General features: G+C 35.2%; 4 protein-coding genes and 1 non-coding gene across 6 annotated transcripts; 3 read left to right on the forward strand and 2 right to left on the reverse strand.

Annotated features, from left to right (window-relative positions):
- Positions 1-7,630: 7,630 nt before the first annotated feature.
- Positions 7,631-16,659, forward strand: LOC128547197 (synaptosomal-associated protein 29-like). The gene is made up of 3 exons (XM_053519087.1): positions 7,631-7,908; positions 11,195-11,582; positions 12,665-16,659. Exons 1-3 carry the CDS (start codon positions 7,687-7,689, stop codon positions 12,826-12,828), a joined length of 774 nt encoding a protein of 257 aa, XP_053375062.1. The 5' UTR covers positions 7,631-7,686; the 3' UTR covers positions 12,829-16,659.
- On the forward strand, positions 9,284-9,355 carry Trnat-agu (transfer RNA threonine (anticodon AGU)). Its single transcript has one exon. It is a non-coding gene; the product is annotated as a tRNA-Thr (tRNA).
- A 9,533-nt stretch (positions 16,660-26,192) lies between the features above and the next one.
- Positions 26,193-75,568, reverse strand: LOC128547198 (breakpoint cluster region protein-like). Of its 2 annotated transcripts, XM_053519088.1 has the most exons (21): positions 73,452-75,568; positions 60,718-60,833; positions 59,365-59,499; positions 58,256-58,450; positions 53,647-53,751; positions 51,150-51,203; positions 48,973-49,015; positions 43,562-43,614; positions 42,678-42,800; positions 39,565-39,701; positions 36,947-37,124; positions 35,978-36,194; positions 33,610-33,714; positions 33,019-33,087; positions 32,207-32,409; positions 31,507-31,563; positions 30,738-30,847; positions 30,354-30,415; positions 29,814-29,891; positions 29,174-29,308; positions 26,193-27,600 (listed from the first exon to the last, which is right to left on the reverse strand). In XM_053519088.1, exons 1-21 carry the CDS (start codon positions 75,418-75,420, stop codon positions 27,260-27,262), a joined length of 4,485 nt encoding a protein of 1,494 aa, XP_053375063.1. In that variant the 5' UTR covers positions 75,421-75,568; the 3' UTR covers positions 26,193-27,259. The 2 variants fall into 2 exon arrangements, with proteins under 2 accessions (XP_053375063.1, XP_053375064.1); XM_053519089.1 differs by lacking the exon at positions 51,150-51,203.
- A 6,974-nt stretch (positions 75,569-82,542) lies between these two features.
- Positions 82,543-95,081, forward strand: LOC128547199 (voltage-gated hydrogen channel 1-like). The gene is made up of 3 exons (XM_053519090.1): positions 82,543-82,702; positions 91,722-92,223; positions 94,079-95,081. The coding sequence occupies exons 1-3, from the start codon at positions 82,697-82,699 to the stop codon at positions 94,366-94,368; spliced, it is 798 nt and encodes a 265-aa protein (XP_053375065.1). The 5' UTR covers positions 82,543-82,696; the 3' UTR covers positions 94,369-95,081.
- A 13,998-nt stretch (positions 95,082-109,079) lies between these two features.
- On the reverse strand, positions 109,080-116,230 carry LOC128547200 (sodium/calcium exchanger regulatory protein 1-like). The gene is made up of 4 exons (XM_053519091.1): positions 116,034-116,230; positions 113,981-114,153; positions 110,346-110,468; positions 109,080-109,506 (listed from the first exon to the last, which is right to left on the reverse strand). The coding sequence occupies exons 1-4, from the start codon at positions 116,119-116,121 to the stop codon at positions 109,444-109,446; spliced, it is 447 nt and encodes a 148-aa protein (XP_053375066.1). The 5' UTR covers positions 116,122-116,230; the 3' UTR covers positions 109,080-109,443.
- Between the last annotated feature and the right edge of the window lie 892 nt (positions 116,231-117,122).

The following is a 117,122-nucleotide window of genomic DNA, read 5'->3' on the forward strand; positions in this document are numbered from 1 at the left end:
GTCACACTGCCAGACGGACGCACACTGACTTTACGTACGACATGTACTTTGTCAGATGAGCTTCGGGTTAGTAGGACAGCACAGACGCAGACGACCGAACAGTCTGACACTGAGGCACAGATGGAGGACATAGACTTGGACAGTACTGTACCGACATTACAGGATTTGGAGGGTCTGTTAGACAATTTTAAGTGTTTTTTATTTGGTGGCTCTGGGTTGGTTTTTTTTCTCAGACATTTTTTTGTAGGACTTAACTCTTTAAATAGTATACTAGTGTTTTCAAGAAATGCTATTCTTACCACATTTTTTTAGTAAATTTTTAATGGTGCATATGAATTTTTTTTAAATGCATAGCATAAATGTAGCATCTATGAAATTTTATCAAATTGATTATATATTTGAGAATTAATTAATTGGAAATCTGTAAATGCAACCTGTGCATGTGTGTTCTACCATGTTAAAGCAATTATAGTGCAAATGTATTAAAGTTATTGAAACCAGTACTTTGTAATGGCAGTACAAAGATTTCGAACCATATTGTTTAATGTAAATGATTATATTGCTGTATCTATAGGTTACCGGTGCATACTTGTTAATTGTATTTACAGTATGTTGTTTATTAGTAAGATTCTCATCACTATTGCCGCAAAGTTAATATTATTGTTGTACTTCATGTCACAGGCTGTATTTTTTCAATTTCGAGGACGAAATTTTGTCAGTAGGGAGGGTATTGTGAGGCATGATGCCTCACGACCTCGTTTCATGCAATGGTTTTGCACTGCTTTTACGGCCTATCTGTAGCTTTTTAAAAAAAAAATATTTCAAAATTCTTAGGCTATCTGTCAACTACACTTTATAGTTCATTGTTCTGTAACCTTTCTAGGCATTGACAGATAACCAGATGCATTATTAAATTGTTGTTTACTAAACTACATTCCAAAATATTAAGTCACGTGTTTGTTCCAGTTAGTGAAACTTTTAACTGTAGCTTTCGCATGTATTCTTTATAAAAGTACGCAAAGTCAGCCTGAATTATTCAAAAATTCAATCAACATTTACCTGCTAAATTAAATCGATGTTTTCATGTAATGTCCATTGTTGACTTGACTTTGTAAAGCTTCATAAAAGTTTATGTCAGTTGAATTTTTGACAGTTGTCAACCTTCTTGGATTTTGTACGTATGCACCGGGTGACTAAATCTCTGTTCAGACGGACCGAAATCGCTTCATTTTCTGTAGAAATAATTAGCTTTTTATTGTCAAGTATTTGATATTTAATACTTGGCATGTAGTGATGATTCGCAGCGTTCTATGTTGTTTTGCTGTTAGCTGTTTTGTTTTGTTTAGAGGTTAAGCTCCGCCCTATTTGCATATATAGAAATGTTCGTATTCCGAATGACGTCATGGTCGGCCGAAGTAAGTTCGTAGCCTCAACTCGGTTACGGATCTTTCCGGGTATTTCCGGCCTTGGCCTTATTTAGATTTGGTACTACATTCTCATTTGCATACCATGCATACCAAAATAATTAATTATTGGAACGCAAGAAACATCACTTTGTCTCCGTCTCTCGTACATACAGGCTGGAATTTCGTCGCTCTCAGCTCTTTTAATTCTTTTACTTCAAAACTTGTACCAAAATTGTTCAAACTTTGAAACATCAAGGTACGTATTACTATTAAATTATACAGTTACATTTATTAGCTGTATTTGGCCGTTTTTCTCTTCGAAAAACTCTGTAAATTCTAGAATTTCAGTTTCGGACCGTCTGCTTCGCAACTTTTGCCGATAGTTCATTACCGATTTTTATTTTAGTCTACATAAATAATAATTATTGTTAAGGCTCCTCAGAAAATAAAAAATTTGTTTGAAGCCGAAAGGAGCATTGTCAGTATTTTATTTAACAGTTTATTAAAGTTTGAAATAATTTTTGAACTCGGGCCCTACCAGCCTTTATATTTGGGCGCTACCAGCCTTGCCTTAGGCGCTACCAGCATACAGGGTCGCGACCAGACCCTAGTTTATTCAACTTATTGATTACCCCAAATAAATAAAACAAGTAAACCCATATAGTATTGGATTTGGAGGACTTAGTCCCCTGACTGTATGCTCTTTGCCCTTGGTCTGTTTATTTACATTTTGCCCCACCCAAGCACAGTACCGCGGGGGCCCTACAGAATTTCTCAGTATTCAAACATGTCGTAATAAGTTCCTGATATTTGACGAGGTCTATCTTGTTCCAGTTTACGCGCTTACTAAGCGGTTTTGTGCAAGTTTCAGAAAGTCTGCCTAGTTTAGTAGGAGGAATTTTAATTGTCATTTCGATCGGATGATGATCTGAAGTGTTGGACACAAACTGCGATAACACTTTCTTACCACTAAACCGAATGTGACAGGTTTTTACCAGAAAATAGTTTATTTCCGTGCATTCAACTCCGTCTGGTGACACGTATGTTTAGGAGAACGTTTCAATGAAATTTTTAAAAGGGTCTTTTAGATTCCTGTTTTGGTGATAGATTTTCATTCAAGTCACCTGCATTGATAATATTATGCGAGAACTGATATCTTAGGGTTATTTCATACAAATTATCTATGTTTTCAAAGAATTCCCCATTAGAATCTGAGTATCCTCTAGACGGTAAGTATGCTGATATACAAAGGTGTTTTTCACAGTTGGGTAAGCAAAGTTTCACACATTGTATCCTTTCATTATCGTCCTGCAGCGGTTTAATCCAGGTTCCAAAGGATTGTGACTCCTCCATAGTCTCGCGGAAATTGCACCGATTGTAGGGGGTGATACATGTCACATGTGTTCGCGGCAATACTGACATTACTATCTAATTCGCTTATTCAAGTTACAGTTAAAAAAGCCAGTGTTCTTGTGGGAATAAAATGTTTCCCAATTTTAAAAGTTCACAGCTGCATGTGAATTTGAAACAACGTTTTTGCAATTAAATGAGATTAGTTTTAGTTCAATTAGTTCATCGTCCTTTCGGTTCTGTGTAGAGTTTACAGAACCTAATACACCCTTAAAAAGAACTTTATTTTGTTTTACTAGATGGTCGGTTTTCTCTGTTGTCAGCGGAGCTTTTGCACTGCGTATTGGCGACTAAATTGTGAGTTGATTTTTTCAACAGATTTACTTTGCGCTGATTGGTCTGATCACGCCGTTTCCTCCCCCATGCTTGCCTTTCTGTTTGAAGAACAACTTCTGTCCAGTGAGAGCATCATGTAGCCTGTTACTTATTCAGTTTCAGGGTTTCTATTAACGTGTTGATTTATTTTCTTGTTTCCCTAGCTGGAGGTTTCATTTGTCAAATCCACAATTTCAGGTTGATTATTTGGGAGGATTTTATTAGGTTTTCTAGGGTTTCATCTACTTTTACCACTGTAGGAGAATTGTTCACAAATATGAGTAAACATTCTGCTAAAACTGTTAAATATTCCACGAAATAAAAAAAAATGTTTGTTTCGGGTTTAGCGCTGTTTTCTATGTTACGGCGGGAAGCTAACCTAGCCAGTGTTCCTGGATTCTGTATTCTCAACAAGTAACTTCCAACTTCATCACATAAATCAGAGTTGGAGGACGAATGATTTCGGACACGTGGCTCTTATCAAGCCGTCATGCCCTACCCGGGGATCGAACTCACGATTCATAGGTCTGCGTTCCTTTTATTGAGCTCAACGGGTGGGGTAAAAGACAGAAAGAAAATAGCGGTTGTGACTGAGACTCTTTGTAATTCAACAGTGGTTGATTGTTAAACATGTGTAATTCTATGTTGTCATTATCTACATATGCGACTCAAGAATCGTAACTTTGTACGGAGGACTGGAGGCTCAAACTTGCAACCCCTGCTTTCGTATTTACGAGATATATTAGGATTTGTACGGGCACGTGTATATGTATAAGGTTTCACTTTACTTTCATTTTAATAAGCATCTTAGGTGGCAAAATTCAGAATGTTACAATTTTCAACAGTCATCGAAAGTTGATAAGGATACGCTAACGCGTATATGTAACCTAGGGATAGTATCTCTTACATCATGATTACGGAAATTATAGAAGTTATGATTTATTTCAAATAGCGTCTCTGGTATAAAATATCAAAAGAATGAAAAATAAACTTTGACCTTTAAAACCGAATTCTGCCGTCAATATATATGAACATTTGCGTAGAGCAGGTAATTTACCGTGGCAACTAATCTTATGGTCATCTTATGGGATGTGCATGCGTGCGTGCTTGCGTGTGTGCTTAGGGAATGTTAGGAATAATAAAAAGAAAAACAAGATTCAAACAACATTTACTCCCGTGGCGGGGCGGCTAAGTCAATGGTCATACGTCTGAAATAACAAACTTTAAAATATTTGAACTTGTATAATATTGAACTATGATATTTTACAATTATGTTTCAAGTGTGAAAACTCCGAACTATATACTAGTATACATAGTATACAATTGCATATGCATATTATTTTTCATTTTAGCAGTGTATTACAACGGAAAACTTGTATATTGGTATTTCGAATAAGAAAAAGATGAAAAAAATAATCATTATTATAAAGAAATGTATTGAAAGCGATTTTAAAAAATAACATATCAGTATTTTACGCAAAGTTGTCGCATTGGCGTATGTAAAAAAATTCTGCATTGAAACCATTTCGCACCGGTCGCCAGTTTTACAGTTATAAAGACCTCTTTTGAAAAGAAAACCCTCTCTCACGTACCAAGATTCGTTTCACGTCTGTAGTGAGCTTCTGATGAATGAGAGTGTAAAATACTAAGATTTGAAAAAAGGTATATCAGAAAAACACGTAAACTAAGCTATGTTGTGATTTGGGGGTAGGGGTAGCGTAATGTAATTTTACAAGAAAATGAATTCGGTGACCCCATAATTTTATTCCATAAATCGACAGAAAATAAAATTTTCATCATTATGTTAGTTTTTTGTCAAATGCTATCGTTTGGGTTTTACATGAGACAAGATTAAAGCAAAAATTTTATTCGAAACTCAACGTCATATTTGTCGCTCTGACGTCACTTTAACGTAAATATCGACTTTAACGTGAAAATGATCTCCATAAACTATACACCATTTTAAAGACATTTTTAAATGAAAATGTGATGAGTAGAAAGCAAATCGATTTCTTTAGAATGAACAGAACGATTTACAAAAATCGTCTGATGGACGTGAAATCGCGGTTCGTCAAAAATGGACGTCAATTGTCGTTTTTGAAGCTCTGCAGAGAAAAAAGTTACGGAAATATCAAAAAAGTAAAATAAGCAGTCTATGAGGAATATGCTGAATTTTATATTAATCAAAATTTCGAAACGAAACCCGATAACTCCAAATTAGGTGCATTCCACCTTAATTTGAGTATCCCCGAGAACCAGCGTTGAGTCTAACGATTCCAGTTGTTTGTCTACTTGTCTGAGAATGAATGCGGAAACTATGTCATGGATTGATGCCAGGAGAGCTGATGTATCTGCTACAGACGGATTACCATTTTTTGATTGCCCTGTAAATTTTGCACTATTTGTCTTACTGCTTTTAATTGCTTCAATATACGCATTGACAATGTTTTTAATGTTAACACAAGCTCTTTATTTCTGTTTTCTAGTGATTCGCAGTATGCGGTGTTTCTACTATTTTCCTTGGTTCTATCTTAAAGGGTTTTTTCTTTCAAACTCAGATCATTTTCAAGTTGTTTTTTTTTTCAACTTATGTTCTTTAATTTTCAAGTCGACATAACTCTGAGCATTATTGCCAAAGCAAGAAGTACAAATTGCATTGTCAACATGTATATAGGCACTGTTTTTGTGACAGTCCACTTATCACTGATTATCAGATTTATACCTTTTTTTGGCAAAAAAACCAACCCACTTTAAATAGCAAAAAGCTCGGCATTTGTTTATTTTTTAATTTATGTACATGGTTGTTTTTGTTCATACCGTAAACAATGTTATTAAAGTCTAATATAAGAAAATTGAGCTATATACACAGAAAAAGTGTTGAAGTTATTAAATGTTTTCACATATGATGTTTAATAGCAAAAGAAGATCGACTTTTGTTTATTACTTAATTTATCAACATGTTTTTTTTTAATATAGTAACTGACTCATATATACGATACTTGAACATGATATATCGAACAATAATGAAGTTATTAAATATTTTCAATGCGCATCATGAAAAATCTTTTTTCGCTATTTTCACATAAAAGCAAAAAAGGACTGCATTTGTTTATTATTTAATTTATTGACACGGTTATTTCTTTCATATTGTAAATAATGCTAAAAGTCTCATATATACGAAATTTGAGCTATATATATTTTATACTGATAATGTGACATTGATACAGCTTGAATGAATTATTTCATATAAATACATCTTATATAAATGCTTCAATAAAAAGAATGTATGTATCTAACATACAGGAATATGAGATTCTAACTGCTGGAGTGAATCATTTCATTTAAATACCTAAATGCTTCAAATCAACCCAAATTTCGCCTTAAATATTATGATAACATATATTACAGTTTGATATAGAAAATAATACATTTAATTCATAGATAATATATTTACATCTTATATTCGGTCTTTACCGCGCATACACGAATATGACAGTGATACAGCTTGAGTGAATTATTTAAAATAAATACATTACTAGTGCTTCAAATCAACCCAAATTCCGCCTGAAATATTATGATAATATATATTACAGTTTGATATAAGCTAAAAATAATTTAATTCATAAATAAAAAAATTCTCATATTCGGTCTTTGCTGCTCATACACGAATATGAGATTCTTACTGCTGGAGAGATTTATTTCAATTAAATACCGTATTCGTACTTCAAATCAACCCAAATTTCGCCTGAAATATTATGGTAATATATAGATCTATTACTGTTTGATATGAAAACAATACATTTAAGTCTTAGAAAAAAAAATTACATCGCATATTCGGTCTTTACCACGCATACACGAATCTGACATTGATACAGCTTGAATGAATTATTTCAAATACATACATTATTAGTGCTTCGAATCAACCCAAATTTCGCCTGAAATATTATGATAATATATATTACTGTTGGTATGAAAAATAATTCATTTAAATCATAAATAAAAACTTTACATCTCATATTCGGTCTTCACCCCGCATACATGAATATGAGATTCTAAGTGTTCGCAAAGAGCTATAAAAAATAACGTATTTTATACTTCTTTGGTGTTCGGTTGAATTATTCTAGTTAAATACCTTATAAATGCTTCAAATCAACCCAAATTTCGCCTGATATGTTTGATATAAACAAAAATTAATATAATTCATAAATGAAAAAGAAATATATCTCATATTCGGTATTTGATCTCATATTCCCGAATATGACCCATAATTCGGTGTTAAGTCATTCCGTTAGAATGTCCCATATTCTAGGGTCGCGTTGGAAGGAAGAAAATGTTTTAATCACTTTGCAAATACCAAAAAATCTATAACAATCTATAAATTTGTGTCAGGTCAAAAGAATTTACAAATAAAATAAATTAGTTGACCTCGTTTGTGGTTCTTTCTTGTATTTATTTTTCATTGGGTCTGTCCATAAGTAATGAGTTCTCCAAACTTGAAAACCAGTAAAACATGTAAACAAGGAAGTGACAGATTTCGAAACCACAAATCCTGAATATGTCTAATCCGTTTTATACGAGTTCTAATCCCTTTGAGGAGGAGGACGATGACGGCTTTAGTAGAAAAAGTCGCCCTAAAAAAAGTGAACTTTCACATGAAGAACAAATTCAAAGAATGATGATGGAAATTGACGATTCAGAACAACGTCAGTTGGAAAGTACGAGAAGGGCTCTTGCCAGTATCGATGATTCAGAAAGGACAGGGATAGCCACAGCTGAGGTTTAGATAAAAGAAAAACAATTTTCTTCTCTATGAATTTACATTTGTCTAGATATGTTGTTCAAATTGCTCTACCTAAATTGATTTTATGACACTCCTCTTGTGCCATGTTGTCATAATTTTATTTGTCATCACTAAATGTAGGCCAGATGACTTCATTTGACATTAAGTTTGTGTATACAAACTAAAACTCAAGTGAAACAAAGATTCCATCACTTGGTATATTTCTTTTGTTTTGCTTGAATATTAAAATGGGGAGAAAGTTAGTTCAATAACATTAATTTAAACTTGCACAGGGCGCCTTTTAATATTTGGACGTTCAACATGTCCCTGTGTCAAGTTTAATCTAATGACAGCCATTTGCATAGCAAACATTTCAACCTTATTTTATTGAAGTGTAATGTAGGAAAACCTTCAAACACGTGATATATTGGCTTACAGTAATTAAAACTGCACCAACAATCACTTCCCCAACGCATTACACAGACTCTTCTAACGTAATTGAATGAAATATCATGAACAATACAACACTAAATAAATATTTAGAACCAATTGTACATGCTTAGACGAAAACAAATGCATTTAACCTATGGCACTACATGTAGTAAAAAATCTGCGGCCATTATTTAATGCATTGGTACCGCCGAATGCATGTGGACTAGCCTTTTAAACTGCTTTAATATGAAATTATAACTTCATGGAATAACTTTGAAAGTTTTGATTAAATTACAACCAATAAATGCCGGTTTCACCCATCGATTATAATCATACGCACACAACACAGACAAAATGCCAGTGAGTGGCCAGTAAAGGACTGCATTTTTTTTTATAAAATCCGACCGTGAGAATATTTTTCGTCTAAAATCATTCTTTATAATAAAGAAGATTTGCCATGTTTCGTGTTGTGTTGCAAAGTGAATGTATGTAAATTTCACTTTCAAAGTGTGGACAGATCTTCGGTACTGTCAGTAAGACAGTATGTTCAATGGATGTGTAAAATTGGTCTCTTTGTCTGTTGTAGGTATTTAGCTATCACTTTTTAGTCACTTTCCACATGAACTTGTAAAACCTTCCGCAATATATTTTGCGGAATGTTGTACTGGGAAATTTATAATTTCGATAAAACGTCGGACAATATGAATTTGAAATCATGACAAAATCGTAAAAATTGAAGTCCAACATTTATTTATTTCTCACCCTGTGACATTTGGCGCCCAACATGGGGCCGTGACGGCATTACACTGGTTAGTCACCGACGCCTGTAATTGCTTACATATAAATTACCTGCTGAAATTCGAGGACAAATTTCAAATTAGTGGGGAAATATGTCACAGGATAGAACTTAATTATTAGAATGTGGAAAAAGTGGGTAGACGGCCGGGTAGCTCAGTCGGTAGAGCATCGGAACAGTATTCCAAGGCCCCGGGTTCAAGTCCCGGTCTGGCTGCACATTATTCTCACCCTGTGAAAGTTTGTTTTGATCACGGTGTCATGAGTTCGATCTCCGAGCAGGGCGTACATTCTTTGTAACAATTTGATAAAATACATTGTGTCTAAAATCATATGTCCTCCACCACTGACACATGTGGAGAAGTTGGCATTTACTTGAGGAGAACAGGTAACCTTGTATTAGTACAGAATTTAGGAACACTGGATATTTTAAGTGACTACTGTGAAATAACTTAAATAGTGTTGAAACCCAAAACAAACAAACACGTATGATGACTCTCAAGCTCAGCGCCGTAGCCACACTGAGGCAAACCGAGGCAGCTGCCTCTGATAAAATTTGAGGAGCCCCAAAAAAAATGTAAAAAGCAGGCCTATCACACTGATGAAAATTCAGTTATAAAAATTCAAAAAAGTATATTAATATCAATAGAATATATCAGAATATCATTTGCCTCAATACATCTACGGTGAGGTAGAATAACTGATAGCCTTGCCAGGCCCGGATTCAGACCCTTCCGCCCACCCCCAGTTGGCTGAGAAATGACCTATACTCATCAAAGTTAAACCCAATGTTATATTATCATTATCAATTTTAAACCCAAAATCGCACCAGAGGCCACTATTTCATACCGATATGTTAAACTGTTCCAGGGGAAGAGCTCCCCTGACCCCACTAAAATGAGGGGTACCCCATTACCTCAAAATTTAGACCATAAAATGCATCAGAACCAGAGGCCACCACTTCATATCTGTACTTCATTTTTTCCAGTGGGGGGAGCCCCTTGATCCTCTAATATGAGAGGGTTCCCCATTCAATACCTAAACAAGTACACCAAACAATGCACCATAGGCCACCATTTTGTATCTGTATTTCAAAATTTTCCAGGAAGAGAGCCAAGCTAACCCCACTAAATTAATGGCAGAACCCCCTCCGATACCTTAGATAGGGCTAATATGACGGTTTTTACTGTGATATAACACAGTCTGAGAGGGCTCCAGAACGCAGCAGATACTTCCTGGGGACAAAAAATTCCAGGGAGGGCAGGGGTTATGCCCCCCGGATCCCCCTAGATTGCCTCGGTTAAAATTTGTGTCTGGCTACGGCACTGAAGCTAGATTAATATTTGTTATCGGGACAGCATGATAACTTTTGACTGTCGCTGTCCCATCACATCCAGACTTATTCTGCATATATTCTGTTAGGAAATCCCAAATGAAAGGCGTTTGGAATGTTCTCTGGTAGATGTACAATGTATTTGTAATGATAACATCTCTGATAATGAATTTATGTTGACATTAACTCATGAAATTGCCTCGCTGGCATTTTTTTAATGTCAATTTTGTGTTTTGCTTCTGCAATTTTGTGTCATCGGCAGCCTGCTGTGTCTTGAAACTGGTGTCGGGGTAGATATCTCCTTGCACCTGTTCACATCGTATTTTCAAAGCTTTAAGTCTCTTATTTAAAATTATGAGTTGTATTCAACCCATTTGAAGTTTCTACATGAATATTAATGTTTAATTTATTGGAGCAAGTAAGTCTGACTAGTATTTTATGACATTTTTCATACAGGTAAGGCTTAGAGGGATGACAGCTATAGAATATCAGATCATAAAATAAGACTTTTTTTAGAGATCTTGATAAGCCTTTGCGACCAGTGCAGACCAAGATCAGCCTGATCCGTTCAGGCATTGTTCGCTGTTCAATCAGTAAATTTTCTGTCCAAACTGAATGATAGCAGGGTAAAGGTTAATAGAGGATGCTCTGCTATTATATTATATATAGTATATACTTTTTTATATGGAACTGCTTTTTATCAGTTTATTTTTGTATTTTCAGGAATTACTTCACCAAAGAGAACAGCTCAATAACATTGAACAGAAGACTGGCAAAATCAATCAGGACCTTAAAACTTCTCAAAAACATATTACAAACATTAAAAGTATTTTTGGTGGTATTAAAAATTGGTGGAATGGTGACAAGGATAAGGCACCTCAAAATAGTCAGCCAGAGCCAGGAAGCAGTAAGCTACAAACCACCATAGATAGTCAGTTTGCTTCACGGCCTCACCCGGGGCAGAGGTATCGTACTGATGACGGAAGAGGGTTTTACGAAGATGATTTGGATGATCAGTTTATGAAAGGGTCAAGGAATCCTCAGAGCAAAACTCAATATTTCAAACCAGTCACAAACAGCAGAAAAGAGCAAGCACTAAATGAAAATCTTGGTATGATTTTTTAATATTTATAATCAGAGAAATGTTTTAATGTACATGTAATTTATTTTGACCATACAATGTTGCTCCAGTATTTAAATTTACATGAAAGCAAAAGTTTTAATACATTTCAGGTTAGTGTAAGAGTATACATAATTTGCATTATAATTTTCTGTAAAACCTAAAGTACTTTTTTTTTGTATCAACATTTTAACTACTTTGTATAAGGAAACATATTGGTATTTTCTGAAACAAGTTTGGCTAGAAGTCGAAGATCTGTAAAAAGAGACATTTTATAAATTTCAGCACCACATAAAATTATATCTCTTTGCAACATGTACCTGAGTCCTCATGCTTATGATTTGCAGTTATGAATTAATATCCATAACTTTTAACCCTTAGCCTGCTGGTGGCAAGTGATTCTGCCTTTGCGACCAGTGCAGACCAAGATCAGCCTGCACATCCGTGCAGTCTGATCATGGTCTGCACTGTTCGCTATTCAGTCAGTATCTTTTTGGTAAGCACCCCTTTTAACAGTTAATGGTACTGTCCAAATTGGAAGATGGACAAGTTCATTATAGAAATTTAGCAGGGTAAGGGTTAATGTAGTTTTGACGTGTGTATTTTCAAAGGTTTTGGCGGATATCAGTATCAGAGGGAGTGTTTTGATTTTTCAAATGCCAAATCCTGTGTTCTGGTGCCTTTTTAACCCTTGCCCTGCTGAGTTTCTAATGGTCCATCATTTAATTTATACAGTACCATTGAATTACTATTCGAAGGGGTGTTCAATGAAAATTTACTGATTGAATAGCGAACAGTGCAGACCATGGATGTGCAGGCTGATCTTGGTCTGTACTTGCCGCAAAGGCAACATCACTTGCCACCAGCAGGCTAAAGGTTAAAAGAACATTATCTCGTATTATATATTCAAGCTTTACAAGTGCTTTGTGTTGTTTGTTTCCCTAAAATCAGATATTTTAGTGAATGATTGGGGTGGGAGGGGGCCAGACATATGCTATGCCTATAGATGTTAGGTAAATTTGAAATAGGAAAAAAATAAAGGTATATAATTGATTTACTCTGTTCTCTTTCAGACATGATGTCCGATGGTATGGAACGCTTGAAGGGCCTCGCAAAGGGCCTCGGAAATGAGATAGAATCACAGAATACACAGTTGGACAGGATCAATACTGCTACTGATAGAGCAGACATAAAACTGAAAGATCAAAACAGGCAGATGAGGGGGATTCTCAAATGATGGAAGAATTAACTTTGATCTCAGATTAATTGTTCTTAAAAAAGCCATACCTACTATAAAGGACGAGAAATTTGTTCCCATGCTTGATGAATGTGACATTGATAGCCAGGTGTATAATTTATGATGAATCAAGTTTGAAATATCACATATACATTGATAAAAATATCAAGAGGAATTAAAGATGTTGGGATTTTTTTTTTAAAAAAATGTTAAAATGGGGTGATGTGTAGTCATTGAAAAATGCTTAGTAGGGGATCTCAAAGAATTAGTAGCTGCAGATTTGTAACAAAGTGAATACAGATGTACATATCAACTATATCAACAATCAGATGCTGAGTGTTTCATCTTGTTAAAGTTTGAACTTGGTTACTGTAAAAATTGCCACTTATATCTGTGACCAGATATATGTTATTTCAAATTGATGCAGTTTATAGGATATTTTACAGAAATGAATATTTTCTATGTAATCAAGATTCAAGGATGTTAAACAAAGAGATTAATATATGATGAAATGTGACTTGCTATTCTGTATTGGAGTATGAACAATGTATGCTCTGTTTTGGATGTGTGTAGTCCCTAATGTTACAGCTTTAGATTTAAATTGAAGAAAAATAACTCGGAACAATGATAGAAGTAGTAAATTATTATTTGTCTACTTATGAGAATGGTAAGACTTAAAAAATAGACCTAATAAAATAATTATAGTGTGTTTGACACAAAAAAATAATTGTGAACAATAATAGTGATAAATACAAAAAAGACCTTAGGGAATGAATTTTTATTGGCGGTATTATGCCACTGGAGTTAATTTGGGCTGTGCTACAGATGTTTATAACTAATCAGTTACGTATAAAAACTTTATCGTACAGGGTACCGTATGTTTAGTTCTTGACCAAGTCGTTGAGTATCATATTATTTTGGAAATGAGTTGTAAGTGCATTTAGAATTCTAATGTTTTATTGTCAGTCAAACAACGAAAGAAATCGAGCATTTTATATTCTGCAATTATGAAAGGGTTTTATGTGCAGCCTAGTGAAAATATTTTAACATGAAATGTTGCCGTGTGACATCAAGGTCATCACTATGTAGTTTATAATATTTCTGTCAGCATGTTAGAATTAACTTGCTTCAATATTTAAATATTCGGGACTAATGCTAATAAAAACATATTTCAGGCCCCGTGTTCACAAAACAATTTCAGTCTCAGCTGAGTTTGATAACTTTATTTGTCATTTATATCTAAATAGCATGTTAAAAACTGAATTTTAAGTTAATAACTTCTTTTTAAGTGGCTATTCAGTAGGAATTTAATCTTGAAGTTTTAGTAAAATTGATATAAATTTCAAACTCAAACTAAGCTAAGAGGGAAAAACGTTTTGTGAACGTGGGGCCAGAGTTTTTAGGTTATTTGCATTTGCTGAGTAGTACACAAGTTTTGATATATATGAGCCGTGCCATGAGAAAACCAACATAGTGGGTGTGCGACCAGCATGGATCCAGACCAGCCTGCGCATCTGCGCAGTCTGGTCAGGATCCATGCTGTTCGCCAACAGTTTCTTTAATTCCAATAGGCTTTAAAAGCGAACAGCATGGAGCCTGACCAGACTGCGCGGATGCGCAGGCTGGTCTGGATCCATGCTGGTCGTAAACCCACTATGTTGATTTTCTAATGGCACGGCTCAATTATGATTGACAGAATTTAATTTATATATGTTGAGGATATCATATATCCTGTACATTTAATACTTCCTGAAGATCTGATCAGCAAGGTTGCTTAAAACTTAATTGATCTTTACAGGAAAATACTTCAGATATCTATTGTTTAAATTGTAATTGAAAGTCGTATGCATGTAGTCAGCAATCAGTATTTGTAAGTTATTAAATACGTGTTTAGAAATATGCAGGATTTCTGCAGCAGAAATATTGCTTGTTTTTAGTGGCACAATATTATTCCAGGAAAGAACACGTGCATATTTTGATTTTAATCTTATAATCATTTTACTGTTACATTCAAATAATACACATACAATTGTTATATAAATTATATAAAATTGTTCTTTTAGCCTTTGTAAAATTGAAAATGTCATCTTTAAGGAACTTTTATTTGTGACAACATGCATAAAACTGACGTCACAAAGGATGTCACACACGCAATTGGAAATATGGAAAAATATTGACGTTTCGGGTTCCATTGTAATTTTAAAAAAAAAACATTTTGTGTTTATAATTGAGTATGTAATAAGAGTTGTTGTTGATAATACTAGCATCTATACCATTTGGTTATCAGGACTCTGTTATATGGAAGATTAAATACATGCACATTGTATTCAAATAGCTCCCTATGAATGTCAAAATGCAGTAAAGTCATAGAGTAAATAATGGCTGTATTATCTTCATAATGGCTGGGACCTTATTACTAGAAAGGGATTACTTGGTATCAATGTAGGAACTTGATTACATTATAAATTTGAACCATTTATAGTGGCATCAAATCCTCATTCTTTTTAACATGTGTAGTGATCATCTGCAAGTCAGTAAATTTTGCTGTTATTTAAAAGGTCAGTTTTAGAAAATGTATACTATGAGCTGTCAATTTTTACAAGTCTGCACCTCCCAAATTATGTCTACGACTTAAAATTTCTCAGCTATGCCCCAGTATTGTACTGCTTCATTTGCCAAAAGAAGTTTGAATGAAAGTTAAATTTTTAAACACATATTTTTGTGCTATGAAATGAAAGCTTTTTGTCCTGACTTCCTAGCTTTTCAGAAAATTCAAAGTTTTGCAGAATGTTGAAGCTGACCTTTTTCCAGAAGTTGGTTATATTTTGTATAATGAGTGGGACTTTAACATGTACTGTACATTACTGTGTAATGCCGAGTCAAAAAATTATGGGGTCAAAGAAAACATCATATAATCATTAATAGTTTTGTAACAAAAGTTGATAAAGTTGGATAATATGGGTATAAATATTTCTAGTAAAATCTGCATTGAAAACATTTTTAATGAAAGTGTTACCTGAGAAGATTTAAGGGAAACTTATTTGAATGGATGGATAATTATGTTCATTGCAAAGTAGACTTAAATTAAGTTTATACTCATTTATTTTAGCTTCATTGTGATGACAGCTTTCTAAGCATAGTTTAATAACGTGCCGTCTGCTTCCTGGAAAACCAGTATAATTGGTGTCATGTTTTAAGGATCCTGACCTATGGGTGGAGCGGCTTTCACACCTGAATTACTAGACCAGCACTTCAATTTCACCCATTTTGGAGACCAGAAAATTTCAGTCTTGACCCTATTTGTTTATGGATTGTTATGAAATGTTTAGCAAACAAGAAGCATAAAATTTCATATAAATTAATTTTTGAAAATTGTTCAAGGGCCAAAATTTTTAAACATACAAAAACACATTTTTGGTCTTATAACTGACATTTTCAGAAATTCAAGAAAGATCTTACTTCCACCCTTAGAGAAATTGAAAATGATGGATAAACGAATCTTGCATTATAAATCTGCAATTCTCAAAGACTCCTGCTGTAGATTTAGGGGATCAAACAGTTATGTGAACCGAGACTGATTATTCTTTTTGAAATTATTTCCCAGTCTGATGGCTATAGAATGCAAGTTTTCAATCGGAAAATGGTTTCAAGTAAACAGTATGTTAAGTGTAAGATATTTGTAGGTGCATTCTTTGTTTTCCTGCTTTCATTACTTTTAACTTTTACGAGTTATAAATGTGGGTATGTGATATTTTTTGTGATTTATTTACGTCATGACTGTTGTCCTTTGTTGTCAGTTATTATGAAATAAAATAATACGAATCTCTAAAATGTTTAAGGTCACTCAAAAACTGTATGAAAGCTCTGCCTTTGTGAAAATATTGAATTGTCTCCCCTATCAGTGATATCACACTGAAAACAAACAATTCTCCTCTTTGTCATAAATGTTTCTAAAGCAACTGAAGGTATGCAAAACATTTTATACGATGATACATCAGTATTGATAATGCTTAATTGTACTGAAGACATTCTATTCTTGCCTACCCAGCAGGGAAAGTATACATTTGTCCAAGCACGTGCCAGTCCAGTCTTTCCCTAGGGAAAAAACATTGTCTAAATTAGCATGCACTTTGGTGACGTCACATAGTACTGGCACTATTATGACATCAAAAACTATAAAACTAATGCCAGGAAATATCCAAATACATTTTCACCACAGTCTATTTTGAACATGATAGGCAATAGCCAGGAAATGTCCAAATACATTTATCACCAAGGTCTAGCTATTTGAAAGTGATAGGCAATAGCCAGGAAATGTCCAAATACATTTATCATCAAGGTCTATTTTGAACGTGACAGGCAAGCGCCAGGAAATATCCGAATACATTTATCACCACGGTCTATTTTGAACGTGATAGACAAGAGCCAGGAAATATCCGAATACATATATCACCACGGTCTATTTTGAACGTGATAGACGAGCCAGGAAATGCCCAAATATATTTATCACCACTGTCTATTTTGAACGTGATAGGCAAGAGCCAGGAAATGGCCAAACATATTTATCACCACGATCTGTTTTGAACGCGATAGGCAAGGAAAATTATCTAACATGTCTGCCTGTGTAAGACAGCTTTCTTCCCAACCCTCTGAACAATTTAGATAACAAGAGGACCATGATGGTCCTGAATCGCTCACCTCTTCCAACATGACCCAGTTTTGAGTATGACGTCGTTTTTTCTATTATTTGACATAGTGACCTAGTTTTTGAGCTCATATGACCCAGTTTTGAACTTGACCTAGATATTATCAAGATAAAAATTCTGACCAATTTTCATGAAGATCCATTGAAAAATATGGTCTCTAGAGAGGTCACAAGGTTTTTCTATTATTTGACCTATTGACCTAGTTTTCGAAGGTATGTGACCCTGTTTTGAACTTTACCTAGATATCATCAAGGTGAACATTCTCACTAATTTTCATGAAGATCTCATGAAAAATATGGCCTCTAGAGAGGTCACAAGGTTTTTCAATTTTTATACCTACTGGCCTAGATTTTGACCGCACGTGACCAGTTTCGAAACTGACCTAGATATCATCAAGGTGAAAATTCAGATCAATTTTCATGAAGATCCATTGAAAAATATGGCCTCTAGAGAAGTCAAAAGATTTTAATAATTTTAGACCTACTGACCTAGTTTTTGACCGCAGTTGACCCAGTTTCAAACATGACCTAGATATCATCAAGATGAACATTTAGACCAACTTTCATACAGATCCCATGAAAAGTATGGCCTCTAGAGAGGTCACAAGGTTTTTTTTATTATTTGACCTACTGACCTAGTTTTTTTAAGGCACGTGACCCAGTTTCAAATTTGACCTAGATATCATCAAGGTGAACATTCTGACCAATTTTTATGGAGATCCATTCACAAGTATGGCCTCTAGAGAGGTCACAAGGTTTTTCTATTTTTAGACCTACTGACCTAGTTTTTGACCCGCACATGACCCTGTTTCGAACTTGACCTAGATATCATCAAGATGAACATTCAGACCAATTTTCATACAGATCCCATGAAAAATATGGCCTTTAGAGAGTTAGCAAGGTTTTTCTATTATTTGACCTACTGACCTAGTTTTTGAAGGCACGTGACCCAGTTTCGAACTTGACCTAGATTTCATCAAGATGAACATTCAGACCAATTTTCATACAGATCCCATAAAAAATATGGCCTCTAGAGAGGTCACAAGGTTTTTCTATTATTTGACCTACTGACCTAGTTTTTGATGGCACGTGACCCACTTTCAAACTTGACCTAGATATCATCAAGGTGAACATTCTGACCAATTTTCATGAAGATCTCATGAAATATATGGCCTCTAGAGAGGTCACAAGGTTTTTCTATTTTTAAAACCTACTGACCTAGTTTTTGACCGCACGTGACCCAGTTTCGAACTTGACCTAGATATCATCAAGACGAACATTCAGACCAACTTTCATACAGATCCCATGAAAAATATGGCCTTTAGAGAGGTCACAAGGTTTTTCTATTATTTGACCTACTGACCTAGTTTTTGATGGCACGTGACCCAGTTTCGAACTTGACCTAGATATCATCAAGGTGAACGTTCTGACCAATTTTCATGAAGATCTTATGAAATATATGGCCTCTAGAGAGGTCACAAGGTTTTTCTATTTTTAGACCTACTGACCTAGTTTTTGAAGGCACGTGACCCAGTTTCGAACTTGACCTAGATATCATCAAGGTGAACAATCTGACCAATTTTCATGAATATCTTGTGTAATATATGGCCTCTAGAGAGGTCACAAGGTTTTTCTATTTTTAGACCTACTGACCTAGTTTTTGAAGGCACATGACCCAGTTTCGAACTTGACCTAGATATCATCAAGATAAACATTCTGACCAACTTTCATAAAGATCCCATGAAAAATGTGACCTCTAGAGTGGTCACAAGCAAAAGTTTACGGACGCACGCACGGACGCACTGACGCACGGACGGACGACGGACGACGGACACCGCGCAATCACAAAAGCTCACCTTGTCACTTTGTGACAGGTGAGCTAAAAACCTTGCTAACACTCGGTTTTCTATTCCACACTTCCTCAGGTAGGGAAAACCCATCTTACACAGGTAGGCATGTAAGATCCTTATAGTCACCTGAAGTGATATGGCTGATGTCATGTACGGTAACTCAAGGCACACAAGTCATCTCATTATTACAGGACTGATTTGTAACCCAACTGCTGACTTGAAAGTAACCACATGTGATTGATATGTATCAGTAACACCTAACTTAAAACATTAGTTTCTCCTTGTAATAGATCCCAGCTGACAACAAGTTATATAATTTCTTTACTCTGTGTGACTAACAGAGCGAAACAAAACTGAGAAAGGCCTTCAAGTTTCCAAGTTTGATTGCTATAATGTATTACAGCTGAAGGCATCCAAGGTACTGCATGTGGCCGATGAGTAACCCAGTCCATGGCTGCAAGGTATTCTCCCGTGTGAGTGAAAGGTAACCCAATTGGTCTGTTCATTTTATTGGGTAAAGTCGGATCATCAATTTTAAGTCATAATGCAACAGTCCAGCTTTGGTGGAGGAAGACCCCAAGTGTTCCCAAAGGCATTCTGGCACAAGCTAGCACTTTGGTAGGACCACCAACCTTCTGCAAGCAACCAGGATGTCTTATAAAAAAAATTTGTACCCCAGTTGAAGGGTTAAACCTGCAGAGGTAAGAGGCTCATGTTTCCAAGTCGGTGACCTTTGAAACTGGGTCACAAAGTCCCACTATTAACTCAACTGAAGGCATTCTAGCTAATCTACGTGACTGATATTAGAGTAATTCAATTTACCTTATGCGACAGAAAATCCGATATCATGAAATCCAAAAAATGGTATAAAAGGTAACAATGGGTACAAATGAAGAAAAACTAGTAAAATTTAATGACCATAAGCAATATTTATTTAAACATTTATATGTAAAAAATATATGTATCTTATAATATGAAGTCAAACACAATGCTTTTACAAAACACAAAAGGCATGAGCACAGCTCATGACGGTTAAGGTTGTTGAAACAGTTGACTGTAAAATTATTTGACTTGTCAGCCTCAAATTATGTCGTTTTTGGCAAAAAAAAATAATCCAAGCCTTTCTTTCAATGAATACATTAACAATAAAAGAAAGCCGAAACTGTATTTATGTCTTGTAATTGATTTTGCAAATCAAATAACCTTGAAACCCATGAAAAGTAGTCCTCAACAAACTTAAGTGATTTTAGTTCTCTTTAAAGTGATAGGAATTTTTTCGCAGATGTCTGGAAACCAAATGCCGGTACAGCCAAATTAATTACATTCAGAATCCACAAAAGTGATAAAGTGATTTGAAATCGGCATCCTCAACCACTTGGCCACAGATGCCTCCTTGTACAATTACGTGTATTAAGCTATGAGCCACTGATCTGCAAATATTGTATAGAAAGCACATGTGCGCTTTGCACTATGAATTAAACAAAAAACAGAACAGAAAACAGCAACAGAATCAACAAATAAAAAATGAAACAGAAAAACTTCCAATCTACAAAACAGAAATAACATAAGAACAAGAGGACCATGATGGTCCTGAATCGCTCACCTCTTCCCACATGACCCAGTTTTGAGTATGACGTCCTTTTTTCTATTATTTGACATAGTGACCTAGTTTTTGAGCTCATGTGACCCAGTTTTGAACTTGACCTAGATATTATCAAGATAAAAATTCTGACCAATTTTCATGAAGATCCATTGAAAAATATAGTCTCTAGAGAGGTCACAAGGTTTTTCTATTATTTGACCTATTGACCTAGTTTTCGAAGGTACGTGACCCTGTTTTGAACTTTATATAGATATCATCAAGGTGAACATTCTCACTAATTTTCATGAAGATCTCATGAAAAATATGGCCTCTAGAGAGGTCACAAGGTTTTTCTATTTTTATACCTACTGGCCTAGTTTTTGACCGCACGTGACCCAGTTTTGAAACTGACCTAGATATCATCAAGGTGAATATTCAGATCAATTTTCATGAAGATCCATTGAAAAATATGGCCTCTAGAGAGGTCAAAAGATTTTAATAATTTTAGACCTACTGACCTAGTTTTTGATAGCAGTTGACCCAGTTTCAAATTTGACCTACATATCATAAAGATGAACATTCAGACCAACTTTCATACAGATCCCATGAAAAGTATGGCCTCTAGAGAGGTCACAAGGTTTTTCTATTATTTGACCTACTGACCTAGTTTTTTACGGCACATGACCCAGTTTCAAACTTGACCTAGATATCATCAAGATGAACATTCTGACCAATTTTTAGGGAGATCCATTCACAAGTATGGCCTCTAGAGAGGTCACAAGGTTTTTCTATTTTTAGACCTACTGACCTAGTTTTTGACCGCACATGACCCTGTTTCGAACTTGACCTAGATATCATCAAGATGAACATTCAGACCAATTTTCATACAGATCCCATGAAAAATATGGCCTTTAGAGAGGTCATAAGGTCTTTCTATTATTTGACCTACTGACCTAGTTTTTGACGGCACGTGACCCACTTTCGAACTTGACCTAGATATCAACAAGGTGAACATTCTGACCAACTTTCATACAGATCCCATGAAAAATATGGCCTCTAGAGAGGTCACAAGGTTTTTCTATTTTTAGACCTACTGGCCTAGTTTTTGATGGCACGTGACCCAGTTTCAAACTTGACCTAGATATCATCAAGATGAACATTCTGACCAATTTTCATGAAGATCTCATGAAATATATGGCCTCTAGAGTGGTCACAAGGTTTTTCTATTTCTAGCCCTACTGACCTAGTTTTTGACCGCAGGTAACCCAGTTTCGAACTTGACCTAGATATCATCAAGATGAACATTCTGACCAACTTTCATACAGATCCCATGAAAAATATGGCCTTTAGAGAGGTCACAAGGTTTTTCTATTATTTGACCTACTGACCTAGTTTTTGATGGCACGTGACCCAGTTTCGAACTTGACTTAGATATCATCAAGATGAACATTCTGACCAATTTTCATGAAGATCTTGTGAAATATTTGGCCTCTAGAGAGGTCACAAGGTTTTTCTATTTTTAGACCTACTGACCTAGTTTTTGAAGGAACGTGACCCAGTTTCGAACTTGACCTAGATATCATCAAGATGAACATTCTGACCAATTTTCATGAAGATCTTGTGAAATATATGGCCTCTTGAGAGGTCACAAGGTTTTTCTATTATTTGACCTACTGACCTAGTTTTTGACGGCACGTGACCCACTTTCGAACTTGACCTTGATATCATCAAGATGAACATTCTGACCAATTTTCATGAAGATCTCATGAAATATATGGCCTCTAGAGAGGTCACAAGGTTTTTCTATTTTTATACCTACTGACCTAGTTTTTGACCGTAGGTGACCCAGTTTCGAACTTGACCTAGATATCATCAAGATGAACATTCAGACTAACTTTCATACAGATCCAATGAAAAATATGGCCTTTAGAGAGGTCACAAGGTTTTTCTAATATTTGACCTACTGACCTAGTTTTTGATGGCACATGACCCAGTTTCGAACTTGACCTAGATATCATCAAGGTGAACATTCTGACCAATTTTCATGAAGATCTTGTGAAATATATGGCCTCTAGAGAGGTCACAAGGTTTTTCTATTTTTAGGCCTACTGACCTAGTTTTTGATGGAACGTGACCCAGTTTCGAACTTGACCTAGATATCATCAAGGTGAACATTCTGACCAATTTTCATGAAGATCTTGTGAAATATATGGCCTCTAGAGAGGTCACAAGGATTTTCTATTTTTAGACCTACTGACCTAGTTTTTGATGGCACGTGACCCAGTTTCGAACTTGACCTAGATATCATCAAGATGAACATTCTGACCAACTTTCATAAAGATCCCATGAAAAATGTGACCTCTAGAGTGGTCACAAGCAAAAGTTTACGGACGGACGCACGGACGGACGGACGCACGGACGGACGACGGACACCGCACGATCACAAAAGCTCACCTTGTCACTTTGTGACAGGTGAGCTAAAAACATTTAGCTTTAAATAACAGTTAAACAGTAAGAAGGACAAAAAGATATAACAGTAACACTCAAGTATTGTGAACTGCTACTGTGAAATCATTTAATTTTGTATGTGTGAAATTTGGTGGTTCTGGCTAAAAAGGCCATTTCGTGCAGATATGAATTGGTGGTTTTCAACTTTTAAAAATAAAATGAGTGGGAATTTTATTTATATGATGGGATTTGATTTCACACAACCACAAAATCCACAAAAACTTGTCTCTACAAAATTTAATCATTTCACAATATAAACTCCAAACCTTTCATTCAACAAAACATTTTTTGTACAATTTTTAATGTAAATTCTATTCGCTTATGTTAGACATTAAACAGATATTTTAGCATCCTGCTACCATTTTTCAGGTTACTGAACTTAAATGTTTATACTGAAATAAATCTGAATAATACGAACAGAATCTGTTTCTACATTTATGAAAATAAGCTCACTTAGTAAAACTTAAAACTGCACTTGAAAAAATACATCAGATTAAGTTTATAATCCTCCTACCTCCAACTGTATTGCTTTGAATCCTGCATGTTTTGTGAAAACAGAATAACCGATATACGATTTATGCATTCTTTAACATTCCAGCTTTCAGTATTTAGTTCAAGAGGATCTTCATTCAAGCAGAAAGCCATGTTCGTAACTAACTACCGGTACTTTCTAAACACTTGACTAAACTGTATTTACAAGGTGATAGAGCACTGCAACCAACCAGGAAAAAAACAACAACAAAAAATCAATCAGCAGAGATATAACACAATTTACAAAGGCAAATTAGAAAAACAACAATGTCAAGTTTATCAGCAGCGTAAGTAGGTAAGATTATGCTGAAGTAAAATTTTACCAACTTAACCTTTAGCCTGCTAAATTTCTAAAATGGACTGGTCCAACACTCACTTATTATTCAAAGGGGTGTTCAATGAAAATTTACTGACTGAATAGCGAACAGTGCAGAAGACCATGATCAGCCTGCATGAACGTGCAGGCTGACCATGGTCTGCACTTGCCGCCAGCAGGCTAAAGGTTAATATCTTGATTGTTGATAAATATTTAACAGTTGAACATGAGTATACATAATGATGAACACAATTTTTAATGCAGCTAAATTTCGCCATTTCTGGGTAAGGGATTTTAAATTGTGGTCCCAAATATGAACATCTGTATCTTAATTATCACATAAAGCAGTCTGCTAGGTCAAAATGCTAAATTATTATAATCATTACAAAGTCTTTCGAAACGTTTTAATCATAACTGTATGATTGGTGATTCTGTGCCAAAAAAAACCTTTGAACAGAAACCATCATTACTTTCATTTTTGATGTCTGCAGTAATTTTTAATCCGTGAATACAGTCAACCTGTAAATACAGTCTATTTCTTGCAGAGTTTGGTTTGTATGTACAGGTCTGACTCTAGTTACTTATACAGTACTGTCTGATAATCACTGTATTTTGTACTATTTACATTTCTAATTTTGTTGATTCTTCTACAAGATGGATTCCTTTAATTGCTTCAAAATCGGCAGTATTTTGATTAGTTTAAGTCAAAATACTCTGTCAAGACACTGACTCACCAATAAGACCAGGCAACACATTTGGTCTGATAACCTCAACTTATAAGTGAGTAAATACAGTATCATTTGAGCAGTTGTAACATAACTACATAATTAAATTAGTATTTAGTAATTAAATGTAATTTTTTTATCTTAACTAATACAGTGGTAATATCTAACAATATAACTTTTATTGTGCTTTATAAACATCATATATATTTGTCTATCATATTTTATTTCAGCAAAAGTCTTTGTAATAGGCACTTATTTATCACAAGTAGAAAAAATTGCATAAAAATATCATTAAAAAATATAGGCCTACAAACTATTTGTTTATAAATGAATTTTTGACTATGGTTACTCCATGATGATTTAATTACTTATATAAATATGTAAACATATATATGAGGCTAAACAACAGATAAAAGAATATACAAATAAACATAATAACAATTCATGAAAAACAAAACATCAAAATACTATACACATTATTCAAAAATAGAATGAAATTTTCAATAAATTCTTCGATAAAATTGATCTACGACCGATTAAAAGTTTTTAAACTACGAGGTGTGTTTCTTGCAGAATTGCAACCGGAAAAGTGATCTGCGCATGTGCAACCGAATCTCAGGTAAGCCTGAACGAAACTCTTAAACGAAAAAGAATTTATACAAGACACTTCATGTATATGGTATTCATAAAGAATTAGCTTTCATACATGTACAAGTACGTAAATAGCAATGTGTTCATTCGTATAGCAATGTGTAAATAAAATATTACCCAAAAAGTCATTTGTACAAGAGAAATTATTCAGGTTTATTATAAATGGAAAGGATTATGCATCATCGTTTCAGAATTAAATCCTTTAACTCTTGATTTCACCAGTATTCACATTTGAATGGCATGGAGAATTTATGATCTTGACATGTATTTTCTCGAAACCTGAATTAATGAATAATTAGGCTCGTTACAGTCATGTGATGAAACCTCATACTCCAATTCACACTCTGGCAGGCAAATCTAAACAGAATATTGTAGTAAAGCTCACAACATCGGATCTTGCTGCAATAATTATTCTAATTCTGATAAAAGATTATCATTTCAACTGATACATGTAAGTATTCAATTTGTTTGACTAGCACAATAATATCACATGCTCTCTGTGCTCTATATTGTATGAATGTATTTTATTTTCAAAATGAAAACAACACACCATTTTACCATTTCTTGTAATAGTGGCATCATTAACAATTAAGTTAAAATGCTTTGGCAAAACAGAAAAAATGTCTTTCCTATAAAAATGCTAAAATCCAAGACACAAGAATGAAAGAATCAAAAGAAATGGAGTCAAACATCTCCTAATCTATCTAACATACTTTAGCAGTTGTTTATCTCTTTGTATATAACAAACTGAATAACACAAACAAAATGAAATCTTAACCTCTCATACTTAAAACACATATCATTTAAACCAGTTTACAAAATTAAATATTTCTCTTCATTTTACCGCTATCAGGTATAAACTTAACCTTGTTTTTACATATATCAATCTTACAGACAAAGTTCAGGTTCAAAAAAGGCATTTAAATGCAAATAAAATGAATAAAGTCTTTAACAAGAGTTGCCTCCCCTGACATTTCATTATACACTTACCGGTAATTTTGCCATTATAACTCCTTTCATTATCAATATGGTTATATAAAAAATAAATTACATACATACACACAAATGATAATTTCCAGTTCATCTGCTTTGTGTGTGTGTGGTTAAACAAATCTAATGAACACACTATGTTGTCTTCACAGTACCAAGATATAAGGCACATCAAGATGAACATAAATCTTTCAAAAAAAATATCAACAGTGAATAACAAAATCTGCAAGTAACATCGCACTTGACTGAATGTATTTACAGCTCCTGTATTTTTTCAACAAGTTTCTTTTCATTAACAACACAGACTTCAATGTATATATTTACTAGCTGAATCATCTTTTTGTAGCTACAGAAGATGATTTAGGTGTGGCGGATTTACCAATGTTTTCTGCCACTGGCCACTTATTGAATATTAAGAGTTATGATGTTATTTCAAGAGTTTTTTCAACTCTTGCAAAATTTACACGTTTCTGCCACTTGCCGCATACTGAATATTTAAGTCATAATGACAATCCTTCAGTTTTGGCTGATTAACAAACGCTTTTGCCATTTGCCGCTAACTGAATAATAATGTTATAATGATGATATTTCTGTCGTAGCAGATTTACGAATGTTTTTGCCACTTGCCGCCAACTTAATAAAGAAGTAGACAACTTCGCTCTGAACACTAGCGTCTTTAGCAGCTTGGGCCATCTGAACCATGGGGTCTGGGTTCGTATCCTGCATGGCAGGGTGCATCAACGTTGGTCCGAATATTGTCGCTAAGTTGCTCTGAGACATTTTGTTTACCGGACTCTTCTTGGCGACTCGTACAAGGTGCTCTATCATGAAGACTATGGTGTAGTAATTGGCTTCTGGAAGACTGTGTAACAATTCCAACATACATTTTTCCTTTGCTTCTTCATTTTGTAATTCTGAAATTAAGAAACAGAAAATAGAGTTCACAGCCAGACTGACTGAAAAGAGAATCTTCACATTCTCCCTATACATTCTATAGAGAATTATGACGTTTATTTTGTATGAACTGCAAAATAAAAGTGCTAAAGTTGAATAAAGCAGTTGTTTTGACCACACCTGTAGTCTGGGAGAACATTCCTTAAATGGTGGCATAGTTCTGTCTCGTGAACAGAATGACTGGGAAGCAGACTCTTACATTAAATACAACAAAATATGTGCAATTTACGAAAACACCTTGTTAACAAATGGAAAGGAAATATAATACAAAAACAAGAAATGAAATTAGTTTTTCACAGTGAAATGAATGACAGAATATGATTGGCAAATTAACAATGAATCACTAGCGCAATTCATGGATTCCTCGGTCATATGCTGTCATCCATTTTGCATGAACTGTGAAAAAAATATTATTCCTTAATAAACAAGAGCTGTCCGTAAGACAGCCAAGCTCGACTATTCGAAATATTGTCCCAGAAGCAGGAAAATATTACCCAAAAAGGTTAAATATCAAGAGTTTTTTAAGTTCAAAAGGGGACATAATTTGACCAAAATGCATATCAGAGTTATGGGACTTGCTCCTATCAACTAGTTCTATAACCCATAAGGCACATGTGAAGTTTCAATTCAATATATAACTTGCATGTAAAACTTCAACCAGAATTTTCTAAGTCCAAAAGGGGGCATAATTTGGCCAAAATGAAGGTCGGAGTTATGGGACTTGGTGCTATCAACTAGTTTTATAGCCCCGAAGACACATGTAAAGTTTCAATTCAATATCTGCATTAGTTTTGGAGATAGTAACTTGCATGTAAAACTTTAACCAGAATTTTCTAAGTCCAAAAGGGGGCATAATTTGCTCAAAATACATGTCTGAGTTATGGGACTTGACCCAGTGAGGTTGGTAATTGATCTAGAAAAAGAAACAATAAGTTTCAAATCTATATGCCTTTTAGTAATAGCTGTATGTACTTGCATGTAAAACTTTAACCAGAATTTTCTTTGTCCAAAAGGGGGCATAATTTGGCCAAAATGAAGGTCAGAGTTAAGGGACTTGGTGCTATCAACTAGTTTTATAACCCCGAAGACACATGTGAAGTTTCAATTCAATATCTGCATTAGTTTTGGAGATAGTAACTTGCATGTAAAACTTTAACCAGAATTGGTCCAAAAGGGGGCATAATTTGCTCAAAATACATGTCAGAGTTATTGAACTTGACCCAGTGAGGTTAGTAATTGATCTAGAAAAAGAAAAAATAAGTTTCAAAGCTATATGCCTTTAAGTGATAGCTGTATGTACTTGCATGCAAAAACTTAATCAAGGTGTGATGCCGACGCCATGGTGAGTAGAATAGCTAGACTATTCTTCGAATAGTCGAGCTAAAAATATCATACAAGAGCCAATGTACACTTGCACATGCAAAATTAGTTTTTCAATACGTGTATATCTATTCATGTCTATTTCAAGACAAAATCATCAAGCAAACTTTGTCTTATAACTTTAATACTAATACAAATATTTCTGAAACTTACGTATAGTTTGTATGAAAGACTGGTAGTGATCATCAGTAAATAATGGTTCTGGTAGCTCCCTGAAATACAGCTTGAGAACCCCAGTTATAGCATGTATATCAGCTTCTTCTGCTTGCACGTTGGCAGCGATCGCGTCTGTAAATATAATTTTGAATATTTGTGATATGTGAAAGTCTCGCTTTAAAAAAATCCAAATGCTTGATTTGTAAGTAGTTTAGCTACCACACAAACATGTCCATATATAACATAACTGATGTGTTACAAAAATTGCCTTTAAATAAATAATAACTGTTTTTATCAAACTAACAGCAAATGATATATTGTGAGTTTCTGGCTTAGAAAATGTCCCTAGATGTACCACTGGCATTATTACAATTATGGACGGGTATTTGGGTAGAAACACTGAATTTTTGCAAGACTTTAAAATGGCTCCCTTAATCGAAACAATGACACCCTTTGTTTATTTCTTTATATTTAGATTCACTTTATATTTTGAATGGAAAGAAAAAAGTATAAATTTTTGTATAAACAACACTGGCATGATGATACCAATGGCCCTTTCCACAAGTTTGCATGCGTAATCTTACATCATTTACAAAAATTCTCTACCAAAAACTTCTACTACATACGGGAAACTTACTTTTATCAAACAGTTTCTTAAAGTGCTGCACATCAGACGTGACACCAGACACCCTGTATATTCCGACTTCATCCATACCTGAAAGTAAGCACAGGGTGTGTCCAATTATTGAAATACAAATATACTTTTGAAATATATCTCTATTATCAACCCTGTCAAAACTGTTGATGGTTATAAGACTTACAATAAATTATAGTATTAAGAATTTGATTGCAGTCTACAAACTTATATATATAGGTCAGACAAATGACATGTTAGAATCTTCGCAGCCAACATAAACCTTAGTTAAAGAATCAGAACCTTTTTCAAAATACTGAATAAAAATAATTTCCATTTTAATATATTTTTCTAAGAAATATCAAACCATACATATATAAACATGACAGATCTCTTTGCTAAATTTCCATTTTTAAACTAAAACTAATGAATTCTTGAAACAAAAAAACTGCATTTTTCACATTTATCTAGCCCAGGAAACAGACTGTATGCTTCAAGTTACCAGTATATGCAAAAAGTACTGCATCACAATCAAGTACTTACCTCTGGATTCCACCTGTTGAACACATGTAGTCACTATGGATGGCACAGTTTTGCTTTCTCGTCTGTAAATATGCAAACACATGCTATGTAAATATATGCATACTACTTACTTGTAACCACTACTGTTGCATATCAAGACTGGTCGTGAAAAAAATACTATATGTTTTTACAACTTATCTTTGTTTCTTCTATTTTCTCTTTTCAAAAATTAAGATGCTCGAAGAATGTTTTCCAAGGAGTTTTGGATAATATTCTAGTAGTTTTTGTTTGAAGTTCAAGTTTTGCTCTTATGGTCATTTTCAAGGAGTTTTAAATGTCTGTGTAGATACTGTGTTTTCCATATGAAGAAAATGTTACTCTGTTTATACTGTTTAAAATGTTTACCTTAAGACATTTTCAATTCTTACTCCAAATATGCCAGTTCTCAATTTAGACTGTGTCCTTTTCAGTGTTTTTGAGGCTGGGGTGTGTCGAATTGAAATTGTTATAGATATCTGAAATATACATGACATTTGTTGTAATTAATGGTATACTATTTTAAGTGACAACCATATAAAATCTGAAGCTTACAAGTGGAGGAAAAATGAACTGAGAAAATGTTTCTTCAATAAAATCTTCATATCGAGTAGGTGTAATCATAATCAGGCTAGACTCTGGACTGACAGCTTTTCTCACTGGCCTAACAAGATGGAATTTTTAAAGATATGTTAAACCCTTCTTTCACTAAAGTATATTATCATTAAATACTGAATTAAACCTAGAAAGTCCTCCTAAAATACATTTAATTTGCTTAAAATATATAAATAGTTCATGTATAGTTGCAATCATTCTTTCAGATTACTTAGTATCAGCAATTTGTTAAACAACTTCTAGCTTTCTTTAGTGACTTAACATATTCAAACTGTGTTAACTTACACATGTGCAATATTTTAAACCTAACATACAGTTATATGTGTTAAAACACATACTGTTTAGTAATTACTTATATGTCTTATTTATTTATCTAAGTATAAAATTTTGGCATAATATATCTTCAATTGCTTTATCAATACTAAACAGGCTACAATAAATATGAACTTCCTGCAAAATTAAAGATGAAATACATACAAATAAGCCTTTTAACAGAAGAAATGATCCGAGCAATAAAACTCACCTCATTCATAGATATTGTTTTCTCATTAAACTTCGAGTTCAGCCAAGACAGACTTAACTGGAAAATGAAATAGTGGATCAAAATTAGGATTATCTATTAATGCTATAAACATGTATGATGAAACATTGACAAGTACCAGTATAAATATATAGAGCAAACACAATGTAACAGTCTGTATATGTAAAACAAAATATACAAATTTCTTAGTTCAAAGTCACTTTGAATATGACCTGACTTCAGGTTACTTTGACCATGACCTTTGACCCATCGTTAAGGTCATATGCTATAAGCTAACCACAAATGAGTTATGCATGATTTTCTGTGAGGAAACAGCATGATCTACCGATACTTTTTTTGAAGAGTATATCTTATTTGAAGAGTATACTTCATCAACCTTATCTGAAGAGTATACCTTATTTAATGAGCATACCTTATTACAAGAGAATACCTTACTCAAGGGTATATCTTATCTAAAGAGTACATCTACCATGCTTAAAAGAGTTTATACTTTACTTGAAGAGTTTACCCTTAATCAGAGTATACCTTATCTAAATCGCTGATTAGAAAGTTAATTTCAAGAAGCTATCAATATTACGACACCATGTTAATTATATATTTTATCAACAACTATAAGAAATCATGAAAAATGAGATTATCAGATAATACCAGCAGATCTGCTCAGCTGTTTGACTGGGCTTACCTCAAGAGCACATTTCCCAATTATGACATCATCTTCATTGCCCGGCTGTTTTCTGTAACACAATATCCTTAAAGTTTGGGAACCATCAAGGTCAAGTTCAAAGTCCTGGTTCCATGATGCATCAGTGGTGAACTGACTGACACGCGTCTGAGCCTTCTTATAGAAATGACCATAGGAATCCATCTCCATACAGCAATAGACATCTGAGTATAAAAGATGGTCATTTAAATATTACATACTTATATATACCATCATTAGTTAACCAGGACCATAAACAAAGGTACTATATTAGGACAGAACTTATATAAGCATCATGCTTCCAGTTCGATCCATTCCGTTTGATACATGTACAATTATTTTTGTATTATATAACATGCATATGATAACGGCGAATAAAATATGTTTAAACCAAGGTACTATATTTTTATTATACTGGATGTTGCCTTCATCAACATTCACTATGATGGATATAAAATTTCTAACAGCTTTCCATTCTTTATCAAAAATTAACTGTATATTTGTTTATTTAGTATCAGTGAAATACAAAGAGAAAAGTTTCAAATTATTTTTTCCCATGTCTATTTTGAGTATAGAGCATTGGCACATGGGCTGAACACTCAACTTGTATAAGAATTTAATCTCCTCATGCGTTATAACAACAGTATCAGCTAATTTCAAGTACACAACTTGGTCATTTGGCCAAAATGGTCCTCTACCCAACTCGATCTGCTTTGTGGATCTAGAGCAGTGTCATGAAAATTTATCAAATCAATATTCTAACATGGTTCATGACAAACTTGGGGAAAACTTACCACAATGTTTTTCTAATCCTTGCATTTTGTGAATTGTCACATTTAAACTTCCATTTAACATTTCTTCATCTGAAAAAAAATGATCAGATTTTAAAAAAACAAACCAATATTTTCAATAAAATCAGAGCAAAATATTTCACATTAAAAAAACTGAAAAGTTTGCATTTTTTCAAGTGAAATTTTAATTTTTGTTGGGTTTAAAAAATCATATTGATACAATTATAGGCTATATGGCGACCATCCAGCTTTCCATGATGATGGTAGACCCAAGGTGCCTCTTCAGAACATTACTTCAAGCATGGCTGTCACCTGGGGTCTACGATCTTCCACAAGGGTGACAAGCCATCTTTATGACTTCCTCACATGAAAGAATTCTACAACCTAAGAGAGGTTGCGAACCCACAGCAGTGCGGAGCAAGTGATTGGAAGTAAATGACCAAAACCACTCAGCCACGGAGACCAAAGTAAAGCTCTTAAATAAAGAAAACATCACGACTGTGTCTTAACACTTAAACTGTTGTCATATATAAAATATGTAACAATCAACAAGCGACAGAATAGATATCAGAATAGCTGAAGCTGAGATCTTACCTTTCTTCAAGAGTGCAGTGCCTATACCATTCACCTGCATGTGTAGCTTAGTTGTATTGATCATAACATCTATATCATGGTTGCTTAACTGGGCTGGTACCGTACCTGTAAGATATGTTTACATTTTGCTGAAATTTTTTCATTAAAAAAAATATACTGCAGTAGGGGAGAAAAATATAAAGCTTCTAAAATTTGTATCAGGTTTGTTTTATTTACTGCAATTCTTAACCCTTACACTGCTAAATTTCTATAATGAAGTTGTCCATCTTTCAATTTGGACAGTACCATTAACTGTTAAAAGGGGTGCTTACCAAAAAGATACTGACTGAATAGCGAACAGTGCAGATCATGATCAGACAGCATGAATGTGCAGGGCAGATCATGAACAGACTGCATGGATGTGCAGCCTAATCAAGATCTACACTGGTCGCAAAGGCAGAATCAATCATGTCCAGCAGATGAACAGTTTCTATCAAAATAGAATACAGTTATTTTAAATAAACAAGAGAAACTAGAAAATGCTTTTGTAAAAAAGCGCATGTCTCCCCCAATGCAAAGTCCTATAGGCAAGAAGTTAATAGGGGTCAGGAGCGAAAGTCAAAGAGACACTGATGGTTGGCTGCAATAGGGATCATCTACTTGGCATGTCCAGTCATCCCGCTAAATTTCAACACTCTTGGCCTAGTGGTTCTCAAGTCACTGTTCAGGCTCCTGTGACCTTGACCTTTGATCAAGTGACCTCAAAATAAGTAGGGGTCATCTACTCTGCATGTCCAATCATCCTATTAAGTTTCAACATTGTAGGTCAAGTGGTTCTCAAGTTATTTCCAAAAAAATGATTTTACATGAACAAGCCACTGTGACCTTGACCTTTAATAGACTGACCCCAAAATCAATAGGGGTCATCTACTCTGCATGTTCAATCATCCTATGAAGTTTCAACATTCTGGGTTAAGTGGTTCTCAAGTTATTGATATGAACTGGTTATCAATGTTCAGAACTCTGTGACCTTGACCTTTAACGGAGTGACCCCAAAAACATTAGGGGTCATTTACTCTGCATGAACAATCATCCTATGAAGTTTCAACATTCTGGGTAAAGAGGTTCTCAAGTTATTGATTGGAAATGGTTTTCCATGTTCAGGCCCCTGTGGCCTTGACCTTTAACAGAGTCACCCTTAAATCGGTAGGGGTCATCTACTCTGCATGACCAATCATCCTATGAAGTTTCATCATTCTGGGTCAAGTGGTTCTCAAGTTACTGACCGGAAATGGTTTTCAATGTTCAGGCCCCTGTGACCTTGACCTTTCACAGAGTGACCCCAAAATTGTTAGGGGTCATCTACTCTGCATGAGCAATCATCCTATTAAGTTTCAACATTCTGGGTCAAGTGGTTCTCAAGTTACTGACCGGAAATGGTTTTCAATGTTCAGGCCCCTGTGACCTTGACCTTTAATGGAGTGACCCCAAAATCAATAGGGGTCATCTACTTTGCATGTACAATCATCCTATGAAGTTTCAACATTCTGGGTTAAGTGGTTCTCTAGTTATTGATCGGAAATGATTTTCCATGTTCAGGCCCCTGTGACCTTGACCTTTGATGGAGTGACCCCAAAATCAATAGGGGTCATCTACTCTTCATTATCAATCATCCTATGAAGTTTCAACATTCTGGGTCAAATGGTTCTCTAGTAATTGATCGGAAATGGTTTTCAATGTTCAGGCCCCTGTGACCTTGACCTTTGACGGAGTGACCCCAAAATCGATAGGGGTCATCTACTCTTCATGACCAATCATCCTATGAAGTTTCAACATTCTGGGTCAAGTGGTTCTCTAGTTACTGATCGGAAATGGTTTTCAATGTTCAGGCCCCTGTGACCTTGACCTTTGACGGAGTGACCCCAAAATCAATAGGGGTCATCTACTCTTCATGGCCAATCATCCTATGAAGTTTCAACATTCTGGGTCAAGTGGTTCTCTAGTAATTGATCGGAAATGGTTTTCAATGTTCAGGCCCCTGTGACCTTGACCTTTGACGGAGTGACCCCAAAATCAACAGGGGTCGTCTACTACAGCAGCCCTACAACCCTATGAAGTTTAAAGGTTCTAGGTCAAATGGTTCTCCAGTTACTGCTCGGAAATGAAGTGTGACGTACAGACGGACGGACAGGGCAAAAACAATATGTCTCCTGGGGGAGACATAACTATACCATCTTGCTTGAATCCACAACCTCCAGATTAAGCAGCCTACACCATAATCACTAGACCATAGCTCCTTTGACAATATTAAAAGGATGGCAGCTACATAAACATTAATGGTCACTATGGCAACATAATAATTTGAATTTTCAACTTCTACTGCACTGACCTTCACACTTGATATGCTGTGATTCTAATGCTTCTCTCCACTCTTCCCTCTCATAATCAGTGGAGAACAGGAATGTATGGGGCCTGAACCCCTCCACCTCTAGGTGTAGAGGTAACCGTGGCAACGCTTCCACCAGAGTAGCCTCCTGCTCTTGGATTTTCTTTTTCAATTTTTCAATATTGCGAGCAGCTCGTTTTTGCGTTATTGAAAAGGCTTTCTGAAATTCAAATTAAATGAAATTATGACAGTTATATCAAACTGCTAACTATAAGTAAGTGTGATGATCGGAGAAAGAAATAGCTTAAAAATTAAAAGCACATCAATATAAAGTCAAATGTGAAATTTTGATTTGTAATGGTCGGTATATACTTCTAATAACATAATAAACATTTCTGCTGGCAGAAGAGGGTCCTGGGTAGGAATACTGTCTTACAGTAAATCAGCTTGAGTTCTACCTCTCAAGACAGAATTCCAACCTGTTAGAGCTTGTTTCAACTGTTCTAAGGTGACAACCTTTACCACTGTCACTGAGGTACATCAATTTCTAAATTCAACCAAAGTAATCTTCTAGCAAAATATACAGTAACACCTCCTTTAATGCTATTTCTGCAGAACAAATTCCTCCTTACTAATACTGACATTAGTTTCAAACTTGACCAATTTGGAGGAAAATTAGCCTCTCCATAGCAACAACCTCTATATAACAAACAAATCTAATCCCATACAAGCAGGTGTTTCCTCAAGAAAGGTTATGTAGCTCAATATGGAGGGAAATTAACCTCTCCATAGCAACAAGCTATTACAAAACAAACTTTAATTCTTCACAAAGCTGTTTCCCCAACAAACCTCACAATTCAGCCCAATTTGGAGGTATATTATTCCATTGATAGCAATAATTTATTACCATAAACTTTCATTCTTTAAACAAATGTTAGATCTACAGAGATTTAACTGTACTCAGTAACTTACATCCTTTGTACTATCTGCCCGGACCATTTCCTCTCTCAGCTCCACCTTCAGACTTCCAATCTTACACTTAAGATCGTCCAGGCTTTCCTTGGGTTGGTATTTCTGATCACCCCTTACATGCATGCTCAATGCTGGTATAGGCAAATACCAGACATATTTGAAAGAAACGTCTTTGTATCTATAAATAAATATAAATATACAATGTAAGACCAGAAACTACAGTGGTATAGGCAAGTTTCCAGACATATTTGAAAGAAACAACTTTGAATCTATAAATAAACATAAATATACAACATTTGACCAGAAGCTACACTGGTATAGGCAATGTTCCAGGCATATTTGAAAGAAATATCTTTGTATCTATAAATAAAAAAAAATATACAATATTCGACCAGAAACTACACTAGTATAGGCAATGTTCTAGACATAATTATTTGAAAGAAACATCTTTGTATCTATAAACAGATATAAATATAAATATACAATAAAAGACCAGCGACAGCTGTAAATTTCAATACTTTATCACATACGTTTATTATTAAAACATCTTTTACCTTAGAATGAATTTGCATCAGATAACATTATGGAATTGTTGACACAGAATAAATATAATTGAGCTGCGCCATGAGAAAACCAACATAGTGCGTTTGCGACCAGCATGGATCCAGACCAGCCGCGCAGTCTGGTCAGGATCCATGCTGTTCGCTGACAGTTTCTCTAATTGCAATAGGCTTTGAAAGCAAACAGCATACATCCTGACCAGACTGCGCAGATGCGCAGGCTGGTCTGGATCCATGCTGGTCGCAAACGCACTTTGTTGGTTTTCTCATGGCGTGGCTCATATCTTAATTAATTTGCAGCTCATTGATTTTTACACTTACAACAATATCTCAGCTGCAGTGACAGAAGCTGTAACAAATACATAGATTCCGTAACACTGTTTTAAGTTTAAACATATTTTAGTATACTTCAATGTAGTTGCTCTTTTTTACAAATTCAACCAGATCAAATATGCTTGAGACCTGTGTTTTCTCTTTAAATCTTTTCAAATATTAATTTTACAGTCCAACAATTAAAAATTTCACATTCTTTTTTTTATTTTTATTATTTATCAGCTCATATGGTGACTTTCCATAAGTCTTTGATGATATAGGAAAATCCTATGTGCCCCTCTAGGCATCATTTTAGGCACAGGCAAGCACCTGGGTAGAACTACAATTTTATAAGCCAGCTGGAATGCTTCCTTATATGAGCCGTGCCATGGGAAAACCAACATAGTGGGTATGCGACCAGCATGGATCCAGACCAGCCTGCGCATCCGCGCAGTCTGGTCAGGCTCCATGCTGTTCGCTTTTAAAGCCTATTGGAATTGGAGAAACTGTTAGCGAACAGCATGGAGCCTGACCAGACTGCGCGGATGCGCAGGCTGGTCTGGATCCATGCTGGTCGCAAACCCACTATGTTGGTTTTCCCATGGCACGGCTCATATAAAAAAAAATTCTACACCCTTAGACAAGCAATTTACATCCTTATCATGTAAACAAAGACCAGTCAGTGAGTTCAAAAATTGTGGTTTTCACATTGTGAATATTTTGCTACAAGCGGTCAAATTACAATGGTCTTGAATTGAACCTCTTAAGCAGAAACCTTACATTTCTTTGTGAAAAATTGATTGTTCAATTCAATAACTTCCCTATAAAGAAATTAACAGTACTTGTGTTACTATAATGATCCCTGACTAAAGTCATTGGTTTCAGTTTCAGTAAATCAACAATGAAACCAAATTTTTCTTCGAAGTGCTGTGAAAGCTTTATCATTAATTAAGAGTTTTGTACTCATGGATTTCATGGTGTGTCCCTAGATAAAATTAAGTTCAAATGAATAAAGAAAATTGCAATTTAATTTTTGAAAGTTTTCAACAAGAAGCCGAGAAGCTAGTAATGTCTGCCAATACATATTTGAAAGAGGACATTTTACCCTTTGATATACAGTGCAACCTCTGTGGAGCAACATCCTTTGGGAGATACAAATATTGACTGTTATGTAGAGGTTGTTGTTCTGGAGAGGTAAATTTGATAGTATATTTCAGCTTAGGGAAATTTTGATAATGTTGTTATGGAGAGGTTTTGCTCAAGAGAGAGCCGCTTTGGAGAGAATGTACTGTACTATAATATTGGATTCACTTTGGTTCACAACTAGTGTCCCACTCCTAATCCAGACATTAAAAAAAAATTTGGGTTCAAATCCCAGCAGGATGAAAGTACTGGTCAGAATACAGAACGCAGTCATCAAAACTGCTAATATAACTTGTAAGAACTTTCTGTAAGAATCAGCTTTGTTTTTGTTGGGTTTAAAGTCACAACTGACAATTATAGGTCATACAGTTACTTTCCAACTTGTGTTGGTGAAGTCCGTGCAGTCTGATCATAATCTGCAGTGTTCACTATTCAGTCAGTATCTTTTTGGTAAGCACCCCTTTTAAGAGTTAATGGTACTCAGTCCAAATTGGAAGATGGACAAGTTCATTATATGAATTTAGCAGGGTTAGGGTTAACCACTTGTCCAATGAGACTCCTATAGAGTGAGCTGAACTTTAACAACTACAGGAATACACTTACTTTGAACTTCCTTTGTGTTTAGTGCAAATAATTACATCACTAAACAGGAACACGTATCTTAATTGGCGGGTGGCTTTCTTATCTCGTGACACCTCAACGAGAAATCCACTCTTCACCAACTGCCTTGCTTCCTGATTCTAAATATAGAAAATGTACATGTAAATCAAAGGAGCCAAATTCACTGTTAATTACAAAAAGAAACTATCATGTATGGTAACTGTCTAAATATATACAACATAGGGAAATTGATTCATCTCGTTTTTTTTTTTATTTCTGCCAACAATAGGAAAACATATCTCCTTTATAATATATTCAGTCAGTACCAGTATGTAGAACTATTATTTTTACAAATTTTTCAAACGGCAAATTTCAACTTTTCTGCATAGATGCCATACAATAGGCTAACACTTTATTAAAGGCCTCAGTGTTTCCAGGAATTCTACCCTTACCTTTTATCTTTTGTTGTTGTTTTGTTTTTTTTTTCAAAAGAACAACATTTCCAATTTTTAGTAACTGATACCAATTTAAGTTTTTAATTAATTTTTTAACATACCCAAGAAATTTAAAAAAAAACCACCTTTTCTTAAAACTCACACTTGGAAACACAAAATAATCATTACCGAAGGAAGTTTATTACATTATATGAGCCACGCCATGAGAAAACCAACATAGTGCGTTTGCGACCAGCATGGATCCAGACCAGCCTGCGCATCTGCGCAGTCTGGTCAGGATCCATGCTGTTCGCTAATGGTTTCTCTAATTTTAATAGGCTTTGAAAGCAAACAGCATGGACCCTGACCAGACTGCGCTGATGCCTGGATCCATGCTGGTTGCAAACGCACTACGTTGGTTTTCTCATGGCGCGGCTCATTTGTTAACTTCTTTGCACACTTCTACATTATTTTTACTTATGCAGGATTTTATTGTGTGTCTTTAATAGTATATAAATCTCAGAAATGAAATCGTAACAAACATATTGAACTTCCAATTTCTATTAAAATCCATGAATAAGGAGTCAGAACCACAGTGCATAGCAGGTTGGACTACAATGCCAACGATCAGGGTTGGACTCCCAGCTGCAGCTGATATCCCAGCTAAAATTCAGTGCTATGTTATTTATATTGGGGCAATTTGTTTCACTCAACCTGGGATACGCTGGTCACGTGAGCGGCAAGAAAAAATTCTCGCTGGTTTATTAATAAACGAATGCTTTGGCGAAGGCCAGCCACGTGATGCAAATAAAAAATAAATAAAAAATAAATTTCCAATTTGTTAGGATTTTCTATTGTGGCCTATTCCAAATGTTGGTAAAATATTTCTTTGGGTATGTTTCTACCTTGACTGGTATTAACCCCAAATTTCCAAATGTTTACCCGAAGCTTTATCGCGAAAATACATGATTGCCACTTTGTCTATCTCATAAGACCTGAGCACATCTGCGTATGCCAAACAGACCTGGGCAATGCCATTAAGCCAAAAAATGCCTAGCCAGTTGCCCGAGGCGAAACGGCATATGCTGCAAGTGAAACAAATTGACCCATTAAATGGCGCTGTTTCCAGAGGTATCAGCCTAGACTGGATACTTGGGAAGAAAATATGACATTGGCTGTGGAATTCACTGGAAATAAGTTGTTCTATCTATAGCATGCGGGGACTTACCAGCTACTTACAAGGAACCTTTACAAGAACCCACAAAAATTTATATACTTCCTTGTCAATTTAACAATGACTTGAGTCATATGAGGAAGTTGTCAGTAACTTGCGGTGAATGAGTACTTCATGGTATAGATAAATTGAACACTGATAGGCACTGCCATTACATGACTGAAATACTGTCATCAAGAGTCTCCTGTGGTCCAAGATTGCTCACCTGAGTTTCCCATCAAAAGAAGGTAACAACTTTACAGGAAAGCCAGCTCTGTCCCTTGTGGCTATGTTTTCTTTTTTAAGAAATAAAGATGACTCGCTCAAAAAAAATTTCTATGAAATTATTTTGAAACTAAGCCAGCTGTTACCAACAAGAAGATTTTGAAGTTTCCTCTCTATAATATATCTACATGTAACAACAAATTCTTGTATGTACAGCTCAAGTGAGCTAAACAGGAGATAATCTACTGTAACCCTAGAATTGTTTTCGTGCTTTTTAAATTAGCGCCTTTCGCAGGTAGTATATTTCCGTGAAATTAAAAAGCCGCAAAAAACTCTGATCTTACAAAAACGTGAAAGAATTTAGCTTCAGCTTAAATAGATGGCTATAAAATGGTTCTGTGCTTACACATATCTGGATATTAATAATTCATATTCTATTACCATAATTGTATTACAAGAGTGCACAAATCCATATTATTTCAATTGATTGACAAGTTACTTATTTATGAAGCAACAGCATTTTCAATATCGATCCATCAGGCAAACAGGGGATAAAAACAAAAACACTATGCATCTATCAAACAACATATACAGTTCGTTTTCGTAAACATCATGTTGTAAACATTAAAGATTGCATTTTGTAACCTTAAATCAGGGTTCCATACTTTAGCGTTGTCTTGTATAAGAAACACGTGAGCTCAAGCTAAAACAAAACATAATCAAAAAGTAGAAAGGTCATTTTGCAAGTAGAGAAATTTTGGGTTGAAAACATGTAAACACGTATGACCTAGTAATCGAACTGTACATGTAATTTACAGTTGGCAGCCAATACGATTTATTATTTGAAAGTAAAATATTGTGTCTATTTCTGCTAAGTGTGGATTAATCGCCTATTTAATTAAATGGCAAACAAATGACAGTGTAATAACAGCAATTTACTGACTGTCAATAATTGGGGGTGTGAATAACAGTTGATATGGATGAAAAGGATAAGGGTGCATTTATAATTGAAGGGTACAATAAATCTAAACGTTTTCAAGAATACTATAAATGCAACTATGCAGTGATACTTACCTTATTATACTAAATATGTTCACTTGCGACTTCATTTTCGCGGGATTCGCGATGGATATGATTCCGCGAAGATTTGTATCCGCAAAAATGTCCACGTTTTGAAAAACGCGAAATATAGTAACCGCGAACATTTCTAGGTTTACAGTATTTAAAACTGAAATTCAATTTACCTTGTTACTGCCGAGGTTTCCAGGATGTGCATTACACATGCGCAAGTTCTCTTCACTTAGTTTCAATGCTTTTTTAAGATCCTTATAGTCTGGATGGTTCTCTGGTGTGTGCTTTATCAAGTCCTATACAAAATTCATAAAAGATATATCAAAATTAATCATGAAAAAAATGTTCACGAATTAATTACCCAAAATTGTTTCAGGTGATTCTTACAGGCTTACAAAAGACTACTTATCAATCATACCCAATTACTGCCTATTTTTGTGGGAGAAGTGCTCCAATATGATAAAATCCTTACAAGGATTTGTCTTATATTCAAGCCAACAGTATATTACAGTGCCTGTAATAATCTGAGTAGAACAAGTGACCTTAATTGATTGTGTGGACAATTTCCATGTTGTTGTTTTTTTAATGTGAAAGCATAAACAGCTTTTTAAATGTCAATTAAGTCATACTAATCATTTGGGACCTTCATTGCCAAGCGATTTTGAATCAATTGCCCTAATCAAAACAACCACTGAAGTTTTTGGAAATAACACAATTTACAGTGGACGCAACTTGACCCCGGTGGTTGACCTTTGCATTATAATACATAATGAGGTACAACCTATTATTGAAAAGGAGCGTACGTAAAACACGAGCTGCGCGAGAAAAAGGAAATATAAATTTATGTAGATATAAATTAGTGTATTGAAAAGTTTTAACTGATCAAATGTAAGTATATATACTTTGATACTGCAATGTATACAAGCTAATTCAATATAAATATACACGGCTACCCTAAGCACCCTTGATTACTATAATGAAATAATCGATATGAATAATCAGCCTAAGGTCAACCATCGCGGTCAAGTTGCGACTACTATACTATACATGTACTTACATGTAACACAAGATGGTTTGTCTGTATTCTCTGAACTGGTTTCAGGAGAACGTCTGAAATTTCAGGAAAAAAAATCTTTAACATATACAATTTGTCCACTTACATGTAAAATATGATTCAGTAAGTTTGTAATATTAGCTGTTCTGTTGGAACTTTTATTTGAGCCAAGTCATGACAAAATGGCACATTCTCAAAAGAAAAATGAAGTCCTGTTCACTGGAAAATCAAAATGAGTCAGTGAATTTAAGGCACCATTTCCAAGGTCTAAAATTATAAGGTCACAAGCACTACATACTTTCTATTGACTTACTACCTTAAAATTCTAGGCAACTGATTTTGGGTAAAAAAAATACTCAAGCATTTTGTAAAAATATGCTAAAACAAAAGCGCCAAACTGTCATAATATACACTCATCACTACAAATTACTTCTGACTTATAAAATATCCCCATTTATTGAACACACCGGTTGTTTTGGTTTTTTTTTCCGAATTTCTGTCAATTCAAGGGTCATATCTCCAAAGTAACATAGATTATCCAGCTAGTTACAAAACCTGGCCAAAATAATATACCCATAATCATTCTGACTAGGTCTGGATTAGATAAAAACTACCAGTACTCAAGTTAGAGAGTGGACATCATTTATTTTCACAATTTTGAGTAATTCAAGGGCCATAACTCCAGAGACCTGGAGGATCCAACTGGTTATCATACCTAGCTGAAGTATTATTCCCATAAATATTGTGCCCAAGTTTGGTGAACACTAGATTAGAACTGCCAAATTTGCAGAGCAGATAGCTGTTGCTGTGCAGTCTGCCTCTGCAGGTGATTCCACAATAAGTCTCATTTTGTGTGCATATAAAAATCTACTGTTTTAATTAATCCAATGAAAAAAAATGGTATGCAAAATAGGAGAAATACTGCACTACACTTAATGTCAAAGAAACAAGAGCCATGTTAGACATGGCTAATCCCCCCGCCGGGCATATTATAATTGAAGGCTAAAGTTCCTGGCAAGTTAGTGTCTGAAAGTATTAATTTTGGGGAAAGCTTTGAAGAACCATTTAGTTGTGGTCCACATCAGGGGTTTTAAAGATGTGGAAGAAAGAATAAGTCAGTGGTGAGGTGGTTTACTGCTAAATTTTATTAATTTTCATGAACAGTATAGCTATGATGTTTTTCTATATGGCTACTGTAAAAAGAAGGAATGGAAAGCTAACAGGGAACAAGAGTGCCAGAATGTCACAATATACGCCCATCACTGCAAAATTCTTTCCTCTAGCAGCTGTATTTGCAAATGGAATTTTAATTTTGTGGTTGTTTAGTAATCATTGTAAGTCTTTGTTTTTCTAAGTCCACAAAAAAACTCCTTACCAGGTAGAGATACCTTAAAATACACCTAAAATTGGAAAGTAACATCTATGTTGTACCACAGAAAAGTGGTCTTGTTTTTTCCCTACGGTCAATTATAAAAATGTTACAATATAAGTTATTTATAGTAACAACTAAGGGAAGTTAATCTTAAAAAAAAAATTTTAAAAAAAAATTTGTAAGTCCACACAAAAATCTTTACCATGTAGAGATTGGTCAAAATACACCTCAAAATTAGATGTAGCATGCATGCTGTACTACAGAAAAGTGGTCTCGATTTTTCCCTATGACTAGTAATGAAAAAGTTACAATAAAAGCTATTTAAAGTAACAACAAAGGGAAGTAATTCTAAAGAAGGGAACTGCGCATGACACTTCGTCTCATGATGGTTTATAATTGTGCCAAGCTACATCAAAATCCCTCCATGCATGAAGAACAAATGCTTCAGACAAGGTCATTCTTGTATCTGACCTTTGGCCTCTAAGTGCGACCTTGACCTTTGACCTAGGGACTAGTAATGAAAAATTTACAATAAAAGCTATTTAAAGTAACAACAAAGGGAAGTAATTCTAAAGAAGGGAACTGCGCATGACACTTCGTCTCATGATGGTTTATAATTGTGCCGAGTTATATCAAAATCCCTCTATGCAAGAAGAAGAAATGCTCCGGACAAGGTTTTCATTCTTGTATCCTTTGACCTCTAAGTGTGACCTTGACCTTAGACCTAGGGACCTGGTTTTTGCGCATGACACTCCGCCTCGTGGTGGTGAACATTTGTGCCAATATATATCAAAATCCCTCCATGCATGAAGAAGATATGCTCCGGACAAATTTTTTTAAGAAAATATGATAAAGGGGAATAACTCAAAAAAAGGCGAGGTAGAGTTATTGTTCTTGCACACTGCACTTCCTCCCAATGTGTTCTATCAGTGTATAAAGTTTGAAGAAAATCCCTCCAGTACTTTTGGAGTTATGCTCCGGACAAAATTTTTTAAGAAAATCTGATAAAGGGGAATAACTCAAAAAATAGGCAAGGTAGAGTTATTGTTCTTGCACACTGCACTTCCTCCCAATGTGTTCTATCAGTGTATGAAGTTTGAAGAAAATCCCTCCAGTACTTTTGGAATTATGATCCGGACAAAATTTTTTAAGAAAAAAAGATAAAGAGGAATAACTCAAACAAGAGGGCCATGATGGCCCTAGGTTGCTCACCTAAGAAACACACCATAACAGTGTAAAACATGTTTGACCTAGTGATTTCATGGAAACAAATATTCTGACCAATTTTCATTAAGATTGGACCAAAAAATTGGTCTCTTGTGATAAAACAAGCATTTTCTTAGATTATGATATGACCTAGTTTTTGACCCTAGATGACCCATGTTCAAACACGACCTAGATTTTATCAAGGCAATCATTCTGACCAAAATTCATGAAGATCAATTGAAAAATACAGCCTCTATCACATATACAAGTTTTTCTTTGATTTGACCAAGTGACCTAGGTTTTGACCTGAGATGACCCATATTCAAATTCGACCTAGATTTCATTAAGACAATCATCCTGACCAAATTTCATAAAAATCAATTGAAAAAAACAGTCTCTATCGCATACACAAGATTTTTCTTTAATTTGACCTAGTGAGTGACCTAGTTTTTGACCTCAGATAACCCATATTCAAACTCGACCCAGATTTCATCAAGGCAATCACTCTGACTAAATTTCATGAAGATCAATTGAAAACTACATCCTCTATTGCATACACAATGTTTTTCTTAGATTTGACCTAGTGACCTAGTTTTTGACCCCAGATGACCCATTTTCGAACTCGGCCTAGATTTTATCAAGGTAATCATTCTGGCTAAATTTCATGAAGATCAGTTGAAAAATACAGCCTCTATCGCATACACAAGGTTTTTCCTTGATTTGACCTAGTGACCTAGTTTTTAATCCCAGATGACCCATTTTCGAATTCGGCCTAGATTTCATCAAGGCTATCATTCTGACCAAAATTCATGAAGATCAATTGAAAAATACCGCCTCTATCGCATACACAACGTTTTTCTTTGATTTGACCTAGTGACCTAGTTTTTGACCCGAGATGACCCATTTTCGAACTCGGCCTAGATTTCATCAAGGCAATCATTCTGACCAATATTCATGAAGATCAATTGAACAATACAGCCTCTATCGCATACACAAGGTTTTTCTTTGATTTGACCTAGTGACCTAGTTTTTGACCCGAGATGACCCATTTTTGAACTCGGCCTAGATTTCATCAAGGCTATCATTCTGACCAATATTCATGAAGAATAATTGAAAAATACAGCCTCTATCGCATACACAAGGTTTTTCTTTGATTTGACCTAGTGACCTAGTTTTTGACCCGAGATGACCCATTTTCAAACTCGGCCTAGATTTCATCAAGGTTATCATTCTGACCAATATTCATGAAGATTAATTGAAAAATACAGCCTCTATCACATACACAAGCTAAATGTTGACAGACGCCGGACGACAGACGCCGGACATTGAGCGATCAGAAAAACTCACCTGAGCATTGCTCAGGTGAGCTAAAAATAGGCAAGGTAGAGTTATTGTTCTTGCACACTGCACTTCACGGACAGAGAGCATTTCTAATATCCCCTTCGCCTTTGGCGGGGGGATAAATAAGACATTAATTTAGATGAAACTGATTTTTAGCTTTTCATATCTCACAGACTTTTCTGTTTTAGAGAAATATATAGTGTTGTACATCTGACAACATGTCTATTTATTTAAGTACAATGTACCATGTATAATTCATTAGATACCTTTGTCATAACATAGTTCAAGTACAACCTCTTATCAAATGTAATCATGGATTATGCTTACTGTAGGAGTCCTGCTGTAAGCATAATCCATACATAATTACAATTAATTAGAAATCTAATTAAATAATGATAAGGATGCTCCTCAAAACCTACTTAACCCACTTCTGAGTACTAACGCAACTATATTCATTTATACATGTATATGATAGGCTACGGAAAAACAATGTTTAGCTTTATATTCTTCAGTTAGTTAACTATTCAAGGAAATCTTATGTGATAAATACCCCTAAAGTGAAGTGTACTTCAGAGATGTGCTAACTGAACATAGTAATGATAGTATTGGCAAATCATGAATAATTGGCCAAAGATGAACTTTGAACACAAAAGTCAAGTATAGAAAAATTACCACTTTTTACCTATCAGAGAACTGTTTTCTTATCTGACAGAATTCTGACCATTGTGTTCAAAATGACCTTCAATATTCACTGGAATTATGTTATAGCACAAAATCAAAGTTAACATTTTTTTTTATCTAATTTTGGCAAAAATCGATAAACAATCAGGCTTGTTTCCCACTAATTAATTAACACAGAAATTTTAACTGATTTCTAACACTTTGGTGCTTGTCTATGAACTGAGTGTGTTGCCTTTGAATCAAAGTTTAGAATTATGACCTATGTCTGTGACCTTGACCTAAAAGGAGGTATGGCCCGACTCATGCACGCAACTTTTTTCTCATGCCTATCATAAGAGTTAACCCTTATCATGCTGGACACGACTGATTCTGCCTTTATGACCAGTGTAGATCAAGATCAGCCTGCACATCCATGCAGTCTGATCATGATCTGCACTGTCAGTATTTTTTTGTTAACACCCCTTTTTAAAGTTAATGGTACTGTCCAAATTGAAAGATGGACAAGTTCATTACAGAAATGTAGCAGGGTAAGGGTTAAGGTAGTGGGTCCATAATGACAATCAGAATTTTTCATTTGATTACATATTCTCCATATGTAATTTCGGTATTTCCCGGTTGCCGTGGAAACAGAAATTTTCTGTTATGATAGCAGGATACTGGGATTTCTATTACCTCCCAGTTTGAGCATAAAATTCCTTCCCAGATTATTGCAAAAAAACAAATAATTACCTAACCTCACAATTACAAAAGGCTATTTCATACCCTCATTGTGAGTCTTTGAAAAATTAAAAATGTATAAAAAAAACAGCCATACCTTCGAGCTTCAAAGCCTCTTCTTTATAAGTTTCTAACTGTTCCTGTAATTAAAAACATTACATTCATTTATTATTGCAGCTAGATCCAGAGTTTTTCTCACAAGTGAAAGTTACATGCTGAAGTTTTCAATTTGCACTTGATGAAAATTTCATTAAAATGCATAAAAACTGTGCTGCAATCTACACAATTCGGGCCTTTTTTCTTAAGACCTATTTAACATTTTGAAAACTACAGCATTGGCTTAAGTAAAAGGGGATATATACAACTGGAAAATAATATAATTTTACTATTAAAATATATCAGACTACACAGTTAGTTGGTTTATTTGGTAGGTGTTAAATAACATTCTGCCACACTTTTTAGACTACCTGCTATTTTTCACCATTGTATATTTATTTAAAGACAGTCATTTAACCTTTTAAGTGGTCCTATATTCCATATAAGTATTAACTTTTGGCCTCTGAAAGTATCTAACAATTTCCAAAGCGGAGGACCAACTACTTGAAATGTACAAAAGAGAAAATTTAATTACCACACCTGTGGATTAAACTTACAACTTTTAAGACCAGTAGACTTTAGCTCTAACCACTAAATTAACCTGGATCCAAGGCTATAACACTAAATTTTGAAACCAGTCTGAAATCCCAATTGTCTGATTGGTTTTTTGGTAGCAAGATTTTGAAATCGACCGATCACAAAACTGCATTCTGAGACTGGTTTCAAAACTCAGTTTTATAACCCTGGAGCCAGTCTGGCACAATGAAATGAGATGGGACCACAGAAGTTGACAGTTTCACAATCTTTATCACTAATTGAAACATAACTTCCTGTATCAATAAAATACAAACATTTATCACAAGCCATCACCATATTATTAAGTTTACAAACATTTACATAATTTAATGAGGTTTTCATAAACTGACTTTTTATAAAAGATAGTATAGTTAATGCAGAGAACATACCTAGGACAAAAATAGTCGGCATGCTTCAATGCAAAATTATTGGGCAATGATAAATATTGGGTGTTACTAACTTTAATAATAAAAAAACACAGGTGCACAAACTGAATCCATGCATGAAATATTGTGATGCAAAAAAAAAAGTTCATGCATTATTCAGTGAATTATTAGACAATGGAGATGCAAAACACATTAACAAAATAGTGAAAGTGATGAAAATGGAGGAAAAAAGTATTGTTTCTCATTCTTTTGACATACATACTTGATCCTAGGCTATAAAGAAACTAAAACCAAGTTTGGAGACCAGTCTGAAAAGTCATGAATCAGACTGGTAGTTTCTTAGTCAAATTTTGAAACCCTGAATTCTCCGACTGGTTTCCTATCTTCAATTCTGTAATGCTTTATGTTTCAATGTTTCTTTGTTTTGTTATGTATTTATCATCGTTTTTTTTTTCTACATTTTTATATTGAAAAGTCATCATTCCTGTATTCTGTGGCAGAACTGACTTGTTTTCTGCAAATAACTGAAAACTTTCCAGCATGGATCAGAGGGTAAATAACATCAGACAAACTGTCTTCTGTCAAAATTCTGTCATGGAGAACATACCCCTGCTTTGGGGATCGAATATGCAGACTTTCAATTCATAATGTGCATTCTACCCACTGAGCTAACTTGACTTATTAAAAGTAAGTACACTGCTCTTTGCGTATTCCATTGGGGTTTTATGCCTTTTTTCCTCATCAGTTTACAGTTAAAGGAAACTGAATACCTCCAATTGCCACATCCATTAAGCTATAACCTTGCTGAAGCACTCTAGGTAGTTATAAGCATAATCAAAACCAAATCAAAGGGAATCTTTGCCCCTCTCTACCCTCTTACAAAACTACCCTATTCCCTTTGATCTAGCTAAAGGCAGATTTTTTTAAAGTATTGTGCAGTCAGTCAGATAAATTTAATGTATCTCTGTGTTTGTAACAATAGGGTAGGTAATACGTTTATACATACATACAAAATGACAATTCTAAACATACAAGGACAAGAAAGAATGTGTTATAAAGATAATGTCAATTTATGATTTTAGTAATGCAAATGAGCAAAAAAAATGAGATAATCTAGCAAAATCAACAAGCATGCCTTAAGACAACCCAGATCGTTATCAACAGAAGCTTGAATGACCAGTATGTTACCATGGAAACTTACAACAAAAACACTTACATGAGATTGTACACTCGTCACACTACCTAAACGTATACGTGTCTTAAACACGGCCTGAAAATTGACTAATTTTGTTGAACAGGCTGCATATTATGTATTTTTGTGTTGGCAAAAGAGTTTAAGCATGGGACATAATTTATTTATAAATTCTGGAAAAAAAAATCTGAAGAAAAGTATCATGAGTAAAAGAATACAGCTACAATACACCGATAAAATAGCAACCTGCAAATACTCTTACTTTCATAAATTTTATTTTGAATAATGATTGGTATATGCAAAATGAAAGGTTTTAGAATAGAGTCCAACCTCACCCACTCCAACTCAACGTGACAGGCAAAATAAGTTCGAGTTAAGGGTACTTCAAACTATCGAACAATATACATTATATAGGAATTTTGCCTGGACATGACAATGAGCTTCAGCCAAGGGTGGTGTTTGAATTATTTGAGTTCCAGTGAACGGAGTTCGACTGTACTGTGAAATGGTTAATTTACATGGAATTTTATGATACCGTCAATTTAATGCTAACAAAGCAGTTAAACTTCAATTCAGTTTATATTCAATGATCAAAGGGTCAAAATCCACAAAGTTCATGCCTACAAAATGAAATAATTTCACAGTATGAGATTATGTTAATGAAGTATGTAAATTTCAATGGTGAGAGGCGGTAGACTTTTATTCGAAAACGGGATCATTATTTCACAATTACATTACCATGATGTGGGTGTAATAACAATATTTCACTGATGTGACAATGACAGTAACTGTATCTATACAGTATTCCTGGATTCTGTACCAGTACAAACTTGTTCTCCACAAGTAACTGGCAACTTGCCAACATGAATTACATGGGAGGATTACAAGCTTGCAATGTATTGTCTCCAATCAACTCATCTTGGTAGATCACACTTGGCCTGTCAAACTTTAGTGTTCTTGTGCCTTGTATGAAGCAACTCAACTTAAACATTCTGTTCTTCCCCTTGCAACTACGAGCAATCAGTGTTTTTTGTACTGACTATTATTATTCAACTTTACAATATTACACACTGTATTAGATCAATTGCAAACATCATATGAAACAGACAGAGCTAATACAAAACATAACTGAGCCAATATGAGAAAAACAGGGCCAATACGAAAAAACAGGGCCAATACGGAATTCAAGCATTTTGATTGGTTCAAAAGAGAGGGCCAATACGGAGAAGCCACTTCCGTTTGATTTTTAAATGACGCCATTTTGTTTTACATCAGAGTTATAGATTACATTTTTTTTTTCACATTTTGATAAAAAAAAGTCATCCAACATGTTCATTTAATAACCAAGTATGACTGAGCGGGATGTACGTCTTCGGAGATTACAACGGTACTTTCGCTATTCGGTATTGTGTAAAATGCAAGTGTTTCCTGTCAGAAATTCTAGCAGTTGACAAGGAAAATAATAAGAAAATATGGAAACTCAGATTAATTAAAAGGATAAGACTTATCTTTAACAGACATTTTGATAGTGTGGACTATTTGTGCAATGATAAATAGCGATTCAAGTGCTGGAAAGTGGATGAATAAATTGGCGAACAAGAGTGTCAGTTGTGAAGTTCTGCAAACAATTTCGGATAAGAATTAAACGAGGCATGGGACTATATAATATGTGCTTGATTGGTTGTATTATCTTGATCAACACATATGTGTATAATTTTGTGTCTCGTTGCTTGCAGCCTAAAAGGAAACGACTTTTAAAGCAGTTTTTATCACAGTTCAAATGATATGGTACTCGCTAAAGAAAATAAATAGGAATTCCAAAAAATAAGGTATGTTCTAGTTACTCTTGATTTTGTCGCATTAAAAGTATCTTTCAAAATTATTCTCAAGTACCTACATACAACTCATTCTGTTTTACTGGCGAAAATGATCATGATTTCTAAAATACGTCTAAACTGTAAACAACTTGTCAAAGAATGACACGATTTTTCACCTGAACGTGCATAGCTGTCATAAGGTAACTCACAGAGTTCTTACACTGTTTCGCCAACAGTTGAAAGTTGAATAATAATATTATCATTAATCAAGCGATTTCATATTGGCCTAGTTATTTGTCCTCGGGCAGTCGTATTGGCCCTCGGCCTACGGCCTCGGGCCAATACGACTACCCTTGGACAAATAACAAGGCCAATATGAAATTGCTTGATTAATAACATTATAATATTGTGGTCAACATGTACTGTTGTTTAACCATCAGTCAATATTACTTTCAGCCAGGTAAATATAAGCATATATTTATCAAAACAATGATCTATACTAGTTATATTTTATTCTTTGTTGCAGCAGAAAAGTCAATATCTTTCTTTTTTTTTTGAATGATCATAATGATTATCATTTTCTAGGGAACCATACATGCAGAGCCTCTCAACCAATGAAATCGGGACATTTCAGCTGGGTATATAGGATTTTATGATATTTATCACTTTGTAATATGTAAATTAAGCATATAAAATTGTTTTACCTCAAGCAGGTGCCTGGTCTCTTCATTCTTCTGGTATTTTCTTATTGTCTCTACAGCCTTGGGATAGTTGTTCACATACTCTTCATATATTTTGAAATACACCACCTGAAATAAAAAAACTTTCTGCTACAGTATACGCACACTGTGGTGTCATTTTGACCATCTGTCCTAAAATAATACAAACTCACATTCCTGACCTGTACAGCATCCTCGTGAAGGAAGATAGGATGCTATGGCTTTATTTACCTGAATGTTAAGGTATTAGATCACTAATAGTAATGTTTACAAAATGGCCTTTGCTTGGTATATTCTGAAAGGTAACCGTGTTTTGCACTATTTTCCAATTTCTAAACAACTTTTACCGTGCCGTTTTTTATAAATTTTGTATAACTTATGGTATGTCCACAAGCTCAAGTAGAGACAAATTTCAAAGTGATAGCCACTATCCAAAACGTTTGCAGAGAACTCATTTTACCATTAATTTTAATAAAAGAAACATCAAACTATTAGTAAACAATTATAAAACACAAAATAAAAATGTCAATATCATTTTTTCTATGTTGCCTCAAGTAAACGGATTTAATGAGACAGAATTCATACTTCAACATTGAAAAAATAGGGTCGAATGCTGTGTTTCTGTTTTGAATTTTGCTTACTCCATTTAAAAATAACCTTAGTGCAGACGTAAAACATACCTAAATTTCTTCCACAATATATAATCTAAGAGTGAAAGCAAAATAGAGAACTTTCACCGCATGTAACTCAATATTTTTAAAGATGTGTAACTCTACCCCTTCTGTTTAAGTAGTAAATTCACTTTGAACACCAAGAAATCGCTTATAAGATTCATCTTTTTCCACTTTTGTACAAGAAATCAATAATAAGTCTTGAAAGAAGTAAAAACATACTAGAGAAAAAGGAAAATAAGGAAAAAAAAGTTTGGTCCCAGTAGGGCTTGAACCTACGCCCCCCTAAGAATTGCAGTAAAAGTACGTTTATCGTAGGAATTGAATACTCTTCAAAAAGGAGGTTCTCTATTAGTGATCTAATACCTTAAAAGGACTAACCCATACATTTTAGGTAACAAATAATTTCTCTTAAAATCTATAAAAAGTGAGCGCTCTTAAAGTGACAAGTGGTACAAACTTATTAACATAAGATTTTCGCAAGATATTCTTATAAATAACCAAAGATATTGTGCAGTAGGTAGCAAACCGTTGCAACGCTTTTGAAATACTGCAGAAAATTTACATTCTTTTATTATTTTTACTAATATCTAACTTTTATTTCCACCCACTTTATTGGGTTTTTTTAGTGTCATATATACATTGTATGCCAAAACTGGTGGAAAAGAACATGTTGAAAATTTCACCCAAACTGTGGGCAAGTAGCTTTAATAGTAAATTTGCTATTAACAAAATATTTATCATTATCAATGATTTTCTCTTGTTGTAAAATCTGTCATGACATGTCTTTTTCAAGCCATTGTGGGGGAAGCTAATACTATCATAATGGATAATGGGTTTGACAGAAATTCCAGACCATTGATTTATATTTCACTTGTCATATTCATAAACAGAAATGAATTTCTCAGCATGTTACTTTTCAGATACACTGGAATTCATACAGGTGTGTTACCGTAATGAATTATTTAAATGGAAGCAATGAGATTCATGCAATATGATACTCAATTAATAACAACAAAATATTGCAACAGACCAACAACTCCTTTTATAATGTGACAATAGACTGCACACACCCTGGTACCGGCGCTCCCAAGTACAGGTGGCACTCACACATACAGCGCTCGATAAGCGATTTTGGAGGAGCGGTGGTTTAAGTATTTCTTATTGCATCTCCGGTAATTCAAAACTTTTTGTAAAATGAAAGATATCTGCGCCCTGATGAATAATTGGTGACTATGTTTAGTGAGTGTCACAACATTTCATCTTGAAATAAACAAAATACGGCGAGGTAAACGTGAACGTTTGACTCAAAAATGTCAAATGTCAAAAAAACACGTAAAATACTCAGTAAATACTCCAAATGTATTCATTTTTGATACAGTATCGTATAGTCATGTCTTCCCACAATAATCAGTTCAAATTTCAAGACTTAATTTGTTATATTTAAAGAATGACTCGTGTTTAAAGATGGTATGGGGTTTCAAAACGGCACTCACATGGCACAGGTGTTAATTTTTTTGGCGCTCAACAAGTACAGCTAGAGAAAAGTCTTCAGAAATGCAGACCTTGTTGTTGTTTACTCTCAGTGTTGTGTCTGTATATATGACCATAAATCTTTATACCGTTAAAAAACTGACTCTAGAAGTCGACCTTTTTATGTTAAAACTTACGGCGACAATATTTTAACATTATTTTTTATGAAAAACCTTGTTGAAAACTGATAAATGCTGAAATTTGATATGTCCTAGGATTTCGTTGAAAAATGAAAAATGTGCTTCAAAACATTCTCAGTGGGATCAGTGGACGGTAAGGTTTGCAAGAAGATATGTGTGTGCGCAAGAAGATATGTGTTTGCTTGCGTGCGTTTGTGCGTGCGTATGCGTTTAGTTAAACGCCGTTACTAAACAATATTTCAGGTCAATCTCAACGTTTTTGAGTACCAGTATAATGCTATGAGCATCCGTATGATATATATATCATATATATAGATCCAGATCGATACTTTTGTTGGGGTGTGGAATAAATGTTTGATTACAGAGTTAGTAAAGCTCATTTATAACGGACTGACAAGTTTTCTATTCTTTTCTTTATTTTAACAACTTACCATACGCCTACATTGAATGTATAATAAATGTTGAACTTCTTACGAACAATATTTTACTTGTATTATTAGATTTAAGATTCAGTAAACATAACAGAGAAATGGAAGATTATTACGGTGGCTGATTTATACCATTTCATCAATACGCCACGCGACCCCGTCGAGCGAAAACACGAGAATTAAAAAAAGTTAAACGCGGAGTGTTTAGCGAGCAAAAATTCGATAACATGTGCGGAGCAAAAACACGATTATGGGGATGGGTTGGGGGTGGGGGGGGGGTGCTGGCATTGAGTGAGATTCAAGATGTAAAGCGGCTGGGTGCCCGGGTGCCCACCAATGTTATGCCTTTCAACCTTCAACTCCTTGCTCGGAGCCCGCTGATCAGCCAGTTTTCGCTCGACTCCAACGATTTTACATATTAAATCTAAACTTTTGGTCTGCGATTCTCCATAGAGAAAATACTAGAAATAAGAAAGGGTGGGGGCGTGGATTGAAAACATGATAATTAGTGGGGGCGCTGAGCGAAAAGTCGATATTTACGTTATAATTCGGCGCCCAAAATTAGCGGAAAGACAGAATGACATATATCAGCCATTAAAGAATTTTGTTAAAATGTCTGTTAGGTTCAAAAGACGCTCATATTTTATTATCTTACTAATTCAAGGAATTTATCAATTAATGAGTTCTTGTTTGGCTCTCTCATGAATGATGCGAGTCATTCCGATTTAATAGCAGACATGAGACGTGATGACTAGTTCCATTAACTACTGTTTAATCCAACATCAGACTGTTCTTGGTGGTGTTATCTCTACCACACATAACTAACCAGTCCGATTCATCTCTTTTCCGTTGTAGTTGCCTTAGAGCTGACGATTTCTCCACATTTCTGAAGACCTTTCTCTAGCTGTACTTGGTGAGCGTCAAAAAGATACACACCTGTGCCATGTAAGTGCCGTTTTGAAACCCCATACCATCTTTAAACACGAGTAATTCTTTTAAATATAACAAATTAAGTCTTGGAATTGGAACTGGTTATTGTAGGGAGATATGACTATACGATACTTATCAAAAATGAATACATTTGGTGTATTTACTGAGTATTTTACGTGTTTTTTTTGACATTTGACATTTTTGAGTCAAACGTTCACGTTTAACTCGCCGTAGTTTGTTTATTTCAAGATGAAATGTTGTGACACTCACAGAATATAGTCATCAATTATTCACCAGGGCGCAGATATCTTTCATTTTACAAAAAATCTTGAATTACCGGAGATACAATAAGAAATACTTACACCACCGCTCCTCCAAAAACGCTTATCGAGCGCTGTATGTGTGAGTGCCACCTGTACTTGGGAGCGCCGGTACCAGGGTGTGCTGCATGTGCCTCATTTTTTTTTAAAATATCTTCCGAATATTCAGGCTTCTTTTAAAAGTGTGAGTTTAAGGAATTTTTCCTACAAAATCTGCTATACACATTGTTTCTAAACAACTTTAATTTGCTCTTTTGCAAATCTGATAAAACTAGAGGTGCTTTTGAGAAAAGCGCACGTCTCCCATGACTGCCTAATCATCTGAATGGAAAGTCTGTCTTTATATACTGTTTGCAGCCTATTGGTATCTGCTGGAGTTGGAGGACATCTGTGTATTGGTAATTATGTTCAAGGGCCATAATTCCGAAGTCCCTGGGCCGATTTGGCTAGTTATCGAACTTTGCCGAGGATTTATTGGCAAACACATTTTGTTCAAGTTTGGTGAAGATCGGATGAGAAATGTTTGACTTAGAGTGCAGACAAGCTTTGTGACAGACACAAATAATACTGACCAGCCGCTTGACAGCCTCTGCAATTCTCTGAAGATCTGACCAGTCTTTCACTTTTGCCGTTAACTCCTCAACAAATTCTTTGTGTATCTGGAAAAAGTCGTCCATCTTGTAAAATATTGTTGTAATGTCTTCAAGGGACATTATGTTTGCTTGGCTGCCTTGCGACATCGAAACACTTTGTAGGTAATGCTTGGCCTGAAATAGTTTGATATCAACATGAATATTTTGAAAATCAATCAGATTTTGAATATCGAAAAGCTTTAATCACCATATGTTTGTCGTTAAGCATCATAAACCAATCTTACAAAAAGTCAAATTTAATGATATATTAAAGCGTTTCACTGAAGCTGAATGACATTTTTTTCTTGAGTATTTCAGTTATGTAATGGCAACCTATTAACCTAACCAGTGTCCCTGAATACTGTACCAGAATTGACTTGTTCTTCACAATACACTTACAACTTCCCCACATAAATCACAGTTGGGGGACAAATGTCTACAGATAAAATGTTGTCTCTCGAATAACCACATGAACATTCACCTAACCTAAACTTTGAACTTGTAAAATCTCCATTCAGTCTAGTGTGTGCTCTATCTACGGCTCTATCTACTGAACTAAACTGAAGGCTGATGTTCCAGATAGTTACTACACTGTATTATTCCCGAACTTATTTAGCTCTGATTCTTGGCAATGGCAACAGTATACACTTATTGACTGGCAAGTCATTCAGTAAGTGTTTTTTAACATGACTTGAGAAATTAGATTCAAAGGTTTTTTCTCAATTTTTGACTTTAACCACTTACAAACCTGTGTTGAACTACTGACAGGTCAAAAACACAAAGTATGGGCAGAGATTTAATGGTACATGTATATTAGCAGTCATGTAAATTGTAATATCTGACTATTGACTTGCATGACATTAAAATAAGCTATTTTTTTCTCAAGCATTTTCCAAGTTTTTACAGTAGCACAGTACATGTATTGTATATACCGGTAGACTGTTCATAATTAGTACAACTGTGGACCAAAGATTTATATACAAAGACATGAAATAATGAGTATTGTGATATAAACCATATCAGTCTATGCATGTTTCATCATAGTTTACCTTGACCAGTTGTTCTATGACATGAAGGTAAGATTTTTCACTCTCAAGAATGCCTTTCACCACTATATGGCGCATGTGTAGCTGTTCGCTTTTGTACTTCAATGCTACTTCTTCTTCCAATTCTGCCCTTTCACCCTGTAAAAAAGAAAATATTTCGCAACTGCACAAAAAAGTTATATTTATCAACAAAATCATATGACAATTTTGTTTATAAACAAAATAATATGATAGTTATGTTAAACATCAATATAAAGATATCAATTTTTATTTTCAATGTGAAGGTAACTATTATTGTAAAGTTGCCCAAGGTAAAGTTAATTGCCATTAAATGTAAAGCAAATCAAACGCATGCCAGATATGTCATAAAAGCAGTTAAAGCCAAGTCTTTTCAAATACGAGTCAATGAAATTCCTAAGTGACCAAGGTTTCAAACTAAACTGAAGTAAAGATATTTTTAACAAATGTCATACAAAATTTCTATAATATCAGTGCATGCTTTTGGGGCTGTTTTGGGGGGCCGCACCTTCTCTACAAAGTATGTTTTTCCCACATTAATGACAAAATTTCCCTCATCCATTTTTTTTCTTTTTTTTACATATTGCAAACAAAACTCTCTGTAGATCTACATAATATTTAAAGCATAGGACAAAGTTCTTTCAAGTTGTTTTCTTTTTGAGTGTAACGTATTTCATGAAAAACATTTTTTTTATTAGGACGAGACTTTCCCTTATTTCAGTTGTTACAGCATGATTTTGCTGGCCACCAGGATATATATAAATGTATATCATAATAACCATATTGCCGCACTTAACAATATGACCATGACACAAATTTAGTACTTGACTGGTTAATTAAGCTACAGATCTGTTAAATCATAACCGATATATAATATATATAGTTTTTGTAGTACTGGTATATGGATGAACATGAATAATGCATTAATGTTTAGTCTGATATACTCTGCACAATAGTCAATACGATCAATTTGCATTTGATAGTGTCAATTTTGCACCAAATAAATTTTGATGGTTACATACTTGAAAACTATCAAGGTAACATTCAAGTAAACAGTAAACATGTTTGCTAAAACATGCACTTTTTGTCTTCTGGGCAAGGTTTTTTCTTTGTTATAATAAATTATAAGTCACAAAGATAAAACTTAGGTCAAATTTGTTGAGGTGGGGCTTCAGGCGTTGGCATCTGGATTTTAACAACCTGCTCCCAAGGTGCTTCGCCTGAGGGACAGTCAGATAGGCAGAAGTGCCCAAAATATCCCTCTAGTGATATACTTATGTATATTCACCTGTGATACACCAGTATGAGACTTAATAACTTGACTACAACTGTAATTACCAGGTCATCGTTGCTATAGATACTGACAGTATCTTCATCTTCTGGGATGGTTGGCTGTCCCTCCACACTATCACTGCGCTGCATAAACACAGCATCACCATCCACTGTTACACATGCTGAAATAAACAAAGCACTGGTTAATAAACAAAAATCTTTGGAAATTCTGACAGGTAAATGATGAAAATGTATGGACTGAGGGTTAAAGTTTTCGAAATGATCAACTTGGAGTTCATAGGTTTGAAGTTTAACTCTAATCATGCTGGACATGACTGATTCTGCCTTTGCAGCCAGTGTTGATTATGATCAGCCTGCACATCCGTGCAGTCTGATTATGATCTGCTCTGTTAGCCATTCAGTCAGTATCTTTTTGGTTAGCACCCCTTTCAACAGTTAATGGTACTGTCCAAATTGAAAGATGGGCAGGTTCATTATAGAAATTTAGCAGGGTAAGGGTTAAACCCTGCTCAGGTCCTAGGCATGCCACTGGCATATCACCAGTACTAAAAAGCAGACTTAAAAGTAGGTGAAGCCATTTAATTTTTTCCCCAAATCCTGGTGGAGCGATACTTTCTTTCAGTAAGTGTATTTCATTGCGTAAAATTTCATGTGCTGCACATTTCCTACTCATAAATAATGACTGTCTATTTGCATAGATAATTTTATTTCCTCCAATTTTGAAGAGTGCTCTTTACATAAACTGTCCTTGAGTTGATTACTAGTATCATTATGGTGTGCATGCATTATCTATAATATAATACAGTACTTAACCCTTACCATGCTAAATTTCTATTATGGACTGGTCCATCTTCCAATTTGGGCAGTACCATTTATCATTTGAAGGGGTGTTAACTAAAAATTTACTGACTGAATAGCGAACAGTGCAGACCATGATCAGACTGCACAGATGTGCAGGCTGATCTTGGTCTGCACTGGTCGCAAACGCAGAATCACTTGCCGCCAGCAGGCTAAGGGTTAAAGCCTTAAGCACAATTTTTTTTTTGATTTTCAACAATATTTTACATACACAACAGGATCACTCGACTCATTTTGAACCTGTATTAATTTGCTCTCTGCAATAAGGAGCCAGATATGGGGCACAAAATTACATTTAAGAAACTGATAAAGTTAACTTATTTTGTACTGTTTGGTGTTATGCTCAAATTCTCAAGGTTAATGGATGTCAACCCTGATAACAGAACACAAATTCCAAAACAAATCAGTATGTATGCATGTGTGTGTGCATGTGTTCACGTTAAGCGACTTTTTCAACAACTTTTCAGTCACATGGTTTAAGGTGTCTCGCTGTAGCATTTAGCATAAATGCCTAGTTTTATGGAATAAAAAGCCACAGACACATGACAAGATACCCTACCTCAGATACAAATTAGACTGATACCAGACTGACCAGTTCTAGAACTTTCCTCTTAATACTGAGTGCCAAACAAGGAGTCTTCAAGTACCATTTTTTCATGTCTTTGGTAAGATGTGGCCAGGGAGCTAACCCACAAACTTCCTCACTAGAGGTGGGCACTCTTAAGAGCCACAGTGTTTCTAAGTGGCATATGATTATGGAATATTTCTGCTTGTGTGATATGATGCATGTGATGATGTGGAATAACTGATTTAAGCCTGAATCAAGTCCATTTAGTAACACCGGAGATAGACATAAAGTGGACCAAAACTTTAACCAAGGTGCAGATGCTGATGCTATTTTTAGTCTGCATAACTTCATACAGTTGATCGAAGTCGAGTCATGGTTCCTGTCCACTTTAACCTTTAGCCTGAAAGTATTCTTCCCCTTGAGACCAGTGCAGACCAAGATCGTGCAGGCTGATCAGGGTCCGCACTGTTTGCTATTCAGTCAGTAAATTTTCAGTGAAGACCCCTTTGAATACTGAATGGTACTGCCCAAATTGGAATTAGAAATTTAGCAGGATGAAGGCTAAGTAACAAACAGCATACTGGTCGATTCCACTGACAACAATACAGAAGACTACCAATGTTCTAGAATCTGGTAGCGTCAGTGGAATTTCAGATACAAAATCAGTGTAACGAAGTTGCCATAAACCATGCATCTTTAAACCAATACTTGAAGTAAGTTAAGTTAGTTGTTTTCGGTGGCATGCATGGGGTTCTGAAAACATGGTTGGCAGTCAAAATATAGTGTTGGTCTAGCCAACATAAACCTCTCTTATTCTTTTAATATCTCAAATTGACAATAAATAAGATCAACATCCAGGTTTAAAAATTTATCTGAAAATTCATTTTAAATTTGAACTGTGCGGTAGATAGGTTTCCTGTAGACACCAGGCAGTTCTTGGAATATTAGTCATTCTTCTCAAAATATTTTCACTCTTCTAAATGATTCACCACTTTCAAAAAACTTCAATTTCTCTAAGATATTGGCAGGTAGGCAAAAAACAAGTTACTGTTTGATCAACCTTTTCCGTAACAAATATTTTGCTTGATTCCTCTTTAAATCTAAAACAATAAAATTGAAATTCTACATTGTTCTAAAGAACTCTGAGGGTGGTATCAGGAATTCTTTGGATTTTCAAAATTTATGTTTTGAATCTTAAAAATCACCAAGAAACGATTTTAGTGGGGTATTTTATGGTGAGAATTTCAGCCACTTTGGACACTAAATGTTTTTTTTTTAATTTACGCTTTGGCTTTATTTGTTGATGGACTGATATAAAACTTTCAGGATATCTAAGCATAACAGCAATTATGTTGCTTTTTTGTAAATGCTGTTTTTGTATACAGGGAAAAATACATATTTGGCAAAAAAAAAAAAAAAGATACTCTTTAAGTCTATATAGATATCATTTAATCTTTAAAAGATTAAACTTCCACTGCCGAAATCCTTTAAAATGTTGCATACCTGTAGTTATTATCAGGATCTTGCAAGAAAAAAAATTCATGAAAACCCTGTTATTGATCAGTCAGAGCAAACAGTAGAACTAAATTCCTGTAAAATTGGGTAAACAGCAGCTCCTGGACTTTACATAGTACAGTTAATGTCTCCTGGTGTTTGTTTTTTTCTTTCTTTTGTATTTCATTTATTTACAACAGGTTTTGGTTCACAGAAGTACTTGTTAAAGACATTCAACTTCTATGCCATTGAAAACCAAACTGTTAAATGTGTCCATAAATTGATGTTATCATTAAAGCCTCATAAAGGGATTAAACTCAAAACCATAGATGCTATGATAACCAAGTCACAGACACCAGTACAGTATTAGCTCTGGAATTGAAATTATGACTGAACGGCACTTTTTCAATGATTTCCTCTGAATGACAAGTAGAAAACAAGAGGACCATGATGGTCCTGAATCGCTCACCTATCCCCACATGACCCAGTGTTGAACTGAGTATGACGTCGTTATTTCTATTATTTGACATAGTGACCTAGTTTTTGAGCACATGTGACCTAGATATCATCAAGATAAAAAATTCTGACCAATTTTCATGAAGATCCATTGAAAAATATGGCCTCTAGAGAGGTCACAAGGTTTTTCTATTATTTGACCTAATGACCTAGTTTTTGAAGGCATGTGACCCACTTTTAAACTTGACCTAGATATCATCAAGGTCAACATTCTCACCAATTTTCAAGAAGATTTTGTGAAAAATATGGCCTCTAGAGAGGTCACAAGGTTTTCTATTTTTCGACCTACTGACCTATTTTTTGACCGCACGTGACCCAGTTACGAACCTGACCTAGATATCATCAAGCTGAACATTCTCACCAATTTTCATGAAGATCCATTGAGAAATATGGCCTCTAGAGAGGTCACAAGGTTTTTCTATTTTTAGACCTACTGACCTAGTTTTTGACCCCACGTGACCCAGTTTCAAACTTGACCTAGATATCATCAAGGTGAACATTCTGACCAATATTCATGAAGATCTCATGAAAAATATGGCCTTTAGAGAGGTCACAAGGTTTTTCTATTTTTAGATCTACTGACCTAGTTTTTAACCCCACGTGATCCAGTTTCAAACTTGACTTAGATATCATCAAGGTAAACATTCTGACTAATTTTCATGAAGATCCATTGAAAAATATGGCCTCTAGAGAGGTCACAACGTTTTTCTATTTTTAGACCTACTGACCTAGTTTTTGACCGCACGTGACCCAGTTTCGAACTTTACCTAGATATCATCAAGGTGAACATTCTGACCAATTTTCATGAAGATCCATTGAGAAATATGGCCTCTAGAGAGGTCACAAGGTTTTTCTATTTTTAGACCTACTGACCTAGTTTTTGACCCCACATGACCCAGTTTCGAACTTGACCTAGATATCATCAAGGTGAACATTCTGACCAATACTCATGAAGATCTCATGAAAAATATGGCCTCTAGAGAGGTCACAAGGTTTTTCTATTTTTAGATCTACTGACCTAGTTTTTAACCCCACGTGACCCAGTTTAGAAATTGACCTAGATATCATCAAGGTGAACATTCTGACCAATTTTCATGAAGATCCATTGAGAAATATGGCCTCTAGAGAGGTCACAAGGTTTTTCTATTTTTAGACCTAATGACCTAGTTTTTGACCCCATGTGACCCAGTTTCGAACTTGACCTAGATATCATCAAGGTGAACATTCTGACCAATATTCATGAAGATCTCATGAAAAATATGGCCTCTAGAGAAGTCACAAGGTTTTTCTATTTTTAGACCTACTGACCTAGTTTTTGACCCCACGTGACCCAGTTTCGAACTTGACCTAGATATCATCAAGGTGAACATTCTGACCAATTTTCATGAAGATCCATTCAAAATTATGGCCTCTAGAGAGGTCACAAGGTTTTTCTATTTTTAGACCTACTGACCTAGTTTTTGATGGCACGTGACCCAGTTTCGAACTTGACCTAGAATTTACCAAGATGAACATTCTGACCCATTTTCATAAAGATCCCATGAAAAATGTGACCTCTAGAGATGTCACATGGAAAAGTTTACGGACGCACGGACGACGGACACCGCGCAATCACAAAAGCTCACCTTGTCACTTTGTGACAGGTGAGCTAAAAAAAGTAGGCCGTACTTATCATGAATGCCTTTAAAAGACCAAGGACAAAATAATTACAGAAATAACAGAACCATACTTTGTTATCATAAATGAATTATAAGTATACTTTTCTTGTAGGGAAACAATGTCAGCCTAGGTCTTTAATGACTTTCTTTTCCTAACGTACAGATGGGTGATTTCTGTCAATATTATTTTCTGAATGTACAAGGTAATAAATCATTTATTACACACTTGTCATATTGACCATACAAGCTAATTACACTGAGAAATTATTGACAGTTTTATGGCACACACTAATTAAAAAGTGGCAAAGCTTATACATAAACAATTAAAAATAGATCTGTGAATGGTAATTCATAGAAAATATGTGTGACCGTCGGTTCGGCAGCTCCAAATAGTTGTGGGGGGAAATTATGCTCAAGTGGTAACTGACCACCGAAGACCGATCAGTCAACAGATATTTTGTTGTGGGGTCATTGCCCCTGTATGGTTGCACAAATGATGAACTCCATGTTTCAGTTCAGTAATTAATTCTTTTATGATGGACACCAATGTGTAGTTTATGTAATGTTATTTCAATATTTTAGTATAGTCCAGTATTCCAAATGTTATCAAAGTTCTATGTTCAAAATACAGTTAAAGATAAACACATCCAAGACAAGCACCAAATTTGTATTCTATACTGTCAATTTAGTTTGGCAATGTTGCTTGTTCAAATTTTCAAAGAAGACTGATTTTTAGTTGGAAAACAAATTATAAGTTTTCAAGGACAATCTCCAGGGTAACCATATTAGCCAATAAAAATTTAAAAGTAATTTTATATTTAAACCAATGAAAATTATTGTAACAAAAAGGTGAAATCATTTACTTAAGAATTTAGAAGTTTACTTAAGAACATGCCTGGGCTTCACACTTAATCAGCCAAGGAAGCCAAGGTGTTTGTTAACAAAAGCACCTAATGCAAAGTGCTAAAAGCAAAATCTGTTTTATAATCAAAATTGTTTAGAAGGAGATAAAGTAAAAATTTCTGACATGTTTAAGCAGGAAAATAATAAGTTAAGTAACACATGTCCAAGCAAATAATGTTACAAAATAGAAAAATCAATTTTGAATAATTTTTACTTAATTCACAAGATTTGAAATTAAAATAATAAAATTTTAATTTATCATTAAAATTTTATGAAAGAATTTGGCTGATTTTATAGCCTGGTTACATATGGTTCTGGAGTTAATTAACATAGCGTAAAACATAAAACATACATATAAATTTGACATCAGTGTTTGCTCCCAAACTTTTTCTGTAAAAACAGGGATGCACCTGGGGAATTTCTAAAAAACTTAAACACTCCACAGCTGTTAAAATGACGATTCGCAGCAATTTGCTATAAATTTAGCTACAAAATCGAATGATTTGAGGAAATAATTTACAAAATTTTTGTAAATGGAATAATTATATACCTTCCGGGAGACAACTTCAATTTTAATGAAAGGAATTTTACCCAGTTATTTGACACCTGACAGTCGTTTAGTTGTTACACCCTAACGCTACACCCTTTTAACAATTTTTAATGGATTATGTGTAAAGTTAACATTAGTTTTTGAAAAGTGTCATGTCATTTTGAAATGGGTTTGGCTCTTAAAAATACTAATTGGGGTTACAAATTTATCCTGTTCAATCACCAGAATAGTATTTCTTACGTCAGTAATACATACCTGTAGCTAAAAAAAGAAATTTACACAACATATGACCATTTATTAATAAGAATTTATGATGATATGACATCACCTATACAATCTTTCAAAAGGATACTTTTTTCATTTCAACGACAAGTACGGGTCATTTAACCTGTATGATCATATATTAATATACATTTGTAAAGTATGCGAAATTCTTTTTGTACGCAGAAATCACCTGTTGATTATAACGCAATGTCAACAAAATTAAATTGTAAATATTGTACGAAAGTTAATATTTATCGAGTCTAGCGGAAAATCAGTTAGTGCAGACGTTTTTAATTAATATTTAATGCGCATCAGAGCATTGATTCGATAACAATCAGAGAACATCTTTCACCTATGTACGTCAGTCAGTAGGCGAAATCACTGACACGATCCTTTCATATCATAAACCAGCGACATTTGTACATTCAATGATGTTATTTCTTCATTTCATTAGCGAAACAACGCATACCATAAAAGCAACATAAGGAAAAGTAACATAATTGTTTATTTGTTAACACGTTCTGCATGGCATACTTTAAATAGCAAAAACATAACATATGAAAGATAACAATTGTACATGACAAAATAACAAGAAAAAAAATGTGACCTCAGTGTTGTAAAACACTGCCCCACAGCTCAGCTTATGAAGTAAGTTTGTCTTATTAAAATGGTTGGGTTCTTTTTATTTTTTTTCCCCAATTAATACTCCCAACATAGTCCAACTTCTCTATATATTCCAGCATGCATTTAGAGCGGGAATGAAGTAAAATGAACTCTTCATAGATTGGTCAGGTTTTCATGTATGGGGGAAATTAAAGCATCTGAAATACTCCTCTTATAAAAACTCCTCTTATAACAAGAGGGCCAAGATGGCCCTAGGTCGCTCACCTAAGAAACACTCCATAACAGTGTAAAACATGTTTGACCTTGTGATTTCATGGAAACAAATATTCTGACCAATTTTCATTAAGATTGGACCAAAAAATTGGTCTCTTGCGATAAAACAAGCATTTTCTTAGATATGACCTAGTTTTTGACCCTAGATGACCCATGTTCAAAATCGACCTAGATTTTATCAAGGCAATCATTCTGACCAAAATTCATGAAGATCAACTGAAAAATACAGCCTCTATCACATACAGAAGTTTTTTCTTTGATTTGACCAAGTGACCTAGTTTTTGACCTCAGATGACCATATTCAAATTCGACCTAGATTTCATTAAGGCAATCAACCTGACCAAATTTCATAAAAATCAATTGAAAAAAACAGTCTCTATCGCATACACAAGATTTTTCTTTAATTTCAACTAGTGACCTAGTTTTGACCTCAGATAACCCATATTCAAAATCGACCTAGATTTCATCAAGGCAATCACTCTAACCAAATTTCATGAAGATCAATTGAAAAATACATCCTCTATTGCATACACAATGTTTTTCTTTGATTTGACCTAGTGACCTAGTTTTTGACCCCAGATGACCCAATTTCGAACTCGGCCTAGATTTTATCAAGGCAATCATTCTGGCTAAATTTCATGAAGATCAGTTGAAAAATACCGCCTCTATTGCATACACAAGGTTTTTCTTTGATTTGACCTAGTGACCTAGTTTTTGACCCAAGATGACCCATTTTCGAATTTGGTCTAAATTTCATCAAGGTAATCATTCTGACCAAAATTCATGAAGATCAATTGAAAAATGCAGCCTCTATCGCATACACAAGGTTTTTACGTGATATGACCTAGTGACCTAGTTTTTGACCCCAGATGACCCATTTTCGAACTCGGCCTAGATTTCATCAAGGTAATCATTCTGACCAAAATTCATGAAGATCAATTGAATAATACCGCCTTTATCGCATACACAAGGTTTTTCTTTGATTTGACCTAGTGACCTAGTTTTTGACCCGAGATGACCCATTTTCGAACTCGGCCTAGATTTCATCAAGGCAATCATTCTGACCAAAATTCATGAAGATCACTTGAAAAATACAGCCTCTATCGCATACACAAGGTTTTTCTTTGATTTGACCTAGTGACCTAGTTTTTGACCCAAGATGACCCATTTTCGAACTCGGCCTAGATTTCATCAAGGTTATCATTCTGACCAATACTCATGAAGAAGAATTGAAAAATACAGCCTCTAAGGCATACACAAGGTTTTTCTTTGATTTGACCTAGTGACCTAGTTTTTGACCCCAGATGACCCACTTTCAAACTCGGCTTAGATTTCATCAAGATTATCATTCTGACCAATATTCATGAAGATTAATTGAAAAATACCGCCTCTATCGCATACACAAGGTTTTTCTTTGATTTGACCTAGTGACCTAGTTTTTGACCCGAGATGACCCATTTTCGAACTCGGCCTAGATTTCATCAAGGTTATCATTCTGACCAATATTCATGAAGATTAAATGAAAAATACAGCCTCTATCGCATACACAAGGTTTTTCTTTGATTTGACCTAGTGACCTAGTTTTTGACCCCAGATGACCCACTTTCAAACTCGGCTTAGATTTCATCAAGATTATCATTCTGACCAATATTCATGAAGATTAATTGAAAAATACCGCCTCTATCGCATACACAAGGTTTTTCTTTGATTTGACCTAGTGACCTAGTTTTTGACCCGAGATGACCCATTTTCGAACTCGGCCTAGATTTCATCAAAGTTATCATTCTGACCAATATTCATGAAGATTAAATGAAAAATACAGCCTCTATCGCATACACAAGGTTTTTCTTTGATTTGACCTAGTGACCTAGTTTTTGACCCGAGATGACCCATTTTCGAACTCGGCCTAGATTTCATCAAGATTATCATTCTGACCAATATTCATGAAGATTAATTGAAAAATACAGCCTCTATCGCATACACAAGCTAAATGTTGACAGACGACAGACGACAGACGACAGACGACAGACGACGGACGACAGACGCCGGACATCGAGCGATCAGAAAAACTCACCTGAGCATTGCTCAGGTGAGCTAAAAAAAAGGAAAGGACTCTAGATATGAATCAGACAGAAAAATCTTCCTGTATAAAAAATAACAAAATAAAACTGATTGTAATCTGACAGGAAGACTTTCACCAAATACCTTTGATAATAATCATGTCATGATCATCAACTAATGAACTATGACTCGACCTGGCAATGCGAAGCTATAGCTTGAAACCAGGAAGTTAAAAATAGGGAACAAGAAAAGATGAACCTTTTCAATTGTTTTGTAAGCAAAACTCAGCTGAGGAAAATGCTACTTTACATACTATGTAGCAATTTTCACAGGGCTGAATTTATAAATAAAAACAACTTTCATCAGAGCTTTAACCAGCAAGCTATCTTTGCAAAACATTACTTTAAAATAATTAAAGTATTCATTGTTGATCAAAGGCAGATCATGGTCAAACCTGATCTGACAATGATCATTAATGCAGGCAAGACTTTAGTGCTTTACCCCATGTTTGGGCAACTGATGCAAACTTTGAAATGTATAAAAATATATCTGTTTCTTATAGCTTGGCAAACATGAATAAAAATCCTGATGTACATGTAAGTACATTTTTAAATTGGGGAAAACTGCATCACTTGAAAGAAATTTTCCAATAGGAGGTCCCTGTTTAATATAGAAAGAAAAAAAACCTGTATAAATGACTATGTACCAATGTGCCATAATAAACCCACTACTGCATCAGTACATGTATTACAACAGGGGTGTTGGCTTAAATTATATTATAATAAATAACCCACGTGACTCTCCTTTGCATTTACCCCAAAATGGGATAGTATCTATAATTTGTAAACATCAGATGTTGAGATAAATTAGACCATATTACCCACGTGTTTACCTGTTCACTTAGCAAACAGAAAACAAGATGTATCCTGAATTTACTTTTATCATGTCAAACCAGACTGTTAAACTCATCCTTTCTCCTGTACATCATATTGTAATAAATTAAGTGTGCAGAGTATGTTAAATGGCTTTTAATAGCATGACGAATTTAAATATAATCTTTATTTCTCTTATACATTTTGGCATGATTTTTTTGTCATTTCAAAATTGAAAGCACATGTTACATTATACATGTTATATGACTGCATTGCTTAAAGTGTCTATTCAATATTTTTATCATTAATATTCAATATATTTTATATGCTTCAAATAAATGTAGCATTTTAACTGTGTAAACACAAGTTTTTGCTTTATTGTGATAACCAAAATAAAATTCTGAGATACCAGTAATATTTTAAACTAAAAGACACAACCATTAGCATTATTTGCTTACACCGTCATACATCACATGAGCACTGATATAATATTACATTATCTGAAAGTAATCACAACTTTCACCATTTAATTAATTGGCACTTCGAAAAAGTGCTGGGGGGATGGGGATCAGGAAAAATGATCCCCAGTTTTTTTGTCTGGAATGCATAATACCTGAGGAGTGTTTCCCAGCATATCTGGACCTTTATGTTCTGAAATTCTGGAAAAAATTATGTCCAGGTGCAGTCCTATAGTATCAACATGGAGCTAACCACTGAAATCATGTGAAATGGCATGAAAAAAATCTGAGTCCATGTAAGCATTAACTAAAATAACTTAGTAATGCTTAAAAAAGAATACTTCAACAGTGTTATGAATTACAGATATATGTATATATATTTATATATTTGTATAAACTAAGAAAAGGGACTGAGTCATATTCATAATATTCAATCTTTACTTCCTTAAAGTATTGTTAATTAATTTTGTATGAACATCTAAAGATTGCAATCTGTCTTGTCACTTAAAAGTATGGAGTATGACATGCAATTTACTGGTAAAATATCATCTATGCCTTTAAAAGGATGTCTTGAAACATTCAAGTCTTCTTTCTCAGAATTTACTTCATAAAAAGATGTGTTTACTTTTATATAATTCAAAAGTTCATGACAGAAAATTATTATAAATTTGGGTCGAATGTTCATAAATTTTCCAATTTCAAATTCAAAATTATTTACAATGTAATAAAACAAGCAGTGACTGCTCGAAGTCGCAAGAGGATGAAAAAAATTCTTGAGTGAGTCAGGGTTTTTGACATACAATGTAACAAAGATGAGGAAAACAGTCAAGGGCCGTCCACCAAATATACTGCCCAAATCAGTCCTAGAGCTTGTCCTTTTATTATTTAACATCATTTTGTGTTTCAAGTTTTTGCTATCACAAGGTCATGTTTTCCAACTACATGTACCCCAATCCATTTCAGGTTAGTAAGATCTAAGGATGCAAACTATCAGAATTTTGAAAAAAAAAAAAAACAAAAAAAACGCTGTTGTAGGTCTACATCTATCCTCGAAGCACCAAACAGAATTGGAGGCATTTTGGCCAGCGCATTATTTTTTGAACTTGAGTTTTCAAAATGATTTTTACCCTAGTTGATAAAAGGATATGCTGTAAAACACTCCTACACACAAAAAAATTATGAGGGATTGCGGTCCCCTACACATGTTAAGCCTGCACATGAATTCTGGTCTAGCTATGCCTCTGACAGGGTGAACTTACTAGCAGTTGAGAAACATACCCCACATGAAGTTTGATAGTGTTAAGAGCAGTCTGAAATGTGAAACAAACAACTCGGCAATAAAGCTTTTAACCAACACTACTAAAATATCTAAACAAGTGACCCTGACTTTTTGGTACCTGACCCTAAAGCAAAAGATGACTGCTTCTTACCCCTGAAGGTCAATTCAATGACTCAATTGCCATGTATGTTATGTCTGGGCATAATAATAAGAAATATCTATATAATGTTGTGCAATTGAGAACTGTTCCATTTAAATCTGAAAGAAATATCAACAGTAATGCCGGGCGAGTACAACAGCCTTCCTTATTCAGTGAATAGTCAAATTTTACAGCAGAACATTCAACATTGAGAAAATAAATACTGGTATTTAAATGAACAAAAATATAATGCCATACTTACAAGCACTGGAAAAGCGTGACCCAACAGAGCTGCTCGAAGCTTGTGACCTGGACGCATTCTGTTTATCTGTTTCTTTTTTTCTTGGTTCATACACTTCCTCATAAAGTTTTTCCTTATCATCAGGTGTCAAAGAACTTTCTGTTGATTCACATACCCCGGAATCATCACTCTGTCCCGACACAGCCTCGTGTTTATCAACCACATTATCTATATTGTCATACGGAGTCTCATCATCACTACCCGTGTCTGTCAAATTCCCATTTTCAGCAACACTTATGCCTGTTGATGTCAGCAATGTCTGGAAAGTCCACTTTTCATAGTCCGGTACTCCTCTCCTTTTGTCTTTTGACGTCAAAACTTTATTTTCAGAGGACTCTTTTTTCTGGTCTTCAGTATTTTCAAAATTTACAACAACTGTACTCATTAAGTCCTCCTCCTCCGAGCCACTACTGTTTGAAAGTGATTTATATTGCTTACCTACAATTTGTTCTTTTGAGTCATTATCTGGATCCGTTTCCAAATCACTGCCATTTTTAAGACCAAACAGTTTTTTCATTTTTTTGTCACTTGATGAACTGTCACCTGAAACTGGATTAATACTTGAATATTCTACTTCTGCATAATGTCCTTCCTGATTAATATCATCAAAAGATTTACTTGAAGACCGTCTCAGTTTTCCTGTTTTATTATTCCGTAAATCTTCAGTTGACCTTGATAATTCTCTTTCTGATCCACTGATACTTAAAACTGAGAAATTCTTATTACCTGTATTCTTTCCACTGCCATTAGCACTTGTGACCTGCACAAGAGTTACATGTTTGTTATCTGTATTTACACTCTTTATGGAACAGTAATCACCTTCTATACTACCATCGATCTTGCCGCATAACTTATCAGATGCGTCATTATGATTTTTTGTATCCTCATTTATTTGTTTGTGTTTCAAACTCGATGACAACTGAGGTTCATGATCGCTATACTTCAAGGTTGAAGCTTCTGTATTTTTTAGAACGTCATTATCTGATTTATCAGTGTCCTTACCACGACTTTTTCTAGACGGTACTGGAGGTGCAGGTCTTTTTTGATGTTGAGTAGTAAATGATTTATTTTCAAGTGGTTGATCGCTCAGGGAAGCGTATCCTTCCTGTTTACTAGATGAATCATGTAAACTTTCTATTTCTGCATACGTTTTATCTGGTTTATCAATATTTGGTGTCATTTGTGGACACTGAATTTTTGAATTGCTTGGATCGTCAGGCTTTTTATTAGAAGCAAAACAAGGAAGACTTATTTCCTCATACTCATTTGCTCGAGGTCTGCGTCTTGAAGCTGGGGAAGGTTTTGGCGACACAGAAGGTTTAATAACAAGACGGGCATAATCACCTTCTGGGGAATTAATATTGTCTTCACCTGATGAAGAGTCACTACGTTCAAACATTTTAATTTTATCCTTTACAGAGGCACGTAACTTCTTTTTTACCACCCCACCAGCCTTTTCTTCTACTTTGGTGTCAGGAATTTCAGAATTTTGAAATCCAATTTCTTCGTAAGTATGACTAGTTTGGCTAAGCAAACGTTCGTGATTTGAATTTTTCTCGGCCTGATCACTCATACTTTTAGCATGATTTAACACAGGTGAGTCATCTATTTTCAGTTTGGTTGGTTTGTTTACTTTTGCATACATTGCTGAAACGTCAACTTTGTCACTATCAGCATTCCGTTGTGAACGTTTTCTCGCACTGACAACTGAAGAAATAACTTCATAGAAGAACTCCTCATTTCTTAACTGTTTGTTTAATTCCCTTATCCTCGATTTTGTTATATCCATAGCACATGACAACGCATGAGTATGATCCCCAGCCCCAGGGTCATTCTCGCACTTCGATAATTCACATTCCAATCGTGAAATGAATTCTGGTGGTAAATTACTCGAAAATTTATCTTTCCATGCGCTTTTTGTTTCCTCCATGTTGGGAAAACTATATGTGTACACTTTTCACTTAACAGTCTTAAATGAATAGCTAAATTTACCTTGTTTTTTCACAATGAAAATAGATTGAACACACTTCCTCAAGTTTACGTCTCATGGCGGATCAGTCCCTATTGGTCAATTATCGACATGTTTCTAAAAATAGACGACAGGAAACCCCTTACGGTCTTCTACGAAACGTGCAGGTAGGATCGGTATTTTCCGTAAAAAAGGCACATTTTGAGGCCCGGACTAAGAAAATTTTGTTTTACACTCGTCATAATTTAAAAATATTTAGCGGAAATGTAACAAATCTTTATAACTACACTACAGTAGTTAATCAGAAGACCATTGTTGAGTGTAAAATTATACAAGTAGATCTAGATCTATGTTTAAAACTGTTGCAAATATTCTGTTTTGATCCATATAAAATTTAGAATGACCCTTTGGTATGTCGGGATGGTTGAAAATAAACCTTCGATTCGCTTATTTTTTAGAAACTGTTTGCACACCATTTATTTCATGCATGCAGATTTCAGTAAACCAGGCCTGGCACGAGAAAACGGGGAAATGCTGTTCTAGGAAATGGCTAGGGACTGGATACCGGTGTATCTGGAACAATATGCTTTACAATCTTCATTATCTTCAGTATTCTTACCATGCTATTTCGCAATACTGTTAAATATGTGCGTGGGCAGCAGACAGACGAACAAAGTGTTGCATTTCTTCTGTGTACAAATGTAAAAACTGTAAAAGACAGATTGTGTATCTTGAGGAGGTGAAATGCCAGTGCGCCTGTAATGCTTCAGATGTACAGGTCTACAGTGGATTGTGGGAGGTTACTCCCCAAAATTTATGGCCGGAAGAAAGAAGCTGTGTTAATGAATGGTGATGCTGTAGCATATCTGTCTGAAGCATCGGTTATGGCCCCTGGTGTTGGTTGGGGAAGGAGGGAGGAACGGATCTTGTTGAGCATGGTACGTATGAATATATGTCACGTCGATGCTTATAGTAGTCATTCTTGACGAAGTGTGCTGCCCTCCAGTTATGATTGGTTGTCTTAGTGTGGAGACCAGATGGAAGATTCTATGACGGGATGGATATATGTCTTTTAGGATTTCTATGTAGAAATGAAAGGGATGGTTTCCTTTTCTTGGAAATGTTATTCATGTGCGTTCTCCTGTTCAGGTTTTTGATGATGGTAACGTTCAGGTGTTTGACGCTGTTGCCTGATTTCAGGATGGTTTTATTAATGGTGTAATAGGATTTAACTGGTTTTTCACCTTAATGATGTGGATAACTTCGTGTTTATCTGATTAAAAATCACCTGCCAATCTTCCCGCACTCTTTGAAAATTGTTGAGATCTTCAACGGTTGGAGGATATCCAAGTCAGCTTTGCTCTGGATGGTGCGATAAAGCAAGCAGTCACCTGCAAAGAGTCTAGGCATGGAAGACGTTTTGCTTGGAGGACTGTTTATCGGCTAGGAAAAGCAATGGTTTGCTAGTATGCCTTGTTACATGTATGAATGAGATCTAGTCAGCGCCATTTCGAATATTTATGTGAAATATTTACGCGACACTAGAAGTGGGGCCTAAACATACCTTGGTATGGTTTTTTTTTTTTGGTAAATGGTAGCATACATTTCCATTACCGTCAAAGAACAGGCTCAGTCAAACCAAGACTGCAATATTTCATTTTGTCGTGTTGAGCGACCTATGGAATTTCCACTTTTCTATTTTATCACAGCAGTGTTGTTTGTGCCGTGTGGCGGCCGTAAGAAATCTCCCCGTATACATTTTAATCAGACCTGTTATATTTCGATCTTTTCTAGCACGGCTTTTATGTTGTGTTATTGGTACTGTTTAGTTTTTCAGCTTGAACATTTTGACTTTTGTGGTTCCAATAATCCCGTTTTCGTAGCTTGGGGCATTGTATAATCTCCCCTTGGATATGGTGCCTGCTTTTAATTTTGTCTTTTGGCAGTTTCCTCCCGTTTTCTTAGCTTGGGGCATTGTATAATCACCCATTGGATATGGTGCCTGCTTTTAATTTTGTTTTTTTTTGGCAGTTTCTGCGATATGCAGGCTTCGTAATTTCAGATCCCCCTTCTATTTTCCATTTTGTTTAGTTCTGCCCATTGTTTTCTCGTTTAGGGCAAGCCCATTATTTTAACTCGGGATCATACGCCGCTTTACATGGCATTACGCACTAGTGTATCATTGAAGGTTCCATGTGCACCGCCTTATGAACATTTCTGCGGATGTCTCGAAATTGTTCAGTTCGGCTAAAGGCTACCCGGGGCTAGAGGGCGTTGACGGAAACATGCATTTCCACTACCGTCCATAACAGGCTCAATCAAACTGAGCCTGGAACATTTTTATTTTTGTCGTGTTGAGCAACCTGTGGAGTTTCCACTTTCTCTATTTTGGTATTTTTTCTTTGATTAAGCTCATATCAGTTTTCAGCATGAAAAATAGGTATCCACTTATCAATGCGCTAATAATCAGAACAACAGACAGTCAGAAAAACACATGTGCATTTGTAACATTAAGCTCACATATCTAATTCTTTTCGATTATTCAATGTTATCCAGATATTGTTTTTATTGAAGGCACAGAAGCACAAGCATCATAACTCTGAGGCATTCTGTACCAGTACAAACCTGTTCTCCGCAAGTAACTGCCAACTTCCCCACATGAATCAGAGGTGGAGGACTAATTATTGCAGACACAATGTCGTTTATCAAATAGTCACAGAGAACATACGCCCCGCCCGGGGATCGAACTTGCGACCCCGCCGTTACATGCCTGAAATACTGTTGAAAAACGGCGTTAAACCCAAAACAAACAAACGAACAAATTACCTTGACTTTGCTCAATTTATACTGGAAGATGACCCTTTTCCGAAACAATTGTAAATAATTAATAAACATTTTCTGATCACTGCTTTTAATATGTATTTGTTTTCGAATATTGTATACCAGGTTTAAAAAGAATGTATTATTGACTTACTATGACACTATTTATATCAGACTGTAAGTATGCATCTGTTCATTATGGATGTTCTGTCGTTATCCTATTGTGTATATAGTTCATGTGAGACCTCCCGGATAGATCTAATTCTAATTAATTTTAAAATCACATTTTTTGAAGATACAAGATAGAATTTTTATTTAAAGTCGGTGTTACATAAAGAGACAACATTAGCTATGTACTGCTATTGACCGACATTGAAATTTTACAAGACACTTGACACATTTTGAATAGCAATAATTTTGATAAATAATTCAGTCAGATTGCATACAAAGCCAAAACAAGAACGTTTTATTTAATTTTAATGAGAACAGTAAAAGGAACTGAAGACGACAGTTATTCACGGTGAAGGACCGACGGACGACGGATACCGTATGCCTCACGGGTATCCGACACCCGGGGAATAGAAATACTGCTGATGGTAATTCTGTTCAGATTTAATAATTAGGACTGACTGACTATTTAAGTTTAATTACGGTCCATCCGCCCTTTCAGACACAATGAAGCATATAAATGCCACGTAGAGTATAGACCGCTCAATAATTAGGGGACGGCCATTAGAAAATAAGAGGAGCTTGGGCTGGCAGATTTCGCTCAGATTCGTTTCCCCTTTATTTGCGTACATAGAAAACCTGGTGCGAAACATCCATTTACATAAATTTTACAATAAATTGCGAGAAACATTTTTTGCAATTTGCCAACTTCTCTAAATAGTAATGTATACAAATAAACATGAATGAACATATATAAGTGGATAAAAGGCATATGTGAAACAACAGTAATGTACAATAAGAATTTATTACGGTGTAGCCGGTTAGCACAAAGGTAAATTTGACATGCCATTTTTAAATTTAGTGTAATGGGGCAACTTAATTACTACACGAGAAGCGGTTATATATGTGGATATCCTTCTGGAATAAAAGCCAAATTATAACAATACTGTCTCATAGGATATGGAACAGAAAGAATCAAAGCCTTGGGATGTCAGGTGGTTGCGGGTTTTGCTAGATTTATTTTCATTTTAAATGCCAGTCTCTAAATATTCATGTATAAGAAACAAATACTAATGGTCTTACTTTAACTACTAGATAAACCAACAACACTGTTGTGCAATCTGCGAGATGATTTTATTACGAGATCTGCATTCATTTAGCATAGATATATTCATCTCAATGAAACATGTATGAAGCATATCACGATCAAAACTGTCATATAAAATCCAATAAATGTTTTTAGAAAACAACTGTAAAAGTCTAACAAACTTTGTAACAGGTTCGATCGTATATTCGTCAAAGGAATACTGGCCGCCTGCGTAAAACCCCTTTTTATTTCTTTTTTAATTTAAGAGGAACCATAGAATCCGTGGCATGCACGGAGATCACATTTTAAGTGAATCTCCTCAGACTATTCCTCAGAATATCAAACAACGGACCGTGCTTAGACATGCTTACATACATATTTGTTATCATAAAACATATATTTGTTATCAAAAAATTTTCATAAAACAAATTTTCGTTCCGAACTTTTGTTAACATAATATTATCACATTATGCTATGTATATCTCATATATCTTACATTATGACATATTTCAATATGCTACTTCGTTTACCTGATACTTTAAGTATTGTCTTACATTTAAACAAAAAATGATATTTTCTAATACACTCTGAATCTATTTCTGTGCTTTTAAACATTGCCCGACATTTTCTTAAAAAACAGATATATTTCAATACTCTCAGTGTGTATGATTATACTTTCAAAAAACATGATAAATATCATTGCAGATGTTCTCGTAAGAGAAACTCGCTAGAACTGATTTCTATACAACGCCTCTCGTATAAATACCCATACATGAATGCACATGTATGCTTGAATGCGTATCAAACCGTAAAGACCGGTTTATGTAATCCGTTACAGTTAGACAAAGGTTCTCCGCTATACGATGTAACGCGGAGAACCAGTAATGCCTCATATCTAAGATAAACTCTGCCTGACCTTACATGAACAGCTGGAAGTCAGTGATGTAACCATGGGCTGGAATACGTAATCTTTGACAGTCTTATATAACCTAAATGGCCAGTGTGAATGGATAGAGGATGAATAAGAACTGCTTGATCATTGATACTTCATCCGCATTGTTCATGAATGGGACTACTTTGTGTAGCAAATGAACATATCCTTTGGATGTGAATTGGAATCAAATAAAGATGCTACATGATTGTCAGAAATACACTTAACTTTGGTAGCGGGATAAACCCGCAACCAAAAATACTTGTAGTTATTATGAGCGAAGCGAACGAATGTTTTGTTTAATATTCTAGGATATTCTTTAATTACTTGTAGCCAGATTATAACTTTTTTGGCTAGGAGGCAGTAGCATATCTTAAAGACTGTAATATTCATTGAGAGAAAAGCGAGTAAAATGTCTTATGAGATTTTAAAATATTTCCTGAAATGTATTTTCTTTATAACTGAGACAAGTATACTGATATAATATTAAGTTAAATATTGCAACCGGAATACATAATCATTTATTTACTTTTCTGACAGCCTCGCCCCCGATTTTCTAGTGGTCATCGCTTTAATATAGATATGTTCCAATAAAAGTACAAATAAGATTGAAAAAATACAAGAAAGAGCTCTTCGTTTTGTTTATGAAGATTATTTAAGTACATATGAACAGCTACTTAGTAAAGCAACCCTTCCTATCTTGTATATCAGAAGAACTAGAGCAATGGCCATAGAAACATTTAAAAATTTTAACAACATCGCTTCATCTGTTTTAAATGATTTAATTCATATTCATGATTCTGGTTACAACTTTAGATATTCCAACCTACTAGAAGTTCCCCGGGTAACTACAACTAGGTATGGTAAACAAAGCTTCAGATATGCCGCTCCGGTTCTGTGGAACTCGCTCCCAGAAAATTTTAGGAAAAATCTAGTTTTAATTAATCTAAAAGCTTAATTTCACACTGGAATGGTCAAGACTGCAAATGTTCAATGTGCAAACATACTTAGCAGCTTGTTCCGCAGGACCGGACGGCATCTCTTTTCATCACACCCAACCAGTTAGTTTTTGCTTTGTTTAGCTGTTTTTTGTTGTATGCCTTGTCCCTCATAGTTAGCTACAATTATTATGTGTACCTTGCTTCTTTTGTGTAGTTGACATAGTTTTATGCTTTTTTCTCCGTGCTTAGTTTCTTAGTTACTTGCTGTTATGCTTTTTGCATTGTGTTGTCAATACTTGTCTTGCTTTGCATGCTTTAGCTACTTTTTGTATACCTTGTTTCCTTGTGTAGTCGACTTATATCTATGCATTGTTCTCCATGGTTAGCTGCTTTAGCTGGTTTCTTTTTGTTGCTTTAGTTGCACACTTTTCTTTCTATTATTTTTATGTAATAATTTGCATGCTTTTTATGTTCTCTATGTGGTATTGTCATTTTTACATCTTATTTCCATGCTATGTTTTATGTGCTACTGTGAAGGAGCTGCTGCTCATTTCATTTCGGATCTGATATGAGGTGATATTCTCGTTTAGCATATTTTTAATTCAGCTTTTTGCGCCAGTTTTGCCTCTCAGTTTTTTATTTCATGTTTATCTTAAGCAGTTCTTAGGCTTTTGGTCAGAGCAGCAGGTCTTTCATGGGTTTAACTTCATGTTGTACTGCTACATGTAATTTTGTATTACCCTATCTCTTATTTTACAGCTTGCTTACTATATGTTTTAACTGTTTATCTTTGTTATATATAGTCGGTTAAAAGCGCCTGTCGCTTATGTTGTATTGTTTCTCTGTCTTGCCGACTAAAAATAAAATTTATCTTATCTTATCTTATATGAATAGTTTTATGGCCCCCAATTAAGTTCCTTATGAAATATGGTTATGATTCCAAATTTATGTAAACATTTCACACTAGGCGACAGAACTACGGAAAATCAAAAATTAGAGGAGGCAAACATATTCTATCATTGTGAAACTATCCTGTTTGTTTATAATATTACTGGCATAGTAACGGCAGTATAGTCTCGAGCGTAGCGCCAAAAGTTATTCCGCACAATGTAAGGTACGGTACGGAAAAGGAGAATTCATGTATTCTTGCGAATTCTCGTTTTAAACGAGATTTCATAAAAATAAAAACAAAGCTTTTGTGTAAAATAATTACACGTTTATTTGAGAGCTGTTGCATTTTTGACTGAGAGAAAATTGCAGTTAGATGCATTGATAAGACATAATTCAGAAATGAAGGTAACTTTATCATGTGGCTGTAGGAGACCTGTCTTTGGAAAAGGGGTGTTACTGTGTTGGGTGGGTGTCTGGATCTGCGTGATACCAGCTCAGCCTCAGACGCTTGAGTGTGGTGGCTGAGTACTTCCAATCGCACGATGAGATTTCTTGTTTTTGTGCGGACGCTATCGTGAAAACAAGCTATTTAGAACGAAATGTCATGACCAGACAAGAGTAAAAACGACCAAGGCTATCGGCACGATGCTTTTGCTTTCTGCATCCGCATGACAGTTTTCAGATTATTTTTTGGCAGTGGCTTGTCCTCCGATTCTAGAATTAAGGAAGTTCCATATTCCTAGACAACCCTGTGAGGATAGACTAGGATTACAGAAGTATTTAAGAGGCCTCAAATATATGTTGGGGCATGCGGTTAATTTATAAAAATGCTACTAAAAAAATATTGCAAAAAATTATCCTTAAGGTATTTCCGCAAATTGAAATTAGAAATCCATGTGAAAAATCAGAACCCTCGAAACAGCTTTCGAAATGCAAGGATACAAAAAATATATGATAAAAATTGAAAAGATATATCTGTAGGTAAACTTGCGAGCATGAAAGCTACGCTGAACCCTATCTCCACAGTGCTTTGGAAGAAAATGAGTGAACATTTTTGGTGCAAAATTTCGGTATCGTATGCAACCTAAATTGTTATAAAACATTTATTTTCAAATCAAAGAAATGCCAAAATAGTGCATACGAGCGTTACTTTTTCAAGAAAATGTCGTTAAACATTCTAATGCGCAAAACACGTGCACAGTTTTTCTAAAATATTTCGCCGCCATGTTTATTTCAAGGAATAAAATATATGATTGTTCTTTTTACCTGAGATTCCTTACTGAAATATGTATGTCTCCTTATTCATGGTTAGAGATATCCATTTAGTATAGTTTTTCACTGAGATCTGTTACCGATCCTTCACATTTAAAGAATAAACGCAATGTGTAATGATAGTTTTTCGCTTTACACACCTCCATTGGACAAGAAAGCCGTTTCACTTAAAATTTGTAAGCATCCGCTGACAAAATATTACTGAAAGATCGAAACTTTTTCTAAAATAAAGTTGAATTTCAATCATTTTCAAAAACTGGAAATATTACACATTGTGTTGAATTTATAAATAAAACAAAAATCCCCAAAATAAACCATTTTAGATATTTTCAGGGAACTATACGTTTCAGCCGAACAACGCATTTCAAGATGACACAAAACTGATTTCTCTTCGTAAACAATGTCAAAGTTCACCTGAGGAACATTGCTGAAAAAGTAAAAGTGCTTAATTGTTTCAGTTTTACGTCCTGTAGAAAACAATCAACTTTCAACTTTAAATGCATAGATGTTCTATAATTATTCCAATATAAAAAACCGTCCGATCTTTTCCGTGAGAAATAAAACGAAGCAAATTTAACTATTTGTTTACACTTCAACCATGTGAAATTAAAGGCATGTATTATCACGAGACTCCCGTGCATTTTGAACCTCGTGGTGAATTAAACTGAATTTACTTTAAATTATGGTGTCTCAGTTGAGCCAGTTATTTGTTATCTCAGAGAACATACATTAAAGAAGTGTTTATGAGATTATGCATGTGTACGAATATTTACTAGTCTACTTTATATTAACGACGACAGAAAACAAGTGTGCACTCGGCAAATAGCAAGTCTATCATTTTCAAGTGTATACTGAACACTGATCCCAATGTTCGTAATTTTCAGATAAAGAACTCGTTATCCTTGGTTTCGTAGACAGTCTTAGTACTGGACCGCTGTTTCTGCTGTCAACACCGCAGTAATGTAAAGTCAATGTCCATTTCTATGCCGGAATTTCAATGCACATTTATTATCAGTTTAAATCTATGAAAATGTGAAAAAATGTCATTGTTTAACGAAGAACCAAGATGCAGAAAAGTTACTTTTGAGATATTGCTGATTTTAATCATTAGGTTTTCGCGTGAGAAGTTCAACTGATTGCATTTTGTAAGATGTTTCGTAGTTATCTACAACTGTATACAAATTGTATTACCTCCTAACATATTTGGCTGTACATTTTTTTTGCGATTTATTCTCACTGTGTTTTCAAAAACATGCTGCATTATTCTCATATTGTTTAAAAAGTCGATAGATCAAAATTGGTTAGTTTACGACGCATGATACATCTATTAAGGAATCACTATACACATCGAACTTGTCCCGGACCAGTATGCGGAAATATTGTGGCCTAATGTTTCAAGATTGTCTAAAAATATTTGCATATATCGTGATAAAGCAAATATTTCGATTGTTTTTATAATTTATAAATATACAATCACGTATGAGTGAGAAAGTTACGTTAAGTAATTTCGGTAGTTACCGCAGGAAGTGCCGAAAATTCCATTTCCACCAAATTTTCCGTGAGATAAGCAGCGCGTAAGTACATAAATTCCACTGTAAAAAATTAAACCTTTCTTATACTTGACAATCCTTGAAAAGAATTTCGGATCGTTGCCAAATCTTGTTCACATTAAGTCTGAGACTTGTCTTACAATTTTAGGCAGTTTGGTACACCATACGTATAAAATCATTGTCCGCACATTGCACTACTTTTATGTATGCTGAAAATAGCAATATGTACAGATTTATTTTAGTTTTAATACATGAGGTGGTGAGGTTTGAAAACAGATTTTGTAATAAGTTTAGTTCTATTCAGTAAGACAATTCTCCTATGCACTAATTGAAACTTTGAACTAACTTATGCCATTCATGAATTTTTAATAAAGTATTTTGAAAGGATTTATAAATCTAACCAAAAATTTGGAAAAATACAGGTAAAATATCTTCTTTATTTATTTCCAAATTTTAGTTTTACATTTTATACAGCTACTTTTAGTTCAGGTCTTGAAAACTGAGCTGTTTTTGTATTCTGGAACAGCTGCATTTGAAAGCTTTTGTTCACTATATTTTCACACTTCAAATGAAGGTCACTCTAAATTCAAGATGGCGGAAGTACCTTAAAGTGTTGGAACATCGGTAGTTTTATTGACACGTCACACTTCATTTCCGAGCAATAACTGGAGAAACATTTGACCTAGAACCTTCAAACTTCATAGGGTTGTAGGGCTGCTGGAGTAGACGACCCCTATTGTTTTTGGGGTCACTCCGTCAAAGGTCAAGGTCACAGGGGCCTGAACATGGAAAACCATTTCCGATCAATAACTAGAGAACCACTTGACCCAGAATGTTGAAACTTCATAGGATGATTGGTCATGAAGAGTAGATGACCCCTATTGATTTTGGGGTCACTCCCTCAAAGGTCGAGGTCACAGGGGCCTGAACATTGAAAACCATTTCCGATCAATAACTAGAGAACCACTTGACCCAGAATGTTGAAACTTCATAGGATGATTGATCATGAAGAGTAGATGACCCCTATTGATTTTGGGGTCACTCCATCAAAGGTCAAGGTCACAGCGGCCTGAACATGGAAAACCATTTCCAATCAGTAACTGGAGAACCACTTAACTCAGAATGTTGAAACTTCATAGGATGATTGTACATGCAAAGTAGATGACCCCTATCAATTTTGGGGTCACTCCATTAAAGGTCAAGGTCACAGGGGCCTGAACATTGAAAACCATTTCCGGTCAGTAACTTGAGAACCACTTGACCCAGAAGGTTGAAACTTAATAGGATGATTGGTCATGCAGAGTAGATGACCCCTAACGATTTTGGGGTCACTCTGTGAAAGGTCAAGGTCACAGGGGCCTGAACATTGAAAACCATTTCCGGTCAGTAACTTGAGAACCACTTGACCCAGAATGATGAAACTTCATAGGATGATTGGTCATGCAGAGTATATGACCCTTTACGATTTTAGGGTCACTCTGTTAAAGGTCAAGGTCACAGGGGCCTGAACATGGAAAACCATTTCCAATCAATAACTTGAGAACCTCTCGACCCAGAATGTTGAAACTTTAAAGGATGATTGTTCATGCAGAGTAAATGACCCCTATTGTTTTTGGGGTCACTCCGTTAAAGGTCAAGGTCACAGAGGCCTGAACATTGATAACCAGTTCCTGTAGATGACCCCTATTTATTTTGAGGTCACTTGATCAAAGGTCAAGGTCACAGGGGCCTGAACAGTGACTTAAGAACCACTAGGCCAAGAGTGTTGAAATTTAGCGGGATGACTGGACATGCCAAGTAGATGATCCCTATTGCAGCCAACCATCAGTGTCTCTTTGACTTTCGCTCCTGACCCCTATTGACTTCTTGCCTATAGGACTTTGCATTGGGGGAGACATGCGCTTTTTTACAAAAGCATTTTCTAGTTCCTTTAGATGTGGAATTGCTATGTCCGACTGGAGACTTTTAGACGGTGAACAACAAGTGGGTTTTTTGCATTCCGTCTGTCCGCGGCATACATGCCATATTTTCAGACGGTCAGTAAGGGAGATTGCCAGACAAAGATTGTATTCCATGTGATGTGTTAGTGATGTCACTGCTATTGACATGTATTTAATTAAGAACCTGCATCAATACACACCTGTTATTTAAAGTGACTGTGACTTTAAGTGCATTATAGCACTGGGAGTTGATTTATTTTTTGCTGATATGGAATTAACTTTTTTAAATTGTATTTATATCCAAAGGGTTTTCTTGGTTTGGGCAATCATTGCAATAGTGAAAAAAAACTTTAATTTGCAGTTTAATCACATTAGATTCACAAGGTTTACAAGGATAAGAAAACAGAATAACTGACATTTTGAGTGAATTTGTTATTTACTTTAAATCAATAGACTTAAACAAAGAAGGAACTAATAAAAATAGTAACATTATATTAAGCATATTTAGTTCCTTTTTCAACTTGCATGTCATGGTGTTAAAATATTTCCACATTTCCCCTAAAATCTTAGTCTAGCTTAAGCCCTGACTTTCATCACAAAAAGTAATGATCATTCTTGGCAAGAATTCACAATGGGTCATGTTACATACTAAAATGGTATTTTCAGTGACATCTGGATACAAACAACTGAAGATATGCATAAAGGTATAATTATTCAAAGCCTATGATAAACATGAAACATGATAACTGAAAAATAAAATGTGTAAGTGTTTCACCAAAAAAAAAAGTTATAAATACCCTGTTTTATGTTTTTCATTGAAATGTGAAAGCGCATGCGAATTACACATGCGCCAAGTTAGTCTATTAATTTTTTCCCTGAAAAAAAAGTGGCTATTAATTTATAACGGCCAGGGCTAGCACTGAGCTATATAGCTAAATCTATCATTATGTAGCTAGAAATAGCTATAAATCCAATAACAATTGTTTAAAATATGTTAATATTAAATATAAAATATTTATTATCCCATTCAAATGGTTTATGAGACAAAAGACAATCACAAAGAATGGAGATCTATGCAGTTTCAGTTTCAATACATGTTGCGAATTTCTGCGAATAGTCATTTATAAATTTGTCTTATACAGTACCATAATTATCACAAGTGAAAAAATCAGTGATGAGTTATCGCAAAATACTGCCGCAGTTATTGAAAATGTGACTACAAAGATCTTGGTTTTGTGTTATTGTCTTTCATCTTATAAACCTTTTGGACGGAATTATGACCATTTTGCATCTTGTTTTGACATATTTTGCATTATTATGTCTCCCCCAGGAGACATATTGTTTTTGCCCTGTCCGTCCGTCCGTCCTTCCGTCCGTCCGTACGTCACACTTCATTTCCAAGCAATAACTGGAGAACCATTTGACCTAGAACCTTCAAACTTCATAGGGTTGTAGGGCTGCTGGAGTAGACGACCCCTATTGTTTTTGGGGTCACTCCATCAAAGGTCAAGGTCACAGGGGCCTGAACATTGAAAACCATTTCCGATCAATAACTAGAGAACCACTTGACCCAGAATGTTGAAACTTCATAGGATGATTGGTCATGAAGAGTAGATGACCCCTATTGATTTTGGGGTCACTTCGTCAAAGGTCAAGGTCACAGGGGCCTGAACATTGAAAACCATTTCTGATCAATAACTAGAGAACCACTTGACCCAGAATGTTGAAACTTCATAGGATGATTGGTCATGAAGAGTAGATGACCCCTATTGATTTTGGGGTCACTCCGTCAAAGGTCAAGGACACGGGCCTGAACATTGAAAACCATTTTCAATCAATTACTAGAGAACCACCTGACCCAGAATGTTGAAACTTCATAGGATGATTGGTCATAAAGAGTAGACGACCCCTATTGTTTTTGGGATCACTCCATCAAAGGTCAAGGTCACAGGGGCCTGAACATTGAAAACCATTTCTGATCAATAACTAGAGAACCACTTGACCCAGAGTGTTGAAACTTCATAGGATGATTGTACATGCAAAGTAGATGACCCCTATCGATTTTGGGGTCACTCCATTAAAGGTCAAGGTCACAGGGGCCTGAACATTGAAAACCATTTCCGGTCAGTAACTTGAGAACCACTTGACCCAGAATGTTGAAACTTAATAGGATGATTGATCATAAAGAGTAGATGACCCCTAACGATTTTGGGGTCACTCTGTGAAAGGTCAAGGTCACAGGGGCCCGAACATTGAAAACCATTTCCGGTCAGTAACTTGAGAACCACTTGACCCAGAATGATGAAACTTCGTAGGATTATTGGTCATGCAGAGTAGATGAACCCCAACGATTTTAGGGTCACTCTGTTAAAGGTCAAGGCCACAGGGGCCTGAACATGGAAAACCATTTCCAATCAATAACTTGAGAACCTCTCGACCCAGAATGTTGAAACTTCATAGGATGATTGTTCATGCAGAGTAAATGACCCTTATTGTTTTTGGGGGTCACTCCGTTAAAGGTCAAGGTCACGAGGGCCTGAACATTGATAACCAGTTCCGATCAATAACTTGAGAACCACTTGACCCAGAATGTTGAAACTTCATAGGATGATTGAACATGCAGAGTAGATGACCCCTATTGATTTTGGAGTCAGTCTAATAAAGGTCAAGGTCACAGTGGCCTGTTCATGTAAAATCATTTTTTGGAAATAACTTGAGAACCACTTGACCTACAATGTTGAAACTTAATAGGATGATTGGACATGCAGAGTAGATGACCCCTATTTATTTTGTGGTCACTTGATCAAAGGTCAAGGTCACAGGAGCCTGAACAGTGACTTGAGAACCACTAGGCCACTAGTGTTGAAATTTAGCAGGATGACTGGACATGCCAAGTAGATGATCCCTATTGCAGCCAACCATCAGTGTCTCTTTGACTTTCGCTCCTGACCCCTATTGACTTCGTGCCTATAGGACTTTGCATTGGGGGAGACATGCGCTTTTTTACAAAAGCATTTTCTAGTTTGTATTGGTTTTATAGCTACATCTAGCTAGATGTAGCTATATAGCTAATTTGTGACTTTTCTGGGACCTGTTAATGATGTTACTTATTTTAAAAAAAAGAAATAAAAAACAAAAAAAACAGAAAGAATTAATAAATTAAAAAAGAAGAAAAGAAAGAAGAAAAAAAATAAAAAAGAAGAAAGAGAGAAGAAAAAAATGGGAAGAAACAATGAAAAATGAAAGAAAAAAATGCAAAATCATGAATATGAATTGAAGTAATAACATACTCTGAACAAAAAACAAAATTACAAAAATATATTTTTTAAACGATTATTTATTATGGAAATTGAAGAGAAAAAGAATAAAATGGGCCATGAACTGAGCGCCTGCTTGTGGTGTGGCGAGGATATAGTTGGACAACTATGTAAACATTGAAACATTAAAACATTACTATTTTCATTAAGAAGATTTTAATTTTTATCATTCATAATCATTCATCAACAGCGCATAAATAATTGTCCACCTATAACTGAACGCTCATGTATAATACCAAGTAGGATGAGAACGATATTTCTGCGTGCCGCCATTGATATGTATATCGTTTCAGATTATACTAACCCAACATAGCTGATCGATAACATGAAATAATATGACAGGCATTTAAACACGCTATTTAAAGTGAAATAAGTAAGTTTACAACATCATATATGTTTGATGCCTCCTAAATACTTCCATAATCCTAGCCTATCCTCATAGGGTTGTCAGGGAATATGGAACTTCCGTAATCCTAGAATCGGAGGCTAGAATTACGGTACTGTAATCCTAGCCACTGCCTTATTTTTTTATTCACATGGTGATCCTGCATGGAAATTTGTACCAGTTAACGAGCTATTTTTGTTGTTCCATACATGTTCCATAAGACTAATCAGATATACTGAAAACATACATGATTGTGTAGTCAAAGGGGTACATCACATAAAGGTTTTGGGGTGGTCTGGAGTATAATAATCTCTATATATAGGCAAGGGCTCCAGCTGTCAAAATGGCAATTTTAGTATGTAGCAGTGTGTATATAATGTATAATATAAGTAGTCTATGATATTGATTGTCAGATTAACTCAGTTGGTAGAGCATAGATCTGACTTGCAAGCAGAAGGTCACAGGTCGCTGAAAAAAATGGCCATCAGAGCTAAAAATAGAAAAATCTTGTCCAGCTTTCATTTGTCAAACTGCTGGCCGGATTTCAACAAAACATCTTAGGAGTGATCACTTCCAAGCTAATGTGATAAAAAGAATATTACATTAATTTTGTCTTTTTCACATTGACTTGATTAAACCAAAATAGAATAGTAAAATGTTGGACAGATACTTACATTCTGTTATTCTACTCAGCACATTTAATAATCTCTGTATATATAAAAGGACTCTCATGTAAGATCCTCTTTTAATTATCTGTGTTTCGAAGAGAAATTTGGACAATTATTTCATTTCTTAAAATTGCTGCACAATATTTATGTCAGCATTATTTTACTGCTCTTAAATATCAACATTATGACCGCAGTTCTATTACTAGTTGAACATGTTTTAATCTAGTACCTTATACTTTTATAGTCAATGCTGTTCCCAGCTGAAAGATTCCTTTTTTGTTTAATTCTTCAGATTCAGATGGAAGGATTTCATAAACTTCAGGATGACCTGGAAAAGGTCATAGAGAAGGATGACTCAGCAAGCTCAATCACAACAGATTCTGAGGAAACGAAACTTGAGTTCAGGAACATGAACGAGCGACTGAAACATATGTTCCATACGAACAAATTCCAGATCTTGATTGTGTGCCTCGTCATTTTAGATTGTCTTCTGGTTATAACAGAGCTGCTGATTGATCTGAAAGTGTTTCCACACTCGGCCAGCGAATCGCCTGCTCCCCACATTCTTCATTATGCAAGTATAGCCATACTCGGACTGTTCTTGATTGAGACTCTCGTAAGACTCGCTGTTTTCAAGCTCGAGTTCTTTAAACACAAGCTGGAGGTGTTTGATGCTGTTATTGTGATTGTTTCGTTTGTTCTCGATATTGTCTTCAGAAATCAAGAAGGACCTGAGAGTGGTATTGGGCTTCTTATTGTCCTCAGACTCTGGAGAGTGACCAGGATTTTAAACGGTCAGTATCTTAAATCTTTTGCAGAATCAAAGGACATTGAGTAAATCTTTATAGTTTACCTAGACTTTGTAAAGGTTTTTGAATTGTTATGCTCCCCAATGATGGAGAGAGATATATTGCTCATTGCCAGTCCATTGCAGAGCCTAAAGGAGGAACTTTTTAGGTTAATCTGAGACTGTTTAATGTCTGCATGTATTTCTGCAAGTAATTCAGATCACCGTTTTCCATGCACATTATAATTTGGCAAATTTCAAAGGGATCAGTGACAGTTGTTTCAATTAAAACATACGTATACATGGATTCATTTTTAGCCCACCATCATCAGATGGTGGGCTATTAAAATCACTCTGCGTCCGTGGTCCGTCCGTCCGTCATTCCGTCCGTCCGTCCGTTAACAATTTCTCGTTATCGCATCTCCTCAGAAACTACTGGTGGGATTTTGACCAAACTTTGTCAGAATGATGTATTGGTACCCTAGTTGTGTCCCCCTGAAAATCAGACTGGTTCAACAATTTATGAGTGAGTTATGGCCCTTTGTTTATTTCTATATTTTACATAGATTTATATAGGGAAAAACTTTGAAAACTTTTTTATCCAAAACCACAGAGCCTAGGGCTTTGATATTTGGTTTGAAGCATCATCTAGTGGTCCTCTACCAAGATGATTCAAATTATTTCTCTGGGGTCAAATATGGCCCCGCCCTGGGGGTCACATAGTTTATAATGACTTATATAGGGAAAAACTTTGAATAACCCCTTGTCCAAAACCACAGGGCCTAGGGCTTTGATATTTTGTATGTGACATCATCTAGTGGTCTTCAACTAAGATTGTTCATATTATACCCCTAGGGTCAAATATGGCCCCGCCCTTGGGGTCATATGGTTAACATAGACTTACATAAGGAAAAACTTTGAAAATCTTCTTGTCCAAACCACAAAGCCTAAGGCTTTGATACTTGTAATGTAGCATCATCTAGTGGTTCTCTACCAAGTTTGTTCAAATTATCGCCCTAGGTCAAAAATGGCCCCGCCCTGGGGGTCACATGGTTCATATAGACTTATATAGGGAAAAGCTTTTATAATGTTCTTGTCAATAACTAAAACATTCAAATTTGGACCACATGTATATTTTTGAGTGGCAAGATGAACCTTGACACGAGTTGACCTTGATTTTGACCTAGTGACCTACTTTCACATTTCTGTAGCTACAGCCTTCAAATTTGGACCACTTGTATATTTTTGAGTGGCAAGATGAACCTTGACATGAGTTGACCTTGATTTTGACCTAGTGACCTACTTTTACATTTCTCAAGCTACAGCCTTCAAATTTGGACCACTTGCATAGTTTTGTGTACCGAAATGAACTTTGACCTTTACATTGACCTAGTGACCTACTTTCACATTTTTTAGGTACAGGCTTCAAATTTGGACCACATGCATAGTTTTGTATTCTGAAATAGAATTTGACCTTGATTTTGACCTAGTGATCTACTTTTACATTTCTCAAGCTATAGCCTTCAAATTTGGACCACATGCATAGTTTTGTGTATCGAAATGAACCTTGACCTTTACATTGACCTAGTGACCTACTTTCACATTTCTGTAGCTACAGGCTTCAAATTTAGACCACATGCATAGGATTGTGTACTGAAACAAACTTTAACCTTGACATTGACCTAGTGACCTACTTTCACATTTCTCAAGCTACAGCTTTTGAATTTGGATCACATGCACAGTGTTGTGTACAGAAATGAAATTTGACCTTGAGGTAGTCAGTAAGTCTTGAAATTTGGAACACTCAAAAATGGCACATTGGTGGGCGCCAAGATCACTCTGTGATCTCTTGTATTTTTCAGGTATTGTTTTGTCAGTCAAGTTACAGGCAGAGAAAAGAGTTCAGCGTGAACGTAGATTACGAGACGCGTGTGAACAGGAGCTTATGAAATATCGCGAGTACTGCGCAGCTCAGGAGAGCGAGATTGAAACGTTGAGAGGCCTTTTAAGAAAACACGGTATCAGTGACATTATACAGACAGAAATTCCAAAACCCGCAAGTCGTATTGATGTTGTCGCAGAAGTTAATCAAGTTGATGATAAAGGGATTGAAGTGAAAGAAAAAAGTCCCGATATGCCGCCTTCAGTCTGATTTGTTCTTCTCTCTGTCTGACACTTCTCAATGAAAATGGTTGCCATTGTTTTTTGGTAGCATGTTTCTACAGATTTTGTTGATTTATTCACATTTTTGAACAGTTATAATGCATAAACAAAGTTAAGCATGACTGAGTTTGATAAATCTTGCCTACTTGTATTTAAATCAGCAAAATTTGTAGAATCAGATATGTATAATTATGCATTTAATGTGCTATTTAAAGAAATTTATAAGGTGCATTTAAATATGTTCATCAAGTATTTTCAGTTAGTTGTTTTTGCAAGGAGTATCTGTCTTAAGCTGTTATCTAAGCATTATGTAATATATTCATTTGGACACTCGCCACATTGAAAGGTTCCATTTCAGTTTTCTTGTTTGTGCATCATGTCACCAGTTATTTGTTTAACACTCATTAAACATCTCCAATTAATTAGTCACCATATAATATAATCACATTTTTGTGATAACTTATAAATGCTTGGAACATAGCCTTACTGAACAATTTTTTGTTTTATGTGTACATGTAATTCTATTTTTCTCAGTCTTTATGTATCATTTGATATGACCATAATGCCGCCAGTTTCTGACTGTTTCATCAAATTTTGAAATTCAATTTTGTTGATTGACTATGTCACAATCTCAGTAGTACTTCCACTGGCACCAGACCAGAAAGAAAATGCCTCTGTATATGTTATACCCTACCCCTAGGTATCATATAAGAACCATGGTCGTGAACGGGAAAATATACTAACCCATTTCAATCGCGTATTTCATACCTAAAACACGCAGTTCAGTAAATGTGTACTATTGATATTAAACAAGTGGTAATTTATCTTCCGTTGTGTACCTGTCACATTTCTTCAATACTTCTTATCTTAGAAAAACAACGTGTAGTTTATAGTTTTTTCAACGATACACAAAAGACTTGCTTGAACTTCCCTGGTGTCTAGATTACAGACACACTCTGATTGGCTGATGTGAAAATGTATGTCCTTCGTCATTTTACTACATGTGTACGCTTAAATATTTATATGCAGCATAAATGTGCAAAATGAATTAAATAAACAGAATAGATGTATACCAATGTATGATTTCAAATTCAAAATCATATACAAGATGAAGTTCATTCATCATTTTGAGTCTTATGGTAAAACTGTGAATATATTGCATTCTGTTTTTGTTTGTTTACATTTGGCCTAACATGTGCACACTGCCGTGACCTCTAGACCGGATGTTCATTAGGGGAGTTCACGCAAGTTTTTTCTGTAACGTTGACTAAAGCATAAAATATGTGGAGCATCTCTGCAATATGGAATATTGAGACAATGTGACAGGTGCATGAATGAAGATAAATTATCGTTTGTTTAATATCAATAGTACACATTTACTGAACTGCGTGTTTTAGGTATGAAATACGCGATTGAAATGGGTTAGTATATTTTCCCGTTCACGACCATGGTTCTTATATGATACCTAGGGGTAGGGTATAACATATACAGAGGCATTTTCTTTCTGGTCTGGTGCCAGTGAGTACTTCCTTATTGATGAATATCAAACATTTGACAATTTCTTTTTAAAAAATACAAATTTAAGTGAATTGTTATTGTGATATAGAGGGTTTTAACAAGGGAAGTAACCTTATTTTGACTTATTTTCCATTCACACATGGATTATAACTTTTTAAACTCCTTGTAAACACTAGCTACTTGAATGCTCTTAATCTAAGTTTGCTCTTCAGAGTTTCTTCCTCATGTTTTTGTTACTTGTATAAAAAAAGGCTGCAAGTATGAGATGTATGTAAGCATTGATTTAGAATTATACATTATTCTGTTTCCTTAATGTCTAACAACCTATTGAAACTCTACAATGTACATGCAAGACCTACAACTTGTTAATTTTTAGATTTTATATATAGATTTGCATGTAACAATTTGATTTAATTTTGAATATCACTATCATATATAGGGATTTACAAGTACTGAAATTGCAGCCTGTTGAATTAAATATACTTTCAAACTTTGACAGAAATGAAGTCATAAAACGACCCCACATGTTTAGCTCTTGTTATTAATATGAAAATGGGACCACTGTTGATTTGTATGTAAATTTTATTCATATTCATGCAGAGTAAATGGTTAGGATGTATAGATTTAGACATTTAACCCTAACCCTACAAAATTTTTATAATGAACTTGTCCATCTTTCAATTTGGACAGTACCATTAACTGTTAAAAGGGGTGCTAACCAAAAAGATACTGACTGAATGGCAAACAGTGCAGATCTTGATCAGACTGCATGGATGTGCAGGCTGATCATGATTTACACTGGTTGCAAATGCATAATCACTTGCCGCCAGCAGGCTAAGGATTAATCTGATTTGTTTGAAATAAACTTGTAGTTATTGCAACAATATTTTGCAAGAAATTGGTGCTGGTAAATGTTGCATAGTAAATCAGTGTTCTGCTTACTAAGTTTCTTACAGTTTTAACCCTTATCATGCTGGACACGATTGATTCTACCTTTGCGACCAGTGTAGATCATGATCAGCCTGCACATCAGTGCAGTCTGATCATGATCTGCACTGTTCACCGTTCAGCCAGTATCTTTTTGGTATGCACAACTTTCAACAGTAAATGGTACTGTCCAAATTGAAAAATGGATGAGTTCATTATAGAAATTTAGATGGGTAAGGGTTAAAGATATCCAATGTTCATCTTTCACTATAATATTTCATCTTCAGACATTTGCTTCACATGGAGAAAATCCTCATTAAATGAGCCGCGCCATGAGAAAACCAACATAGAGAGTTTGCGACCAGCATGGATCCTGACCAGCCTGCGCATCCGTGCAGTCTGGTCAGGATCAATGCTGTTCGCTAACGATTTCTCTAATTGCAATAGGCTTTGAAAGCGAATAGCATGGATCCTGACCAGACTGCGCGGATGCGCAGGCTGGTCTGGATCCATGCTGGTTGCAAACCCATTATGTTGGTTTTCTCATGGCACGGCTCAAGTACATTTAGCTCAATAAATATATAGATATATACATAAATTGTGAATATAGAGCTATATTCAGAATGAAATATAACACAGTGACAGTCCTTTGTTAAAAAAACTTCCAGTTTTTCTTGTAGTAGTAACATTTGAACTGTGTTAAGCTATGCATGCATTAAAGGGGAACTATTTTAAACCTAATGCATAGTACTGTTTATACAATCTATGTATGCCTAAACTATATGTAGTAATTGTTCATTTTTTTCAAAGATGAAATTTAGGTTTAGTATACCTTTAAAGAACATGATGTTTTGTTTGCAGCCTTATTGATACACAAGTGTTTTTTATGGAACTTGTAGAAAGCTCTGTTTAAAAGAAATAGACCTGTAATGTTTAATTGAAGTTTAGAAGGAAGAAACACCAGTAATAATAAAGTGAAAATAGTGAGATCCAAGATTTTATTCAAATAAACCATCTTATGAAGTTTTAAGGGAAACAGAAAATATCTACATCTTACTATTCACTTGGTAAAATTGGTAAAAAAAGGTAACATTTCAGCAAAACAAGAATACAAACTTGTTGATATTCCTTTATGTTGACATCATTTCCTGTGTTTTGAAAATGATAATATTTTTTATATAATCTCATTACAAATCCCTTTTAAATACATTCTGAAGTGCATTTTGATTTTGCAAAGAAAATTCAAGTTTATCCGTAACATGTTGTATACATTGATAAGAAATGTCTTTTGGAATGGTTTCCTTAGTGCATTATAGAAATTTGCTAGATATATTCACCAAAGATTAAACATTTCTTGACTTAATTTAGATCTGGATGACTTGTTTACATGATTTTTGAGTTATTAAGATTATTTCTGAGTCTTTGCTGGAGTAACTTAGATCTGTATAATGTAGATTGGATAATGTTTGAAATAGTTTATTTTTTGCTAATATTGGCGAGTAGAAGAAATCTCCAAGTCATTATTAAACAGAATATCTCCGAGAGTATAATCGGCTAAAAGGTGCAGACTTTGTCCTTGCAGTTGCATAGTTATAGTGACATGAAAATTACCAATTGTACACTACCTCGATAACATAGTTCCACTTGTCTAAATGCTTCGTGAATTGTAGTATATCTTTATAAACTAATTACCTACAAGTAAACTGTTTAAATCTGTGTAAACTAATGACCTATATGTAAACTGTTTAAATCTGTGTAAAGTGTTTACAGTGTATGACTTGTTTATATTTGTATAATCAGTTTACCTTTTTGAGACTTGTTTACAACTGTGTAAACTGTAACTTGTTTACATCTGTGTAAACCATTTATCAACATGTGACTTGTTTACATCTGTTTAAACAGTTTTAAGTTGAACTTTATGATTTGTTTACATCTGTGTGAACTAATACCTCTGTGTAAACTGTTTATCAGTGTGTGACTTGTTTACAGTTTTTGATGGATCTGAATGACTTGTTTACATAATTGTATGATTTGTTTACACTTTGATGTTTAGATGACTTTTGTGCTTTTGTGTGAATATTGCTTAAGTTTGCATTTATATGTAGTGCCAATTTTGTTTAAAAGGCTGTGTGTCATTTTCTGTTTATAAATCTTGTACAAATCTATATCTGTAAATGTGTTGTTGTTCTAATGGCAAGATCTGTCTGATATTCAAAATGCATACCGGTATTTAATGAATTTTGGTATGAAGAAACTTCAGAGTTAAGGAAATGGTTAAGTTTATATATTATTATGTGTAAGTGTATCGGATTGCATTTTCTTGTATAATGTTTTAATCACGAAACACATGTAAAACTATTTGAGCCGTGCCATGAGAAAACCAACATAGTGTGTATGCGACCAGCATGGATCCAGACCAGCCTGCGCATCCGCGCAGTCTGGTCAGGCTCCATGCTGTTCGCTTTTAAAGCCTTTTGGAATTGGAGAAACTGTTAGCGAACAGCATGGAGCCTGACCAGACTGCGCGGATGCGCAGGCTGGTCTGGATCCATGCTGGTCGCAAACCCACTATGTTGGTTTTCCCATGGCACGGCTCATTTGTTTATCTATATATTAGAAGACTGTCACAATTTATTGTGATAAATTATTTGTTGGCACTAAACCCAGCCTAAATGCAGCAAGCAATGTTATTTTTTGGCAAATATTTTTATACCCCCACAAAACGAAGTTTGGGGGGTGTATATAGGAGTGAGCTTGGCGGTCAGTCGGTTGGTACGTCCGTTGGTTTTTGTGGTTTCTGGATGATAACTCATTAAAGGCTTGACCGATTTGAATAATTTTTGGTACACAGGTGTAACATCAGAAAGTACAGGTCAAGTTCGAATTTGGGGTCAATAGGTAAAAGGTCAAGGCCACAGTGACCCTGAACAGTTAAACAGTTTCTGGATGATAGCTTGAGAATGCTTGGGCCTATGATCATATATTTCGGTACACAGGTGTAACATCATGAAATACAGGTCAAGTTCGACTTTGGGGTCTGTAGGTCAAAGGTCAAGGTCACAGTGACTCGGAACAGTTAAACGGTTTCCGGATGATAACTTGAGAAGACTTGGGCCTAGGATTATAATTTTTGGTACACAGATGTAACATCATGAAATACAGTTCAAGTTCGACTTTGAGGTCTGTAGGTCAAAGGTCAAGGTTACAGTGACTTGGAACAGTTTAACGGTTTCCAGATGATAACTTGTGAAAGCTTGGGTCTAGGATCTTAAATTTTTGTACACTGGTGTAACATGATTTAATACAGGTCGTGTTAGACTTTGAGGTTAGTAGGTCAAAGGTCAAGGTTACAGTAACACGAAACAGTTTAACAGTTTCCGGGTGATAACTTGAGATTGTTTGGGCCTAGGATCATGAAAATTGATAGCAGGGTTGGTTATGATGACCCCTAATGATTTTGAGGTCAGCAGGTCACAGGTCAAGGTCGCAGTGACCCGGAACACTTAAACGGTTTTCGGACAATAACTTCACACACGTGGGACCAGGATCACGAAATTTAATAGGGAGGTTGGTCATGACCAACAGATGACCCTTAATTATTTTGGGTTCCAAAGGTCAAAGGTCATTTTAACCTTTTCTGGACAATAACTTGAGAACGCTTGGGCCGAGGATCATGAAACTTCATAGGGAGGTTGATCATGACCAGCAGATGACCTCTATTGATTTTGTGGTCAGTAGGTCAAAGGTCAAGCAAGTTTAGCTTTGACATTGGCTTAGTTCTGTGACAAGGCCATATTGTGGGGGTATAATTCGTCACTCCTGTGACAACTCTAGTTTAATTTTCATGTTTTCATTATTAATTACCTATATTTTTTTGCAGCTGAGTGATTTTCAATTCATGAATCAATGCAAGTTTTTTGTCAAATTTTATCATATACTGATCTTTAAATGTTCTTCAATTACATTTATGAATTGTGTGTGTTGTTCATTAAAAAAATACAAATATTGCATATATACACATTTTGGCATTTAATTATTTACATATTTTTAATACACATAATACTCTTTTGAACTGTGATATTTGATAATTGCTGTAAAATTGTAAAACTGAATCTGAAGACCAGTCTAGTATGAAAACAGCCTTGCCATTGGTCAGTTTCTAGGTTGTGCTCAGAAACAACCAATCAGATGGAAGAATTTTCAGACTGGTCTTCAGCTCGAGTTTTATAACCATACAGCTTAAAAGGAGAATATAAATACATGATTATACTGTCTGTTATTATGTGATTTTGTCAGTATTTAAAACATGCAAGCTTGATTGATTAGGCATGATTGATTTGACTGTACTGTTAGTACACTTTTTGGTGTATTCTGTATTTTTATGTTTGTCATCTGTTAGGTTGAATAGAAAGACAACATGGTCAAATGTTTTATAAAATTAGTAAATGTACATACAAAACAGTTGTTTATTAGAAGTTTAGTCTCATAGAATTGTGATACAGGACACGATTATTATGAAACAACATTCTTAACTTCACCGTAAAACTCTGTCAGTTTCTTGTAACAAACTTTTTGAAAGTTGACCAGTAATACATGAGTAGCTAAGTGTTTTTGAATTGTAAATACTGACATGAAAAACGGTGAATTGTGTAACTTGCCAGTAGATTTATTTTTGATGTAAATATTTATTGTAAGGTACATTTTTAGATGATCACATATTAAGATATTGATATCTATACTTTCATTTGAGAGGTATATTTGAAATACCTAGTTGAAAGTTTTTGGTAATTGCCTACATGTTTTTGGTCTATTTTTAGCTGGACTATGCGAAGAATTATGAGAGCTATCCTACTCACCATGGTGTCGGCGTCACACCTTGGTTAAATTTTTAGCACACCTGAGCACAAAGTGCTTAAAGGTGAGCTTTTGTGATCACCCTGTGTCCGTCATCCGTCCGTCTGTCGTCGTCGTCAATAATTTGACTGTTAACGCTCTAGAGGTCACAGTTTTGCCCAGTCTTAATGAAATTTGGTTAGAATGTTACTCTCAATAAAATCTTGGACGAGTTCAATATTGGGTCATCTGGGGTCAAAAACTAGGTCAATAGGTCAAATCAAAGGAAAAGCTTGTTAACACTCTAGAGGTCACAATTTTGGCTCAATTTTTATGAAACTTGGTCAGAATGTTACCCTTAATAAAATCTTGGACGAGTTCGATATTGGGTCATCTGGGATCAAAAACTAGGTCACCAGATCAGATCAAAGGAAAAGCTTGTTAACACTCTAGAGGTCACAATTTTGGCCCAATCTTCATGAAAGTTGGTCAGAATGTTACCTTTAATAAAATCTTAGACAAATTTGCTATTGGGTCATCTGGGGTCAAAGACTAGGTCACCAGGTCAAATCAAAGAAAAAGCTTGTTAACACTGTACAGGCCACATTTATGACTGTATCTTCATGAAACTTCGTCAGAATGTTAATCTTGATGATCTTTAGGTCCTTTTGAATCTGGGTCATGTAGGGTCAAAAAAAGGTCACCAGGTCAAGTCAAAGGTAAAGCTAGTTAACACTCCAGAGGCCACATTTATGACCATATCTTAATGAAACTTGGTCAAAAAGTTAATCTTGATGATATATTGGTAAAACTCAAATCTGGGTCAGGTGGGGTGAAAAACTAGGTCACTAGGTCAGATCAAAGGAAAAGCTTGTTAACACTCTATAGGTCACATTTATGACTGTATCTTTATGAAACTTAGTCTCATTGTTGATCTTGATGATCTTTAGGTCAAGTTCAAGTCTGGATCATGCGGGGTCAAAAACTAGGTCACCAGGTCAAATCAAAGAAAAAGCTTGCTAACACTCTAGAGGTCACAATTTTGGCCCAATTTTAATTAAACTTGCTCAGAATGTTACTCTCAATAAAATCTTGGACGAGTTCGATACTGGGTTACCTGGGGTCAAAAACTAGGTCACCAGGTCAAATCAAAGGAAAAGCTTGTTAACACTCTAGATGTCACAATTTTGGCCCAGTCTTAATGAAACTTGGTCATAATGTTACCCTTAAAAAATCCTGAACAAGTTCGATACTGGGTCATCTGGGATCAAAAACTAGGTCACCAGGTCAAATCAAAGGAAAAGCTTGTTAACACTGTAGAGGCCACATTTATGACTGTGTCTTCATGAAACTTTTTCAGAATGTTATCTTGATGATCTTTAGGGTAAGTTCGAATCTGGGTCATCTGGGGTCAAAAACTAGGTCACCAGGTCAAATCAAAAGAAAAGTTAGTTAACACTCTAGAGGCCACATTTATGACCATACCTTAATGAAACTTTTTCAGAATATTAATCTTGATGATCTTTAGGTCAAGTTCAAATCTGGGTCCTGTGGGTTCGAAAACAAGGTCACCAGGTCAAATCAAAGGAAAAGCTAGTTAACATTCTAAAGCCACATTTATGACCATATTTTAATGAAACTTGGTCAGAATGTTAATCTTGATGATCTATAGGTAAAGATCCAATCTGGGTCAGGTGGGTTCAATAACTAGGTCACCAGGTCAAGTAGAAGTAAAGCTTGTTAACAATCTAGAGGCCACATTTATGATTGTATCTTCATGAAACTTGGTCAGAATGTTAATCTTTATGATCTTTAGGTCAGGTTCAAATCTGGGTCATGTGGGGTCAAAAACTAAATCACTAGGTCAAATCAAAGGCTAGTTAACACTTAATGACACTTGGTCAGAATGTTAATCTTGATGATCTGATCTTTAGGTCCATAGGTCAGGTGAGCAATACACGGCCTTCAGGGCCCTTTTGTTTATGCTAGTCAACATTTTGACAAAACCTTTTGTCATATAGCTTTGAAACTTTCAACACTTGACTGACTTATGGCCCCTTTAAACCCCATAAACCTGGAGAGCCAGTAGTTTTTCCCTTAGTCACAGGTTCCAGTTATATAAAGGCGCCGGAGACTCGCCTTTCGCCACTGCCACTTGGCTGCTAAAGCATTTACAAGGTCGCCAAACTTGGGGATGTGACATGTGACTAACTGGTAAGTATTTTGACTGAATTATGGCCCTTTTTTGGATTTGGAAACTGGTTCAGTTTTTGTACAAGTCCACGCTTTGTCAAAACTATTTGTCATGTGGCTTTGAAATTTTGAACACTTCTTCATTGTCATGATCTCAGTCTGTAGTCAAGTGTATGTAACTATAGCAAAGATATTTGGCGGAATTTTTGGCCCTTTTTGGACTTGGAAATCAGTTAAGTTTTTTGTACCATTCCATATTTTGTCTAAACTATTTGACATCAGTTCTGGCTTTGAAACTATGACCATTTCATCATAGTCTACATATGAAGGCAAGACTACATAACTAGACAAGGATTTTGGCCCAGTTATGGCCCTTTTTGACATAGAAATTAGTTAAGTTTTGTGTACCGTTCCATATTTTTTCTAGACTGTTTGATATATGGATTTGAAACCTTAAATACTTCCTTTCCATCATGGTCTCTATGTGTAGGCAAGAGAACATACATTTCTACTCACATCTTTTTAGCTAGACCATTCGAAAAAATAACTAGGAACCCATACTTACAACACCAATTCTTCGAATAGTCGGGCAGGCTGTCAACAGACAGCTTTTGTTAGCTCACCTAAACACAGAGCACTCAAAGTGAACAATTGTGATGCCTTGTGTTTGTTGTCCATTGTTGTCAACAATTTTACTGTTGACGCTCTAGAGGCCACCATTTTAGCATAGTCTTGATACTGTGTTGGAACTTTTACCTCACTAAAATATCTGACACATTCGATATTGGATATGGGCTCAAAAACAGGGCTTATAGGTAAGGTCATACAAAAAAAACTTGTTAACACTCCAGAAGCCATATTTGCAACCTGATCTCAATGAAACTTGGTCAGAATGTTTGTTTTTATGTAGTCAAGTTTAAAGTTGAAAAAGGATCAAAAACTAGGCTACTAGATCAAATAAGAGAAAAACTTCATGAACCTTCTAGAGACCACCTATTCTACCTTGGAGTAAGTATTCGGTAGAATCATGGATGAAAAATTGTCAAACTACCTAATACCTAAGATTGTATATGTTATTTGATTAAAAAACATGACCAACAGTGGGCTCGGCTACTTTTCACTCCAGACCATTTGTTTACAGAAAATAGTGCAAAACGAGATGTACATGTACTTGTATTCATATACTTTTTGTAGTTTTTTTGTTCACTTTAAGATAGCATCATTTAGAGGGTATGCTTCACAACCTGTACTTGTGTGTATGATGAAAAGGGATTACCAATTTTGGGCCCTCTTCAAAGGTTATGCAAATAGGGCAGTGTGTTGTCGGGTAATGCAAGCCATGCCTGTACGTATATGAACATTGTAAATGATTAATCTGATGAACAATGATCAATATCAAATAAAAACATAAAATGTGGAATTGTATGACTGATTTTTGACGAGCCCGCTTGTGGAAGGAAAGACATAGTTTTCCAAATGGCTGTTTGATGTATATGCGTGCATGCGTCTGTCCATCTGTGCATCCGTCCGTCAGGATTTGTTTGTCCGGACAATAACTTTGACATGCATGGAGCAATCTTGTTTATATTTGGCATGAACGTCAACCTCAGTGAGTGTCATGTTCCTATTTCAAAGGTCAAGGTCACAGTTGGAGGTCGAAGGTCATGTCAGATCTTGTCCAGCCCATAACTTTGACATGCATTGCGGAATCTTGTTTATATTTGGCATGAATGTTTTACTCAATGAGACTGAGTGTCATGTGGAAACCCCAGAATGTTGAAACTTCATAGGATGATTGGACATGCAAAGTAGATGACCCCTATTGATTTTGGGGTCACTTTGTTAAAAGTGAAGGTCACAGGGGCCAGAACATGGAAAACCATTTCCGATCAGTAACTTGAGAGTCACTTGACCCAGAATGTTGAAACTTCATAGGATGATTGGACATGAAGAGTAGACTAGAAGATGCTTTTGTAGAAAAATGCATGTCTCCCCCAATGCATAGTTGTAATAGGCAAGAAGTCAATAGGGGACAGGGGCAAAAAATCAAAGACACTACATTTTCTATCAATAACTGGAGAACCATTTCACCTAGAAGCTTCAAACTTCATAGGATGATAGGGCTTACAGAGTAGATGACCCCTATTATTTTTGGGGTTACTAGATCAAAGGTCAAGGTGTTAGGGGCCTGAACATGGAAAACAGTTTCTGATCAATTTCTTGAGTACCATTTGACCCAGAATCTTGAAACTTCATAGGATGTTGGACACACAGAGTAAATGATCCCTATTGATTTTTGGATCACCAGTCAAAGGGCAAGGCCTTAGGGGTCAGAACATGGAAAAGGGTTTCCGATTAATAACTTTAGAACAATTTGACCCAGTACCTTCAAACTTCATAGGATGATAGGACTTATAGAATAGATGACCCTTATCGTTTTTAGCTCACCTGTCACAAAGTGACAAGGTGAGCTTTTGTGATCGCGCGGTGTCCGTCGTCCGTGCGTGCGTCCGTCAGTCCGTAAACTTTTGCTTGTGACCACTCTAGAGGTCACATTTTTCATTGGATCTTTATGAAAGTTGGTCAGAATGTTCATCTTGATGAAATCTAGGTCAAGTTCGAAACTGGGTCTCATGCCATCAAAAACTAGGTCAGTAGGTCTAAAAATAGAAAAACCTTGTGACCTCGCTAGAGGCCATATATTTCACAAGATCTTCATGAAAATTGGTCAGAATGTTCACCTTGATGATATCTAGGTCAAGTTCGAAACTGGGTCACGTGCCTTCAAAAACTAGGTCAGTAGGTCTAAAAATAGAAAAACCTTGTGACCTCTCTAGAGGCCATATATTTCACAAGATCTTCATGAAAATTGGTCAGAACGTTCACCTTGATGATATCTAGGTCAAGTTCGAAACTGGGTCACGTTCCATCAAAAACTAGGTCAGTAGGTCAAATAATAGAAAAACCTTGTGACCTCTCTAAAGGCCATATTTTTCATGGGATCTGTATGAAAGTTGGTCTGAATGTTCATCTTGATGATATCTAGGTCAAGTTCGAAACTGGGTCACGTGCGGTCAAAAACTAGGTCAGTAGGTCTAAAAATAGAAAAACCTTGTGACCTCTCTAGAGGCCATATTTTTCATGAGATCTTCATGAAAATTGGACAGAATGTTCATCTTGATGATATCTAGGTCAAGTTCGAAAGTGGGTCACGTGCCTTCAAAAACTAGGTCAGTAGGTCAAAATATAGAAAAACCTTGTGACCTCTCTAGAGGCCATATTTATCATAGGATCTGTATGAAAGTTGGTCTGAATGTTCATCTTGACGATATCTAGGTCAAGTTCGAAAGTGGGTCACGTGCCGTCAAAAACTAGGTCAGTAGGTCAAATAATAGAAAAACCTTGTGACCTCTCTAAAGGCCATATTTTTCATGGGATCTGTATGAAAATTGGTCTGAATGTTCAGCTTGATGATATCTAGGTCAAGTTCGAAACAGGATCATGTGCGATCAAAAACTAGGTCAGTAGGTCTAAAAATAGAAAAACCTTGTGACCTCTCTAGAGGCCATACTTGTGAATGAATCTCCATAAAAATTGGTCAGAATGTTCACCTTGATGATATCTAGGTCAAGTTTGAAACTGGGTCACGTGCCCTAAAAAACTAGGTCAGTAGGTCAAATAATAAAAAAACCTTGTGACCTCTCTAGAGGCCATACTTTTTATGGGATCTGTATGAAAGTTGGTCTGAATGTTCATATTGATGATATCTAGGTGATGTTTGAAACTGGGTCAACTGTGGTCAAAAACTAGGTCAGTAGGTCTAAAATTATTAAAATCTTTTGACCTCTCTAGAGGCCATATTTTTCAATGGATCTTCATGAAAATTGATCTGAATGTTCACCTTGATGATATCTAGGTCAGTTTCGAAACTGGGTCACGTGCGGTCAAAAACTAGGCCAGTAGGTATAAAAATAGAAAAACCTTGTGACCTCTCTAGAGGCCATATTTTTCAAGAGATCTTCATGAAAATTAGTGAGAATGTTCATCTTCATGATATCTAGGTAAAGTTCAAAACAGGGTCACGTATCTTCGAAAACTAGGTCAATAGGTCAAATAATAGAAAAACCTTGTGACCTCTCTAGAGACCATATTTTTCAATGGATCTTCATGAAAATTGGTCAGAATTTTTATCTTGATAATATCTAGGTCAAGTTCAAAACTGGGTCACATGAGCTCAAAAACTAGGTCACTATGTCAAATAATAGAAAAAACGACGTCATACTCAAAACTGGGTCATGTGGGAAGAGGTGAGCGATTCAGGACCATCATGGTCCTCTTGTTTTTTTTGTTGTCATACGAGCAAAGGTCAATGTCATAGGGGCCTGAACATGGAAAACTCTTTCCGATCAATAACTTGAGAACCACTTGACCCAGAATGTTGAAACTTCATAGGATGATTGGACATGCAGAGTAGATGACCCCTTTTGATTTTGGGGTCACTCGATCAAATATCAAGGTCACAGCGGCCAGAACATGGAAAACCGTTTCCAATCCATAACTTGATATAACCACTATGTCCAGAATGTTGAAACTTAGTGGGATGATTGGACATGCAATCTGATCACTATTGCAGCCAACCATCAGTGTCTCTTTGACTGTATTGACTTCTTGCCAATTACAATTATGCATTGGGGGAGACATGCGCTTTTCTAAAACAGCATCTTCTAGTTTAGCAAGGTAAAGGTTGGTAAAGGTTAATAAAGTAGCTGTGATATTGAGTGAGTTGGGTTTTATGGCGAATCGACACAAAATGGTCATATATCACCGAGTGTGATATTGAGAGTATTCTTATTTCAGACTTTCATTCCGTGCAGATTCAAGCATTTAGTTCACCGTTATTTAGTGTACTTTTACCTTGCACTAGGCGTCATTACCATAAATCAGCGTTACCAAGTAAACATGGCAGTATATTGCAACTGATTGTAAAGAATTGTCTGTCATTGTCCAGTTCCACAGTGGTGTGGGGCTTAACCACTCGGCCATGGGGGCTGCTCATATGATTTTATTATCTAAATATGTAAGATTATTTTATGGGCAAGGTATTTTATTAAACTATTATTATTATAAATATGTATAAAATATAAAAATATTATTTTTACAGATTATAAAATTTCTGTCAAAGTTGGATCTCGACTGCTTATAGACACACAAACAGAGAAGAAAGAGCTATTCCTTTATGATATGTATCTTTAATGGATTTTTCAACTTTAAGCAATGACAGTGCTGATGAATACAGATTATGTGCGGAGAATAAATGTGTCAGAACCGAATGCATTGGGAAATGCTAAAATGTGTGTGACAAACTTGTGAACTGGAACAAAACATGCAGTTTTCACAACCATCATCAGCCACACATCTTCAATGTCCTTTGTCTTCGCATATTCCATCAAATATTTGTAATGTCCATTAATTGACTGATTGACGTCTTCATATTGCACTGTTTTAAAGATTTGAGTGAAAAAGCAATTTCATTCCTGTTCAGTTTTTATCACAGTTCTGTCCCCTGATGCCAGCTGTAAATGTCGTCTGCTTCTCAAGACTCTTCTTTCTTGAAGTAGCGTTTACACACGATTTTCTCATTTGGAAGAGTCACTTCCTGAAACAGAGTTTAAAATTTCGAGTCAAATGAAAATACTGGTATTTGGCGTCTTAAGTACAATGCCATATCCATGGGTAATTAACCCTTACCCTGCTAAATTTCAAAAATGGACTGGTCCTTCATTCAATTTGGGCACCAAAAGGGGTGTTCACTGAAATTTTACTGACTGAGCAGCGAACAGTGCAGACCATGATCAGCCTGCACGGATGTTCTTGGTCTGCACTGGTCGCAAAGGCAAACCACTTGCCGCCAGCAGGCTAAGGGTTAAATAGATCTGAACGCAGGCATACTATAAACTTTTGTTTTCATAATACTGGACTATTTTTGTTTCTTTCTTTTTATGCACTGGGAAGAAATAGTTTGGCATTTCGATAAATACTATTGTTTCCTCGTCACCATGTAAATCGCCGTACGTACATAGCTAAAGGGCAACAAATTTTTAGTAGTTGGAAATTGTTTTATTCTTTACGTACCAGTTGCCGTACCTGTAACTTGTTTACAGAGCCAATTTATTGCGTGTTTTTGAGTGAATTATTCAAATATTAGAGTGAAATATATCAATTAAATTTTTCACTGGTAAGAAACTACTAATTGGGTAAATTTAGTCAAAGAAAATATGTTTGTTTTACATTATTTAATATCAAATATCTTTCACTCATGAACACCATATGTTACATTTTCACTTGTGGCTATGCCACTCGTTACAATATTGCATCTGGTGTTTTCATGAAGATATTATAATATTACACTGAAACAAACACTTATCCTTTATATAAAGCATACGGACATAAGGAACTTGAAGTCCCATTGATCATGTGGTCAGTTTAATAACTCACCATCAGCATTTCGCCATTTTCCACAATTTTTCTCTCAACTATGGACGTTTTAGCGGCGGATCCTTCAGCCGGGTTCGATTCTGTTCTTAAAAGTTTAGCAGCTGGATCCCACGTGACCTTGACCTGAAAGAAAATTAAGTCAATTACTTATCTTTTAACCCTGCCTCTTACATATTACAAAGTCAGCAAAATGAACTGCAACTTTGTACCAAAGGGGGAAAGGAACATTGCAGAGTTAAAAGCATAGCAACAGTACACAATGAGAGTAAAGTCAGCGAAATTAAGGGACTGTAACCACACCCTGGTACCGGCGCTCCCAAGAACAGGTGGCACTCACACATACAGCGCTCGATAAGCGATTTCGAAGGAGCGGTGGTTCAAGTATTTCTTATTGTATCTCCAGTAATTCAAAACTTTTCTTAAAATGAAAGATATCTGCGCCCTGATGAATAATTGGTGACTATGTTTTGTGAGTGTCACAACATTCCATCTTGAAATAAACAAAATACGGCGAGTTAAACGTGAACGTTTGACTCAAAAATGTCAAATGTCAAGAAAACACGTAAAATACTCAGTAAATACTCCAAATGTATTCATTTTTGATAAGTATCGTATAGTCATGTCTTCATACACTAACCAGTTCAAATTTCAAGACTTAATTTGTTATATTTAAAGAATGACTCGTGTTTAAAGATGGTATGGGGTTTCAAAACGGCACTCACATGGCACAGGTGTTAATTTTTTTGGCGCTCAACAAGTACAGCTAGAGAAAAGTCTTCAGAAATGTAGACCTTGTTGTTGTTTACTCTCAGTGTTGTGTCTGTATATATGATCATAAATCTTTATACCGTTAAAAAACTGACTCTAGAAGTCGACCTTTTTATGTTAAAACTTACGGCGACAATATTTTAACATTATTTTTTATGAAAAAGCTTGTTGAAAACTGATAAATGCTGAAATTTGATATGTCCTAGGAATTCGTTGAAAAATGAAAAACGTGCTTCAAAACATTCTCAGTGGGATCAGTGGACGGTAACGTTTGCAAGAAGATATGTGTGTGCTTGCGTGCGTTTGTGCGTGCGTATGTGTTTGGTTAAACGCCGTTACTAAACAATATTTCAGGTCAATCTCAACGTTTTTGAGTACCAGTATAATGCTATGAGCATCCGTATGAAATATATATATATATATATTATATATATATAATATATATATATATATTATATTATATATATATATATATATATATATATATATATATATATATATATATACAGAGCCAGATCGATACTTTTTGTTGGGGTGTGGAATAAATGTTTGATTACAGAGTTAGTAAAACTCATTTATAACGGACTGACAAGTTTTCTATTCTTTTCTTTATTTTAACAATTTACCATACGCCTACATTGAATGTATAATAAATGTTGAACTTCTTACGAACAATATTTTACTTGTATTATTAGATTTAAGATTCAGCAAACACTCATAACAGAGAAATGGAAGATTTTTACGGTGGCTGATTTATACCATTTCATCAATTCGCCACGCGACCCCGTCGAGCGAAAACACGAGAATTAAAAAAAGTTAAACGCGGAGTGTTTAGCGAGCAAAAATTCGATAACATGTGCGGAGCGAAAACACGATTATGGGGATGGGGGTGGGGGGGGGGGGTGCTGGCGTTGACGGATTCAAGATGTAAGCGGCTGGGTGCCGGGTGCCCACCAATGTTATGCCTTTCAAACCTCAACTCCTTGCTCGGAGCCCGCTGATCGGCCAGTTTTCGCTCGACTCCCCCCAACGATTTACATATTAAATCTAAACTTTTGGTCTGCGATTCTCCATAGAGAAAATTTCAGGAATAAGAAAGGGCGGGAGCGTGGATTGAAAACATGATAATTAGTGGGGGCGCTGAGCGAAAAGTCGATATTTACGTTATAAACCGGCGCCCAAAATTAGTGGAAAGACGGAATGGCATATATCAGCCATTAAAGAATTTTGTTAAAATGTCTGTTAGGTTCAAAAGACGCTCATATTTTAATATCTTATTAATTCAAAGAATTTATCAATTAATGAGTTCTTGTTTGGCTCTCTCATGAATTGATGTGAGACATTCCGATTTAATAGCAGACATGAGACGTGATGACTAGTTCCATTAACTACTGTTTAATCCAACATCAGACTGTTCTTGGTGGTGGTATCTCTACCACACATAACTAACCAGTCCGATTCATCTCTTTTCCGTTGTACTTGCCTTAGAGCTGACGATTTCTCCACATTTCTGAAGACCTTTCTCTAGCTGTACTTGGTGAGCGTCAAAAAAATACACACCTGTGCCATGTGAGTGCCGTTTTGAAACCCCTTACCATCTTTAAACACGAGTCATTCTTTAAATATAACAAATTAAGTCTTGGAATTGGAACTGGTTATTGTAGGAAGATATGTCTATACGATACTGTATCAAAAATGAATACATTTGGTGTATTTACTGAGTATTTTACGTGTTTTTTTGACATTTGACATTTTTGAGTCAAACGTTCACGTTTAGCTCGCCGTAGTTTGTTTATTTCAAGATGAAATGTTGTGACACTCACAGAACATAGTCATCAATTATTCACCAGGGCGCAGATATCTTTCATTTTACAAAATTCTTTGAATTACCGGAGATACAATAAGAAATACTTACACCACCGCTCCTCCAAAATCGCTTATCGAGCGCTGTATGTGTGAGTGCCACCTGTACTTGGGAGCGCCGGTACCAGGGTGTGGTAACTTTGCAAAGTGTGTGTGAGTGTGTGTTCAGGTTAACGTCTTTTTCAACAATTTTTAGCCGTGTAAACGACGGTGTCAACTAGAAGCAGTGAGCACAATGCCCAACTTTATAGTGCTGCCTCACTAGAATATCACGCCGTAGACACGTGGCATGATACCCCACCCGGTCACATTATACTGACACCGGGCTGACCAATCCTAGCACTATCCTCTCAATGCTGAGCGCCAAGCGAGGAAGCTACTTGTACCATTTTTTACGTCTTTGGTAAGAGGCGGCCGGGAATCGAACCCACGGCCTCCCGCACTCGAAGCGGACGCTCTACCATTAGGCTGCCGAAGGAACGACAACTCTATACAATCATGAAAAGGAATGGCAACTCCACAAAGGGGAACACTAAAATTTGCCTCCCACTGTGCATCACTTACTTATATTTCAAAGTTCTTAAGTTTCATTTAACACCATGTTCTTCTTTTGGCTATAAGTGTTTCTTTAGGCGTAAAAAATGTTTGTTATCAGTAACATGCTCAAAAAGTGTTTCCTTAGGCGTAAAAAATGTTTGTTATCAGTAACATGCTCAAAAAAATTAGGGTAGGTAGGTCGGTAATTTTTTTTATTGAGTGGGACTTTTCGGATATTATTTTCATGTCAAAAAAAAAAAAAAAGAGTACAGTTAGGGGCTTATGCCTGTAGGGCATCAGTAAGTTAAAAAAATTCTCCAAGGCCATAGAAAACATTTAGGGTCGGGCCAAAAATTTAGGGTAGGTCGGGATACCGGAAACAAACAATTTTTTACGCCTTAAATGGCGATGTCCACATTTTCGAGTTACGCGTTGTTTAGAAAGTGTGTTTCTATGACAAAATGTACCTTAATTTTGTTGTCAAATGGGTCGACCTCATCTATTTCTTCATCAATATTTATCTGAGTATCCATGTCCTTTGGTCCCTTCGTGACAATCCTAATCCTTTTATCATTTACTTTAATCATTTCCATTTTCGTCGTCACGGCACCTGCTATCTTCCTCTTGATGTATCCTACACCTGTATTTATACAGATATATCAAGTTGAGAGTGTAATACTATTCTACACCTATATTTATTCCGTTATATCAAGTATCATACACCTATATTTATACAGATATTTAAAGTATCCTACACCTATACATTTTGTATTTATGCAGATACATCAGGTATCCTATACCAATATTTATACAGATATATCAAGTATCCTACACCTTTATTTACACAAATATATCAGGTATCTTACTACTATATTTATACAGGTAAATCAAGTATCCTTCACCAATACATTTTGTATTTATGCAGACATATCATGTTTCCTACACCAATATCCATACAGATATATATAAAAAATCCTACTACTATCTTTATACAGATATACCAAGAATCCAATTCAAACTTTAGATTTGAAAGGTAAAATAATGTTCTCCATGAATATTTTATCTCAATTTTGACTTTTTTGTCTTTAATACAGGTTTTATCATGGCACGGCCCACATGTAATTACAAAAAAAAAGAGATATTAAAGTGACTCGTAACAGTCTTTAAAGCCGATAAAGGATGTACTGAGAAAACTCTCTTAAGTTGAAATTTGGTAACAAACAGGAAATAACATATTATAGAGCTGTGTTATATCATACATATTAGAATATCTAATTTTTATCATTTTCGGTATCTAAAATCATTTTTATCAATTTTGCTGGAGTCATGTACCTTAAATGATATGAAAAAGTCTAGACAGTCAGCTTTAGTTTTTATCTGCATTGGAGCCCTGCATGTATATTTAGATTTATTCTGGACCTACATTTTAACTTGACATGCAGGTTGTTCATCAAGTCCTACACTTTAACATTAAAAGTTCTACATTATAAATATATACCCATGCCGAATATATGTATACACGTGGGCTACTTGAGATAAAAATACGTTATCTAAATAGACATTTACCCATTCAAGTTCATACGTTTCTGAAAATACGACTACTTCGGAAATTATCATTTACAAGTATAGCTTAGACAAAGAGTTCATAAATAATTAATACAAGCAGAACAAGTATGGTTCAGCTGTCCCCGCAGGGGTTATATATATCCAGTAGCCGTTCTTAATTACAAATTGCGAATTCCGCCACAGGAAGTATATGTACCATTCAAAATTAGTCTAAACAAAAGAAAAAGTAACTCTGTCAATATGTAACAATACGGTGACCGCTGAACATTTTATTCCGTTTTCTTTTTCGCCTTTACTACATAATTATATATCATTTCAAAACAAAGATACAAAAAAGTAATTATAATCAATTACTTATGAAACTAAGTAGTCATGAGATACTGAAGAATAATAATGATGAAAGACGTTCTAGCGTCAGTTTGTAAAACAATGCCACCCACCATTATTTGCCCCACCCCCGCCCCGGCAAATGGTAAACGTTATAGAAAGGTACCATGATACAAATTCACTAAAAAAAAAAACCCACAAAAAACAGCTGTTCCATTACATTTATCACAAGAGTAGTGTTTTATATTTCCTGAAAGGCCCATTTTCCACCCAAATTCATAAGTACGTAAAAATTTCATTTTTGTGTGTGTAATTTATAATTTTTTATGGTTATTGAGGTAATATAAAGGTCTTATAGTTGTATCTAAAAAAAGAGATTACGAAAGCATTCTAGTGTCACATACAATAGATACAAAGTTAGTATCTCCTAATCAAGAGTTACAATGTCTTAATTAGGAGATATCTAGTCCTAATTAGGTGATACTAACTCCAGTTTTATTATACGCAATACTAATTAAGACGCTACATTGAAAAATCATTACGTTAATTTGGCACGCAACTGTGATTTAAGAATAATTCTTGTGCCAAAATAAAGTGTAGTTCTTCACAAAAGTAGTAAAATCTTACCCATTGCAGAGAGATACTCGTCAAAGCCCTCATTTCTAACCAGAATCCATTTTCCTCCCAAACTTTCGTCAAATCCTTCAAGTGACATGTTTTACGTTTAATCGATTTGCCGACTTGTAGTATACTGTATTCTGTCAATATTGCTTACCTTATACAATTATAACCATATCCTTGTACATGTACAAAGTAAATACAAGTCTCCTATCTACGCATACATTAAAGGTGAAGAGATAAAATTATCTCTCATGTGATTCAGAAAGGTCAGCAAGACTAAAATAGCATCGATCGATTTACAGAATCCAATGGAACTTGTATTCATGAACATATAAGGCTGGTGCGTATACGGGAGAGAGAGAGAGAGAGAGAGAGAGAGAGAGAGAGAGAGAGAGAGTTTTAATACGAATACTGGCATTTTATGAAATTTAGGGGCGGCTGCATGTATACTCCGCTTGTCAACAATATAGCTGTATTCAATAGCTACATCTCGATGTATACAACATACCGTTTAATGACCCCTGTGTTCAAAGACAGTCCTACATTATAACAGTTCAAAACTAGCCTTTTTGTCTGCAAACGAAGTTTCGCAGGTACTAGTATATATGGTACATAACCATTCGTAGGTGAACATACCGTTTAATGACCCCTGTGTTCAAAGACAGTCCTACATTATAACAGTTCAAAACTAGCCTTTTTGTCTGCAAACGAAGTTTCGCAGGTACTAGTATATATGGTACATAACCATTCGTAGGTGGAAAGGGAATTAATAATCTATGGAAGACTGGTTAGCTGTGCTGACCGCCAAATGCTAAATGACAAATATTTCATCCTAAATACCTATTTTCATTGCCGAATGATAAATCCTAATAGTCAAATTCTTTAACTTTATGAGTTAATGATCTATACCTCTAAAATCAATTATTATTATAACTTTTAATTATTAGAAACCAACAATCTGCTAGTCCGATCGAAGTCCTGTCATTGGAAGCAGAGATCGAAACTTTAGAAAAATCTTTTATCAGGGACGAAATTATGTAACGAAAGCCAATCATACACTGGTATATTCCGCTCTTTATTTAAATAACACTTAAA

This window comes from Mercenaria mercenaria, chromosome 12 (genome assembly GCF_021730395.1).
Source record: "Mercenaria mercenaria strain notata chromosome 12, MADL_Memer_1, whole genome shotgun sequence".
Classification (NCBI taxonomy): Eukaryota; Metazoa; Mollusca; class Bivalvia; order Venerida; family Veneridae; genus Mercenaria; species Mercenaria mercenaria.

Coding starts and splice junctions, on each gene's coding strand:
- LOC128547197 (XM_053519087.1), top strand. CDS start 7,687: ATGTCTAATCCGTTTTATACGAGTTCTAATCCCTTTGAGGAGGAGGAC. Junction 7,909..11,194: donor CAGGGATAGCCACAGCTGAG/GTTTAGATAAAA, acceptor TTGTATTTTCAG/GAATTACTTCACCAAAGAGA. Junction 11,583..12,664: donor AGCACTAAATGAAAATCTTG/GTATGATTTTTT, acceptor GTTCTCTTTCAG/ACATGATGTCCGATGGTATG.
- LOC128547198 (XM_053519088.1), bottom strand. CDS start 75,420: ATGGAGGAAACAAAAAGCGCATGGAAAGATAAATTTTCGAGTAATTTA. Junction 30,416..30,737: donor AGAATTGAAAATGTCTTAAG/GTAAACATTTTA, acceptor GCATATTTACAG/ACGAGAAAGCAAAACTGTGC. Junction 29,892..30,353: donor TCAACAGGTGGAATCCAGAG/GTAAGTACTTGA, acceptor GCTTACTTTCAG/GTATGGATGAAGTCGGAATA.
- LOC128547199 (XM_053519090.1), top strand. Junction 92,224..94,078: donor AGTGACCAGGATTTTAAACG/GTCAGTATCTTA, acceptor TGTATTTTTCAG/GTATTGTTTTGTCAGTCAAG.
- LOC128547200 (XM_053519091.1), bottom strand. CDS start 116,121: ATGTCACTTGAAGGATTTGACGAAAGTTTGGGAGGAAAATGGATTCTG. Junction 110,469..113,980: donor CATTTGACAACAAAATTAAG/GTACATTTTGTC, acceptor ATTTTCTTTCAG/GTCAAGGTCACGTGGGATCC. Junction 109,507..110,345: donor AAAATGGCGAAATGCTGATG/GTGAGTTATTAA, acceptor ACTCTGTTTCAG/GAAGTGACTCTTCCAAATGA.